The sequence below is a fragment of the Malus domestica genome, chromosome 01 (assembly GCF_042453785.1).
Source record: "Malus domestica chromosome 01, GDT2T_hap1".
Classification (NCBI taxonomy): Eukaryota; Viridiplantae; Streptophyta; class Magnoliopsida; order Rosales; family Rosaceae; genus Malus; species Malus domestica.
In genome coordinates, this window is record NC_091661.1 from 25,313,847 (window position 1) to 25,443,498 (window position 129,652).

General features: G+C 38.6%; 15 protein-coding genes, 3 long non-coding RNA genes, 2 other non-coding genes and 1 pseudogene across 24 annotated transcripts; 14 read left to right on the top strand and 7 right to left on the bottom strand.

Moving 5' to 3' along the window:
* Positions 1 to 2,528: 2,528 nt before the first annotated feature.
* On the top strand, positions 2,529 to 3,242 carry LOC103444670 (uncharacterized). The gene has a single exon (XM_008383623.2). It carries the CDS (start codon positions 2,529 to 2,531, stop codon positions 3,240 to 3,242), a length of 714 nt encoding a protein of 237 aa, XP_008381845.1.
* A 12,349-nt stretch (positions 3,243 to 15,591) lies between these two features.
* LOC139194509 (uncharacterized) lies at positions 15,592 to 19,569 on the top strand. The gene is made up of 2 exons (XR_011579442.1): positions 15,592 to 15,900; positions 19,384 to 19,569. It is a non-coding gene; the product is annotated as an uncharacterized lncRNA (long non-coding RNA).
* MIR393H (microRNA MIR393h) lies at positions 15,705 to 15,821 on the top strand. The gene has a single exon (NR_161617.1). It is a non-coding gene; the product is annotated as a microRNA MIR393h (primary transcript).
* Positions 19,570 to 22,061: 2,492 nt separating the features above from the next.
* LOC103444749 (lectin-like protein LEC) lies at positions 22,062 to 23,141 on the top strand. The gene has a single exon (XM_008383701.3). The coding sequence runs from the start codon at positions 22,062 to 22,064 to the stop codon at positions 23,139 to 23,141; it is 1,080 nt and encodes a 359-aa protein (XP_008381923.3).
* A 3,647-nt stretch (positions 23,142 to 26,788) lies between these two features.
* On the top strand, positions 26,789 to 27,770 carry LOC139194518 (uncharacterized). The gene is made up of 2 exons (XR_011579452.1): positions 26,789 to 27,085; positions 27,235 to 27,770. It is a non-coding gene; the product is annotated as an uncharacterized lncRNA (long non-coding RNA).
* A 3,281-nt stretch (positions 27,771 to 31,051) lies between these two features.
* Positions 31,052 to 34,290, top strand: LOC103444741 (proline transporter 1-like). Its single transcript, XM_008383694.4, has 7 exons — positions 31,052 to 31,831; positions 32,305 to 32,529; positions 32,647 to 32,741; positions 32,846 to 33,035; positions 33,205 to 33,329; positions 33,466 to 33,681; positions 33,767 to 34,290. The coding sequence occupies exons 1-7, from the start codon at positions 31,738 to 31,740 to the stop codon at positions 34,142 to 34,144; spliced, it is 1,323 nt and encodes a 440-aa protein (XP_008381916.2). The 5' UTR covers positions 31,052 to 31,737; the 3' UTR covers positions 34,145 to 34,290.
* A 60-nt stretch (positions 34,291 to 34,350) lies between these two features.
* On the bottom strand, positions 34,351 to 35,312 carry LOC103444731 (uncharacterized). The gene is made up of 2 exons (XM_029101703.2): positions 35,068 to 35,312; positions 34,351 to 34,621 (listed from the first exon to the last, which is right to left on the bottom strand). The coding sequence occupies exon 1, from the start codon at positions 35,310 to 35,312 to the stop codon at positions 35,079 to 35,081; it is 234 nt and encodes a 77-aa protein (XP_028957536.1). The 3' UTR covers positions 34,351 to 34,621; positions 35,068 to 35,078.
* Positions 34,351 to 39,510, bottom strand: LOC103445799 (O-fucosyltransferase 28-like). 2 transcript variants are annotated; one of them, XM_017334910.3, is made up of 10 exons: positions 39,015 to 39,510; positions 38,857 to 38,933; positions 38,694 to 38,764; positions 38,503 to 38,591; positions 38,255 to 38,387; positions 37,927 to 38,156; positions 37,357 to 37,833; positions 36,422 to 37,151; positions 35,068 to 35,316; positions 34,351 to 34,621 (listed from the first exon to the last, which is right to left on the bottom strand). In XM_017334910.3, exons 1-8 carry the CDS (start codon positions 39,392 to 39,394, stop codon positions 36,917 to 36,919), a joined length of 1,692 nt encoding a protein of 563 aa, XP_017190399.1. In that variant the 5' UTR covers positions 39,395 to 39,510; the 3' UTR covers positions 34,351 to 34,621; positions 35,068 to 35,316; positions 36,422 to 36,916. The 2 variants fall into 2 exon arrangements, with proteins under 2 accessions (XP_017190399.1, XP_070675390.1); XM_070819289.1 differs by having other exon boundaries at positions 35,068 to 35,401.
* Positions 39,511 to 40,108: 598 nt separating this feature from the next.
* On the top strand, positions 40,109 to 42,250 carry LOC103444722 (large ribosomal subunit protein eL33w-like). Its single transcript, XM_008383678.4, has 5 exons — positions 40,109 to 40,361; positions 40,471 to 40,506; positions 40,829 to 41,057; positions 41,145 to 41,195; positions 42,072 to 42,250. The coding sequence occupies exons 1-4, from the start codon at positions 40,330 to 40,332 to the stop codon at positions 41,184 to 41,186; spliced, it is 339 nt and encodes a 112-aa protein (XP_008381900.1). The 5' UTR covers positions 40,109 to 40,329; the 3' UTR covers positions 41,187 to 41,195; positions 42,072 to 42,250.
* A 4,086-nt stretch (positions 42,251 to 46,336) lies between these two features.
* Positions 46,337 to 46,763, top strand: LOC139194524 (uncharacterized). The gene is made up of 2 exons (XR_011579460.1): positions 46,337 to 46,478; positions 46,577 to 46,763. It is a non-coding gene; the product is annotated as an uncharacterized lncRNA (long non-coding RNA).
* A 100-nt stretch (positions 46,764 to 46,863) lies between these two features.
* Positions 46,864 to 52,594, top strand: LOC103444706 (probable sugar phosphate/phosphate translocator At3g11320). 2 transcript variants are annotated; one of them, XM_008383668.4, is made up of 6 exons: positions 46,864 to 47,251; positions 47,570 to 47,790; positions 50,081 to 50,548; positions 51,085 to 51,188; positions 51,268 to 51,496; positions 52,061 to 52,594. In XM_008383668.4, the coding sequence occupies exons 1-6, from the start codon at positions 47,197 to 47,199 to the stop codon at positions 52,208 to 52,210; spliced, it is 1,227 nt and encodes a 408-aa protein (XP_008381890.1). In that variant the 5' UTR covers positions 46,864 to 47,196; the 3' UTR covers positions 52,211 to 52,594. The 2 variants fall into 2 exon arrangements, with proteins under 2 accessions (XP_008381890.1, XP_028957538.1); XM_029101705.2 differs by having other exon boundaries at positions 46,950 to 47,055.
* Positions 52,595 to 53,023: 429 nt separating this feature from the next.
* Positions 53,024 to 53,505, bottom strand: LOC103445789 (proliferating cell nuclear antigen-like). Its single transcript, XM_008384845.1, has 2 exons — positions 53,311 to 53,505; positions 53,024 to 53,176 (listed from the first exon to the last, which is right to left on the bottom strand). Exons 1-2 carry the CDS (start codon positions 53,503 to 53,505, stop codon positions 53,024 to 53,026), a joined length of 348 nt encoding a protein of 115 aa, XP_008383067.1.
* A 1,039-nt stretch (positions 53,506 to 54,544) lies between these two features.
* On the bottom strand, positions 54,545 to 57,299 carry LOC103444697 (LIM domain-containing protein WLIM2b-like). The gene is made up of 6 exons (XM_008383653.4): positions 56,946 to 57,299; positions 56,336 to 56,536; positions 55,727 to 55,826; positions 55,595 to 55,629; positions 55,397 to 55,486; positions 54,545 to 55,069 (listed from the first exon to the last, which is right to left on the bottom strand). The coding sequence occupies exons 2-6, from the start codon at positions 56,468 to 56,470 to the stop codon at positions 54,830 to 54,832; spliced, it is 600 nt and encodes a 199-aa protein (XP_008381875.1). The 5' UTR covers positions 56,471 to 56,536; positions 56,946 to 57,299; the 3' UTR covers positions 54,545 to 54,829.
* An 11,029-nt stretch (positions 57,300 to 68,328) lies between these two features.
* On the top strand, positions 68,329 to 69,926 carry LOC103445777 (glucan endo-1,3-beta-glucosidase 7-like). Its single transcript, XM_029107233.2, has one exon. It carries the CDS (start codon positions 68,351 to 68,353, stop codon positions 69,485 to 69,487), a length of 1,137 nt encoding a protein of 378 aa, XP_028963066.1. The 5' UTR covers positions 68,329 to 68,350; the 3' UTR covers positions 69,488 to 69,926.
* Positions 69,927 to 74,221: 4,295 nt separating this feature from the next.
* On the top strand, positions 74,222 to 76,071 carry LOC103445768 (2-methylpropanoate--CoA ligase CCL4-like; annotated as a pseudogene).
* A 4,665-nt stretch (positions 76,072 to 80,736) lies between these two features.
* LOC103444760 (L10-interacting MYB domain-containing protein-like) lies at positions 80,737 to 83,614 on the top strand. The gene is made up of 4 exons (XM_008383710.4): positions 80,737 to 81,255; positions 81,974 to 82,312; positions 82,417 to 83,013; positions 83,117 to 83,614. Exons 2-4 carry the CDS (start codon positions 81,995 to 81,997, stop codon positions 83,552 to 83,554), a joined length of 1,353 nt encoding a protein of 450 aa, XP_008381932.1. The 5' UTR covers positions 80,737 to 81,255; positions 81,974 to 81,994; the 3' UTR covers positions 83,555 to 83,614.
* A 57-nt stretch (positions 83,615 to 83,671) lies between these two features.
* LOC103444770 (uncharacterized protein At2g39920-like) lies at positions 83,672 to 86,079 on the bottom strand. 3 transcript variants are annotated; one of them, XM_008383725.4, is made up of 6 exons: positions 85,938 to 86,079; positions 85,572 to 85,651; positions 85,271 to 85,432; positions 84,550 to 84,982; positions 84,266 to 84,466; positions 83,672 to 84,167 (listed from the first exon to the last, which is right to left on the bottom strand). In XM_008383725.4, exons 3-6 carry the CDS (start codon positions 85,335 to 85,337, stop codon positions 83,888 to 83,890), a joined length of 981 nt encoding a protein of 326 aa, XP_008381947.1. In that variant the 5' UTR covers positions 85,338 to 85,432; positions 85,572 to 85,651; positions 85,938 to 86,079; the 3' UTR covers positions 83,672 to 83,887. The 3 variants fall into 3 exon arrangements, with proteins under 3 accessions (XP_008381947.1, XP_008381950.1, XP_070681422.1); XM_008383728.4 differs by having other exon boundaries at positions 85,271 to 85,425; positions 85,938 to 86,078; XM_070825321.1 differs by lacking the exon at positions 85,938 to 86,079 and having other exon boundaries at positions 85,572 to 85,898.
* A 2,258-nt stretch (positions 86,080 to 88,337) lies between these two features.
* Positions 88,338 to 95,827, top strand: LOC103444794 (sedoheptulose-1,7-bisphosphatase, chloroplastic-like). The gene is made up of 8 exons (XM_070819301.1): positions 88,338 to 88,721; positions 88,815 to 88,934; positions 89,131 to 89,316; positions 94,451 to 94,532; positions 94,653 to 94,874; positions 95,007 to 95,107; positions 95,204 to 95,275; positions 95,381 to 95,827. The coding sequence occupies exons 1-8, from the start codon at positions 88,611 to 88,613 to the stop codon at positions 95,657 to 95,659; spliced, it is 1,173 nt and encodes a 390-aa protein (XP_070675402.1). The 5' UTR covers positions 88,338 to 88,610; the 3' UTR covers positions 95,660 to 95,827.
* Positions 95,828 to 98,534: 2,707 nt separating this feature from the next.
* TRNAR-CCU (transfer RNA arginine (anticodon CCU)) lies at positions 98,535 to 98,607 on the bottom strand. Its single transcript has one exon. It is a non-coding gene; the product is annotated as a tRNA-Arg (tRNA).
* Positions 98,608 to 101,187: 2,580 nt separating this feature from the next.
* On the top strand, positions 101,188 to 103,324 carry MYBR1 (transcription factor DIVARICATA-like). Its single transcript, NM_001294359.1, is given in 2 exon segments — positions 101,188 to 102,014; positions 102,617 to 103,324. Coding segments are annotated over 2 exon segments (852 nt in total). The 5' UTR covers positions 101,188 to 101,646; the 3' UTR covers positions 103,101 to 103,324.
* A 6,134-nt stretch (positions 103,325 to 109,458) lies between these two features.
* Positions 109,459 to 113,172, bottom strand: LOC103444810 (coronatine-insensitive protein 1-like). The gene is made up of 3 exons (XM_008383757.4): positions 112,082 to 113,172; positions 110,975 to 111,446; positions 109,459 to 110,637 (listed from the first exon to the last, which is right to left on the bottom strand). The coding sequence occupies exons 1-3, from the start codon at positions 112,552 to 112,554 to the stop codon at positions 109,831 to 109,833; spliced, it is 1,752 nt and encodes a 583-aa protein (XP_008381979.1). The 5' UTR covers positions 112,555 to 113,172; the 3' UTR covers positions 109,459 to 109,830.
* Between the last annotated feature and the right edge of the window lie 16,480 nt (positions 113,173 to 129,652).

Here is a 129,652-nt window from a genome sequence, read left to right on the forward strand (position 1 = left end):
TAAAAAGTCAATCCTGGTACTATTCACTTTATCTTTTATTTTATTCCTATCGTTAAAACTCAAAGTTTTTCAGTTGTTTTCATTAGTTTTTTTTTTTAACTTTCTAAAGATGGGAGGGAAATGGAATCCAACAATAAATGAATTCGGGGTGTGAATTTGCCAAATTACCCCTATATTCACCATTCGGTCACCAAAACGACGGCTTAGCTTTTGTCGTAGTCTCATTCATACATAAATTAGTAAGGATGCATTTATTGCACCAAATTATCGGACTGAACTCATTTTAGAAGTTAAGTTGGACTGGTTTAATTAAAAGAGGCAGATTGTCTGCCCTCTTGTTACTGTGCCCTCCCAATCCCCTCTTATTTGTGCGGTCACAATTAAGTCACGTCAACATTTTATATTCCTATTGTTTTTTGTCTTATTATCTCTATTACAAAATCAATATAAAATGTTGACGTGACTTAACCGTTACCACACAAATAAGAGGGGATGGGAAGGGCACGGTAACAGCAGAGTAGACAATCTGCCTCCTTAATTAAATGGTTTGTACAGTATCAAAATAAGAAACAAAATAATAAAAATAATAACAATTAATTCTCTTTGTTTCTTTTTCTTCTTTTTTATTTTATTTTTTCTTTTCTAGAACTCTCTCTACCCTCGCCCTCTCTCTCTTCTTGTCCAACTCCCTCTCTATCTCTCTATTGATGGTCTCATTGATCCTCCATTTCAATCGATCAAAGCTCCCAAATTCCACAACTTTCGTCCAATCACAAAACACAAACCTCAAAAATTAAAGCCCAGAATTCTCTATTTCAACAACCCCATAATCCAATCCCAAATCAAAGTGAAGAGGGTCACAAAGGTGTTTGATTTTCACCATAACACTAGCCCTCCCCGCTAACAATCATTTGTTTAAATTATTTCAAATAAATGTCTACATAGTTTCTGATTGAATCGATTTTTGTATAAATAATTTATAACTTAAAACTTAAAATATAAACAATTCGGATCGTTAACAATGCAAATTAGGCCGTACAACCAGTCCACGTTTCTATTACTCTATTCTTTGAAAATGAGTTGGAGAGGTTAAGGCCCTTTAAAATGGACATGGATCCTAATCCTAGGGATCCACCAATTCGGGCCATTGAAATTTGATCCAACAGCTACAAACGAGGATCCACTTTAAAAGTTATAATAACTTTAGCCGTTAAATCAAATTTTAATGGTCCGGATTAGTGGATCCCTATAATTAGGATGCATGGATCCAGAGAGGATCCATGTCCCTTTAAAATATTTTAGCAACTCAATCGGTCAGTCTCTCGATTGTGAACCCACACAATTTGCTTGAATTATTGTGATCTGATTGCTTCTAGATGTTCTAGGACTTCTGAAAAATAGACGTTTTTTATTCTTGTTCATGTTCCTGTAAATTTGAAGTAAGCGTGCACAACTTCAATTAACAATATATATATTGCTGCCCTACACAGAAGAAAGTGAGAGGAAAACTACAATATCTGAAGCGTGTTGAGGTAAGCATGTTTTATTTTGATTTTTGAGGTCCTTAATTGTGTTCTTAGACAGTGACACAGAGCAAATGATGTGATTACGATGTCTGTTTACAATGTTGCTAATTATACTCGTTCACCCTTCTCTTCAATTACTCGTCAAATATGTGTAACCTTAGATGAATAGTCAACCATGTATGTTTAGTGACATTCGTTTTTTTACTTTGTTGGAGGAAATTTTTTGCTCAAATCGACAATTGTTATCACAAAACAAAAGGCATTGAAATGATAAAGAGTAATATAGACGGTTTGACTTGATCAACGTGTTGAATGTTTCTTACCCAATACCTCAACATAACTTGTTGGAGAATGCAAGTAAAATCTCACATCGAGAACTCGACAAAATAATCTCCAAAATTTACACGTGTAGTTTCACTACTAATAGCATTGAGACTTTTCATGACAAAAACTCAGCACCTGTCAAAGCATAAAACTTAATTATGGTGCCCCTTCTAGAAAATATTGTACTTATTACAGGTTTAAGATTCTGAAAAATGTATGCGCGTAGATGCCTAGGTTCAATATTGACATTAACGTAGGACTTCTTCAAGCCTTTTAATTTGTCCAAGCATTAGGCGTATTAAGGAGTAGATGTGCTTAAGTTAACGAGTTAATTTCGTTCAATGTCCATTTTTTCCTTGTCTTTTGGCCTCAATACAATCATTCTTTCTACACGCATTTATATCCATAATTTTGCCTCCTCCCCAAGAAGTCAAGCGTCACCATATTTAAATAAATTTGGTGATCGGAAGCTTCAATGGAATTTTGTCTTTTCAAACCTCTAATTTGACTAGGCTTGTTTGGATCAGCCTCTCTCAGCAGGCCCTTCAATAATATATCTGGCCCTCTCTTCTTCCTCTTTCACAATCACAACCAAATCATCAGCTCAGATAAAGAAAGAAAACCAATAAAATTTAAACGACAGAGAGAGAGAGAAAAAATCCTGAAAATTACCACAACATGTTCAGCCCTTTCAGTTGTGCCAGTTTTAGTCACCAAGTAGAAGAAGATGATGAGCACATGATTTCAACTTCGCCTCCATCTCCAAGAAAATCATCGAGATCGAGAAGCGCTGGCCTGATTTACAGAAGACACAACAAGGACAGCAAAAACCCATATTCGGACCGGGGCCTTGACAAGTTTTCTGCACTTGTAGCTGACCTAGAAGAAAAAAGGCAGAAGATTTATGAGCAAATTGACCCGAAAGACAAATCTTTTGTGCGGTTCGTGTTCAAGGACGAGACTGATACAAGTGCTCCGGTTCCAATCGTGATCAAACTGAAAGACAAAACAAAGACAATTAGTGATCGTGAAGAGAAGCATGCAAACCCTAATTCAGAAGCCTTTGAAAATATTGACCAATCCCACATCGACAAGAAAGACATGAAGCAGAAGCAATCGAGATCGGAATCTGATCAAGGGAGCAAGAAGGGAAGATTTTCAAGTTGGAAAATGAAGTTGGATGAGTGGAGAAAGCCGTATTATTATTTGCCGGTCGTTGTGATCTTTATTTTGGTGCTGTTGACCTTGTTTGGGCGGTCGTTTGCCATATTGTGTACGTCTATTTTTTGGTACGCGGTTCCAACTGTGAAAGAGAGCTCGAGTAATACAAGGAGGCCGGCGGCATCAAAGAAGAAAGATTATGTTAGAAGATTGAGTGCAATACTATGTTAGTTAATGAGGGAAGTACAGACGCCGTGGCTATACCCCCATCTCAACGACACAGTCACCAGAAAAGTTTGTGATATCATGGTCGATGATTGTGAGAGGGGAGAAATTGAACACAACATCACAATACTGGTGAGTATTCTTAATTACTTGAGCTGCAAGCAGGTTTCAATATTTATTTGATGTGTTGATAAATGTAAACAATGTGTAATATATGAGATTAGAGTATTTCCACGTAGGTTTAGTGACATTTATGATTGAAATTCATTTGTTTGATGATGATCCAGTTATGGTACTTTGATGTAAGTTGTAGAGAATGCACATTACTTTAATTTGAGTGGATGTTCACCGTAAATTTCTAAACAAAAGCTTAAGGATTCGATTTAGGATTAAGCTACTGTATATGAATCAATATAATCGTCTGGCGTTTTTTACCAGTCAAGAACAATTTTTTGAGAACAATTCAAGTCAGATAACCATTAATTTATCTATTTATATATTGGACAACAATATACTTTGAAAATTCTGGTTCTGATCCTTTTGCTAGAATATATTGTATAGTCAACGTTTCTCCTCTTAATTTTCCTCATTTTTTAAGGTTCTCCTCTTCATTCTTAACAAGCAATTTCCATGTGTTTCTTATGTATTTTTTTAAGGTTTTTTTTTTTGCTAAAATAGTCTCTGATTGATATAATTTCTCATTTTGGTCATTGATAATGAAAATCTATAAAAGTGATCCCTGATTTTGTCCCCCGTAAATTATTTTGGTACTTCCGTGAAAAATATGTCAATATACTCGTTAAGTAGAGGGATTGGTTGGACAAAAATACCCTTAAAAATGTGATCATGTAGTCTTTCACGTGATAATTTAAAGAGGATATTTCACGGAATAACCAAAATGATTTACAGTGGGCAAACACAAAGACCACTTCTATCAATTTTTATTGTCACGACCAATGAAGAGTATACCAATTTTAGAGACCATTTTGGTTTTAAAAAAATATATATTTTTAATGACTTTCTGATGTTTTCTTGTGAAAACCGTTGTGTTTGGACACAATTTCCACAAGTTTCAGACGTTTGTTGTTGAACCCAAAAAAAGGACACCAGTGGTCCATTCTTCAATTCAATGGCCTCAAATTGGGGGATGCGTCAAGCCCATATTGTCCTACAAATTTTTGGAGGTGCATCAGGTCCATAACCTGTATGGGCTATTTTAGTCCATCTATCTTGCTATTTGTAAATTAATGCATGATCTTTCTTTGGCAAGGTAAATTAGAGCAAGTCCAGCGGGGACAAAATGTCCCAGCCCTCAGTCCAAAAAACGTGCCGGGCCTCTGTCAATCAAGTCCACCCCATGAAATGAACTGGTACCCAGCCCGAGCTGGGCAATGGACCAGCCCAAAATAGACTGAGCAAGAAGCCGGGCTATTGGCTTGGCGCGTGCGATTCACGCCGGTGTGGCGCGAGTGCCCGACACGGTTTCAGAGCCTGGGCCCGCGTGACAGGCGCACTGACTCCCCCCCCCCGAGTTGGTGACGTGGCTTTCTTTCGGCCGTTGGATTTCCAACGGCTAGTTTTCTAGACTGTTGGATTTCCAACGGTAAAAAAAATTTAAATTTTACTTTTAACATAGACCGTCGGATCAAAGATCAACGGTCCACGTTTTTTTTACAAAAAAGTAAATTAAAAAAAAAAAGGCCCCAACGGTCAGAAATATGACCGTTGGCCACGTGGCAAGTCCCTGGCTCTTGGATTTGAATATTTTTCAAATCCAACGGTCCAGAGTAATTAACTATATTAAAATTCATTAAAAATTATTAAAAAATACAGAAAAATTATTAAAAAATACATAAAATTTTAAAAAAAATTACAGAAATATTTGAAAAATGTTATTTTTTTTCCTATAAATACCTAACCCTCATCTTCCACCTTTACACCACATTTCAATATTTTCTACACTTTCTATACTATCTACATTTCAATATTTTCTACACTTTAAGAGAAAAAAATGTCTTCGTGGAAGCTCATTGAAGATGTTACGTTGTGTGAATGTTGGGTTCACACTACTCATGACCCGATTACGGGTAATGAGATGGATAAGCGAGAAATGTGGAGTAAAATTACGAAAGCGTTTTGCGATGTACATGGAGAAAACGCCAGAACTAGTCAAGGTCTTCAAGGTCGTTGGAAAAAACTCAACGCATCATTTACTTGTTGGAAAAACGCCAAAAAAAGCATGCCAAATCCATGTATCAAATGAAGCCACCGCTTCCAAAATGATGCTTTTGGCTCCTTTTCTGTCGCCATATGCTCCTTGCCACGCACTTGGACAGTTTTTCCAAGTCCAGTGCACGCAGTCGATGCTTCCAATCATGCCAGGGAAGCCTCGCATCTCAACCTTCCTCAGAAGCCTTCGCATGTCCCTTGACGTGGGTGTCCGGAGGTACTCTTTGGTGTAGAGGGCTTCAATTGCAGAGCAAAACCGCATCAGGGACTCCAGAACAGTTGTTTTTCCCATCCTCGCGATCTCATCCACTTGATCTGCAGATGCTCCATATGCAAGCATTCGCAAGGATGCCGTAATTTTTTGCTCGGGAATAAGACCTAGAACATGAAAAGCATCCTCTTTTTGCACAAAGTATGAATCATGGTTGCAAATATCACTCATGATTTTGTTGAACAAATGTCGTTGCATTCTAAAACGCCGTCTAAAAATATGATCAGGGAATATGCTATTGGGAATAAAATAATCTTCCAATAGATTTTTACCTCGTTTTTCCCTTTTTCTATCGAGGTTTGCAACACGTCTTGGTTTGGCTATCTGACCCACGGCTTCCATGACACGGCGGGAATGTGAGGCCTTCTGCCTTCTATGGTGATCATCCTCATCCCCCTCCATGAAGAAAGCCTCATCTCCACCTCCACCTTCCTCGAGATTGGCCAATTCTGCCTGTTGTGCCAACAACCTTTGTTGTTGCTCTTGCAACTGCTTATACACCCTTCTTGAAGAAGACATTGTAATAAGAACTCAAGATTTGAAAACGATGAACAAGGATTCTGAGCTAAAAAGAAGGATTGAGCTTGGTGTAAGGATGGATGTAGGGATGTAGGGTTTATATGGACAAAAAAAGAAAGGATGAGGTTCTGGACAATGCCATGTGGCACTACGTGATTGGTTGAAAATCTTATCGAAATCTTGGCTAAATTATTGTAAACCGGAAGTGACACGTGACGTGTTAGGATTGGTCGAAAATATTATCGGAAATCTATCCACAAAATAGTACGTTTGGATAATGACACGTGGCATGACGTGATTGGTTGAAAATCTTATCGAAATCTTGGCTAAATTATTGTACCACGAAAGTGACACGTGGCGTGTCGGGATTGGTTGAAAATATTATCGGAAATCTATTCACAAAATAGTACGTTCAGATAATGACACGTGGCGTGACGAGATTGGTTAAAAATCCTATCCGAAATTAAAACTATTTTATTTTTTTATTCTTTTAGAAAAAATTTAAAAATATTTTAAATGGGCTGAGTGCCAGCGCATTTTGTAGGGATGGAGATCGTTTGTGCCAGCGCATTTTTTCACTAGGTGCCAGCGCATTTTTTTAGGGGTGGAGATGCCTTGGCCTATTACTGTTCATTGGAGTCTGTTACTGTTCACTTGAGTGGATAAATGCGCTGGGTGCTGGCGCAAAGTCTTATGGGTGGACTTGCTCTTAGAGGAATTGGATGATCATTATCCTATGATTTACATTCTTATAGGATAACTAATTCTTAAACAAAATTAAGGTGGTTAATCCCACTAGTCCGACCTGTGAACTAGACTCACACCACGTTACGACTTTTTTTTTTTTTTTTTTTAACGAGAACATAATTCTATTGATGCACAAATAGTTATAAGCAGTGCCATGGGTACATAAAACTTTAGTAACCAAATCCTTGATCTGTAGGTAAATTTGCACAAACGTCAAAGAGAATTAAACCCGAAGCGGCTACCACACAAAACAAATGCACTAGTACCAAGCTGTCATAATGACAATAGATGCAACAAACCTATACCAAACACACATCAAAATCATTGCTATACAACAAGACCACAACAAAGCTATCGCCACAAGTCTTGACCACAAACACAACCCTCTAAAGTGGTACCATTAACAATAAACAACGGCTTGAACCAAATATAATACTCAATGTGTACAAGATTAATAAGATGATAACTATTTTTAAATTTTCGGATAAAAAAAATGAATTGTTGTATTATTGCAAAATTATTTTTGTATCGCTTTGCACAACACGAACATAACATGAATATAAACAGATAAATATGAACATGACTCATCGTCACCCCCATTAAACCTAATCTAATCTAGTCACTTAACAACAATTAATCAAATCCATTCCACCAAGTGAAAACCCATATGTAATGGTGTCTATTTTCTACTCTTTGGACATATATTAATCCCTACTTTAGTAGCTAGTAGAAGTTCTTAATTAGACTTGAGTCTTTCACGTGTTCCAGCCAACTTTTTATATTCCCTTTTTTCCTATGTGAATTTGATCATGTGTTCGATCTTTAATTAGGAACCAATGAAAAATCGAAGGAGCAGCATCTATTCCATCGCATCTTAGACCACTCTTCACATCACATGGCCCCTACCTTTCGGCCATGACATGGATTTCACACTAAAAAACTTGCTTTATTTTCTCAAAGCTAGAGAGAAGATGATCAAAAGGCAAAGCAGTTCCTTTCACTTTAGGGTAAGTGAGTGTAAGCAGCAGCATCAATATTCAATGGAGAAGCAAGATGATGACGAATGCCAAATCAAGAAGTGCATGTTTTTTCCAACCAACCAAAGTGAATGACCAAAAGATTCAATCGATGGCCTTTCCTAGGCAGACACAGATGCCCCGCAAACGCATTCTGACGGCGATTTTTAGGGCAGCTGGAACTTCTCATGCTCCATGGAGCGCTGTCCTTGATGTGATTAAGATTTACTGTTCCTGGCATTGAAGAAGAGGGCTTACCATAGGGCAATATAAGGAGTAACCTTAATTACTTATAAACATATGTAAAGGTCCTTCCTTTCCCGGATGTGAGAGTAAGATTCAACTCTCAACACGCCTCTTCACGTATAGCGAATTTTTCAGTCTAACAAGTTAATAGTACAAATTGAGTGACGTGGAGCGTGTGTGGCCGTTGGGCTTCACTTGTAAGACATTACCATGAAAAAGTTGAGGTTACACCATAAAATCAATTAGTGATATGAGGAGTAGCCTAATTACTTTTGGTACCGTTTGGTACGCAGACGAGACGGAACAGGACGGGACGGGACGGAACAGGATGGAACGGATGATGTAAATATTGAAAAAGATAAGGAGAAATTTTGTCATAAAATGTTATAAATTTGTGTTCCACGGATGTGGAACGGGTCGTTCCAGAGGGAAGAGGTGGAACGAAAAATCAGCCAAATTTCATCACATGGGACAACCCGTTCCACAGTTTTTAGGCGCACCAAACGTGGGACAGAACAGCTCGTCCCATTCCGTCCCGTCCCGTCCCACGTACCAAACGGTACCTTTAAGTACAATGTCCCTCATTTCCTTGATGTGGGATTCAGCTCTCATGACGCTGCTTACTCAATTTTTTTGAGAAGTGATTTTTATGCATTATTTTTCTCCTCACGTATATGCACACCCTTGACTTTTAGCCAGGAGGAGATAAATTTAAAAAGGAGGTGGGAAAATCATTAGAGTTATGATAATCAACCTGAAGTAAAATTACGATACTCCCAGTATCATTGAATTTTACAACGAAGATTAGACAAAGCTAACAGTGGTGAAAGATGCATGGGCAAAGGACTATATAAATGAGGTACTTAATGATAAAACCCACTAGATTGATATGTGCCTTGATTTTCATTATTTCTTAAGCATAAATACAATGAGGGATGCAGTATAAGTTAAAATTAGGGTTCCTCACAAAGATCGTTCACATTAAATTAATGCATTTCACGCATTATAACCTTGTTTTACGTCAAGAGGTCAAATTCATACATGACATATGCAGACACACACACCTAACTACCAAAGCAAAAACGGACGACAAAATATTTTGCTGCAAAATATTGGTCACCTGCTACCTGCAGATAAGGACTCTATATATACACCACACACCCGTAGAATTATACAGGTTCAAAATTTTAATTAAGTAGAACGAATTGCAGAAACCAGGACATGCCAAACACAAGATGACCAAAAGGATCCAACGTGACCGCTAGCTAGATATTACCCACAAAGTTAACATATAACTCACGTTCCCACAAAAAGAAATTATAATAACCAAGGGTTACCCAATAAGTAATGACGAAAACCCTTATATCCTTGCCGGATCCTCTTATTTGTGAGGATCCCGGGAATTCTCAAATCATATATGTTCATTATACATCGTGCAGTTATAAATTATTATAAATTTTTTTATTTAAAATTGAATACAACTAATACCTGACAAAAACTGGCTGCACAATAAACGGATGTGATTGGAGGGTCCCCAGGATTCTCACAAAGAGGATCCAGCGAGGATCCTCTCTCAAATATATGTGTGTGCTCGCACAACTTTTGACACACATTTTGACAAATTATTTTTGTAGTTCTCATTTAACTTCTTTTAAGAATCTGAGTCATCTATATTTTAATTCATCATTTATGGATCATCTTTGCAAAAAATTAGACAAATTCAAAACTATTAAGACATTTATTTGTAGCGAAGAAAATAGACGTATACGGTTCTACAAGGAAATATTAAAATGAATACGATTTAATTAAATTGTCATATGGTTTCAAAGTTAGGTAATTTTTGGCAGAGATGAGCATTGAGGAAAGACCTAAAAGATAAATGTTGGATCGTTGAAATACATTATAGCCTAAGAATGTGGATCCAATATAGAATATGATCAAGGGAACACACACGACTTTTTATACACTTTCTTTGATGATCCGAAACCCTAATTCCTAGTTCTTATACTATAGTTTGCATTTGAGGGTCCAAAACCCTAATTCCTTACACCAGTGTCGGTGTCCCACTTCTCACAGTAGCCAGATTGAAAGCGCCATTGACTTTGATTCCAAACAAGCTGGGTCAGGGTGGTGAGGGGTGTGACATAGGAAGGGGTCCTAACCACTGATTGATTTGTCCTTTATGTTTGAAGACCCTCCTAATTGAATCCATGTGACATAACATATCCATGTCCATGCTAACCCTAGCTCTAGTGCCAGTGAGAAACAAACAGGGTGTGTACGTACGTTTTACATCAGGAATGTATAAACACTAACTAGCTAGTGTCGATAAGTTCTGCAGAACCCTAGCTAGCTTTACACACACATAGACATATAGTATCTCCCACGGGCCAGCCATCAGATGAACACCATTTGAATACAATTTTTTTCTGGAACTGCCATTCCTTCGATCATGTCGTGTTTGCACGATATAGGTTATAGCAATTGACACTGCATTAAGTTATATATTGTTGAAATTTGAAAATGGTAGATGGATTGTTCCCACCAACTTTTGCCCCATGCTGCCATGCAGTGCCAATTCTTCTTGTATAAATCTAATACAAGAAAAACTTTTGTTACCGCTAAGATAACTAATAATTGACCTTAGGCCCGGATGATTAGTAATCCTTTAGAAAAGTAAAGACATGCATATGTACATTATGTCAGTTGATTATTAAGACAGTGTACCTCCATTCTCTTGCACCCGAATTTAGATTTTGCTTTTCGTAGATTTACTGCAACTTAGAATATTACTTTATAAAAACAAAAAGATAAAGAAATCATCATCACGCACGTTCTGTTTTGAGAAGGAAACCCTAGCCTCTCTATACCCACACCACATATATTTTGATCGATGTTTTCTTATTGTCCATAAGCATTAGTACAATTTGATGGATGGAACAGAAGCTTTCTCATCATCTTGTGTATTTATGAAGGTGTCAATAGATGTGGTCCAAACCCTCCACATCCAACAATTGAAGAATTGTAGATGAGGGCCAAGACGGTAGTCAGCGTAGGACCTCCCAATAGATGATTTTAAATGACCCTATTTAAAGTCCTTGTATATATAGGAAAAATACAGGAGGATCAATCCTTCCTTCAGTTGATGAAAGTTTTACTTGAGACTAAAGCTGTTGTGACTGTAATTCATGAAAATAGACTTCGATTAATCTTAGGACTCGTTTGGAAATACTTTTACAAGGACTGAAAGCGTTTTTAAAGAGAAAAAAAAATTGGCTCCCAAAAGCACTTACATTTTTATTAAGGATTGATTCAAAAAAAAAATTCACTAAAAACGCTTTCAATCATTTTAAAAACATTTTCAAAGGAGGTTTTAAATTTGTATGTCCGTTTTTCTATTGTACTTTTGTTCATTACTTTGGCCGGGAGAAAGTGACAAAGGACTGGAAGAGCAGTCTGAAAAGGTCGACCCCGACGTGAATAGTGTTTTCGTTTGAATATTGATTTTGATTCATGGTTTGTCGTTCTATTTTGGCTGATGATACCTTTTCGAACTTTTTTTTTTTTTTTTATAACTTTAATCCTTGAAAATTATTGGAATTTAATTAAAACCTAGTGTTACATTACATATTGATATTAGTCTTTTGATGTGTACTTTAATCAATTTTTTTTTAATATCTGATGTGTATTTTATTTAATGTCTCCCTATTAAATATTTAAATTTATTAATATACATATTTTAATTGAAAAAATTACATATAAAATATACTTTTAATAATTAATTTTATATTGAGACTTTATCTATCCACAATTCTCTTAACCTAGTGCCAGAATTCTCTTAAGCTTCTGGTGTTCAAAAGGGTAATTGTTTGTGATCACTTTATCTATTCACAAAATGAGAATTCTCTTAAGCTTCTGGTGTTCAAAAGGGTAATTGTTTGTGATCACTTTATCTTATAACTTTTGTTGTGCCAGAAGTTTTAAATTTCTTGTATATATATATTTTCCATTAAATTAACAAAACAAAAATTCGGAATTAGTCATGATCACATGATCTTAGATTCAAACTTACACTAGTAGATTATATTATACGGAAGTTATTTTCACAAATTTTTTTCTATTGCTAGACACTTTTATTTATTCTTGACATCTAAATTGAATAAATCATAAGAATCAAAAGACAAAAATAAATAAGAGCATGCAAACAACATTTTTCAGATTATTTATATTTCTAACGCAAAATTCCACGTTATGAATTCAATAAAAGAAAAGGGTGTGTGAGTGGAAGCTGTTGGCCCTCGGTGGATGAATAGTATATCTCATGCATGGGAGAGATGAAGATCTGAAATATAATGGGCAGCAGCAATAGCCAATTAGCAGGTATATTCAAGTTCCTGTGGTGATCCCAGCAGATGGGTTACAAGGCCTGAGAGAAAATAATTCTTGTGTCCTGCAAACAAGGGACATATGTCCTTGGAGGTGAGCCAAAACCCTATTTTCAAATCACATCAGACAGTATAAGCCAATCACAAATTACCCCATTTTCACATTATGCGTGGGAAGGTAAAATATATATGCATGGTGGACCGTGGAGCCACTGTATAGCACCATCGACAAACCTGCTCTGTGGCTGTGGTCCACCTATATGCTTCAGTGCTTCACTAGTGTGGACAAGATCTAGCACCATCCATGCCATCATGATCTGGAGTGGTCAACTGAGCAATCTTGATACGGCCCCGCATTTTGAACGGCCGAGATGACTAGAGTAGAAGCAGGATTAACTGTTTAGCCAAGCACTAAAATATGTCGTTTTGCCCTATCATGTATTGCACTACAGTCACCATTTATGGAGGATGACAAGTAACTGTTACTATGGAACAAGTTTTTCTTTCTAATTAACAAGTGAGACTGTGAGAGGTTTCAAAAAGGTTGCTGCCGAATTGAGGAAAAAGGTAAAATTCCACTTCCACACTTATAGACAATATGTATAATGCATAGTCATGTTATGAAGATGGATAGTGGTTAGAGGACCCCATCCATAAATCAATCTTGCAAAAAAAATCATGTGGTAGGTGGCTATATTTAATTTAGCAATACACAAAGATTCATTTTATGGGGTAACATAACATGTAAAATTCACTAGTTCGACTTCATTTTCTTATCAAATACAAGTTGTAAAATATGTACAGAACCAGCTTCTGAGCATGAATCCTGCTTTAGAGTTTACACGGTCAAATATCATAGACTGTTGCTTTGCTCGTATAGCAACGAAGTATTGACTAGATACGGATTGTCTATAGTTCATTGTTTATGTCAGTTTCAGCTCCATAATAATGGAGTGTTATGTAGGCAATACATGGTCACTAGACAAAGTATTGATCCCGTTCCGTGAACAGTGGAGTAGAGTCTCTTTTAAAAATGGGCTCAGGTAAGTATCTATGTATATATTATGGTGAGTGGACGGCTAAGAAATTAATCAATATTGTTAGTAAGATTGATACCTTTTTTTTTTCTTTTTTTTTTTGCGCCTATCCATGTGCACCATTTAGAGGCCTTCGTAGTGATGGTCCTCGTACTTTGGTGTCTAAAGAAAAGATAACAAAATTGAATGGATCATCGTTTATGTCTTCTATTATCTCGTTTCTTTTTTGGTGGTTTGGTAAATGCTCCTTTTATGCGTACTAAACGGAAGAACCTCATTGGACTAACACTAGGGTTTCCAACATTTCAACTACAATTGTCAAAGAGTGAGGACCAATACTTTAACTTCGTAATTAATAATTTGAAGTTTTCCACTAAAATTTAATTTTAACTTTTCTTTTTGTAATATTAGAGGAATCAAACTCTCGACGTGCTTTAAATTCTAATATGAATTAATCAACTACACCACATATTTTAAATGATTATACTAAATTACATTACATTGAGGAGAAATTTTTCAAAGTACTAGCTAGAAACATGGCTCGTTGCGTTAAGTTTCATAATACAAGCGATTGAAATTTTTTTTAAGTATTGTATTATGCCACACCATGTTCTGACACACTAAAAAATATCTCGCCTTTGAGGAAGACCGGTGCCTTGATTGACTAAATCACACACCTTGTGGATCCCACTAGCTATAACATTTTAATTTCAAGGGAAAGGGATCCTTTCCGGATCCCTTCCATCAAGTCCACCAAGGCCACAAATTCGGGCTCTTGAAATTTGATAAAACGGCTAAAGTTATTATAATTTAAAAAATGGACCCCTGTTTGTAGCCGTTTAATTAAATTTCAAAAGTTCGTATTTGTGGTCTTGGTGGACTTGGTGGAAGGGATCCGGAGAGTATCCCTTTCCAATCTCAAAATCCATTATAAGGTCTTATCATTGACGGATATTTGAATATATATTTAGATACCATAATTAAATTTAAAAAAATGAGAATGTGCAATACTCTGTGAAAGCATAGAAAAAGAGTAGGTCTGTGAGGGGGAACATGGTTGGACCACAGACCTTGATTTAGATGAGGAGAATATTTGAGAAATTAAACCAAAAATTAATACGATTGTACCAACTTGTTGGGGGACTTCTAATGTGGACACACAACGTATAAACCTTTTCCATGTGTCTAGTTTGTTTGAGAATGGGGTCTACAAATAAAAATATCCTGGAAATTAAACTTTTATATGTGATAAGATAGGGAAGGTATTTGAGATAAACCTCAAGTCAGTGATAACAAGTTGGTGTAGAACTCACCATTCAACAGCCGAAGCTAAGCCTTTTTAGTTATAAGTAGTGCAAAAATATAATTAGATCATGATCTTAACTATTTAACTCATTAACGCTATCAATTGTTATGGAAAAGGTTTTTATTATGATTATTTTGATAAATAAAAAAATGAAGAAAACTTGCATGTTCCTCTTTGAGAGATAAACTCATTCTCCGGCCACTTGTAAATATTGTGTCTTCATCGTAAAAATTTCATAATTGAAACTGTTCAATGTCTTAATTTTCATCTGAAGATTATTTCTACAAAAATTCATTCAACTCGGATATTATTTAGTCATTCAAATTGTATCAAATAAATCAATGGTGTAAGTACCTAGTAACATATTAATGATGAATTAACTGTCCATTTACTTGATATATTTGGAGGAATAAACGATCTCCGTTTTAAATGATTTTTTGTAAGTATGATATTCAAATGAAGATTAAGAGACTGAAAATTTCTGATTATGAAATTTATAAAGTAAAAATACATTATTTGTAAGTAGAAGAATAAATTCACCCCTAAAGAAGGGAATGCAAGTATTATCCAAAAAGAATAAAAATATATGAATGGTAACATCGAAGATGAAGAAGTCACTCCCTCTTTTATATTGGAGGCTCCCTCAAATACCATTTTCCTCTTACACAGAGAGTTTTGAGAAGGAAGCGAAGTGCTGGGTTGGTTTCATATATTAATTGCTTCTAGAGGAGGCATCCAAAGGGATCGCATTGATCCCAGCTAACTATTTATGTCCATCGCTTGGTTTGGATCATGCTATCCCTTTGGATTTCTCCTTTGGAAGCTTCAAACTTATTTCTATATATCTTGCATCAACGACTTCTTTCACGTTCAAGGTATTCAGCCAAACTCGACGGTTTCTTGTTCAGGTAATTCAAACTCTTTCATATATATGTCTTCTCTTCTTCTATCTTTCTTTTTTTTTTCAGATCGAGCTTCCAAAATCTATGTTTTCAGCAGCCAACATCTGAATATTTTCATTGACTGGAAAAAAAGATGCACATCGTCATAGTTAATGAGACAAATTATGCATTTCGATTAGGGTTTTGCATTCTATACTTATGATTCTACCATATATATATGTCTTTTCATCATGTCGAAAATCTATTTGACGCTTAATTATGAACTCCTCTCTATCCCCAATTATTCATGAAATTAACTTGGTCAAAGATTTTGGTTTGTATATATTAATCTCTGTTGTTTCTTCAATTAAAATTTGAGGATGCTTTTCTGCATATATGGCTTCCTATATATCTTGCTAAATTATGTAATTATTTGTTGTGTTGTATATAGAATATTTGGCAAAGCTACAAGTTAACCAAACCTGAAATCGCATATGAACATGTTGGATCTGATTTTCTGGGGATACAGTTCGACGCTAAAACCCAGAAATGAACTCTGGAAAACAATCAATTGATTTTTTTACTCACGTTGTTTACAGGTGTCATTGATGTTTATTAATCTTATTTAATTATTATTTTTTATTTAAACCAGATGTCTCACCCCCCAACTCTCTCTAACTCCCTCCTTCCAAAAACCCTAGATCCGAAAACCTACAGCTACCTGCCTCTTGCTCCGGCTTGGGGGTCGGCGGCAACCATTTGCCCCCTAATTCGAGTCACGCCTATCATTTATTTTGTCCCCTCCCACACACCGTGCCCCCACTCTCCCACCGCTTCCCCTACCTTCGTGCCATGCCTCCCTTCCCTCCGCCTCGTCTTTGTCCCCCTACCTTTCCCTTACCTCGCGCCTCTTCCTCTCCCTCACCATCCCCTCTCCCACAATTTTTCAAGCAGCTCGCCCTTCCTTTGACGAAGCTCTTCCTGAGCTCTTTTGGGCTAGATCCGTGGGTATGGGTAAGATTTGTGGTTGTGGCGGGTTAATCCACCTCCTACGACTCGTTCTCCAGGGTGAATTTGCGCTCCTCAGCCGGCCCAGCCGCCTTACATGACCAAACCTGTGGCGGCTCTTGTGGTGAATGCTATAGATATCTCTAGAAGCGGTGTTGGTATCGTGGGGATGTAGTCCAACTAAGATTTTAAAGGATTTTAATTGATTTTAAAAAGTGGTAGATTTGATAGGATTTATGAGGATTTAAGACTCCTACAAAATTCATATGGATTTTTAAAGAATTTGAATGGATTTACTTTGTAGATTTTGGTGGATTGTGGTAGATTTTCATATAATTTTTTTATTGAAAAAAAAAAAAGAAAAATCTTTCCCCTTGCCCTACTATACTCGATAGTCATTTTATCCCCTTCTTTTCGGGTCTCCTTTCACACAACCACAGCTTCATCTCTTTCTCAATTAATAGATCAACATAACTTTTGTGAGCTTTTGAGCACTACACCACCAACAAACATCACCACCGACTGCCATTTTGTCATAGATGTACGCTGTGGTACTTCAGTAGTGCTTGTAGTACCACAAACATTAAAAAATCAAAATGGCGAGAGAGTAGTATTAACCAAAATCCTAGATCAATCATGTCCTTTGATGATCATACATGCCTACATCGTTGGTAGAGATTTGAGGACTGCCCATATGGAAAAGGATTTGAAATCCTAGGGGGTGAGGTTGGATTCTTTTTAGTCTTGGTTATATATACTTCTTGCTCTCAAATCCCACAAAATCCACAACTTATTGAAATCCTCCAAAATCTGAATTTTGTTTAATACACTTAGATTTGGATAGATTTTAAAATCCTTTAAAATCTTTTAATTGACTACACCTATATTTGAATGGATTCTAAAATCCTTTAAAATCTTTTAATTAACTACACTAGGATTTTAAAGTCTTTTAAAATCCTCTCAAATCCAAGTTTGACTACACTCTAGTTCCCTTTTCGAATTAGTTAGTTTTGTTTAATGTTTTGTGTTATGTCGCTTTGGTGAGTTTTATGGTCTCGTTGTTCTAGCGGTGGTGCGATGTGGCCTAGTTGTTTTAGTGATGGCTTATGTGTGCATTCAAAGCATGATTTATCGCGTTTATCATCTTTTGTGACATATTACACCATGTGCACCTAGTTTTTGTGTGTGGTAGTCATAAGGGGTTTTATCTTATTTGTTGATTGAACGAATCTCTCTTTAGATAAAAAAAATTGATCAATGGAGAATATGTACCCATTTGGCACCTCTTAGATTTGATTTGGGTTAATGGAATCTAGCTCCATTGCTTGTAAAAAAAATCTTATTTACATTATAACAAAGATAGGTTAAAACTAATTAATCTTAGCAATTTGTAGTATACTACTACATTATGGTGAATACATTCTTAATCAAATTTCCTTCATCCTGTCGAAATTTCCTTAAAAACATTATGGTAAATAAATTGTAATCGATTTTCTTTTGCAGTGAAACATGAAAATGTAAAAATAAAAGTTTCTTGATTTAGAAACTGGTAGTAAGTCTTGATTTTCCAGTTCATGAATCATGATTAGCATAAAAGTGGAAGCTGTCAAGGTGATGTCTTGCGTTACAATTTAACCCTAATCTCTGAAACTTTTGATCATTACCTTCCAACACTTTGACTTCACCTTTTTGTAAAGGTAATTTCACTTTGACGATCAAATTGACAAATTGCAAGTAGAAACCACGTGGTTTATTAGCATGAATTACTGCAAGTGTTGCTGCTGGCTTTAGTTATTTTCTACAATTGCCACCACCCGAAACTAGGGAGATCCAGTTGAACTTGAACCTACTAGAACAGACTCACATGGCCACATGAACTGCAGTGGACCAAAGTCAAGAACTCCAAATCTCGCGCTTTTAAGGACTTTAATTAGAATCCAAGGTAGTGGAGGAATGATTTTATAAACTTAACGACTTCCTTTTCCCCCCACTTTTGGGCCTCGCATTGAGTGCACCAAAGGCAAAGGCAAAGGCAAAGACATTATGTACAAGTGATGAGATGAGATCTAATTAATAAAAGTTCTTTTAACCATTTCTCTCATTTTGAAATACAGGTTCAATTTGTTAAACTCATTCGAAATGTATGAAAATTCTAGCATGTTCTGGTGTACTTGATTTATTTTGTCGCAAGACTGATGACTCCCAACCTTGCAACACCTTAATTATTTTTCTTTGTTATTAAATTAATAGATAGACTTAAATCACAAAATTGTTGATTGAAAATGGTCTTGTATGCGTCGACATATACATTTAGGTACGGTTTCGGCCACAAAAATTGAGGTGTGGGGAGGGGAATGGGAAAGGGTTGGGTGAGAGCTATAATGTGGGTTGGACTCGAGCACGCGTCAACTATCCCTAAAGTCTATTTGTGTATATATTTTTTTTTTAAACAAATATGTAGATTCGTAGAATACATAGTTACTTATGCTGTATAATGTGCAGGTGAAAGAGGATGAGCCCCACAAAAGAAAATGTTACTTTTACGCTATTGTGTAGTATTGTGGAGGATAGCTTGCACTATTAAGTAATTAGATGATGAGCTTTCACTTTGAATTTGTCAACAATGAAGAAACCCTAAAGGAATTATTGATTTCAGAAGCTTCCTAAATCTATGCAAAGTTTGGAGAATTCTCGAGTAGAATATGTTGCGTGGTCTAACTATCATCATTGTTCATCATGGTAGTAATTAATAGTAATCATCACCATCATCATCTAAATCTAAATCTTTTACAACTAAACGAATGGTCTAATTCAAATGGCAGATGGGGTCCAAAGTGGGAGAAGAAGAATTTGCTTGGGGGCACCAGTGTCGTGTGTGTGTGTGCGTGAGTGTCGTGTGTGTACAAATTATCTTGAATTGTAAGATATGCACCCCAATTGTCTCCCTCCTGCACTACACAAAGCTTTATCAAGGACACACAAACAGCGAAAACAAAACCCCCACACACTTGAAATTTTTTCAATCCATCAGAAGGATTTGGATGCTGCTTTTGCTGTGGCAACTACCAAAGGGACCCCAAAACCCTTGACTTGCCTGTTCAATCCGTCTGAAGGATTTGGATGCTGCTTTGCTGTGGCAACCAAGGGGACCCCAAAACCCTTGACTTGCCTCCAAATTCAAGCCCCTCCACTCCTATTTCTTCTCGATTACTTGTTTTAATATTTGCACTTTGTGAGACTCGATTTTCAGCCGTGTATTCGGGACCTGGAGGATTTGATTACTTGGGGGATTTGATTAAGAAGTGTTCATAAAGTTGCACGTTACCCTTACGTTGCTATCTTTCGAAGCTACCATATGAAAAAGAATGGAAGTATTATTTTGTATTCGACATACAGGCATAGTGAGTTCCTGCTACCGTATCAGAATAATAAGAAGAGCTCTTTACAGTATCAGGCAGAGACAACTGAGGGAAGGAATTCAAATTGCATGAGAAGCTAGGGCAGAAAATGAACAACTGCTTAATAGGGAAGAAAATGAACATCTGCTTAAGGGATTCAAGATGATTTGGGGGTAGTTTGTGAGAGACTTGAACACGAGCTCAAATGCATGGAGTCACATGAGTTACAAATTTCCTGAAATAGAGAAAGACTTTCATGCAACGAGAATGTCATATTTGTAAGTCCAAATAAATATGACCAATAAACAACATTAGACACTAACATTTATCCCAATAGCGAGCTATTCCTCACTGTCATGGTATTTGCATTACTACAACGGGATATTATAAAATAACTTAGGAATCTATAGGCTCATTTCGAGCTTTTCTTTTTTTTTTTTTCAAATGACTGAAAATGTTTTTGGAACCAATCCTTAACAAAAATGTAAGTGCTTCCTTAAAAAATGAAGCACTTCAAGTATTTTTGGTACTCAAAAATATTTTTATCAAGAGTGTTTTCAATTATTTTAAAAGAACTTTCAGACAAGCCATATATCACAAAAAAAATATATGGCCCTCCTAATCTATGAGGACGTTGCAAACTCATATGCTAATTACTCGCGTGTAAAAGCTCTTGTAATATTGCGTAGCGTTGAGCGCATTGAGTTAAAGAGAAAACCCTTAATCAACAAGTTAATCCACCATTTATTTAAACGATTCTTTGTGTTGTTGACTAATTGTCAATTCTTATGGCAGATGCCCTTGGATTTCAAATACAATTCATATTTTGTTGCGGATGGAAAGGATGGATTTGGATATTTATACGTTAAATGGGCCTTTAGATTTGTTTCTGTTTAGGTTGTTTGGGCTTTTTTTTCTTTTTAATAAATAGTTGTATTTTATACACCCAAAAGCCGTATCTGGACACCAAAAATTTTGTAAAGTTTTTAAAGACAGATGTAGCCCTCAACAAAATGATTCAAAAGCCCATATTTAAAAAAATTAAAAATTTCTAAAACAAGTAAAGAAATCTCATAAAAGCAAAATTAAATGATATAAAAATATTAAAATAGAAAACGAAAGAGAGAACTCTCTCCCGTCCCTTCCCACCTCCAGGCCCTCCATTATCAACAAAAAAAAAAAAAAAAAAAAAAAAAAACCCCCTCCAAGCTCCTCCAACGTCATCTCTCCAAATCCCAGGTTACAAAATCTTAAGGTGCAATAGACAAAGGTGTAATTTGATAGGGCACCAAATTTTAAGGTGTAATGTGAAAAAATTGAAACCTAATAACTTATTTTAAAATGACTTCAAACATTGAGAGTGTAAAAGCGGTCTTTTACCACAGTGACGAAAATGTGTTGAGCCCTTATATCACGGTATAAGTTTAAACTTTATCAATTACTAATATAACAAAATTTACCGTTTAACAAAAAAAACCTTAAAAATGTAAAATATAGTTAGTCCAAAATTTTATCACCACAAAGTTCGACCAAACAAATACCAGGGTTTTGACTCGTGACTCATGTCGTCAACTACTTCCTAAATCAGGATGTCGTTGTGAAGGCAACACGACGTCGTTGAGCCTATATATGTCGCGAGTTTTTTGGACAGAAAAACGCAATACTGCTTTACCAAAAATTAGAAATATCCGTTTTTCGGATCGGATAAATAGAAAATCGTTGAATCGCTATCGCTCTGATTCGGGAAGTGCACGAAGACGCCTCGGGTTTCTGCAAACAACGATGGCGAACTTCACCATTTCCTGCTGCAATTTCCCCTTCATTTTCCTCCTCTCCTCCTTCTATTTCCTAACCCTAACCCTAATTGCAGAACCCATTTCTTCTTCCGGGCCCAAACCTCTAAACAACAGCAGCAATCCCAACTTCGATTCCGAAATTGCCCTCCTCGGTGACGCCGCGCTAGCAGGCGGTGGATCCTATGTCAACCTTACGCGGCCGTCGGTCTCAAGCTCCGGTCTTCTCCTCCGCAGAAAACCCTTTAAATTTCTCGACGGGAATCTCAGCAACCCGACGTCGTTTTCAACCGAATTCGCATTCTCGATGACGCCCGACGGCGGCGACGGCCTCTTGCTCGTCTTTGCTCCCGGAGATTTGGGGTCCAGATTATCGGGTAAGGGCCCGTTTGGGATTAAAGGTGACGATCGATTTCTGGGTATTGAATTTGATACTGAAATGAATGGAGATATGAATGATTTGAATGCTAATCACATAGGGGTAGATGTTGGTAGCTTTGTATCTCTAGCTGTTGGTAATGTTTCTGAATTGAATTTGGTGCTTAATAGTGGAGAAAAGTTGAAATGTTGGATCGATTACGATGCTAGTTCGAAACGATTGGAGATTAGGCTAGGCAAAATGGACGATTCGAGGCCTTATACTCCGATTACGGCATATGGGATAGATATGTCGGGAATGTGGAGAGGTGAGGATGTGTATGTAGGTATTAGCTCCTCGAATTCGAATGGAAATTCGTCACAGATTAGCAGTGTGTATTCATGGAATTTTAGGCTTAGAAATGTTCCCAAGTCAATGCATTCTCTGCCGGTGAATCCGAGGGGGTATGTGGATGGACATGGTGAGAGTTTGAGCGTGCAGAAGCGGGGGATTTGCCCATTGACAGTTCTTGCCAGGATGATCTTCGTGACTGGGTGTGGGGCATTGGTGGCATTTGTGATGCTGTTTTTGTGGGCTATTATCATCAGTAGGCACACGGAGTTCCCTGCTGAGTTTTCTCCAAAGCCTGTGGAGTTTAGGTACGAGAAGATCGATGTAGTTGTAGAGAAAGATGCCGATGGTATTAAGTAGTAGTGCGTAATGTCTTCAAGGGCGTGGCCTTTTTTTTCCTGTGAATGTATGTTGCCAGTGTTGTTTGTAATCTCTAACACGAAAATGTGATGAATTCTGTTGTTTTGGTGTACCCGGCTGTGTTTCCTGCAACGGCTGTGGATCTCAGGTATGTGAAGATCAAAGTAGTTGTAGAGAAAGATGCCGATTGTCATTTCTAACCCGAACTAATGTGATGAATGCTATAGTTCTGGTGTGAATTCTGATGGCAAATTCTAATGCAATTAGGTCTGATGATCACATATGTCGTGTGTATATGTGGATCTGTTTTGTTCATTCATCATGTAGCTCCATTTTGTGCAATTTAGCAAGTGTGAAAAGTTTGCTATGTTAAAGTGTATTACACCTCTTATGTCTATTTATTCATTATATTTATGAGTTTTTTAGATAATGGGGTGTAAATGCGGCTTACGTATCGACCCATTTACAGTTTTCAATGCTCACCATGTCATCAATTGAACGTAAATTCAAATAAATCATTAGACTAAAGGTGTAAATTGCTACAATTTCAAAACCGGGAGCAAAGTGAGAAAATTGAAAACTCGTGGCTCATTTGAAAATCATCTCAAACATGAAGAAGTGAAATGTAGTTACCCTAAATCCTAAATCTATTTTTTCGGCCTACTGTGGAAGGCCTTAGCTGTTGTTTTTCGACGATTCGTTGTTGGGGAAGAAGACATTCTGAATCTTTTTCTAGCAAAACCATGGCCAAATTGTATTAGGAGTTTGAGTTATCTTTAAACAATGTTGTTAATCATGGATTTTGATGTATGACTTGTAAGCTTGTGCAATGGGCTGGAAAAGAGCTGGTTCAAACCAGTTTATAACTTTTATATTCCTCTTCCTCGCGTACATATGTGGATCTGATCCAATGAAATTGGTATGGATAGTGTAACTCTGTAAAACAGATTTTAGACAATCAATACGTATCTAATTGTGTATTTTACAGTTACTCAATACTACGGTCTGGTTGTATTCCCCTTTATTTAGAAGTGAGAGATATTAGGTTTGAATCTTGTGGATGGCGAATTCGATACTAAATTAGGTTGCTCATTGTGTGGCTTAGCCGACCTCCTCATCCCTTAATGTGAAAATATCGATGTACTCAGGAAAACAAATTGTGTTTTTTACAGAATTTTTTTAGTAATCTCCTGACCAAGATCTAAAATATCGATGATATCGAAAATATCAATAGTCTAAAAACACGGAAATTTCGATGGAAATATCAGGATATTATCATATCGATATCGATAAAAATTGAATAAAAACCACAAAAATTGTAAGAAAAACTTGGAAATTTTTATTGAAATTTTGCAGGATGTTTATTTAGTCAATTATCTATTAGTTTATCACAAAAAATTGGAAGGAAATGCATTGCATGATGGATTTAACTGATTTAAGTCGATAAAGAGGTCGCACTTGGTGCGATGGCAAGTGCCTTCGCCCATGAGCGGTAGGTCTCGGGTTCGAAACTTGGGAGCAGCCTCTCCATAAATGGGGGTAAGGCTAGCCGACATTCACCTCTCCCAGACCCTGCGTAAAGCGGGAGCCTTGTGCACTGGGTACGACCTTTTTTATATAGCGAGTTGGCAAACATTGTGAGTGTGGAAAATATGTAGTAATTAATGAAAAAAATTTAAACACACTATAACAATTTATATATAATGAATTAGTACAATATTTTACACTTTATACATTGCATGGTAAGATACATGAGTGACTTAGTACCACATAGAGTTCCTATGAGGTTCAAAATTTTCACTATCTTCATCATCTCTATGTGTAAAGTAAGTGTATTGTGAAGAGTAGTCATCAAATGATAAATCCCCAAAATTGATAAGGACATCCAATTGGACTCAATCCGAAAGTAGCTGATTTTTTGGACATACATCTAAATGCCCCTTTAATCTAATCGAATGTGTCTACATTCTTAATATTCTAGTTACATTTTCGTCTTAATCATCAGTGTGCATTGAGAATGCTCCATCTACATCTCGTTTAGTTGTGTAATCCAAAAAGAAAGTGACGTCTACGTCTCATCTAGTCAATTTTAATGTATACATTAATATGAGTGGCATTTGCAGTATGTTTCACCATGTCATAAATGTGGCTTACGTATCGACCCATTTACGTGTTTCAATGCTCACCATGTCATCAATTGAACGAAAATTCAAATAAATCATTAGACTAAAGGTGTAAATTGCTACAATTTCAAAACCGGGAGCAAAGTGAGAAAATTGAAAACTCGTGGCTCATTTGAAAATCACCTCAAACATGAAGAAGTGAAATGTAGTTACCCTAAATCTTAAATCTATTTTTTCGGCCTACTGTGGAAGATCTTAGCTGTTGTTTGTCGACGATTCGTTGTTGGGGAAGAAGACATTCTGAATTTTTTCTAGTAAAACCATGGCCAAATTGTATTAGGAGTTTGAGTTATCTTTAAACAATGTTGTTAATCATGGATTTTGATGTATGACTTGTAAGCTTGTGCAATGGGCTGGAAAAGAGCTGGTTCAAACCAGTTTATAACTTTTATATTCCTCTTCCTCGCGTACATTTGTGGATCTGATCCAATGAAATTGGTATGGATAGTGTAATGTAAAACAGACTTTAGACAATCAATACGTTTCTAATTGTGTTTTTTTACAGCTACTTAGTACTACGATCTAATTGTATTCCTCTTTATTTAGAAGTGAGATGTCTTATGTTTGAATCTTGTGGATGGTGAATTCTGTGAAAATATGATTGTATTCCTCTTTTTAGTAATCTCCTGACCATCAATTTCGTCACAATTTTATTAATTTAATTATTGCGTAATGCGCATGATCAACTTTTAGTGGCATATGAGTCAATAAAATGCTACATTCACAAGGAAAATTCGTAAATACTTTAAATTTTCATATTTGAGGAAAGTTTAACATGAATCGTAACAAATTCGGAAGCTTCTAACGTACACACGGAATAAAAACTAACAATTAGAAATAATTTGGCACTCTGTATTATAAAAGCACATTTTGGTACTTTATTGCACCTAAAAAGCGATTTAGGCAGAGGCTGGGCATCTTTATTAGGGCCTAGGAGTTCAAAAAACCTCTAGGCTGCAATTAGGCGGCCACCTAAACGGTCTAGAGGTCTAGGCAGCTCTAGACGGTTTCTTATAAAATAACTCTCAATACATATTTCATTTTATGTATTCAATCAATTGTAGTCACTTATTTATATATTTTTATTGTTATATAATAATAAATTTAATTGAAAAAAAAAAAAACCCGCCAAGACCGTAGGCCTTGCTCGCTGCCCGACTAACTCCTAGCACTTTTTAGAGTCTTTTTTTTTTGGGAGAATCACCTACAAGTACTTTATGTAAAACACTTAGGGGGCGTTTATTGTACCGGACTGTCTCGGACTGGATTAACTTCAGGGACTAAGCTGGATTGGCTTAGACTAGATTAAGCTGGACTAGTTTAGTGAAGTATTTGGTGCAATGTCGGATTAAATACCAAAATAATAAAAAAATAAAAAAATAAAATTTTTTTTTCTCTTCTTGCCGTATTGGAATTGTCATCAATCTCACCATTGTTAACCGCAACTGCAAATAAAAAAATAATTAAAGGAATCAAAGAACACTAGAATGATGTTTGTTACACAAAAAAAAAAGATTCCAGTAAGTCTCTCTGTCTCTCCCTTTTTCTTTAGTCAAACTATCTCTCCTCCTTTTCTCCATCTCTTCCCTTTCCGTTTCCGTCCAGCTCCTTCTCCCCCACCTTTTCACCCTCTTCCCTCCCTCTCACAATTTATAATCAACTGTGCAAATATTCAAAATCAAACCACAAAGCAAAAAATAGAGTGTAAATTAAGGAGTTGGGGTAGGGTGCATGTGCAATTGGCTCGAAGGTGAAAGATAGGTAAAGTTTGTGATCAACAATTTTTATGTTTTTTGGGTTCGATCTACATCACTCCCATCGTTGATTCAAGCTCATCTCACAGATTTTTTTTTGGGTTTTCTGGGTTCGGTCTTCTGGGTTTTATGGGTTTTATGGGTTCGATTTTCTAGGTTTTCAGGTTGTGGGAAGCCAGGAAGGAGGAGATGGAGTGGGAAAAGCGGAGCGGTGGTAGCAAAAGATCCATCTTTGATGTCGTTCGGGTCGACCCAGATGGCGAAAAACCCCAAATCACCGACTGAAATGCCAAAAAGGGTGCTAGGTTTACAGGACGATGGAGATCGGCGACAACCGTTTCTGGTTTGGTCACTGGAGAAGAAGTGATGATGGTGCTCATGTTGGTTCACGGGACGCGACTTGCAGACGAAGGATACGGGACTAGCATTCCCGTTGTTTTCGGGGGGTCTCGCTAAGACGATCTAGCGAGCCCCTTAGTCGAGGCGAGTGAAGGGTAATCCCACTAAAGCTAGTCCGGTTGTGTAACAAACATCGGACTGCCCTAATTTCTAATCTAGTCCAGTCCAGTCCCATTTAGTGAGGGCAAACAAACGCCCCCTTAAATTCTTAATATAAAATATTATCATCCTTTTAATAAGAAGGAGAAAAAGTGCTCCCTACATAAGCATTATCCAATTTACTCCTAAGAGCATCTCGAATGGAAATGTCAAAATCCTAAATGGAATGCCACTGTGCATATTTGATATCAAAAATCTTTCCAACCGAAGTGTTATTTGATTGGATTTGAAGACTTAGTGATTTGATGTCAAATTTAACATCAATGTCAAATGTATTTTTAATTTATTTTAATAATTGGTCCCTTATTCCACTAATATTTCAATCAATAAAAATTTTGTTTCAATATTTTTTTAATAATTACAATCATTTAAAACTCTATTTAAATAATAAAATAACATTTAACAATTCGGTTGCAGAAGTATAAAATTTGACATAAGGCTTCAAATTATCACATCAATCATTAATTGTAATTTGACTCTTATAATTTGACATTTTCTTTGAAGATAATCTAAGTGCACTTAATGATTGATGCGAATGACATAAAGTTTCGAAAGCTTTAGAGGAACATACATCATCATTTCTAATAGTTTACAGGACCAGAACCGCAAAAACCAGAGCCTTTGAAAACAATGGAATCACTTTATCAATCACCAAAACCCTAAACAAATGGAAATTAAAAGCAGCCTCACCTCAAAGCATCCAAATTTTAGTGGAAAGCACATAAAGATCGATGCATATTATTTTCTTCTTTACGTTAAGCAACGGTCGTAGTGGGATTCTGAATGTCTGAGTGCGACCCCTCTTTTCTTTCCCTTCGATTGTCCAATGTTTTGCAAACTTCTGAGAAATCATGATTGTTGATCCGGAATTTTCGGTAAAAAAAAAGAGACTGTTTTTAAGAAAGAAAAGCCCACTATTAATATTCGACTTGAATTCTCTCGTCTCCCGACTCTTCTTTTAATCTAATGCCGTTTAAAAGAAATTTAATAACTTGGAATTATGCCACATATTTAACGAACTTTTTTTTTAAGGAAAACTAACGAAAAGTTCAAAAAATTTCTCTTTTAATGAAAAGCCATTTAAAGGTATAGTGAATAGTATCAGTTAAATGTAAAAATATGATTTTTCGTTAAAGTGAACAGTATCGGGAGTGTCCTTTTTTTTATTGCTTTTGTTCAACAATCCTTCCCCTTCTATCCCCCAATTAACATCACCATTTACCCTTCTCCTCTCCCACACGCCAACCGTGGTTGGCCTTCTTCTCTCCGTGGGTGTTGAAGAGGTTTAAGCATTTGATGGAAAATTTTGTGTGCATGGTTTGTTGATTCAATTGTGTTTTAACAAAAGAAATTAAAAAAAAAACTTATATAAGGCTCGTTAAATACGTGGCACAACTCTAACCCATATGATTCTTTTTGAATGGTCTAAATTAAAAGAAGGGGATGAGAGGGGAGAGAAATTACTTTAGTCATGCAATCATTATCCATGATTATATGGAGTCCTTTTTTTATGCTCACCAAATGATACATACCGAAGTAGCAAAAAACAAAAATTATGTCTGTGCAATTTAGTACGGTTCCAAAATTTACCGATTTTTTTCTCTTTTAATAGCTAACCATCTAACTTACTAACTCTACTAAAAAAAAATTCAATAGGATGCGTAGAATTTAATAATAACAAATATATTTTAATTTGTGGAATATATCATTCTTTTTTTTTTTTGTGGAATATCATTAATCATAGTGAATATAAAGTGTAGACTTTATCCAACGAAGTGGAGAGAAAAATGGATAAATTCATAGTGGATAGTGTTATTCAGATTTATTTTTTATCTCTCATACACTCTTATTAATTTTTTGTCGTTGATCTTTTTCAATTCATTTGATCATACGATTGAAAATTGAAAGGGGTGTGTAAGAAGTAAAAATGAGTGTGTGGATATCACTACCTATTCATAATCCTAGGATTTGTTTGAAAGTGCTTTTAAAATTACTAAAAGCACTTTTGGTAAAAATATTTTTGAAACCAATCTTTAATAAAAATTCAAGTGGATCTTAAAGTAGCACTACAAGTGTTTCTTGCAAATGAATTCTATAGAAATGTGGTTAGAATAGTGAAACCTCATTTCATACTTCTTTTATTTTTATCCTTTACTTCTCTTTAATTTATTAAAACTTTAAGGTTGGGATTATTTTTTTGGAAGTGCATGAAGAGGAATGGTTGTGATTTTTATGTTCTCGTCTCTTCATTTCAATTTCTTTTTTAGTCTATCAATAATGTTAGAAGATTATTTAGTTACGACACTTCATTAGAAGATTCTTTAATTACGACACTTCATAGTTTTTTAATGTGAGAAATGCTAAGGAGACTATCTCAAAGTATGACTCTTCATGGAATCTCTACAACCTCATGTTTTTTACATAATATTTCATAACGTTAACACCTGTATTATGCCAAAGACATAAAATGACAAATAATCTATTAAAAGTCATACTTTTAAAAGAGTCTCTTTAGTATTTCTCTTCCTAATGTTTGAAAACATTTTGCGATTTCCACACCTAAACAGTTGAATGATAACGATTTCCAATCATTTCATTGTGAACAAGTTGAAATACCATATTAAACTTGTCAACATTTTAAAAGAGATGGTTGGGTTGGTAGCCATCAATTCAAGATATATTAGGAAAAAGGAAATAAAAATCTTAGAGAGATTCTTCCTAAAGGGACCTCCAATTATTTGGAATAAACTAATAAATGTAAATGCCGATGCTTTACAATGTTTTTTTTTTTTGAAAGGACGGATTGATGCCTTTGCCACGATAATCTAGCTTTTTGGAGTCCAAGGACTCAGAGAGGCATTTGAGCCTCATTCTGACCACTATCGTGTGATTTACAACTGTCAGGAACCTAATACAGGATGTGCAATAAGAAATACATGTCTGAAATTTGTCCAAAACTACCATCCCGTGGTAATTGCATATGCTTTGCAATGATAAGTAGCTATAATTTTGTGCATTGCATTAAGCTTTGTTGATTTAAAATCTCTTCTAAGATAAATTCTCTTCTAACAAAGGCATCGAGTGACAAACACATATTGAATTGATGGTGTACTTTTTTAACACATGACAAGTATCTATTGGACATGCGATATCATTAAAACTACACATTGATTGTAAGAAAGTTTTACTATCTCTCCAACCAAGTGATGATTGAACATTACTAGACCAACTGATCAGAAGTCTCCTTCAAGTTTATAACATACTCTTGATCTCACCCGTCTTAGAAAATAGTATAAAACTAGGTCAAGGCTTACATTCCCCATCATAATGTGTCGGTTTTATTAATAAGCTATCTCTTCATTATTGAAGAATAACTTATATCGAACAAATTTCTCGCCAATATAGCGTATCAATCCAATAATGTAATGTATATTTTGCTCAACATAACATTACAGAAGCAGAATATCAGACGATAAACGCGTTTCATATAAGTTGCTCTCAAAATAATTTTGTACACAACAAATCTTCAACTAAATCTAACGGCTCCAAAAGTCCACGACTGTCGTGGCACTTTCTCATGCGCGCGATCCCAAAGCGGTGGAAAACCAGAACGACACTGCGCGCAACTGTAAATGGTCAGAACGGTCACACACTCCCAGAGAGAAAGCGGGTGGGGAACGAAATCTAACGAACCGCCACGCGTCGAGAATTTATAAGATACTTTGGGATGCTCAACGCATCTCACGCGCCTCCGACAAAGCAGCGCCAAACCGATACGAGCGGCGAAGAAATCCGGAGGGAGATACCGAAAGCGAAATTACACAAAAAATATTTGGAATTTAATTAAATTTTCGAAAAGAATAATTCGTTGAAAAGATTTGAAATTTAATGAATTTTCTAATTGGGTGCTACCTTTTGCTGGTTGAAGTGGAATTGTACGCTTGAATTCAGCTGGGGCCTATAAAAAGGAGGGATACGCTGGCAGTTACTGATATCTCGGAAGCAAAGGAGGAGGTGGAGCCAGCGGAGCAGGACGGGGAAGAGCAGATAACCATCACCGAGTGGCTCCTGGCGGGGCAAGGACATCATCGAGAGTCGACTATGGATTCTACCAGTGAAGCTCATTCCGGTTCTAGAAAGGTTCATGATGAAGAAAGCACCGAAATCCCAGAAACCGCTCATCAGATTAGCACAGGTTCTGAAATTTTCATTTTTCTTAATATTAATTGTTCATATTTTTTTTTTATGTTTTTGTTATCTGGGTTTGTTTTTTTCTGCATGTTTGATTGTTCTGGTATCACAATTCGACCATTGGATGAAGGAAATTATTTTTTCAATCATTTTCCGAAATCCCGGAAGGAAAATTTTATTTATTCATCTGGGTTTGGTTTTTTCTGGTTTTTTTCTTAAAGTTTGAATTTTTCATGTGGTTGAGGAAATGAATCGTTTTTTTCTTCTAATTTTGTTCATAGGTTTCCTAAAAAGTTTCAGTTTTTAGATTCCGGATTGCAGTTCATGAATTTATAGTTTTTCGAATTGTGGTTCTTGGTAATTTAGTGCATTTGTAATGAAGTAATTCTGAATGGTTTCAAATAGCTTTGTGAATTGTGATATTGGTACTGAAATTGCTCTCGTTGTGAGTTCATGTTACCTCTTTGGTTTCCACAGATTCATGGTTTCAAGTGGGATTCGTCCTCACCACCGGTATCAACAGTGCGTATGTTCTGGGATACTCTGGTAATGTCATGATTCCTCTTGGTTGGATCGGCGGTGTGATCGGTTTAATTCTAGCCACTGCAATATCACTCTATGCAAATGCTCTCATTGCCAAGCTTCATGAGTATGGAGGGGTTAGGCACATCAGATACAGAGACCTTGCTGGATTTATATATGGTATGAGCGAAAAGGATAGCAAAAGCGAAAAATTGATCTGATTCGTTTGTTGAATTTACCTTTTCGATTTCTTCTTTCCTGGCTGTATTGTTCCCTGATGGGGCTATTTCATTGCAGGCAAGAAAGCTTACTCTCTGACATGGGGATTGCAATATGTCAATCTCTTCATGATTAACACTGGTTTTATCATCTTGGCTGGTCAGGCACTCAAGGTGAGAGCACATTGCATATTAACTCCGATCCGATGGTACTATGTGCATGTATGAACAGGTTAATGTCTTATTTTTCTAAAACTTGTCGTTCATTTCGAGTGCAGGCTGCGTATGTTCTGTTTAGGGATGACCATACCATGAAGCTACCACATTTTATTGCCATTTCAGGCTTTGTGTGCGCTGTATTTGCCATAAGTATACCGCACTTGTCAGCTCTGAGGATTTGGCTGGGGTTTTCAACAGTCTTCAGCTTGATGTATATTGTTATAGCAATCGTACTGTCACTTAAAGATGGTAAGGATCAGCTCACGTTCTTTCTTCCGTACTACTTGAACAAGTGTAGAAATTTTCTGGATGTTTCACGCTTTGAGGTCGATTTGGATGATGCACATGCCATTTTCTTGCTTTAAATGAAGAACTTTGTACTGTTGGATTTTCATTAACAATAGCTATGTTGTTTTAGGACTTAAAGCACCGTCCAGGGATTATGACATCCCAGGGACTTCAACAAGCAGAATATTTACTACAATCGGAGCGGCTGCTAGCCTTGTTTTTGCATTCAACACGGGAATGCTACCAGAGATACAGGTACCAAAAGCTTCAATCTTTCGAGTTTTTGCAAGAACGCTGACATGAGTAATGAGAAATCTTGCGAAAACCACAGTCGCCTGTCCATGGAAGGCTTTCCACACTGAATTTTGTTTTGGCTGTGATTATGTGACAGGCTACAGTGAGGAAGCCAGTGGTTGACAACATGATGAAAGCTCTGTACTTTCAGTTCACAGCCGGTGTTGTGCCGTTGTATGCCGTCTGTTTTATAGGGTATTGGGCATATGGAAATAACACATCATCTTATCTGCTCAACAACGTCAACGGACCGGTCTGGGTGAGGGCGATGGCCAATTTTGCTGCCTTCCTGCAAACAGTCATTGCCCTGCATGTAAACCTTCTTCCTTCTGACCCCCTCTCTTTCACTTTCCGTAAATGCACTAACCCAACAAGCTTTTTTTCACCGCTGCCTGCAGATATTTGCAAGTCCAATGTACGAATATCTGGATACAAAGTTCGGCATCAAAGGAAGTCCACTGAAAATTCAGAACTTGATATTCAGAATCACCGTTCGAGGCGGCTACTTGGCGATTAACACTCTGGTTTCGGCTCTGCTGCCGTTCCTCGGAGATTTCATGAGCCTCACAGGAGCCATAAGCACATTCCCCCTCACATTTATTCTTGCAAACCACATGTATTTGGTGGCAAAGAAGGAGAAGCTGACTTCTGCACAGAAGTGCTGGCATTGGCTGAATGTTGGCTTCTTCGGCCTTTTGGCTGTTGCAGCTTTGATTTCGGCCTTGAGGCTCATAGCCGTAGATTCCAAAACGTACCATGTATTTGCTGATCTATGAGTAATCTTCTTCCTCCCCCTCCCCTTTTTCTTTCTTTGCCATTTGATCCCACAATTGTATTTAATTTGCGCATTTAATTATGTCATTTGTTCTTCAAGGATTAAACATTTTATAGCATAGTTAACGAATAAAAATCAATTAGCGGATACATTTGACTAAATTTGAAACGAAACGAAACTACAAGGACGAAAATGTAACAAAAACAATTACGGGGACCGAATTTGGCGTTAAAATGTTGGAAAAGTTAATACCTTCGAGGAAATTACACCGTAAAAATGAATTTTACCTTGAGATGGCCTGACCACCCAATTAATATCTAAAGCCAAACAGCTTCTGAACAATGAGGAACAAGAACTACTTCAAAAATACAGCATTCAAACAATATCCATCAACCTAATGCTTCAGCCTTCCGAGAAACGAGAGATCCATTTTGGCCGATTCCTAATATCAATTCGACGAATCTTCTGAACAAATAACCTGCATCCGTTCAGAAGGAAAAACACAATTAAGTTTCGATATGGAAGAGCTAAGAGTTCCAACAATCCCAAATACTAAGCTAAGAGTTCCAACAATTCCAATGCAAAATACAGAGGCCAAAAAATAACTTGGCAACAATTTGTTGCTACTTGTAAAAATGCATACTTTTCTAGTAAACCAAATCTTCTCTTGCTCTGTTGTATTTATTAATGTCGAGTGAAGCCACATTATGGCATATTCATATGTTAACAAAACACTATTGAATCGTCAAATGCATACGACTCCAGCAAACCAGGTGCTATTGGCTCGGGGCTGTGGGGATAAGAATGCTAGAATATAAACATAACCAGAGTTGTTAACAAACCTCACCTGAGCAGAAGTTCAAGACTAAGTTTGTTTGGATAATAATATTATACACTGTACTCAGACATAGATATATATCTTACCTCATTTGGAATCATCCAGATATCAATTTTAGAACGATGCAGACAGTATTGAGTAGCACAAGAGGAACTCTCAAGTATTGTGTTGCGTAGATGAGACCTATAATCTGTCCCTTGACTGATTTTGTCCTGCCCCCTGAGAATTCTGAGAGGCTCCATCCCCTAGGCGCAAGGAAGCGGTCCTCATTTAAAATCGCCACTGCATTTGCAAGAAGCAGAAAGCCTTCAAGTAGTGTACCCAGACCCATTTACCTGAAAAATGAAGCATTTGTCTCATACAACGACGTATGACTTTGATTTTTAGGCATTAATCTCCATTCCTCATCCCCTCTTCAATCTAATACGTAAATGAGAAAAAGGAGACCAGCTAAATAACTCATTATGTGCGTTAACTCAAAAGATATGACAGCGGAAAAGAAAGCACAGAATGCTTCTGAGAAAAAAAAATTAGTTTCATATTTATAACGAAGTTTACATAATCTCAAATCTTATTTCGATTTGTGGCAACTTCAGCACAAACGGTATGACTGTATCCAGAGATGAGTGCTTAAATGCCACTCAGTAGTTGTCTAATCCGTTCTGATGGCTAAAGAAGAGTCTGCATCTATTTGTAGGAGAAAATCCCTCATATCTTACAAAATCGAAGTAGATCTAGACCATGTCGCCGAATCATGCACCAGCAAAGCACTCATTGTGTGCTTTCTCACTTCCGTAAACATAATTTTGGGAAATATATAGAACTTTTACGATGAATGGAACCCTGTATCTAAAATAGTAGATTGACACGAACTCTGCCCTCGGTATTTTAGGAAGATGTCGTCACGATTAACGCAACAACGCAAGGCTGATCATTATCGAACCTTAGATCAATCAGTTATACTATTCTAATTTGTTTAAAAGAGCAAAACTATTTTAAGCTCCAAATCAAATGACCCACAAACAAAACAACCCCTTTTACATAAATTCTAACACTCGCAGAAAAATGAAGACTCCACAGAAACAACAGTAACTAAGAGAGATTACTACTCAAATTACCTCACTTTTAAACAACCCTAAATACCAAACCCAAAAAACGGATGCAAAACCTAGCAACCCAGGAAAAATCGAATCCCCTCAAGCAGTGGGGTAAAACCTCAAAAACCCAATAAAGCCCATGTCAGATTGAAGCTTTAAAATCATAACTTTGAACCCACCAAGCTTCAATGGCACAGGTAATTACAAGAATAACCCAGCTATGGCAAACACGAAAAGTAGGAAGATTTAGCTCGCAAATTATGAATGTGATTCAGAAATTGATACAAATCCAAGTAATAATTTCAGAGATTAAGGAAGAAAATTGAAAACCCTTGTTACTAACCTGAATGCGAGGACCTGATCTCAGGAGAGGAAGAGACTTGGAGGTGGAAAATGCTAAAGCCGAAGGCTTCCAACAACGAAGACTCCAGGAACAAAGTAGAACGTGCCCTTTTGCTTTCTTGCTGGATCATCTCATTTGGGCCTGGTCATGGTGGGCCTTGTAATAATTGTCATAGTTAAAATTTTAAGATAACGATAGATTTGAGTTAAGCCAGTTTGAATCTCCCATAATCTACATTATGTTGGCAATTTAAAATCTCGTTTCTTATATTGCAATTCTCACACTTATTTTTGTGATAATCAAACGATAGAAAAAAGAGTAAAACTACAAAAGAAAAATACAAGAGTGTGGAAATCGTTGTCTCGGGGTCTATAATCAGAACCGCGAAAGGGTTGTAACATGCAATGTTTATACAAAAGAAGGACATGCTAAATCTAATTTTCAATTGTCTTCATATATGATACACTTTGTATGTACATTATATAAAGGAAAATGTCATTTGGATGAACATCTCCCTGCTGGTGATGAAGCTGGCTCATTGGTCCTTTCACAAATGCAACCTGGATATGGATTCGCATAAAAGTTCTCCTCCAGTCTAGGCAAAATTCTGGGCACTCTTGGATATGGTGCTCCCATCCGATTTTTGTGTAACCTCTTAACTCGGGACGAGAATGTTTTCCAAGTTATCATACCCTTGTCTAACTTATCGATCAATCTAACAAATCTTTGTCTGCAAGGCAAGTAACATCGAGTGTGTCAGATACGAAACTCCCAATGAAACATGTTACTTACCCCTCTATCTCTCGCCACATCACCATATTACGGAGAGAGATGTTGAGAGGGGGTTATGCAACACGCGACAGGTAAGTTTTTCTCGTTAGATAGAGTGCGAGTAAAGATTGAGCTGAAATTAGTTAGGAAAGAATCGTGCTTACTTGTCGGGGCTGATTGTTTTCCTAAAACCTTCAAATCTTCTGTGGCCTTTGACTGCTTTGGCCATGTTTCCATCATAGGAGTAGATGAAAACATCACTCTCAACTGCTATAATATAATCTAATGCGGCAAGCTGGTTGAGCTTATCCTTGTAAGGTTGCAACTCCTCTTCGGATGCTAAATTTGAGTGGAAAAATAGATTTGGATACTTGGCTTGCAGTGACGTTAGCCCGTCTTGCCCGTAGACTTCACCTGCAGCTATGTAAATTTTTGTATCCGAAGGAAACCCTATTGCCTCAAGGAAAACAGCAATCTCTCTTGGGGTCATGGGACATTGCCCTTGGTGTCTCTGCACTGTACCATTGATTTTTTTGTGCTTCCAATGTGGCGTCTTCTCCCTTATCATTTCGAGTTCTAAATCTTCTTCTCTAGTGAGATTGTGACTGCAGCCTGTGAAAGAAAGCATGTCCTTTTCATACCTGCGTTTGTAACATTCCGATCACTTGTTAGAAACTTTACTTGGACAGCAAGAATATGTTAAATATCCCATTTTTTTAATTAATTAGACAAACCTTAGATGGAGAGCAATGTATTTCCCACCATTGTTCTTTAATCTGTAAATCAAATTCATTGCAAGCTCTTCGATTTCAACTGCGAAGCGCAGTGCCTTATAAAAGGCGCGGCAACGGAGTCTCTGGATCGAGCTATCAACATTATTAGCAAGTCTGGAATCTGTGAAGGTAAATTTGACAACCTTGTGCTTCTTCAATAATGTCGCCATCTGTTGTTTATAGTAACTGGCCTGGTCACAAATTGTTAGACATTGTTAGACATTGTTAGATTCAAACAATCAAACCTCACTGGTTTTGTCGAAAATGGTACTGACAACGTTGATCATACCCCTGACCAAGATACTGGAGCCTTATGGCGGGGTTTCATGTTTGCAAACTCCGACGGGAGAGACTCTACGATCATGATATCATCTCTCAAAACTTCCATGAAGTTCTTCCAATTGAAAATGTCTTTAAAGTCACTGAGAAGGAAAAAAAACTCAATTACAATAGCCTAATCTAATTATAAACATACAGTAATCAGTTAGTAAGTTAATTCGAATATATATATATATATATTGAAATCTCTAACATAACCTTGGGTCGGTCCAAAAGGATATGTGATCTAAAGAAGGTAGAACAAGAGTGGCATTCATAAGTTTTGCTATGGCAACCATATCACTTATCTGCAATTCCAGTTTGTTCATAAGAAGCAATAAGAAAAAGAAATATATACCGAATTGGAAAATCCGAAAACAGAAAAGCTTAGCGCGATTATTAGTGTATACCCCGAGCTTCATTTGATTCAATCCGCCATTGGAACGAACAAGGATGTAGCCATTTGTGGCTGTTTCATTCACTGCAAGAAATGGAACTTGCAATTTATGTAAAATGTTTCACTGATGGATCACAAAAGCTTACTTGTTGGGGAAGAAAGCTTTCGGGACGTACAAAATTCCTTCTTCGCTCGATTTATGCATTGGTAGTAGTTATAACTCTCTGATGGCGTCCAAATATCAAGGGTCTGACTAGCAGAAATCAAATAAAAGATGGGATCACAATTTCTGCAATTTTTTAAAATTAAATGCAGTAAAAGATAACAATCTGACCTTGAACTTATGAGCATTTTAGCCACATTTACCCTGTCACCTAATCTGACCATGTTCTGTTTCAATGTCGTCGTCCCTTCGATCAGTGAAGGTCGAATCAAACTTATTTTCTCCATCACCTTCAACTCTGGAAACGTGTTCAGCAAGGCAAACTTGGCCAACATTGACAGAAAGGCCAAACCCATCAAAACCATTGAAGTCCATTTGCACAACCGCCAGCTCGAGAAATCGGACAACTTTCGCACCCTGCGGCGGAAAAACACGGCATGAGCATTGGCGTCATCGAACTTGGTGGAGGAACCCGGTTGCCCCTCCGTTGCCTCGAAATGCCGCCGCCTCGACCTAGCGCATGAGTTGTGATCACTAGTGGATTTCGACATAGGGGAGGAGGGAAACAGAGGAAATGCAGAGGAAATGCAGAGCACTGTAAAGAAAGAGAAAGAAAGGGGAAGGGGATTGGGTTGAGGGGGGATAGTGGGAGGGAGTTGCTGCCATGTTTGATTAATTTCTTTTTTGTTTTTATATTTTTTATGGCGTTGGAATATAAGTGGGAGCGAAATATAAGGCGGAGGAGGCTCTGTGTTTGTGATGGTTTTTTTTTTTTTTTTTTTTGTCTATATTTATGTAATTCACTAGTTTGTTTAGCAATATGATTATGATAAACTTATTTTAGAGGTGGAGATTTGAGCGTAGTCAATCAATTATAATTACCCTTCAAACTTGTCATATATAAGGTCTAAATACAAAATCTTTAACTTACAAATGAAAATGAATACTACTGGATCGTCGTATTAGTAAAATTTAAGAAACATCTTTTTCAAACAAAAGAAAAATGAACAAGAATCACGGGGTGACTGAGTGGTTGGAACAAATTTCAGGCCCGTATTCCACACGGTTAGTCTTAGTTTCGATTTTTAGAGGTAATGAATCACACGATGATGGCCAAAGGAAAACTAAAATGCCCATGTGAATCTTTCAAGCATCTAAAAAGATGGACTGTCGTGATTTCGTCACCAGCTATTTTTAGTTTTGAAAAAAAAAAAAGGGAAGAAAAATGGAACATAAATTATGGCAAATCTCATGCAACAAGAGAAATGGCTTTCAGTTTGGGTTGGGCTTGGGATCCAAAATCATTGAATCGGACTCCTACACAAACTTGGGCCTTATGATAATTCAAGAAGAGGCCCACCTGTAAACTCAAACCCTTTTATATAAGTAGTCATCTTCTCCCGCAACCAAACTAGGGTTTTAGTGCTTCTTCTTCGCAGGCGTCTGTGGTTGCTCGCTGTGCTCACATAAACCCCCAATCGCGAAAATGGTGAAGGAACGCCAAGGAGAGCGAATTAGGTAAACTGATCCATTTCTTCCCCCCAAAAACCCTAATTTCGAAAATGTTAATCCGATTACATGTTTTCAGATTTCTAATTGTTTTCTCACTTTATTTTTGTCGTATCAGACTGTACGTCAGGGGCACCGTCCTCGGATACAAGAGGTAATTGATTTCCATCGAGCTTTTTGTGACTTTTTTGTGCAATTAATTTTCTACTGATTAACTGTAAAATGAAAAGATATAAATATATATGTGTGTGTGTATGTAGGGGTGTGATATCCACATACCATTTTTTACTTCTCTCACACCCTTTTAATTTTCGTCCGGATCGGATGAATTGAAGAAATCAAATGACAGAAATTAACAAAGGGGTGTGGGAGAAGTAAAAATGAGTGTATGGATAGCACATCCCTATATATATATTTGTGTTTTGAGCTAAATGGAGGCTCGGGTTTTGGGTTGACTATTTTTTTTTTGGGGTTAGGTCTAAGTCGAACCAGTACCCGAACACCTCTCTGATTCAGATCGAGGGAGTGAACACCAAAGAGGAGGTTGCGTGGTATGCCGGGAAGCGGTTGGCCTACATCTACAAGGCCAAGGTGAAGACCAATGGCAGCCACTACCGCTGCATTTGGGGCAAGGTTTCCCGGCCTCATGGTAACAGCGGCGTAGTTCGTGCTAAGTTCACTTCCAATTTGCCCCCCAAGTCCATGGTATTGTGTTGTATTAGAATTATTGTTTACTTTTTTTCTTTTTGTTGCAATCGATATTTTATTGAGCTATTTTGTGGTTCCTTGCAGGGTGATCGCGTGAGGGTGTTCATGTACCCCAGCAATATCTAAGTTTTTAAGGTACAATTTTTTAGCTTGCTGCTTAATTGTCTGCCTACATTGTTATTTATAGGGAGTATGTGTTTCTTGCGCATGGCATGTATGTTTATCTTCAAAAGTTTTAGTTTATTGTTGTGATCTTCTGTTGTGGATTTTTCTTCTACAATGTGGTTCAATACGCAACTTCAGCTTGTGTCCTTTACCTTCGTTAGACAATCAGGTGTGTGTTTTCGGGGCAATGAGCTTGTGTGGTGTACTGTAGGGAGTGAGTTGTTATCTAGAGGATCGTTTCAAATATTCCAATATGATTTACAGTTTTAATTGTTATTTATGAACTTGTGTCCACGGTACCTTAATTTTTACATGGCCTCGAGAGTACTCCCTTCGTATGTTATTTCAGTTGACTCCGAACTTTTGGATTGTTTGCATTCCAAATGTTGACTGATATTTGATACATCGTATAACTATTCTTATCTTTTGGGTTTCTTCCATTGGGCTGTTTCACGACATTTTTTTTATGCTCATGTATTTCTTGTCTCTATGGGATACAAATTCAGTATATGAGCTTATATAGGGATTGCAAATTTATCTCTCCACGATGAAAGTTTTGCTTAGTGTTTGTAATCAGAATTATGCGGGGTGTTTAATCATAATGCTCCATGTTTGTAATTTTAGAGGATGTCAAGAAATTTGATTGGCAGCAATATATATACATATATATCGCTTTTTTGTTTCTCGCTCCATGTTTTAACGTCTTGTAGTCATGATGCATGTTACATCCATCTTCATATAACTATTTGTGCAACTATGTGCTCAGGTCAGCCCGCAGTTCGTATTACTTCTTTAGCATATTCTTCTTACCCTGGTTCTAAGCTCATGCTCATTTCTTCCTTGCAGTTGCTCAGGACTTCTAGATGATAGAGAACGGACACTTGAAGGGGTCTACTTTCACATGGGTTTTACGAGCGACGTTAGATGTATTTGGTTGAAGCCGAGTCAGTTTTGTTGTTCAGATGGTAGAACATTGTCTTGATACTCCTTTACTAATTTTAATGCATATTATACCATTTCAATTATGTTTTGAAGATTCATTATTTGAGCGTCTGAAGTTTTGAATGAAGCAAGTCTTGTTGGCTATTTTTCTCAAATTAGATCTGTTTAAAAATATGAATCGATAATTTGGAATATTCAAGTTAAGAGGGAACAAATGATATACTTAATCTAGACTGATTGCGATGTAGTCTTCGTTCGTGGTCTCTCTTGTTGAAATTTCGATGTTTCTTTTTTGAGTTGTTTTGTTTGTTTCATTCGGATTGAGACTCCGGATCTTTGTGTTTGGAGCTCGCTGTTCGAGAGATCCAGACCACTCAATTTCAATCTTCTATCCCTCTGGTCCACTTCAAAAAGATTCAAAATCTGAACGGTCCTGATCTCTCTCTTCAATGTTGGGGGTCTCTTGGTATGCTGGCTCGGGAAACAAAAATCCGGAGTGGAACTCATTCCGTTTCAATCCCGGTGGGAGTTGTCAGACATCGGCATTCTTCTCTCATCTTGCCTCACTGGTCACTTTCATATTGTCTGGAAAGAATTTGTTGTGACTTGTGATGACAATCGATATTTATTCAACTATTTGTGCGTATTTCTCTTAATCGGTTTTATTTGTGTGTATTTCTCTTAATCGGTTTTATTTGTGTGTATTTCTCAAAAGGAATGAAAAAACTTTCGAAATAAAGGCCGCCTCCGAAGCCCGAGAAATGCTGAAAGGAAAGGCACAAAGGGTGTTGCGATTTAACTTGCTATTGAGGTCGTATTTGCCTTGGTTTTGTAGTTAAAAACCAATTGTCGTGAACATGGTTCGTGGATGCGAAACGTCAAAAGTGTAGATTTGCTTTGGTTTCGTTTGTAATTAAGTGGCATGTGATGTAAAAGTTGTTTTAAACCATACGATACGCACATGCATGAACTATGCTTCTCACATTCACAACCCACATGATCCTAATTGTAAGATTTAAGCTTTCACATTCACTTTTTAGCTCATGATCCATGTCCTAAGTAACCCATCAAACTACTCTCTCTCATACCTAATCACAATTTTTTTTTAGTACAACGATATATTTTATACTAAGGAGAGGGCGAGTTTGGTTAAGTCACACAATGAACAACCTAATTTGGTATCAAATTTGTCATCCACGAGATTCAAACCTAAAACATCTCACTTACAAGTGAAGAGGAATACCACCAGACAGTAGTACTGAGTGACACCTAATCACGATTTTGACATGCTAATAAATTAAGTTACTCATAGACACTCAGTAACGACACATATTTGAATAGACTTTATTACCTATAAGCACTTAGTACAGACACATAATTGTTGAATTTTATCCAATAATTTAAACTAAGTGCCTGAAACCTGTTGAATTAAACTCAACAATTAATGAATCAAATATGTGTTGACGTTGATTTTATAAGTTATCAAGAAAAATTGAATTCGTTGGCCATAACTTATGGTGGAAGTCAGTAGACAAACAATGTGGATTAATAACTGAGTTTGACTAAACCAGGTCCATATAAATTAGGTAAACTAATCCCATTTTTCTTGGAGTAAAGAATATGCACTAGGTTGAGGCCGCCAAATGGCAAAGGCCTTCCGCACAAGACATTTCTAAGTTCGGTACCAGCAAAATCATGCTCAATTTCCAGTGAAGTGGCCCCATAATCCGAGAGATTTTTCAGTTTGCCCGGCATATGAGGTGGTACACAACGTGTCACTAAACAAATGATGTGATTTGTATGTTAAAAAATTAATAACTTAAAAAATAAAATTTTTCACAATTTACATAAAAACACGTGATGTACCATCCGTATTCCCGTCACAATAAAAAAATTTCTCCACAATCCCAAAGTAACTAACCTCATAATAAATTTAACTTTTACCCTTGTTTAATCTTTTTTCCATTGATTTGTCAGACATGGCCACCACCGTCAAAACTTATTCAACAAATAGTGTGACAATATTTATTGATTCAAATATACACCTCTAACCTCTTGCATTTTATTATGTATAAGCGATATCGATGGAGTGAGAGATTCGGCACAGATATTTAAGATGCAACGATAAACGTTTTTAATTTTATTTATCTTTATATTTTAAGACAATTGGAAGTGTCTAAGCTAATAATCGAACATCCGGTGGATGAGCCCCTAATTCCAAAATCCTAAAGTTGTAGGTGCGAACGAATGAAGTTGCAGGGACCAGGGAGGGATTAGGGATATGGGTGTGCTATCTACATATTATTTTTTAATTCTTACACACTCGTTAATTTATGTTCTTATATCTTCTTTAATTTATTCGATCTGACGACAATAAATTAAAAATACATGTGAAAAGTTAAAAAAATATATTCGTATAGCACATTCCCACATCTCTTAGGATATCAGTAAGTTTGGCAGCACATACACCTGGACTTTTGGATCGTGCAAGTGCAGCAAATAATAATATTATTTCCAAATCACTAGAATTATATAAATATTGCTCTGTCCCTGCACGACCCCTTATTAGTTATCCCTTCACATGGCCGAAATTTATGGCAATCTCTTCCTGAACCTTTTCAGGCTTTTCTTAAGATCGGCTGCTAATACTTAATTAATTTGCTTAATTGACCAAACTAATTTTTATTTGAGCAATAAAAAATAAGGAAAACTAATGAAAAGAGTTTGAAAACTTTGAGTTTTAATGATAAGGACAAAATAAAAGGTAAAATGAATAGTATCATATTTGACTTTTTAGTGTAAAAATATGGTTTTTCGTTAAAGTGAACAGTACCGTGGGCTTTTCGTTAAAACTCCCAAAAAAATATGAGTCAAGACCAGAGTTAAAAAAGATTGAAAAGAAAAAATACAGATGGATTCTAATTTCTACATAAATTTTAAGGAAAACTAATAAAAATGGCTTGAAAACTTTGAGTTTTAACGATAAAGACAAAATAAATGGTAAAGTGAATAGTACCAGGTTCGACTTTTTAGTGTAAAAATGTGGTTTTTCGTTAAAGTGAACAGTACAGTGGACTTTTCGTTAAAACTCCCTAAATTTTATATTCTCAATACATCGTCTTAACTCTTCATCCGATTCCTTCTCAAATACAAACCTTTGGAATATGCTAGCATTTGACGTGTGTATTTAGTGGCAGATCTAGGATTCAAATCTTGGGTGATATGTGTTAAAAGTCCAAGTTTTTTAGATAGAAAGAGTGCAAAGGGCGCAAAAAAAATAATTTTAGTTTATTCACTGAGACATTTCGTCAAATGAGTGATATCAAGAGAATTCGCCTAGCAGATATTACATCAAACAATTAGTAGGTATAAATTAAAAGGGGACCCGTACAAAATGTTCGGAGGATCCTTGTTAGACCTTCACATTTATATTTTCTGAACTTTAAGTGGTCCTGGGACCATCTAGGTTTCAGTGTGCATCCGCCTCTACGTGTGTAATGATGTGATGGTGATTAAATTATTTGTAAATGTCTTTCACTCCTTATTAGTAGACAAAGTGTATTGATCATATTTTTCTTTTTTAACAAATAATATTATATACACTAAAGAAGTGAGATAGTGAGCTAAACCTTACTATGAATTAGTTGTACGCTCAATCGATAATCATAAACATACCGCTATCGTTTCGCCAAAAAAATTTCCATTAAAAGATATTTTGAGCTCCACGGCAAGGATGATGTCGACCTATGTGATGTTATAGTTTACAAGATGAAGGTGTCATTGACCATCTTTTTCCCTCAAAATCCAGACAAATTAGTGAACCTGGACTAATTCCTACACGGAGGCCCTGTTTGGCAGATCGGATAGAGGATCGGATAGGACTAATTATACGGACGCGGGTGTTTGGCGTTCACTCGTACTAAATAAGCGCCGGATTAAATTAACCGGTGTGCTTATTTAGTACGGTATACACCGGACTAATAAAACCAACCAAAAGGTCGGGATTATTAGTCGGCCATCTCTCTCTCTCGCCTTCTCTCGGCCCTCTCTCTCTCTCTCTCTCTCTAGGCGTCGTTGTCCTCCCCCCCCCGTCACCTTCTCTCACCATTGTCGTCCTCCCCGTCGCTGTCGTCGTCCTCCTCGTTGACGTCGTCGTCCTCCCCTGCAACTGGGTCTTGCAAAGAAGCATGCACTCTCTTGCCCGGCATGGTGTCTGGGAAACCTCTCTTCTCAAAACGCCAACAAACTACTCTCCTTCTCTCTGTCAAACCGCCGCCAGTCCATTCCACTTGCGATGCTGCAGTGCAGGAGGTAACCTTGTCAACAAATCGTTAGTTTGTTTCGTTTGTTGCATCTTGATTTGGGTTGATGTGGATCTGATGACTCATGGTTGTTCACCAAATGTGCAGGCAGGCGGGGAAGAAGAAGGGAGAGAGAGGGAGGGCGTTTGAGGGGTTCGGCAGAGAGAACAGGGAAGAAGAAGGGATGGTTTCAGATTTTATTTTTATTTTTATAAGTTTAATTTAATTTTAAGTTTGATTTAGCCTATCCGGTATAAAACCAAACACAGTATAAATAATACGGTCATTAATCCGATACTGCACCAAACGCCCGACTAATTTAGTCAGTACTATCCGGTGGCTATTTATCCTATCCGACAGAAATAGTCAGTACAGTCCGAGCTGCCAAACGAGGCCGGAAGGTCCGGATTGGACTGGATAGTATTATTACGGATATTCCCTTTTCCATCCAGACCAATGGTAAATCGGAAGCAGAATATACTCCTTTCTCGGCTCTCTGAACTTTGCTTGTCAAAACCCCACCAGTGCCATGTTAGCACCAGAGAGCTTCAACTCCAGCAACTCTGGTTGCAGCTTCGCAGTTGCAGGTAGCCAGCCATGTTTGGATGCACAATAGCTAGCTCAAATCAACAGATTAAAACGACTTGATTAATCTGGTTTTCTAAGGTTTTTTACTCCCAAACAAACAACCCTCATCGGAGTTTGGTGTTTTTTTTTGAACTTCTTCGATGGCACAGATTGTTTTGACTGCTTCAGCTCCTCCTGTTCCCGTCAGTTGTAATTGTATGTTTCGATCTCTTAATTAATCCCCCCTTCTTAATTAGCTGCCCAAATTTGTTTTTAAAATTCTTGGGGCTTGAACAAATGGATTCTGGATTCTGCTGTTTGGTTGCTGAGAAAATGTTGAGAGAAAGGGAAGAAAAGTAGAGCAAGAGTCACTGAGAACTTATGAAGTGTTGTGTGATTTGGTAATCTGATCAGAACCCAGATCGTGGTTTTGGATTATTTCTTGTATTTTTCCAGCACTTTCTCGGATTCCAAACAGAGTGGCAAAATTGTGAATTTGGGGAAGGCTTTTGACATTTCTGGGAATTTTTGCAGATGGTGCAAAGCCGTGGAGTAAATCAGTGCTTCTCTGTTCTTCAAGACAATATGCGAGTACGAGCAGCTCTTCGCTATCGATTACAAGTTTCGGAGGCAGAAGCCTTCGGATCGTTGAGTCGAAAGCAAATGCAGCTGCAGCAGAAGCAGCCGCCAGTAGTGAAGGTTTTGAAGAGGTAGCTGAAGGGCAACTGGTCTCTTATTCATGGGCAGATAATAAGGTTAGGACTCTCTTCTCAATTTGCATTTTATAAACCCTTTTTACTTAAAGCTAAAGGTTAATTAATGCTACATTAATTACATTTAGAGGCGTTTTTAAACTGCTTATTTGGCGGAGTTGAAATTTACTTATTACATTAATTATTGTGATAAACTGATAAATGAAACATCACATGTTACATAACGCTGTTTTAAATACAATATTCTCACATTATTATTAAATAATTTATGAGTATTGTTACACTTATATACTACATTTACTGACTACATTAAAGACTACATCTTTCTTATACGAGTAAATTTCGGTTCAACTTATGTGAGATATGTGATCGATAAACCGAAGAAACAATAAGAACCATTTACATTTTACACGTTGTGCATATACACAACAATACAGTGCCCACCAAAAATTTATATAGCTCCCTTTTTGGGTACATGCATTCCACCAAAGCAATTTCAAACTGAAAAAAGGAAGGAAGGTACACATATCACTAATTCAAGTGATAAATGTATTCATTAAAGCAAGCAAGTAATTTTCATCAAAGATTTTGTTTTACCAAACAAATTTAACGCTGAATTGATAGCAAATATTATATATAGGTTTTTCAGTCAAAATGGTCTATGAGATTGATATAACTCTTCATTTTGTTATTTAAGATTTAAAATTCATGAAAGTGGAGTCTATGTTTGTCCATCGTCACCATGAAAATCTTCGTTAAATAAGATTAAAATGACAAAAATACCCTTAATTTTTTTTTTCAAATCATTTTGGCCCATTGGTTCTCAAACTAAGGATATTTTTGTTATTTTGGTTCTTATTCAATAGAGATTTTTCGTTAAATGACCAAAATATTGATGGTTGACAAACTTAAGAACCACTTCTATCAATTTTAAATCTCAGCGCTAAAATACTAAAAAGAAATACAAACAAGAAGAAGCATCTGATTAGTGATCAAGTCGAGTGGATTAGAAGGGTACCCAACCACTAATTAAAATAATAATGTTCTGCTACTTAGTCGTTTGCATGGATGATGATCCAAATTTCTAGTAGCTCGAAAAGAATAAAAATGCTGGCCAGATTCGAACAATTCGTAATTTAAAAACATTTGGACTGGAATTTTGATGTTGCGATGTGGCCTAACATAATCTTTTAATTTTGTATTCAACCAATCAAAAGAAAATAAAATAAAAAAGGTGCGTCGGCCGTTGAGAATTTCCTCATTTATACGGACCGGCTATTACGGCAGACACTTCCAAGTCGTATACGTAGTTCCCATACACGTATTTTAAAGCAATAATAATAAATAATACTTTAATAAATCTTAAGTATGAAATTTCTTTATTTGCTTTCTAATTTCTTTATTCGATTGGACAAAAAAGAAGATTATTGACTTTCTCTTAAAAAAAAATAAAGATATTCGTTCAAAATAATTGGTAAAAATATCATGTCTGAATCACATAAATGCGATGACGATACATAATTATAATTAGTTCGATTCTGAATACTGATATGAGTGATTTTACAACTCTTTGTAAAAGTATTTTATAGATTCGTCATTTTTTTTTAATAAAGTCCAAATACTTTGGGAGAAAATGAAGAAAGGTATTGTTTTATTATTCAATTCTTTAATAAGCTAAAGATACCATTAAAATTAAGTTCATACAATTAATTTTAAAAACTGAAGTCCACTTCCCCTTTAGTTCACAGCAAAAGAAAAATAGAAAAATTAAAAACAAAAAAAAATAATAATTAAAAATTAAAAACAAAAAAACTAATTAATTTTTTTGTCAAAAAAAAAAAAACTAATTAAACTACTGACAGATAAAGGGAAAAGAATAAACGAAGTGAATTCTCGCGTACGCGTTTACCTCTCTCTCTGCTTTAAAACTCTCTCCCCTCTCTCTCTCTATCTCTCTCTCTCTCCGTCCTCCCCTCCCCTAATTGCAGAAGAAGCACATTCCTCGTCGGTCGTCCTAAAAAATCTGACCCAGCGACGCAGCCTCTCTCTAAATTCCAACGCAGACCCAACTCCCCCACCTCCCTCCCTCTCCCTTTCTCCGTCGGCATCTCAGAATCCCCAATTTTTCCTGCTGTTTTTCGTTTTTCAATTTCCTCAATAAATTCGCAGTCTTTTCGATGGACCTAGATTCTCAGATCCATGGGAGGCCGACCCATGTTTCTACATAACCCAATTCTTCATTCTGCACCTGGGTTTTCACCAATGCCCCAGCCCTAGCAGATCCCATCCCCACCTGAATTTAACGCATTCTGGGTTTTTCCCCAAATCTCAGCCGTCCGATCGAGACCCGCCTCGGAAGATGAAGGGGAAGAGCCGCTTGTTCACGATCGGGCTCGTCACCGCCTGGTACTCATCCAACATTGGGGTTTTGCTGCTGAACAAGTACTTGCTCAGCAACTATGGCTTCAAGTACCCGATCTTCCTCACCATGTGCCACATGACGGCTTGCTCTCTGCTCAGCTACGTCGCAATTGCTTGGATGAAGATGGTTCCGATGCAGACCATTCGATCCCGGGTCCAATTCTTGAAGATCATGGCGCTCAGCCTGGTGTTTTGTGTCTCCGTCGTGTTTGGGAACATTTCGCTGCGGTATTTGCCGGTGTCGTTTAACCAGGCTATTGGCGCCACCACGCCGTTCTTCACTGCGGTTTTCGCCTACTTAATGACTCTCAAAAAGGAGGCTTGGCTCACGTATCTCACCCTCGTTCCTGTTGTTACTGGAGTCGTCATTGCAAGTGGGGTATGAGCTCTCTTCCTTTTCTGTTAATTTTGCTTTGTTTAATGCAAATTCAAGTGTTTTATTGAGAATTGCTGTGAATTCTGGAAATGGGTTTGCTTTGGTATGAGCTGCTTTGGATGGGATTTGAGCAACTTTGCTTAGACTAGTCTGAATTGTGGGATATGGGTTGGGATGGATTGGTGACATTTTTTGCCAATTCAGTTGTTTATAACTCCAATTGGTTTTAACCGTCCATAGTTTAGAGAAAAACTATTGTCAGAAGATCTATCAAAACCAAAAGGAAAGATGAATTGTTGGACCTGAGGTTTTAGTATCTACCTGAGATCTGATATATTTCTGTTAAGCTGAGCTTAGTTCAAGATTTAACTGAATCGGGGTGAATAAAAAGTACTTTGGGTGCATGAAAGTGGGTGGCTTTTTCCAATTTCCCTAGTTAATATAGCCAGTAAAGTTGTGAGATTGTGCAAATGTATGTGGAGCCTTCAATTTGACCGGAGCAATGCATCTCATAGTTTGTTCTTTTTACATGGCCGCAGGGTGAACCAAGTTTCCATTTATTTGGTTTCTTAATATGCATAGCAGCAACCGCTGCCAGGGCGCTTAAATCAGTGCTACAAGGGATTTTGCTTTCTTCTGAAGGGTAAGGAATCCTTATGTGTTTGCTCTATCAGTCTCTAAATGGTTGAATGGGTACTGAATGACTTGCCTTTATATTCCAGGGAGAAGCTGAATTCTATGAACCTCCTTCTGTATATGGCTCCGATAGCCGTTGTTTTCTTACTTCCCGCAACACTTATCATGGAAGAAAATGTTGTCGGTATAACACTAGCTCTTGCAAGAGATGATGTCAAGATCATATGGTACCTACTATTCAATTCGACGTTGGCATATTTTGTAAATCTGACCAACTTTTTGGTCACAAAGCACACCAGTGCTCTAACTCTTCAGGTTTGTCTCCCTTCTTGATGTAACATCTTTTTAATTGTTAATCAAAATGTATTTTAAATGCTGTTAACACTTGTTATGTTCTAGCATTTAGAAGATTTCATGAATAAAAGTTACAGTTTGGGCAGTACTGAAGTTGCAGGGAGTTCTGTCCTCAGGGTTTAAGTGGTGAAACTACTTGGATTTTGTTGCTTATAGGATGAGCCATCCTAATCTTATAGGGACTAGTTCTGTTTATGGGGTTGAGAAATAATGGTTTATTGGTGTGTGTTCAATGATGGCACCTGCTGGAAAATAGCCGGTTATATGGGGCTGTGAACATTATACCATGGCAGAATTTATAATCTAGGACCAGATGCGTTAGATTGAAGGCACTAGTAGGACAAGAGGATGTCCATTCATATGTTCGCGTGGCTATGTTGGCTAGTGTTTTTGTTTGACGTGTTGAAAAAATGAAATGATCATGATAAAATCTGGTGTTTACTGTATTTTTCTAAATTACTTCGTTGTTTCCTTTAATGTGAAAGGAGCTGTAGCAAGTAACTAACGGAACGTTTGGTTATCCAGGTTCTAGGGAATGCTAAAGGAGCTGTAGCTGTGGTGGTCTCGATATTAATTTTTAAAAATCCAGTTTCTGTGACTGGAATGATGGGTTACACTCTTACAGTCTTTGGAGTGATCCTATACAGCGAAGCCAAGAAACGAAGTAAATCATAGTTCCGGGAAAGCATCAAGTGAAATGTCTTACGTTTTGTATTTTGTACTGCGAGAACAGCAGTGGCCGTCCTGGAGGCATAGTTGGGGGGGGGGGGGGGGGGTACATGCGAGCAGTTGGTGCCGGGATCTTGCCTCTACAAATTTTATTTTTTCCCCTGGAAGCCTGAGTACGTGAGTGGCTTCCATTTGTATCAGCAAACAACGCAGGATAAGTCGAAAAAAGTAGGAAACTTAATAAGTGACTAGTATTACGGAGGAAAATCAGTATCGTTTTATCGTTTTATTCTTTCAGCAAAAGGGTTGTAGAATTGGTCTCCACACATTCAGTCTGTTATTAACATTTCTTCTATTGAATCAATGAAAACAAAACCATTCACAATTTCACTATTTGGTACTTGCATCTCAGACGCAACATTGTATAACTGTCTATTTTCCTACGGGTGTGCTATCCACACACCTTTTTACTTCTCACACACCCTCTTAATTTTAGGCTGTCGGATCGAATGTCAGAAATTAACAAGGGGTGTGCGAGAAGTAAAAAGAAGTGTGTGAATATCACACCCCTTTTCCTACCAGTTCTGACGCCGAGGATGCAATTGTTGGCCAACAACACGAAATATCTGCCGGAAGATTTCAAATGTTGCATGTTTGTAAAGCAAAAATATGATGGTCCGAAAACATTATTTTGATCTTGAAAGGGATGACGAAACTGCTCAACCTCCACTTCATTTTCACCTTCCGGCTCCGCTACGTTTCCGACATCCACGCGAGGAGCCAAGTGGAAGAACCCTATGTAACCCATGTCAGCAAACTCTACTCAATCACCACCAGCAGATGTGAATTCGAAGACATTTTGGTTTTCACCTGCCTCGTGGATGGGATTGCCGCGGCAAGCGGAATCATACTGCTCAGAGTAATGGTCAAGATAACAGGCTCCTCCATTTCTGTAATGGTAGCTTCATCAGGCTTCATATAATATGTAATTGCAGCATATTAGCTGATGTGAAAATCCCATCTCTTTACCAAAACTACCATTTTTGTGACTTTTTTTTTGGGGGGGGGGGGGGGGGGGAGTCATATTTCTGCAGAAAAATAAGAACCTTGTCGACAGGAACGTTGTGAAGAAACAGTCCCAGATTCTCACCATTGGTGGAGAACTTCACAACTTCATTGCTCACAGAGAACTTCGCAGCTTCATTGCTCACAGATATCCTTGCAAATCGTAGCAAGCCTTGCCGGCAGCATCCTTGACAGTGGTTTGGCATTCTTCTTGTGGTCTTCGTTAGCTTCATCATGTAAACAGGAACTCGTATCTCGAGTCTTGATCTTCATGACAGAGAATTTTGAAAAAGAAATCAACAAATTTACGATGAACAAAGTCAGAGTTGCAAGACATGAACTGAAGTATCATCATCTCTGCTTTTTCTGAAAACAAATCAAGTTCGATTCTCTAAAACACACAAACTAAGCCTATCTCCGAGAACCAGCCCTGCCCGAAAACCGAGTTACGATACCAACCAATCCCAGAAATGAAGAAAAGAAAGAAAATAGAAGCGATTCAAGAAACTGAAAGAAAATGCAGAACATAGGTTGAGGTTTCCGTAAACTTAACAATAAAATGCAATGCGCGAAAGTTGTTGTTCTCCGCCGGAGAGATCAGAAAGTTGTCGCCGTTCTCCGACGGAAAAATCCTTAAGCCTGAATCTGAATGAATGATTTGTCCCATCCGATCCGACGGTCACCCATTTCTTTTTCTTTCCTTTGTTCCAATATGGATTGGTGTGATCAAGTTCGCTCATTTTGGCATCAGACAAACCATTCTCGATACTCATTTTGGAAGCGCTTATAAAATAACTAAAAGTTTGGCCAAAAAGGTTAAAAGTGTTCCTGGGTAAGAAGAAACACTTGAAGTGCTATATAGAAGCACTTAAAAGTGTTTTTTGGAAGAAACAATTGCTATGTGCTTGCATGTCAAGTTCTTCAAAATTTCGATGTATTTCAACTGCTTCTGACCCAATGTGTTTTGTATAAAAACATTTCCAAACGAGCTCTCCGTCCGAATGCTATGCGAAGAACATAAGCCAGGTTAAGGAACGGGACAAGAAAAGCCCATTACAATATTTTTCAGCAGATGAAGGAAAGGGGTGAGCGCAGATGGTAAGAGCGGGCAGAAAAATTCTTGACTCTTACCGTACGCACAGCCGTCATATGGTATTATCATTCCCCATGTTATAATAAGAATGTGCAATCTATTTATATTTTAGATATGGTTGAATTGTAACACCACATGACCGTCACATTGAAGAATTTTCGGGTGAGAGGGAAGCAGGAAAATGAAACGAAGATGACAGACTCTTTTCATATATTTGCCAAATGCCGAGAAAAATGGTGACAACATGAACTTACTGCAAACAAAGCCCTGAAGGTCTTTTTACAACTGCCGGACCCAGAATCACATACGGGAAGCAAAACACAACAATGTGCCCAAGATTGATGAGCCAAATAAAATAGAGAAGTACCAAGTTTTCTCACTCCGCCATGGAAAAGCATGAGGCTGAAGAGGAATACAACACTCTTAAACAAACGAAAGCCATGTGATCGAACATTTAAATATGGAATTTATGCTTCTGGAATGGAGGCTACTGCTGCTGTTGCTGCCGCCGCCGCCGCTGCTGTGCGCTTAATTGATGCAGACTTAATAAGATGGTTGTAGCTCCCCTTCTCCTTGAAAAGCTGGGAGAAATGGTGCTTGCAGTATAGAATGCCCTCCAAAGCCGCGTAGTTTGAGGGAGTAATAGGACAGCCGCCGTGAGAACACTTGAAACACGACTTGTGATAGGCCTGGCTCTCCACAGTCACCTGCAAAATTTTGGTTCAATACACTCGAATTAGTTTCATGGGGGTTTTTCATATCTTTGTGAGTTATATAAGAAAAAAGTTAATTTTCCCCCAATAACTATTGCAGAGGAACTCATTTGTTACCATGGAGGTCATGTGAAATTCGTGGACCTTCAAACACCTTTGATTATAATTAGGAATATTACATAGAACATGTGCTCAACTTATATCAAAGCAACGAAGTGCCAGTTCCAACCAATTCATTTTTGTTTGGGACAAAAACGGGAAAGCAAAAATAGAATGGTCGAAAGAAAAATTATCAACAAAAGACATATCTTCGGATCCTACCTTCTCCAGTGGATAAGCGGTTTTACCACAAGTAGCACATTTGTCTTGTGTTCCAGAAAACATGCTAGCAGCTTTGCTAGGAGACCTAGTCTGAACCAAACACAAACATTTGAGAATCAGTGTTGCCGCTATCTGATAGTATAAGAATATTCTGTAACTAAAAAACGGAGTTTATAACACCGATGTAGAGAAGTTTACCAGCTCTGGAGTTAACTTCTCAGCTGACTTTGCAGCTGTTGCAAATTAAATTTATAGAAGATTAAAACAGTAAACAAAAAACCATGCAGAGACATCAAAGACGGTTTCATCAGGAAAAAGATAAAGACATACGTGACTGAAAGTTCTTGTTGAAATTGCCAGTCTCCTTGAAAAGTTGCTCAAAGTGAGGCTTACAGTATAGAACACCTTCCATTGAGGAATAATTGCTCAGCTTTAAAGACAAATATTACAAAACATTAGAAACAAGAGGAAACTTCCATAAACAACTCCATATGTTACATATCTTAAATTGAACAGAATTCGGATCAATGGCACAAACAAATCTCACTATTCGAGTCCTCTTTCTAACATATACGTTCATACGTCAATAAATTCAAATGTACGTTCATATGCGAGGGTTTGGGACACAAATTTAAGTATTTCTTTTCCCATTGTATTGTATTATCTATTAATAATCTTCAAATTTTGATATTCGAATAAGGTTGCAAGTAAAATGTGTGTTCCTACGCAAGATTTTCGATTATTAACCAATATTTATGTCATTACACCCATTGCCATGATACTAAATAATTTGGTCAGAAGTATCGATAAAACGATAGTCTTTATAATTTGCTTTGAATCATTTGAAAATGATGCATCTAAGTTCCACTTCCACACAAAACGGATCGAAAATCGCAAAGAAAGCATGAAACGAGGCAGAATTGATGGTTGGTTGAGTACCTTCAAAGTCCCTTTGCAGTGGGTGCATTTGAAGCAAGACTTGTGGTAGGAAATCCCATCAGCAGATAGCTCCTCCACTGGGTAAACTGTCTTTTCACAAGCCTTGCATTTCTGCTGGGTGCCAATGAAAGACATATTTCTATCTCCTTCTAGATCTGATTCTTCTCTTTTTACCAAGATCACCCCCTCTCAACCTTCCACCTGCAATGAACAATTTAACAAAACAAAATTCAGGATCAAACGAGCTCTGTTTGTTTCCCGAGAAAGTAGAAGAAAGAAAAGGACTTTAAATTATGTGTGTAAAAGTACAGAGATTCATTGACCCAGATACGGGAAAACAGTAAAGTTACAGAATTTGGCAACTTTATCAACAAATCGACAGAAAACCCAAAATCCCATATCTCTTTTCCAGCTTTCCCAGAAACCGATCTAAAACTTTTAGAACATAAACAGCTAAATTATAGAATAAAAAATTACTCATTTTTTCTTAAGATTTTTTCTCTGATCCAACTTTCAAAGCACCCAAATGCAAGAACAAATTAATGGAGATCTGGCAGCATAGATTACGAAATGAAGTCAATAAAAATCCTCCAGAATCAGAAAAGCGTACCCTTTGAAGCTTTAAGGCTGACTGAGTGAAGCTCAAAAATCTCGATAATTAAAAAGGGTAAAATAAAAAAGAAAAGATTTTGAAAACGAAATGGGTGAGGAAGGGCAAATGGGTCCTTTTCCGTACGGAAGGAGTGTGATGGCAAGCGGATGGATATGGCGAGCGCTTTTTGCAGGGAGCGGATGCAGCGTAGTGGAGAAGACGACGATGATGAAATTATAGAGAGAGAGAGAGAGATAGAGAGACCCCTCCAAAATCCAAATCCAATGAGAGAGATTTTAAAGGCGTTGTAAAATAATAAATAGGAATAAAAATATCCGCGCTGGACACACTTTGTATCGTTCAACTTCAACTACTCGATTTTACGCGGCTTTTCTAGCTCTTTGTTGCCTACAAATTTACACATTGACCCCTATTTACGATAAAATTTTCAATGTGACACGTGGTATACCCTCTGTGTTCCGGTCACAATAAAAAGTTTCTATTTATTTACTTTACTTTTTACGGGGGGGGGGGGGACTCGAACTCATCGCAAATATATGTCATCTATGCATACATATGAGTCGAACGATTTTTATAATAGGACTAAAAAAGTGAGTGTTATGCTAATATACTGAGCTCGTGTAGGAATCACACATTTACAGTGGGTCGAAAATTTGTAGGTGATACTTTTAAAGTAGTGGGTTCTAAGGTATGAATCGCACATATATTGAACTCACACTTGTGTAGTAGTGTTATAGGTATCAAACTCAAGCGGCCTGATTCTTATAAATAAGTATCACATTCACTCAAATTACGGTAAAACCCTAAGACTTCCTCTGATCAAATGAAGATAACAACTACTTTACTTAAACAAAGGCTACTCGAACTTTCTAAAATTGTTTATGATATGACAAAGTGTTTTTTAGTAACCAAAAACACTTCTGATTGTGTTTGGTGAAACAACTAAATAAACTTTTACGTCGTAAAAGTGTTTTTTTTAAGCACTTGGGTCATTGGGAATCACTTGGAGTTTTAATAAAAACACTTGTTGAAAGCAAATTTGAACATAATTGTTGTTTGTAGAGGTAGTCCCAAATGAGCTCTCAACTCCTTCCAATGTACTCATTGACAATGAGCCAAGCAAGGTTCATGCTAATTGGTAGATAAATGGTTAGTAAATAATTAAAATTAAAAGGCTAATCTGTTTCAGTTTTAAGTATTTAGAGGATAATTAAATGCATATAATCTAAGGCTGTGGTTGCACCACATCATTAGCTACGGTAAACATTCTAAATTAAAATTCGTTTCGAAATACGGTGGTAATTAATTGTGATTTGGTCATTGGGTGTATGATTTAACTACTAATTTAGTTCCCAACCAAAACAAAGATAAACAAAACTACAAATTTGTCGGGAAAAAATGCCTTGACCAGTACAAGACAAAGTGGTCACCAACAAATAAAATAAAACAGAATGAGGCATTGATTGATGATGTTCCACTAACACCACTTTTTGGGTGTCAATTGTCAAAGACATCGAATTTTCTATGCTCCATCTATTTGCCGGGATATTAATGTTATTGCTAGGATATTAATATTATCCACTTACGTGCACTCAACCTAGCCTTAACCTATTTTGCCTATGTCAAGAGTTGTTTATTGATCATTTTAAATTATTTTTAAAATGATTGTAAATATTTTTGGTGATATTAATTTTAGATTCCAAAAGTACTTTAAGTAAAAAAACATCATATATGTGATATGTTTTTCCAAGATCTACTTGAATTTTTATTAAAGATTTGTTTGAAAATATTTTCATCAAAAATGCTTTTAATCATTTTAAAAACTTACAAATAAGCCTATGTTTGTGCAGAGTTAAATCCGCAAATAAGCTCAGTCGAAGGAAGCTCTAGACATTATCATGGATAACTTGCAGGAAGACAAAGCCGAATGGTTTGATTTAAATTGATTGTACTTGTCTTCCTTTATACGCGTTTTTTTTTCTCTCTCTCTCCCTATCTAGAAATCAAGATCCAGAGCCTTTTCTCCGGCTTCAACTTTCAGCCGCCGCCCTTACTTTTGCTCAGGGTAGGCGGCAACCCGCTACTTCCTCCTCTTTCAAGTCTGCTTATTCCCTTCTCTTTCCCTCTTTCCCTCCTTACCTCATTTGCCTTTTTCTTCTTTTTCCTCCCCTCTCACATTCCTCCGCTCCATTCCCCTCCCTGCATCCATCTTTTCATCTCTTCTTTCCAGTCTCATTCTTTCGTTTTATTCTCGGTTTTCTCTGAGTTTATCTTAGTTTTCCCTGAGATGGGTCTCAACTATCCCCTGAGCTTGTCTCAGATCTCCATTCCCATCCCACCACGCACTCGAATAGGCGGGCTCCGATCATGAATAGAATACCAAATCTACTACCCTCCTTCACTTCCCTTCCCCCAACCGACATGCCTATGCCGGATCCCTTTGGAGGCCAAGTGTTGGGTATTTTACATACACCCCTTAGCCTCACTTTCTACTCGTATGATACTTTGTTTGTATATATTTGCAGGGGTTCGTGAAAGGGATTTGGATCTAATGTCTACTTTCTCGGTTCGGAGTTTGCCTTCCCCCGAGGATGTGATGGCCGCGACGATGTGGTCTTTGATGCTGAAATTAGGGTATTTTATTGTCTGTTTTTTTACTGTTTTCGGGCCTAAGCTTGTGTAGGCCTCATGTTGTATCTTAGGTTGCTACTCTCATTTTGTTTAGGCTACTTTCCCTGTAGTTGATTATCCAGTCTTTTTTTAGCCTTGTACTAGTTTTTATCATACTGAAAGTTGATTTTTTGATAAAATAAAAAATTGATTGTACTTATAGGGAATAGTTGACTTCTAAGTTGCTAATGCAAAACATTCATTTTTATTCGACTGAGTTGAAATCCTGACAAGATTTTTATCGAGGCACATTATGCCCCTGTTCCCAAATTCTATGTTTTTCTAATCATCAATAAATATCGTACTTTCTAAAAAAACAATCCGCAAATTTGTAACTCAAGTAAGTGTTAACAAGGCCCTCGATCAATATTGCTTGTATTGCAAAATTATTTGGCACTAAAGCATTAGTACACGAAGGAAAGTTTTTCTCTCCTCTGTGAGAGTTCTCTTCTCCGCTGTGAGATCCCGCCGTAGTGCGTGGTTATTAGTTGTCAGGCTCAAGTTCGTTTTCAGCCTCGCGATCTTGGTGGATCAGGTCGTTTTCTTTCCCCTTGGTTCTGTTGTTTTTACTCTTGCACCTTCCGGTCTGCTTTTCCTTTCTCTGATCGGGTTGGGTCCTTTCTTGATGTGATTTGGGTTGGTGGTCAGTTAATTAGGGTGGTTGGGGTTTGTTTTCCGCTTTTTTCTTAGTTATTTCTTGGCCCCTTTTTCTCCCCTTTCAAGCCCTAGGTTGATTTTGTCTGATTTGGAGGGAGGGCTTGGCCCTCTTTGGTACTTGTAGTAATGGGGAAGCTGAAGTCCCTAATCTCCGACATCAGGTGTAGGAAGGGGACTCTGACACAGAGGATTATGCCTGACTGCACAGAGACTACCTCCATAACTGCAAAAGGCTCCAGGTCATCAATTTCCACCGAATACAGGTTATTCCAACCACCATTATTTATTGCCATTCTCTTATATGTACTACAAACTCAAGAAATTGGTTGTGGGGTGAAGAAGCATTCTATTTACCCAGTTGTTCGCCTGGAAAAAGCCCCGTTTTTGTATTCGAGGTACTCTGCGGAACAACCGATTCAATCGGTGCTTCTTCATACGGATAATATGGCGCAGTAGGGTGTGGAGGAGCTTGTGGTTCAATTAGACAAAGCAATGGACTTGTCAACTGTGGAGACAGGTATTAAACTTGTGGGTTCGGTGCTAGCCGATAAACCTCTGAACAGATGGGGAGTTAGGAACATTCTTCGTGCGGCCTGGAAAAGTTATGGTGACATAGAGATTAAATGGGTAAAAGATAACACGTTTATCATCTCGGTCCCGGATGAACGTGTGGCAGGGAAGATTATTGATCAGGTGTCGTGGGGGGTCATGAAAAAAAACTTTTTGGTCACTGTTTGGCCAGCGGCGCTTGCTCTGGAAGAAGTTGAAATAAAAAAAGTCCCGTTTTGGGTCTAAATACGAGGTGTTCCTCTTTGTCTCACCTCTCTCGAAAATGTTAAACGGTTGACTAGAGAGGTTGGGACTTATATGGGTTTTTAAGGGTTAGACTATTGATTGATTCGACCAAACCTCTTGTGAGTGGATGCTGGTTGAGAAGAGAAGATGATAGAGATACATGGGTGGAATTCTGTTATGAGAGATTACAAGATTTCTGCTATAGATGTGGACGACTAAGACATGTTAACACGGATTGCACTTTTGAGGCAACCAAAGCTGGGGCAGTAGGGTTCGGAGAATGGCTGAAGGCACCTCCAGTCAGGGATGTGGAAGAAGGACCAAAAGTCATGATGACAGGGACGAGTGAAAGAAGGAGAGCTGGACCAGCTAGGGTGCCTGCTACACATTTGAGGTCTTTGGGGATTACCGAACTGGAACACACAAAGGAGTCTACTGCTGATAGTGAAAAGGAAAAGGGTAAGCTACCGATTCAGGGGAAGGGAAGTGCTCACCAATTCTATGGGAGGAAAAAGTGGCAAAGGAGGCTTCGTGCTCACAGGAACACTGAAGAACCGGTGGGGACAACTAATCAGCTAAATTGGCTTGTTCAGCAAAGTTTACAACAGTCTATATGGGGCAGTGGATCTGGTTGCTATCCTTTTTTACAAAAGTTGAACGTGCAGCAAACGGGGCCCGGTATGCAATCGGTTATTATACATGAGATCAACGAGGAGGCGACCACAGTGAAAATCGTGGCTGATGGGGGCAACGGAAATGAGCAGGATGAGGATGGATCTTTGGTTTTCCCACCCTACTCTCATTCGGGTAGGAATAAACAGAAAAAGGTAAAGGAACATCAAGAGATGGAAATATCACAATCTCCCCAAAAGAAAGGCAGGGTGTATGATGGTGCTCTTGCGGGAAAAGATGCGGGTATTTTGGCCCGGGGTGGTGGCGGCTGGCCCTCAACAGCCGCAGAATCCCCATGATTTTTCTATTCTGAAACTGCTGTGGTCTAGGGTCGGACACGGTAGTTCGGGCCCTTCATGGGCAGATAAGACATAATAGACCCTCTATGATCTTTCTTTCTGAAACTAAGATGAAAGATCATAGAATTAATGGAGTGCGCAGAAGGATGAGATTCACGAATGGGTTTAATATTTCGCCCATGGGAAGGGCAGGCGGTCTAAGTTTATGGTGGGAGGATTCACTGGAGGTGAATATTATTTTTTCATCTAAGCATGTTATTGATGCTCAGGTGAAATCTGGTGCGTCGCAGCAATGGGTTCGTGTCACTGGGATCTACGGCACAGCTTATAGAAGCGAAAAAGTGGAATTCTGGGGTTGGATGAAGAATCACTTTACCCCTTCGGATATGCCCTGGCTTTGTGGGGGGGGGGATTTCAACGAATTTATGTGGGATCATGAAAAATTGGGCGGGGCCCCGATGTTGTTCAATCGTCCTCGTTATCTGGAGGATTTTATTAACCATTCTAATCTGATGGATCTCGGTTTCAATGGGCCTCCCTATACTTGGCGAGGGATGAGGAATGGTAATCTGGTTGAGGAACGCCTTGACCGGGGTCTGATCAACAAGAAATGGCAGGATATATGGTCACTTTCCACTACTGTGCACGGGACGGTTCTGGGATCTGACCACTGCCCAGTAATCATTAAAACGGAGGTGAATGGGATGAAGGGAAGAAAATTTTTTCGGTTTGAAGCTTTCTGGGTGAAAGAAGAGGAATGCAGGAATTTGGTGGAAAAGTGTTGGGCCCGTGCAAACGTTGGAGATCTTCAAAGGAGGTGGGTAAAGAAAATCGATGATTGTAGATCTCTCCTGATCAAATGGAGTAGAAACAAATTTAACAATAGGAGAATACAGATTGAGGAGCTGCTCGACCAATTGGGGGAACTTCAAATGAATTGGAGCAAAAATGTGTCTGAGATCAAAGAGAAATCCAGAATTATTGATACTCTCTGGGCTCAAGAGGAATGTTTCTGGCACCAGAGGTCTAGGGTAAAATGGTTACGATAGGGTGATGCGAACACCAAATTTTTCCATCAGTCAACTCTTCAGAGACGCAGACGGAATATGATTATAAAGTTAAAGGATGGTGAAGATTGTTGGGTGGAGAATCCCAACCATATTAGGAAGCTGGTTGACGATCACTTTCTGAATGTTTTCAAATCGGGGGGACCTCGGGACTGGGGAAACTTGCTGGAAGGCATACATAGTTGTGTTACTGGTGATATGAATCTGGCTCTCATGGAGTCGGTTTCCATGGAGGAAATTAAGGAAGCTGCTCTCCAAATGGGGGGTTTCAAAGCGCCAGGTCCGGATGGCTTTCAGAGGATTTTCTACAGGTCTTTTTGGGACATTGTTGTGGAAGATGTCAACAATCTGGTGAGGTCTTTTCTGCGTGATGAGATCAGCCCGACGGAGATAAATAACACCCATATTGTGTTGCTCCCTAAGATTCCGAACCCTGAATCTGCGTCTCATTTCCGACCTATAAGCCTATGCAATTATTCTTACAAGGTGCTATCCAAGGTTCTGGCAAACAGATTAAAGATCCTTCTACCGAAGATTATTTCTCCTACTCAGAATGCGTTTGTGGCAAGAAGACAGATACAAGATAATATCGGGATCACTCATGAGGTGTTTCATTATCTGAAAGGGCGCAAGTCAAAAAAATAAGTTTGAGTTGGGTATTAAAGTTGACATGCAAAAAGCGTATGATAGAGTTGAATGGGACTTCCTCGAGGCGACTATGGAAAAAATGGGGTTCTGCAGCCAGTGGAGGAAACTTATCATGGGCTGTGTGACTTCTGTCAAGTTTGCTGTCATTCTCAACGGGCATCCCGGCAACAAGTTTGCCCCTTCTCGAGGCCTTCGGCAGGGCGACCCTCTATCTCCGTATTTGTTCCTTCTGATTGGAGAAGTGTTATCCAGATTGATCCAAGCTGCGGTGGAAAAAAAGTCTTTGGACGGTATCAAGTTGGGAATCACATGGCCGGTTCTTTCTCATATATTCTTTGCTGATGATATGTTAATTTTTTTGAGGGCTAATGAGAAAAATTGCAGGAATCTTGTAAATCTCCTTAAGGCTTTCTGTGCTGCCTCGGGGCAGGAAGTTAACCTGCAAAAGTCCAGTGTTTTCTTTGGAGCGAATACTCCGGTGAGGGTTTCTGAGGAGCTGGGATCTATTCTGGGTATGCCGGTTCTTGACAACCCGGGGTCATATTTGGGTGTCCCGACCTGTTGGGGACGCTCAAAGAAGCAGGGTCTCGCTTATGTGAAGGGTCGTATTATTGAGAAACTTCAAGGGTGGAAGCAATGTACTCTGTCGAAGGCGGGCAAGGAGGTTCTCATCAAGGCGGTTGTCCAAGCTGTTCCTGCTTATCCAATGAATCTTTTCAAATTTCCGGCTGTGTTATGTGATGAGCTGGACACTTTGGTTGCTAGGTTTTGGTGGGGAACGGGGATGGGTGACAATAAAATTCGCTGGGTGTCGAAGAAGGTTTTGGGCCTCCCTAAGACTCTTGGGGGTTTGGGTTTCCGAAATTTCATGGAGTTCAACGATGCGCTGCTTGCAAAACAATGTTGGCGCCTGCTTTGTGACCCTTCCTCTCTATGGGCTAGAGTGATGAAGGCCCGTTACTTCCCCAATTGCTCCTTCTTGGAAGCCAAAAAAGGAGGCAGGGCCTCTTGGGCGTGGAGTAGCCTTCTATCGGGTCGTGATCTTCTTATGTAGGGAACTCACTGGCAAATTATGGGTGGTCAGGATGTGAGAGTTTGGGTTGACCGCTGGTTACCCTCCATTCCTTCGGGGCGCCCTTCTCCGCTGGGTGAGGTTGGGGTGACTAGAAACCTACGTGTTAGCTCTCTAATTTGTCCGCAATCTCGGGATTGGGATTTATCCTTTCTGAGTCCCTTCCTTTCTGTGGCTGATCAAGGGGCAATTGAAGGTACGCCTATTGGAGATATTAGTAGAAGTGATAGACTGATTTGGGCTGCAACAAAACATGGTAAGTACACGGTAAAATCTGGGTATAGATGGGTGCAATCTCGGTCTCTGAGTGCGAGAGATCATCGCCTACCTCATGTTCGATCCATCCCAGAGAAGTTGTGGAATTGTATATGGAAGATCGATGTTCAACCTAAGATACGCCATTTTTTATGGAACTCTCTGCATAATATTCTGGCTACTAATGCGAATCTGTACAGGAGGCGGTCTACCACTTCCCCCACCTGTCCTATCTGCTTGTGTGAAGATGAATCTGTTGAGCATTTGTTCCTCATCTATTCATGGGTTCAAGCTGTATGGTTTGGTGGGGCTTTGAATTATAGGATTAACAGGCTGGCTATTAACTCTTGGATTAGTTGGCTGCATGCTATTTTTAATCCTGATTTTGGTAATCGTTCTGAGTTGTTATGGACCCAAAGATTGGTGGCTTATACTTGTTGGCATATTTGGAAGGCCATGTGTGCTTTTGTGTTTAATAAGGTGCGTATCAACCCTGTAAATGTTGTTCTGGCCATTTCTAATTCTGTGGGGTCTTTCCTGGCTGTTTCCTGTGTCTCTGAAGTTGATCGGTTTCCGGAGAATGTTGGCCAGGTTCCTGGCAGTGCTCCGTTGTGGTGTCCTCCTCCCCCCCTTTTACGAAAATAAATGTTGATGCCATCTGGTTCAAGACGTCTTGCTTGGGTTTTGTGGGAGTGGTTTTACGCGACGCTGATGCTCATTTCATTGCGACTGCTCGTTACCACATTCGGGCCCCCTGTGCTGCAGCTGCCGAAGCTATGGCTTTGCTGCGGGGCTGTGAACTGGGTGCATCTTTGGGTCTATCTGAGGTTATTCTGGAATCTGACTCTTCCGAGGCGATTTCTTGCCTTTCAAATTCTATAGAGAATGGCAGTTGGGAGGCTATTCCTACTTTAGCAAGAGTAAAGCTCTTTGGGGAAACCTTCCAGAACTGTCACTGGTCTTGGGTTCCAAGATCAGCCAATACGGCGGCAGATGCTCTTACGTCGCGTGGTTGTGCGGAGCTGTGTGATGTTGTTTGGGTCGATAGGCCTCCATCTTCGCTTGTTTTCGTGTTAAATAATGATGGTCTTCCGTGTCCACATTAGCTGTTGGTGGTAGTGTGGGGAGTGACGCTTCAGCTTAGTTGTTGTGTCTCTGTTTGTAACTCCTTACGCTGCCTTCCTTCTTGAGCTTGTTGGCTGTTTGCCTCTTCGTAGGCTCTCTTGTTTTCTTCGTTGGCCTCTGTGCCCTGGAATGAATCTTTCCTAGCTTTCAAAAAAAGCATTAGTACACCAATCACTTATTTGGATACCCTTTTCATATTATATGCAAGAATTCTCAAATCGAAAAGTATTTTGTTATCCAATTGGGATAAAATAAATTCGATACAATGTTCACAATACAGCAATAAAGTGTTGATAAAAAAATGATTAATAATTTTTTTAAATTGAGAGAATATTTGCAGAAATTAACATTAATTGAGATGAAAAAATGAAGTCGTGAGAGACTATTTTGGTAGGGATGGGTATTAGGTGCCTCGGTTGGGTTGATTTTAATCCGTTGGCCAACCAATAGGCCTGGTAGGCTCTCGGATTGACATTATTGAAACCCAATTCCACCATTTTCATCCAAGAAAATGGACAAACCAATCAACTCAAACCATTATAAAGCAGGTTTGAGATTATTTACTTTCTTTCTTGTTTTTAAAGTGACCGTGAGTGACAAATAATCCAAAATGCATGTCATATTAGACTTAAATAATGTTAATTTGGTGTTGTTGAGTCCCTATTTGTTAATATTTGAATTTCATTATTTAACTAAATTTTAAATAAACAAGTGTGTTTAATAACTATTAAATTTTATATATGTCTATCTATTGTATGTTTAAAAATTATTGATATTCGAGTAGGTCAGATTCTATTATTAATAATACTTAAACTCAACCCAACCCGACCCACTTATTAAATGGGTAGTCTAATTTTTACTCAAAAATAATTTTTAGAGTTTACAACCCAACTAACCAAACCCATTTTGGTTGGGTTGGTCAGTAAAAACACTAAATTGTCCACCCCAAACTCTATGAAAGTGATTCAAATGAGATAGCTAGCATTGCATTAATTCACTAAATGACTAACGATGTAAGTTTTAAGTAAAATCGGGTGATAATTCTCGTTAATTAAATTGATCCAGTACACATTATTATATAACCTTACAAAGAGCTAAGATCAATGACACGACCATCTATCTAATCTTGATACATTGTGAAGTCCCAATGTATGAACGTGTGCGCGACAGACCGTAGTAGACGTAATGAGTCGAATAAAGCTAGGTCCTGAGGGAGACGGCACGCGCTTGAACTGCATGCTGGACATTGTATTCGCCAACATGATGACCTTTTATTACCTCAAGCCACGATAACCATAATTCGGTATCAGTGGTTTCCTGTCCTGCTATTCATCCGAATTCCTGCTTAGAGGATTGACATTGTAAAGTTGTCCAATGATCGTATGTGGAAAGCGTTTAGTCTCGTGTACCCAAGGAGTTTACGTGCAGATGCAAATAAGACTCGATTATATATAACGTTTCTTGCCAGTATAAATTGGCAATTAATTAAACATGGTTTGGCTAAGATTTTGACCTTGCTGATCATATGTGCCGGTATTTTCTATGTCCCGGTCGAGTAGAATCATCCTCTTTTGAACTTAGGTACTTGAATTCTGCCCATGTTAATCGTCTTCCTTGATCGGACTGATGATTCTACTATATACTTGCGCTAAATGCAGTAAGGAAACAATGCTAAATCCATGCCAAAGCTCGTAAATAATTTATGTAAGCTCAAGAGAACGTGGACAAAATGCAATAGCTTTTGAAGAAATTAAGGTTCAAATATACATGAAAAATAATTTGACTTGAAAATATGTTTTTTAATCAGTGTTTTAGGAATTGAATCAATGTTTTTGGATACTGGGCTTGGGCTGAGCGTTTAAAATAAGCCCAGCAGCATTTAGCTGCCCGAATTACTTGGGAGTGTGACACTATCCGGCTAACAGCCCACTCTCAACTAAACAACACCCAGTGCGCAATACGCACCCCCCTCAAACTCCAGTTCCCGCGCCAAAACTCCTCTGCTCCAACAGCTCTAACAAACTAACAACCACCGGCTTCCACATCACGCCTTCCTCGCACTCTCTCTCTCTCTCTCTCTCTCTCTCCCTCTTCATTTTCAAACCCCAAGAAAACTCCCTCCAAAGAAAGCTCCAAGAAGCCATGGCGGCGTGCTTCTTTCTCTCCCTTGCCGCCATCCTCTTCACCCTCTCTCTCCTCCCCGGAAGCACCTCGCTTTCCACCACCGTCGGTGCCACCTACTCCGCCAGCACCGCCGCAACCTACGCCGCCCCTCCCGCCGTCGACCGCGTTGCCCACGCCGTCTCCTCCCTCGGCCTCTCCGCGCTACGACTAGACGCCTCCGACCCCGCCATGGTCCGCGCCTTCCTCTACTCCAACACCTCCCTCCTCCTCACCATCCCCAACAAGCTCGTCCCGCCCCTCGCCGCAAACCGCTCCAACGCCCTCCGCTGGCTCTACATCCACGTCATCCCCTTCTACCCCCGCACCAAAATTTCCACCATCTCCGTCGGCAACGACCTCCTCGAGTCCTCTCCGAACTTCTCCACCTTCCTTCTTCCCGCCATCCGCAACGTTCAACTCTCCCTCAAAGACCTCGGCATCCAAAAGATCTCCGTCTCGACCACCTTCTCCTTCATCAACGTCATCACCACGGCGTTCCCGCCTTCCAATGCCCAGTTCCAAGAACCGGCCGTTGACACCGTCATCAGGCCCCTCCTCCAGTTCCTCCATGACACCAATTCCTCGTTCTTGATCAATCTCTACCCCTACAATCTGTACAAGATGCGCAGCGAGATACCGATCGGGTTTCCCCTGTTTCAGGAGCACCCATTCGGATTCCGAGACGACCTCACCACCGGCGTCCGGTACCGGAACCTCTTCGACATGATGGTCGACGCCGTCATCAGCGCCATGGCTGTCGCAGGATACGAGAACATTCCGGTGATCGTGACCGAGACTGGGTGGCCCAGCTTCAGCACCGACCCGGCCGAAATCGACGCCAACCCGGTTTACGCCGAGATGTACATCAAGGGGCTTTTGTGTCATTTGAGGTCCGGAAAGGGAACGCCGCTGAGGAGAGAAGGGGTTTCCGAGACGTACATTTACGAGCTGCTCGACAAGCAAGTGAAGCAGGGGCGCAATTGGGGGATTCTTTACCCAAATTTGACCAGCAAGTACAAGGAGATTCAGTATTCTGGGTCGGATTGCGGAGGTTTCTTTGATATCTTGATCATGGCGGTTGGGCAACTCTTGGTGTTTGCATTACTTGCCTGGTAATGTTGCTTTTCCGATTCAGTTGCTTAATTTCATTACTGGGTAGCTCGATTTGTTGATTCTTGGAGGGTTCTTAGAGATCTTTGATCCGCACAGTCGACTGTGAATTGGGTTCAATTACTTGCTTTGATTAGTAGGTGACTAGCACAGCTTTCGATTCATGGAGGTGCTGTTGCTAATTACTTAATTGGGTATATGAAGAAACTGTTGTTGATTACTTAACTGGTAATTTTGATTCTTAGATGGTCCTGGGGATTCAATTTGTTCAGTTTGGATTGCTGCTCAAAGGAATTCCTGTTTTTGTACTCTGTTTTTAGGGTATTTTGTATACGAAATGGTGGTTGTGATAAAGCCAATTGCACCACTAGTCTTCTTGTGATGAACAGAGTTTAGTGGATGTTTTTGCAGAGAAAATCGATGTTTGGATGGTTTGAATTTTTAATCTCAAAACTGAAAGTTAGCATCTTGGTTGGCTGCAATGTTTAATTGAAGATTTGTTGTGTGATTGTTGCAAGTTTCATGCTTTAGTTTCTTTTGAGATGATTGAATTCTGCAGATTGAATTGGATTGGGAATTTGGGTGTCATAAGTTCTGCAGATTGAATTGAAATTTTAATGGACCCTTGTCTAGTACTAGGTACATGGAAAATGACTAGCATCCTGTAAAGTCTACCTTTTTACTGCCCAATTTGGAACTTTAACGAAAAAAATTCGGTACTATTCATTTTAATAAAAAATCACATTTTTATACTAAAAAGTCAATCATGATATTATTCATTTTACATTTTATTTTATCATTATCGTTAAAACTCAAAGTTTTCAAGCTATTTTCATTAGTTTTTTTATAAAAATAATGTATATAAACCAATAACATGCAAAGAATAAAAAAAAAAATTAATGACACAATTATTCGTAAAAATGAAGAGAGTTATCATTTTATTAGTACAAGATAATTGAAAACGAAAATGATGTTTCAAATTAATGATCACAATAGGTCAAATATATTATAATTACAAATTTCGAATTGCATAATATGTTGTGCCCAAGATTGCTAAACCTAATTGTAGACATCGAAATTTCGGTAAATAAATGTTGACGGATAAATCAAAGTTTCAACGCTCATGTATTACATAAATTTTACACGTAGCGTGTGTTTAAACAAAAAATCGAAATAGTTGGAAAAGTCATCAAACAGGACACGTGTCAACACCTGGCAGAAACGACTTATTTCATCTGGGATATTATATTCAAAATTAGGCCTTGGAAATTTCTATAAATAGAAGGCTAATTCATTCATTTAGGGGAACCAAAATCATTAGGCAAAATTCTTGAAGCTCTGAAACTCTGAAACTCCGAAGCTCTCAAGTATCTAGGTTCCCGAAGAATCAAGAAAGCTCTCTTCGATCTTCGATCTTCGTTCATCGTTCATCCTAAGATCAAGCCCCAACGGCCCTTTGGATCAACAATCATCCACCTTCAAAATCAAGCCCTGACGGCCCTTGAAGAAAGTGTTCTTCGTTTTTCGTTCTTCGTTCATCGTTCTTCCAAGATCAAGCCCCAACAGCCCTTTGGATCAACAATCTTCCACCAATTCAAGATCAAGCCCCGACGGCCCTTGAAGAAAGTGTTCTTCGTTCTTCGTTCATCGTTCTTCCAAAATCAAGCCTCGACGGCCCTTGGATCAACAAACCACCGTTCTTCAAGATCAAGCCCAAAAGCCCTTGAAGATCCGTTCATCACTGTTCTTCAAGATTAAGCCCAAAAGCCCTTGAAGATCCGTTCATCACCGTTATTCAAGATCAAGCCTTAACGGCCCTTGAAGAAACACTCATCCTCAAGATCAAGCCCCAACGGCTCCTTGAAGATCCGCTCAAATCCACCTTCAAAGATTAAGCCCATGGCCCTTTGAAGAAACTTCCAACAGTTCATCCAAGATCAAGCCTCGACGACCCTTGGATCAACAAAACATCCACAAATCAATACCTTACGGAGATCGAATCAGAGGATCAAAATAGAGAGAGATTGTAACCCTAAATCATCAAATACACAAATATTATTTTGTGCACGTTGTTCTTGTCTCTTTCGTTTCAGGAATTTTCCGTGTTCACAAATTGGCACGCCCGGTGGGACAATCTCTACCTCTCATCTCTTTCTCCGTTCAAGAAATTCGAGCACACTTCCAAAATTAATGGCATCAAGGAAGGCTCAAACTGTTCCCGCAACTGGCGCAAATAACAAGAGCGTCATCGTCGCAAGTGGTGTCCCTTTAGGCATCACGACTCGAAGCAAGGCAAGAGCTACTTCTGCCGCCTCTTTCACCTCTGCATCAACTCTGCCAAGGGAACAAGAGCACCTAAGGCACGAGCCTTTGATCACCTTAGCCTCACCAAGGGGCGAAAATCCAAGGAAATACTCCGAATCCATGCTCTCCAATGCCGATTCGAGCGGCAGTTCAGCCATGCAAGTCATGACCATTGGAGCAACTTCAATCGATGAGCAGCTGGCTCAAATGAATGAAGCAATCGCAAGGCTAACCCGAACTGTGGAAGAAAAAGACTTGCAAATCACTGCACTCGTCAGCCGACTGGAGCCACAGGACGACGATAACCCTAACCCAGAAGAGGAGCCTCTAGTGGAGAATATCGATGTGAAGCCGCAGCCAGACCAAGCAGCGGCACTCATGGGATCTCTTTCTATCCAGCAACTGCAGGAGATGATCGCCAGCACCGTCAAGGCACAGTACGAAAGGAGCTCAAATACATCCGGGTTGTACTCAAAGCCGTATTCAAAGAAGATCGACGCCTTAAGGATGCCGAAAGGTTATCAACCGCCAAAGTTCATGCAATTCGATGGAAAGGGAAACCCGAAACAGCACGCGGCCCACTTTGTTGAAACTTGCAACAACGCAGGGACCGAAGGGGACTACCTCGCCAAGCAGTTTGTGCACTCGCTGAAAGGAAACGCCTTTGAGTGGTACACGGACCTAGAGCCTGAGTCCATCAACAGCTGGGAGTAATTGGAGCGGGAATTCCTCAACCGCTTCTACAGCACCCGCCGCACTGTGAGCATGCTAGAGCTAACGAGCACAAAGCAGTGGAAGGACGAACCAGTCATTGACTACATCAATAGATGGCGCACTCTAAGCCTCGATTGTAAAGACAGGCTCTCGGAAACCTCTTCAATCGAGATGTGCATCCAAGGCATGCAATGGGGTTTGCAATACATCATTCAAGGCATTAAACCACGGACCTTCGAGGAATTGGCCACTCGCGCCCATGACATGGAGTTAAGCATCGCCTATCATGGGAAGAAGGAACCGATCGCCGACTACAAGAACGACAAAGTTCTTAAGACAAAGGTGGAGAAGGCTGCATGGAAACCCACCAAGGAAGCGATGACGGTCAACACATCTCCCGTCAAAATCTCCACACGAGGCAAGGCGATTCAAATCGAAGCTTTTCGTGATCAAGAGATGCGTAGACGCACTTTGAAGGAGCTTGAGGAGAAGACTTATCCATTCCCCGACTCTGATGTGGTTGCCATGCTGGATGACCTGTTGGACAAAAAGGTGATCGGTTTGCCTAAGTGCAGATGGCCGGAAAAGATGAATCGTACCGACAATCCAAGGTACTGTAAATTCCACCGCTTCATCAGTCATCCGACAGAAAAATGCTTCGTGCTGAAAGATCTCATCATGAAGCTGGCTCAGAAAGGAATCATCGAGCTAGATCTTGACGATGTGGTGAAGTCAAACTATACCACCATCACTTCTGGCTCTTCTGACTCAAGGTTTTTACCTCAACCGTTGGGGGCATCCTCCAAGACAAGCAAAGTTGAAGGATGGACTCAAGTCACTCCTAAGAAATTGCACAAGAAGTGTATGTCTCCTCCACAAGTCCGCCAATCGGAAAGGGGGCAAAACAGCTCTTGTCAACCTTCAAAGCAACGTGAACGGGTTGAAGATGATGAAAATTTGACACATAGGTCGTCCATCCCCATCACGATGCACGATTTCTTTCCTGAAGACTTCTTCAATCACTCGGTCAAGACTCATTGCTATGAAAATTGCAAGGAAAGCCTCTACAGGATCGTTTGACAAATTCACAAAGCTCCTTGTCCACAAGAGCCTAAACTGCAGGACACCCAAGCTCCTGGTTTGCACGAGCATAAAAGGCAACATCAACGCTCCTGGTCTGCACGAGCATAAAAGGCAACACCAACGCTCCTTGCCTGCATGAGCTGAAACTGCAAACGGCACAAAAAAAGAAAATACCAAAAAAAAATATATGTATGTATTTGAACTACGTTACGACTTGATCTCTTCTTTGGAGGGGTACGTAGTCAGCTCGAATGTTCAAAATTTTCGAGTTCAGTCACATCAAATTAAAAAGAATCAATGTTTTATTAAAGAAGGTCAATTTTATTACAAATTTATTTTGTTAAGAAAATTTGCAATTTTCTTTGTAAAAAATTAAATTACACTTTCTTCGAAAAAAAAACAAAAAAAATAAAAAAATAAAAAAAAATAAAAATAAAATCAGAAGATGGAAGCTTTTCTCCGCACTCGGCCTACTGGCCTGCGATGCCAGGATCCATGCCAGCAAAACCCTAATCACCATAACCACGTGGCGGTGGAAAAGCAAAACAACATCAAACACAAGAAATACAAGCAGCCGAGATCTCAGGTGGGAGGCGGAGGAGAAGGAGCATCATTAGTCATTTTCGAAGCTCGAGCACCATGGATGCCAAGTCCGTGTATTCCTCATCGAGTTCAGGGTTTCGAACACCTCCTCCTTATAGCCACACACATATTTCATTTGCTGCCAGCACGAAGGCTTCAACCCAATCTCAAGGGTTACGGCCTGCCAGTAGCAATCAGTCTTCATCTCCTCCGGTAATGGTCGGTTCACCCACAACCACAACCTCATCAATGGCTAAGAGTGCTGGTGGAAGCCCCAGGATAACTAGTTCGACTTCCACAGGAAATAAAGCTGGCCAAGTATCGTCTTTGTTATCTCAGCAGGCCAAGAACTCACCAACAGTGCCCAGTCAGAAGTCGTCTCCTGTTGGCGGGAGGAATGTCCCTTCGATCATAGGCCCACTCCACCACAACAATGTTTTTTGGGCCAACAATGGTTTCGACATCGCCGTCAGGCTCTTGGAGCCCATCAAGCAAAGGGTCTCTTCCTCTCTTCCGCCTGCAACAGCAAGAACCACGCCCAAGTCTCCATGGCTTCTCCCAGAGAGAGCACGACATCACCTTCTTCAACCCTTTAACCTTTATCGTCGGCCCCAACGACGACGGCAAAATCATCCTTTCCCGCAGCACCCGCTACATCTCATGCGTCCCACCGGTGCTCTTACTCTTCCAAATCCTCGTAAGTAGCCACGATGTCCACACTTCCAAGATTCAATCGCAGACCTCCCTCTTCACATCTACTGCTTCGAAAACATCTCCCAATTCATGGAACTGCCCCTGCTTGATCAACGGCAACAACGGCGACACCTTCACTTACGCCGACGTCGAGCTCGCCTCCCGCAAGGTCGCCTCGGGGCACCACAAAATCGGCATTCACCAAATTGACGTCAGCAAACTCATCTCCTCTAACACCCTTGGACTTTCTGGAAAGAGCAGCCGTCGTCTACGGCGACTGCCCGTCCGTTATATACGGAGACACCACCTACACTTGGACACAGACCCATCGTCGATGTCTCCGCGTGGCTTCCTCTATATCATCCCTTGGTATCAAGACAGGCAACGTGGTGTCTGTTCTTTCCCCAAACATCCCAGCCATGTACAAGCTCCATTTCGCCGTACCCATGTCTGGCGCCATCCTCAACAACATCAACACCCGCCTGGACAGGCGCGCCGTCATGCGCAGCACCACTCGATGACTTCCTTTGCACGTACGTGGACCTCGTGGACAGGGGCGACGAGGGGTTCGAGTGGGTCTCGCCGTCAAACGAGTGGGTTCCGATGACGCTGAACTACACATCGGGGACCACATCGTCTCCCAAGGGAGTCGTTCACTCTCACAGAGGCGTCTTCATCATCGCCGTCGATTCCCTGATCGACTGGGGTGTACCCAAACAGCCGGTGTACCTATAGACCCTACCGATGTTCCACACTAACGGGTGGAGCTACCCCTACGAAATGGCAGCCGTCGATGGGACCAACATCTGCATCCGTAAGTTCGACGCCCAAATAATCTATTCCATGATCAAACGATAGCGAGTTACCCACATGTGCGGTGCGCCGGTGGTGCTGAACATGCTCACAAACGTCCCGTCCGGAACCGAAAAGCTCGAGTACCCGGTTCACACCCTGACCACCGGAGCTCCGCTGCCGGTTCCAGTTCTGTTCCGGACCGAGTCCCTGGGTTCGTGGTGAGTCACGGTTATGGGTTGACCGAAACAGCGGGGCTGGTGGTATCGTGCGCGTAGAAGAGGAAGTGGAATTTGTTGCCGGCGACTGAGAGAGCGAGGCTGAAGTCGAAGCAAATAGTGAGGACAGTCGTGCTCCCTGAAGCTTGCAGGACAATGAAGTTCGTGGCTGGGCTTTTGACGTCGATGTTGATTGACGGATGATAGAGCTCTTGATGGGCAGAGATCTTCGGCGAGGCTCTCGTTGGGTAGAGTGTAGCTCGTTGGGGGAGTAGGGTGTCTTGAGAGATTCCCTCGAGCTCGTCACTATGACAACCCTAGTAGCAAAGAACTTCAACGACCGCCGTCAAACGACTAGCCGGTCGTGAAGCTCGAAGCACCATCTTTGCGCCCTCCTTGCTCCGCTCCCTGCAAAATTCCCCATCCCGTCATCCAAATTTATACAAAAAAAATAAATAATAAAAAAAATATATGGTGGAACACTGCACCATGATTAAAGAAAAATAAAATAAAATAAAATAAAATAAAACAATAAAATAATAAAAATGCATGGTGCGTCTGGCACCATATGAAAAAAAAGAATAGTGGGTGCATGATTACAAAATAAAAAAAATAAAAATAAATAAATAAATAAATAAAAAATAAATAAAAAATAATAATAATAAAAAAAAAATGATGATGGTGCATCTGGCACCATGTGACAAAAGAAAGAAAAAAAAAAAAAGTGGTGGTGCATCTGGCACCATGAGAAACATATGAATATATATAAAGCATTTAGTAAAGCCCATCTTTTATTTATTTGTGTAAAAAAATTTTTACATAAATTCGCATTCCACATGCCATAAAAAAAAAAAAAAAAAAAAAAAGACAAATCAAATTTACAAGAGGGGATTTTCAAGGTTGATCAGATGGCGCCTCAGTACTCGGCGGAACCCCAGGAGAAGGAGGCACCGAATGTTGATCATTTGAGGCTTCATTACGCAGTACAGCCCCAGAAGACGAAGGTAAATGCTGCTGGAACAAACCCACAAACCTCTGATGATCAAGTAAAATCTGACCATCAGATTCCTGCATCTGGTTAATCTTCCTCTTCATGTTTGTCGCATAGCTATGTGCGAGCTTATGCAACTGTTTATTCTCCTGCTTGAGCCCTCTAATCTCCTGTTTGAGACTCATCACTTCCGCCGCCAATGATTCAACTTGACGGGTTCGAGCAAATAGGCGTTGGGCCATATTAGACACAGAACTTGCACACTGCACACTGAGAGCCAGATAATCCTTAACAGCCAACTCATCAGACCGTTTGGAAAGTAGTCTGTTATCTCTGGGAGTGACAAGGTTTCGGGCCACCACCGCAGCGGTCATATCATTCTTCACCACCGAATCCCCAACGGTAAGAGGACCAGTAGGGGATATGAAGGATGGGCGCCATATGTTGTCTGGAGAAGGCGGGACTGCCTCTTCACCAAGGTTCAAGTCAAAACGACGGTCGGAGGGTCCAGATATTTTCAAAGTGTTGAAGAAAGAAGAGATCGGACAAATCAAGATCTTAGAAGTGCAAGAAGGGAGTTTTCACAAGCGAAAATTCAAGTGTGCTTTGAAACAAACAACGTGCCTCTATAAAAAATCAGCACTCGACGGGATTTCAGAGATCGAAGAGGCGAGCTCAGAATTCGAAGAGGCCATTCAAAAATCGAAGAGGCAAGCTCAGAAATCGGAGAAGCATCTTGCTTTTCCAGACGCGTCGGCACCCATCACACGCAAACTCAGCTTTGCGAAAATCACGGGCAATTTGTCGAAGCGCCGATCCTAGATATCGAAGAGGCGCCAGTCTTTTTCAGCCTCGTCAACACCTGTCATATGCACACTCAACTTTGCGCAAATCACGAGCAATTTGTCGAAGATTTTCGGTGAAGGAGAAAGCACGTGAAGTTTACTGTTCAATCATCCAACGGTTGCCGACAAGAGTGAAAGAACAGTACCGGTTATTAATCCATATAAATGTCCACCTTTACCCTACATAGCAAGGCAGACATACAGAACATTTCTTCATCTCCGAGAATGCCTTCCCAACAAAGCCTCTCGAGTCACCCAGTGTTCCTTATTCCTTGGGGTACCTCTGTAAGCCAATGACTCCAAAGCAAAAATATCTCATATCACCAGGGTAGAAAGCAAGAGTATCTCATATCATGTGTTCTCTCTGTCCTTTCTTTTGTCCTTGTTCTTACTTACAAAGACAAGGATAAAGAAAACAATATGCCGGAACCTCCACTCAAACTCGGGTAAGGAACCGACCGCTTGGAACCCTTCCCTGATTGCTTACCTAGCACTGCTCTCGAGTACTCATTTCCCATTGCTGCTGTACTTCCAAAGAAGCTGCCACATCTGCCTGAAGAAACAAGCAGAGAAGAATGCAGCATGCACAGTCAACTCAGCAGAAGGAGTCTGAGATGAGGAACTCGAGAAGATGCCACATCTGCCTGAGGAACAGATAAAGGAAATGAAAATAATACCTTGAAACATGTGGAGACAAGTGCAACCAAGCACGTGCTTATTCATTCGCTACTTCTTCAAAATCAAAAGTATCTCATATAATCAGGGTTGCAATCATTCTGGACGGTGAATTCGTTTTGACCCTCAAATTCTTGGGTCGACTTGCTAGGCGTTGTGGGCTGCACGTGCCGATTCACCACCCTTGAATCGAATCCTTAAAGATCAAGTCACCAACTGGAAGAAGAGCCCATCAATCTTGAAGATCATACCGTTGACCAAACTGCTCAGGTGTGAATTAGAAAGATTGAACAAAGAAACAGGCTGTCACATTTACCTCGTGCTTGCTTGCCATGTGTTCAAATCAACCTTCGAGATCAAGCCTCAAAGGCCCTTGAAGAAGCTTCCAGCCAAAGTTCAAGATCAAGCCTCAACGACCCTTGAAGAAATCACAAGTCCGATTCAAGATCAAGTGTCTACCACCCTTGAATCAAATCCAGTTCAAGAATAAGCTGTGGAAAGTCAACAATTGGAGGAAACCAGAAAATCCTCCAACCCAGTTCAAGAATAAGCTGTGGAAAGTCAACAATTGGAGGAATCCAGAAAGTCCTCCAATCCAGTTCAAGATCAAAGCTGTGGAAAGTCAACAAGTGCAACAAAATACGTGCCGATTCATCCACTACCAAAGCCAAAAATCATCTACCACATGAAGTTCCTTGTGGTCCAATTTCAACTTTCAAGATCAAGCCTCGACGGCCGTTGAAGAAATTTCAAACAAAAGTTCAAGAACAAGCCTCAACGGCCCTTGAAGAAAGCTCCAGCCCCATTCAAGATCAAGCCTCGATGGCCCTTGGATTGACATCTACATTAAGTGACTTCAAAACGCATCTCCTACACGCGACAAGCACATGTATACGACGCGTCTTGAAGTGGGGGCATTTGTAGACATCGAAATTTCGGTAAATAAATGTTGACCAATAAATCAAAGTTTCAACGCTCATATATTACATAAATTTTACACGTAGCGTGTGTCTAAACAAAAAATCGAAATAGTTGGAAAAGTCATCAAACAGGACACGTGTCAACACCTGGCAGAAACGACTTATTTCATCTGGGATATTATATTCAAAATTAGGCCTTGGAAATTTCTATAAATAGAAGGCTAATTCATTCATTTAGGGGAACCAAAATCATTAGGAAAAATTATTGAAGCTCTGAAACTCTGAAACTTCGAAGCTCTCAAGTATCCAGGTTCCCGAAGAATCAAGAAAGCTCTCTTCGATCTTCGATCTTCGTTCATCGTTCATCCTAAGATCAAGCCCCAACGGCCATTTGGATCAACAATCATCCACCTTCAAGATCAAGCCCTAACGGCCCTTGAAGAAAGTGTTCTTCGTTCTTCGTTCATCGTTCTTCCAAGATCAAGCCCCAACGGCCCTTTGGATCAACAATCTTCCACCAATTCAAGATCAAGCCCCGACGGCCCTTGAAGAAAGTGTTATTCGTTCTTCGTTCATCGTTCTTCCAAAATCAAGCCTTGACGGCCCTTGGATCAACAAGCCACCGTTCTTCAAGATCAAGCCCAAAAGCCCTTGAAGATCCGTTTATCACTGTTCTTCAAGATTAAGCCCAAAAGCCCTTGAAGATCCGTTCATCACCGTTATTCAAGATCAAGCCTTAACGGCCCTTGAAGAAACACTCATCCTCAAGATCAAGCCCCAACGGCTCCTTGAAGATCCGCTCAAATCCACCTTCAAAGATCAAGCCCACGGCCATTTGAAGAAACTTCCAACAGTTCATCCAAGATCAAGCCTCGACGGCCCTTGGATCAACAAAACATCCACAAATCAATACCTTACGGAGATCGAATCAGAGGATCAAAATAGAGAGAGATTGTAACCCTAAATCATCAAATACACAAATATTATTTTGTGCACGTTGTTCTTGTCTCTTTCGTTTCAGGAATTTTCCGTGTTCATGGAAAATGACTAGCATCCTGTAAAGTCTACCTTTTTACTGCCCAATTTGGAACTTTAACAAAAAAATTTCGGTACTATTCATTTTAATAAAAAATCACATTTTTACATTAAAAAGTCAATCCTGATATTATTCATTTTACATTTTATTTTGTCATTATCGTTAAAACTCAAAAATTTCAAGCTATTTTCATTAGTTTTCTTATAAAAATAATGTATAAAAACCAATAACATGCAAAGAATAAAAAAAAAAAAATAATGACACAATTATTCGTAAAAATGAAGAGAGTTATCATTTTATTAGTACAAGATAATTGAAAACGAAAATGATGTTTCAAATTAATGATCACAATAGGTCAAATATATTATAATTACAAATTTCGAATTGCATAATATGTTGTGCCCAAGATTGCTAAACCTAATCCATACCCAACCCAAATCAAGAAAATAAAGCTAATTTCACCCTAAAAATTAGAAAAGGTGAACAAATTGGACCTCCAAAAATCCAAAGAAGATGATAATATCATAAATGAGAGAGGATGCTCGCCGGATTCTTATTGTATATACCGTAAGAATTCTGAAAATCTTCCAACCACATCCGTCTACATATTATATTACAAAACCCAAAAACAGAATCCCGCGAGGATCCTTCTGGATCAGAAACGGGCATGGTGGACCGACTGTGATAATTGTTTGACCATGGTTCTTGCTTGGGCCGATTACAAAACCCAAAAAGAATAATAAAAAAATTCGGATTGTGCGCCGTCGTTTTCGCGTTTCAGAAACACTCAGAGAGTGAGAGAGAGAGAGAGAGTCTTCTGCTTTTTCGTCGTCGTCGTCGTCTTCTTCTTGTGGAAGGTAAAGGGTAAAGGGTATGGTGTGAAACTGCAAAGAAGGAACTCCGGCCCTCTTTAAATCCCAGGTATGAATTATGTACCCTCTTTCGATTTCGATGCAATTTTTTAATATTTTGTTTTAGCATGCAATCGCCAACGCATTGTAGATTCACGGAGGTTGTTTCAAATGCGAATTTTGTCACTTCAATTGAGCTTTTCTGTATGAACACTCTAATTGCATCGTATGGGTTTATATTTATTTGCTTCAGTTTTCATTGCATTTCGAGTTTTTCACTTTTGTTTTCTGCTTATTTTTTGCATTTAACTGTATAAAGTTAGAGACTTGAATTATGAATCTAATCCTTATACTCATTAAGGTTATCAACAATAAATCAACTGCAAATTATGTAGTTTGGCAAAAAAGGTTGCTCTTTATTTGGACTGCAAAATAATTTGAAGAAAATTAATGGGGTTTTTCATAATTACAATGCTGCTTTGGTGTTGAAGTTTGCCCAAATTATCCAGCTCGTCTGGAAGCTTTTAAAATGACTGCAAATGCTTTTGGAACCAATCCTTAATAAAAATGCAAGTGAATCCTGGAAAAGCACTTGAAGTGCTTCATGCAAGAAGCACATAAGAAACCCAAAAACACTTTCACCAAAAGTGCTTTCAGTCATTTTAAAAGCACTTCCATACAAACCCTTCATTTCCTTTTTTCATGTTAAATACATTGGGGTTTTAACTTTTTGTTTTGAGGTAACGAATTTCGCATTGTATCGTGTTCATGCCTGTGAAAAATGTCAGAGAATTTGGAATTGATAAAGGATGTATAGCTCAACAAGATCAAAAGCTATCTGGACTCCGGGGCACCGGAAAGTATTCTTTGATCTTTGTCTAGAAGAGGTGGACAAAGGGAATAAGCCGGGTACACACTTTACTAAGGAGGGTTGGAGGAATCTCATCCAAGGGTTCTACGAGCAGACGGGTTTAAGGTACACCAAGAAGCAAATGAAGAATCATTGGGATTTCACCAAGAAGCAATGGAAAGTTTGGGTTAAGCTCATCGCCGAGAGTAGTATGAAGTGGGATCCTACGACCAATCAATTTGGTGCTAGTGCAGAAGAATGGGCTCACTACATACAGGTAATGCTAATTTATTTACAGCAGCTAATGTTATGCATTTGAAGAACGATGCTATAGAGGTTTTTCGTGATTTCAGATTTGTAATTGCGAGTGCTTTGTCTCAGGTGAACCCCGAAGCTGCACAGTTTCAGCATAAGGAAATCCCGTGCCCTGACCTATTGGAAATCCTTTTTGTTGGCACTATGGATTCTGGGGACATGGAGCCTTGTGATTCTCAGAGGAAGCAAAGCAATAGCTCGGACAACTCCTTTCTGCACTCAGAAGAACAAGATTTGGTGACTGTGGAGCTGGGAGAGGAGCATATTTCAAACGCTGTTCCATTAAGGAGTTACGTGGCTCAGTCTGAACACCGTCTAACAACTGCAAGTGAGCAGAGCATATCTAGCTCATCCCATTCAAAGGCAAAGGCCGTTTGGTCGCCTGCATCCCACGGTGTATTTATTGATCTATGTCTAGAAGAGACATTGAAAGGGAACAAACCTGGGACACATTTTACCAGGGACGCTTGGAGGACTATTGTTGAATCATTTAACCAAAAAACTGGCCTTATGTATGATAGGTTGCAGTTGAAGAATCATTGGGATGTCACCAAGGAGCAATGGAGAATCTGGTGTAAGCTAATTGGCACAACTTGTATGGGTTGGAATCCGAACACCAGACGATTTGGAGCAAATGATGAAGATTGGGCCAATTACTTAGAGGTATGGTATACAATTGCCAGTAACTATTTCTACGAAGTTGGAAACTAGGAAGATTATGAATGATTTCGGGTTCTTAAATCATGTTGGTTTTGTTTTGTTACAGACCGACCCTGAAGCTGCTTCATTCCGCTTTAAGGAACCTCAATGCGCCGACAAACTGGAAATCATATATGATGGAACAATTGATACCGGAGAGACAGAGCCTCCTGCTAGGCGTAGGAAGTACAACGATAACTTGAGTACATCCGTTTTGCATATAGAAGAAGATGGAGGCATAGCGAATCAAGAGGAGAACAACGTTGGGCAACTGGATGCTGTAACATTTGCTTTTGCACAAGGCAAGCCCACTTATAGCATCGGGGAGTGCATCAACTGCCTTGATGCCATGGAGGAAGTAGAACAAGGAAGTGATCTCTATTTGTTTGCTTTAGATGTATTCCTGAAAAGGGAGTACAGAGAAATATTTCTTCAACTGAAAAGGCCTAGTGTAAGAATTGCTTGGTTGCAGCGGCTGCAATCCGTCAGCCCGCCTTTGTTCTAGGATGTTTCTTGTCTCTTGGATTTCACTTGTTCATTGAAAGGTAGCTGATTTCTTTCATCATTTACGGGTTTTTTTTCATCGTCACTCGATTAAGTAAGTGCACATATTTAGGCAAACTTAAGCAACACATGAAGAGCGATTACCAATAATTATACTGAAACTTTTTTACAAGAGAATACACAGAGCAGAACTGAGGCTATTTACATGGCTGTGGAGAGTTCAGATCAGAAATCTCCTGAAAATCTGTATGGAATGCAAATATCAATGGTGCCAACATGGAAGAACAACTTTTTTGGTGTATGTGTGTATAAGCGATATTCTACTTAAACTAGTCTAAACGGCAGAGGAATTTAAATTCGGGTGTATACGGGAGAGCACATTCGCTCTAGACAATGCGGCGACGCCCACATCTGTATGTATGTCCTCAATTTGATGTGAAAAATTGTAAAAAATTGGGTTTGGAAGCTTGAAAATCCGCTCGCCTGAAAATGGACTTCTTAGAGCATCCATGTGACTGCTTACGGAGGCTATAGCGCGGAAGCCTTCTCTCTGCATCGCGTCCCTTCGTTTGGAGAAGTAGTCATGGCTCTCCATATGCAATTCATCTTCCGATCTGCCGAAAACAGAACGACCAATCAGAACTCAGAAACCTCCAACTAATTTTACCTAAAAGACAACAGAAAGAAGGGGCATTTGGATAGTAACAAATACCTCATAATCAATGAAGACCAAGCTCTATATCCTGCAGATATAAGATCCTCCATGGAAGAATTTCGCTCCGCCTCCGGTTTTCTTGAGAGCAGAATCAAAGGCCAACCACCAGCATGAAGTTCCATATATAATCTCAGAATAAACATCTGCTTCAGATGCTTTGCCTCTTCCACAAAATCACTACCACCATACTGATCATATCTGTGCACAAGGAAACGGGATAGCTCGAAAGCCGGAACTATGGAAGAACAGATGCTTCAAGGACTAAAAGGAGATTAAATTACCGGTGCAGTCTACGATTTGAAGAAAGAATGTCATCTATGTCGATCAAGACCACGTCGAGACCATCGTGTGTTGGGGTAATGCTGCTGAAATAATTCTGAATCATCGACACGGTAGAATTTAAGTCTCTTGCGTATTGACCTTCTTTGATGTACTGAAGGGCAACAACCCTGCACATTGAAGGGAAGCGATCTGCTTCAACGGCGTTGAGTTCCATATGCAGAGAGAAGATCTGGCAGTGATTGTAATCGAAACTCGGTTTCTGAGTCTCAACGACTCCATGGCTCTTACTTTCGCAAGACTGCAGCATTACAGTCAGTGCAATCAGCAAGGTGATCAATAAGACCCCAACAGCTACAAGTGCACCAATGAAGATTGCCGTAGCAAAAGACGACATGTAGAACCCCGTCTCCATGGCATAACTGCTTGCCCTCTCTGTGTCCACGAAATGGAACAGTATCAATAGTTGATTAATTAAAAGCTCAACATGCTTCTGATTATATGAACGAAGGCCTCGGGGCTTGTTTGGTGCCTAGGGTTGGATTGAATAACTCGTTTGTCATACGTTTCTTCCTTCAACATGTACTGAATCTATAGATCTTAGACACCAAACGAGGCCTAAAGATATAACATTTCACTGAGCTACCACCTAACAAAAGCACTTGTAAAAAAACGCTTATGAGCAGAAACGCTTCCTACGATTTGAAGAATGTTATCACATACCTGAACCTCCACCCGAAAGACTCTGGGCGGAGTACTCGCGCTCCATATGACGTCCATAGGCAGACATGGTTAAAATCCAAGACAAATCACCAGCTCAAATATTCTGCAGAACAACTCCAGGTCCCTTCCTGTTCACAGAAGGATCACCCGCAAGTCTGCAACCTACAAAAGTGACATTAAACATCATGACAACGCAACAGCCACCATAACCACTTCTCAGATTCTCAAATTATTCGAGGAAAACACCGCGAAAAACGCTAAATTTACAAAAGAAACCTCATTCTCTAAATCTGATGCTTACAGTTTTTCAGATGCACCCCTTAAAGCCAGCTTGTTCATTGTTCAGTTGAATCTCATCATATTCCGGAATCCACCGTTCAACTATGTCCAGTTAGACCAAATCCAATAAAAACATCAATTTCATGAAAAAATACAATAATAAATATATATAAAAAAGCATGAGTTGCGTCGGGAGTTGGGACAAGTAAGACCATCTGCTGATTTGCAGATCATTTAACCAATCCAATATTATTTTCCACAATTTTTACATTTTGGCCCCAAAGGGAAATCAAGGAAACCGATAATACAAGTTGACCGCCCTAATCAGATGATATTTAACTAAATAACTGAAGCTACAGGGAGGGGGAGAGAGAGATATATAGAATACCAGAGAGAGAGAGAAACATTGGATTGGAGAGATTGTGTGACAAGGCAGCTCTCTCTTCCTCTGTCGTGTTCTTGGAGATGGGGGGGAGAGAGAGACTTGAAGAAGTTTCCTTTGTTAAAATTAGCAATCATTATGATTATGATTTTACTGTTTTACAGGTCCCATGAACCAGGGGGTACTTGTCAAACAAAGAAACACTCTACTAGGTACACTTTTGTAATTAGCTGTCGAATTCAAACTCATCGTATAACTTTTCACTTATGAGTTAAGTTACAAGTGAAAAAAATAACATTAGACCGTATTTAATTAGTGTAATTTTTCTAATCATTGACACTTTTGCCATAAATACCACGGTCTAGATTGTACGTATACGTATATATTTTCCATTTACTTGTTACTTTGTTAGTGGGAGATCTCATGTTCTACTCGGTGAGTTTGTTACCTAATTATAGTTGACCATATCTCATCTTCTCATATTTGATATATACCACCACTCAAATGTTAGAATTCAAATTTGAGTTTTGAGTCCTCTCGGGCTCTGGAATGGTGGACTACCGCGCAAGAGCCACCAGCTGGTTTCTTCTTAGGAAAAAGAAAAAATTGAGTTTGAGCTAAATGCTTGAATTTTCTTTTTTTGAACAAATGATATTTTCTACTCTAAAAGAAAGGGGTGTGCTTAATCTCACAATGCGATAGCAATAATGTGGTTTAAATTCGATTTTGGTAATAATAGAGTCTAAGATTTCTTATTTAGAAATAAAAAGAAATATTATATTATTAAATGACGAGTCTAAATCCTTGAATTGAATAATGAAAAGTTATATTTTGTGTTTTACTATATATGACTTTTGTTGGTAAGGATTGAGAAATCATAATCTTTTGTGGTTGTGGGCCAGTTAAGGAGAATTTGCTACCAAACCGACTCTTAAATTAATTAATCTTAATTAATGGTTTTAGTTCCATACTTATCATTAAAAAGATGCATTTGCTATTGGCTCTGAAACATTATTGTATAAATGCCAACTGTCTGACATGTCCAGCCATCCCTACACGATTTTCATATCCAGATGAGCATCATCCAATATTATATTATACAGATCAGAATGAACTATATATAATATTCTTGTCTTGACATTTGTCGTGATTCTATAGGTCACCAAAAAATTGAGCCATGTAATGTTTGATTCTCTTATCAGCCACAATAAGCACTTTTCCTGTGAGCACTTAAATTTTGAAGAAGCACTTTTATTGCTTCACGGCCAAGTGACAGGCCAGTTCTTCAACTGCTACAACATATTACTAGGTAATTGGTTTCTTCCTTCGGTTAGTTTCTCCAAATCGTCCTCAAGAATACCATTTTTTTTTTCAATTATCTGTATGTAAATTTGGTTAAATATAAAATATTTAGCACAGAGTACACTTTAAACTCATCAATTAAAGAGAACTTCAATGCGTACTTCATGATCACCCACCTAAATTTGGTATAGATGATTGAATTGGAATTGATAAATAACTATTTTCAAGGAATGATGAAAGAAGAAATGAAAATTCTTGTTGCGGACAATTTTGCTAACATGGGATTGTCTTCTCCATCTTTAACTTGGCATGATTCTCCTCCGATGGCGGTTCGTGCTGCCCTGTTTTCAGACTATGTTAGCTTGCTTAGTTACCGCTTATCAAATTAATGTGCATGTCAGCATCCAGGTTTGTCTCATTTTTTTTTTCTCCTAACTTTACGGGGTTGTTTGACTTGTTTTGCAGGTTTAGACCTTTAGGTTTGGTTTTAGAGGGGTTAGGTTTCATGTCCCCCCCTTCCCTCTTTTCTTTGTATATTTCTCGTTTTTTGTTTCTAGAAGGGTAAGGTTTATGTCCTCCCTTCTTTTTCGTGTATTCATTTTTATTGTCTCTGTTTTTTTAGGGGTAAGGTTTATGTCCCCCCTATCTAAGTGTAACTTTTTTTTTTCGTTATCAATAAAATTATCCTCGTACCGTCGAGGTTTCCAAAAAAAAGAAAAAAAAAGAAAAAAAAAAGAAATGAAAATTCTATGACAAACTTGAAGGTAGGAGATAGATAACTCAAGAAGAAAAGTTATCCATTTGCAAGTGGTTTGTAGCTTACGTGGTTAAGAGTCTTCGCTCTTGCATCCAAACGTGTTCATTTCCACTCGTAATTTAGATGAAAATAGTATAGGTTTATCCTATCGTTTGTGAAAAATAGAAATTATCCATATCAATTCTCCCAAAATGAAAGGTTTCGCACAAATAAATTTTCTTCATATCTAATCGTCTTCTAATCCATTTTTTTAAATGAGACATTGTTCTCCTTTACTTTCAAAAATACCTAATTTCGAGGACTATCCGTTACATTCAATCCTCAATACCAATTGAGGCCTAAAGATCCTTTGGACAATACAAACGAATGGGAATAATACGTAAGCAGAACCAAAGGCGGTTGGGCACACACAAACTTACAAACAGTGGGTTAACATATCTCTTGGGAGGAGCAGGGCAGATAGCAGAGCCACAGAACACTTTGTCAGCACATCTACTCGTCGGCCTCCACGTGTCGAAACACCATTTCCCGCCTTATCTGGTATCCCCCAACAAGACAAAGTATACTACCGAAAATTGTTGATCAGAATATCAATCTCTGGAGTAGTATTTTCCAAAAGCATGGAGGCCACCATAGCTTGCTGCTCATCCGCCAGGGCGCTCCTGCCGGCTGCCGGCATTTCGACTCACCAGCATTCCACTTCAGTTGTGGCTCCATCTTTCAGCTCCAAGGTTATTAGCATTTCATTTCATTTATGCATGTGTCATCACATAAAACTTAAGGTATCATCACATGGTGTAATTGGAGCTTCCTTGTGACTGCAGGGCCTAAAATCAAGCTCCCTCTTCGGAGAATCACTACGACAAGTGCCACGATCATCGCTCAAGTTTTCTACAACAAAACAGTCCTCCCATGTGATCAAGTGTGAGATCGGCGATAGCCTGGTGAGTTACACAAAAGAACAACTTTTGTTCAACGTAACAATAGTTTGGAAAATGAAAGTTTGTCTAAGCAACATTGAAAATGTAAATTGTGCGAAAATATTTATTGCCACTGTAGGAGGAGTTTCTTGCAAAATGAAAGTTTGTCTAAGCAACATTGAAAATGTAAATTGTGCGAAAATATTTATTGCCACTGTAGGAGGAGTTTCTTGCAAAGGCAACCCCGGATAAGGGACTGATCAGGTTGCTGTTAAGCATGGGAGAAGCATTGAGGACTATATCCTTCAAGGTCAGAACAGCTTCTTGTGGAGGAACAGCCTGCGTTAATTCTTTCGGAGATGAGCAGCTCGCCGTGGATATGCTTGCTGACAAGCTTTTGTTCGAGGTAAGGAAAAGATAAGTTTCGGTTCTTGTTGAGTTTTGGTTTTAATATTTGTTGTATATTTCATTATGAAGATTACAAGAGAGTGAAGACAACTATTATAGAGAGCCAAAAGAAAGCTACAATAGATTGTAGGATAACTACAAAAACACAATCCCTAAAATCTCCCCTAACAAGTGGAAAAGCAAAAACACAATCCCTAAAATCTGCCCTAACAAGTGGAAAAACAAAAACCAAATTACAAGCAACTAAGAAAGGTTGACAAAAGGAAGGTAAGATGAATGACAAGCTATGAAAAGTGATGAAAATAGGGTTAAGACCATCACTTTAGCCTATAACCCATCCATATAAATTGGTTTCAATACACCCTCTCAAGCTGGATCAAGGGGATTGATTGATCCAAGCTTGCACAACAAACGCTGAAACTGAGTAGAGTCTAGTGCTTTTGTGAATAAATCAGCAAGTTGATCGTTGCTGTGTGTGAACATGGTGTCTATCACCTTGGATTGAGCTTGAGCACGAATATAATGGCAGTCAACTTCAATATGTTTGGTCATTTCATGGAATACTGGATTGGAGGCAATGTGCATGGTAGCTTGGTTATCACAATACAAGGACATAAGTGCCATGCTTGTGAATCCGAGCTCGAAAAGAAGACCTTTCAACCATATGAGTTCACAGGTTGTTACTGCCATAGCCCTATACTCAGCTTCGGCACTAGATCGAGCAATAACAGTTTGTTTCTTGCTCTTCCAAGTGACAAGGTTCCCTCCAACAAATGTGCAAAAACCTGTTGTGGATTTTCAATCAAGGGCATTTCCAGCCCAGTCAGCATCTGTGTAGGCCAAGATGTGATTTGATCCATTGTTCTTCATAATTATCCCCCTTCCAACTAAGCCTTTGAGATATCGAAGTATTCTCTTGACGATTTCCCAATGAACTAGAGTAGGAAAGTGCATGAACTGACTGGCTAGGCTAACTGAATATGAGATATCAGGCCTAGTAATGGTGAGATAAATAAGTTTCCCAACCATTCGCTGATAAACACTAGGGTCCGAGAAAGGTTCACCTTTTTCATGCCACTGAAGTTTGCTAGCTAGGGGTGTCCGAGCTGGTTTATGTTCTATCATGTTAGCTTCATCTAGAAGATCGAGAACATACTTTCTTTGATTCAAGAACAATCCCTTTGAAGAGGTAGCCACCTCAATTCCAAGAAAGTATTTCAAGGGCCCCAAGTCTTTAATGAAATTTTTTTGGTGAAGTGACTGCTTAAGCATCTTGATTTCACTTATATTGTCACCTGTAATAATTAGGTCGTCAACATATATAAGCACAACCAATTTGCCAGCAATACCACTTCGAACAAACAAAAAAGAGTTAACATGACTCATTTTGAACCCTGAGGCTTCAAGGACTGAACTAAGCTTCGAATACTAAACTCGAGGGGATTGTTTGAGACCATGTATGGCTTTGTGAAGTTTGCAAACCTTGTTGGGTTCATTTTCTCTTGGATGACCAGGAGGCAACTTCATGTACACTTATTCTTCAAGATCCCCATAAAGAAATGCATTCTTCACATCCATTTGGAATAAGGGCCATGCATTATTGACTACCACAGACAACAATACCCCCAATGTGTTCATTTTGGCAGTAAGAGCAAAGGTCTCTTTATAGTCAATGCCATAGGTTTGAGTAAAGCCTTGAGTAAAGCCTTGAGCTACTAACCGTGCCTTGTGTCTTTCAATGCTTCCATTGGAGTTGAATTTGGCCTTATATATCCACCTATTTCCCACGACTTTCTTGCCATTTGGAAGATCCACCGCACTCCATGTCTGGTTGTCATTCAAAGCTTGAAGCTTTTTAGTCATAACATCTTGCCATTCAGGCATGCATGTGACTTCATGAAAATTCCTTGGTTCGAAAGTGTAAGTAACATACTCTTGTAACGTCACTGGTGGATGTCTATCTTGTGTAGGATTTCTTCTTGGTGCACTTATAACTTGCTAATTTGGTTGAGCTTCTGATGGTCCAGAAGTGCTTGGCACTGCATCAATTACACTCTCAGTGTGTTGAGAATTATCAGTGTTGATATGAGCATGAGTGACTTCATGAATTCTGCTGGAATAGGTAGTGGAAATAGGTCCATAAGATCTTCCATATTAGCATTAGTCTCCAACCCTTTGTGGAAATAAGGTGAATATTCATCAAATCGCACATCTTTAGAGACTGCCAGCTTCCCCATGTTAAGGTTGTACACTTTGTAACCCTTTTGAGAACTGGCTTATCCCATAAACACACATTTAACAGCTTGAGGGTCTAGTTTGTCACGATGGAGAGCTTGAATGTGCACATAACAAGTACAACCAAAGGTCCTAAGGTGAGACAAGTTTATAGGCCTGCCCTTCATGACTTCAAAAAGAGATTTAGTATTCAACACCCGAGTTGGCAGTCTATTAATGATGTACGTGGCAGTGAGTAGGGCTTGAGACCAAAATTTCTTAGGAACATTCATTTGGATCATAAGTGATCGAGTCTTCTCCAATAAGTCTCGATTATTTCTTTCTGTCACACCATTTTGTTGTGGTGTACCAACACAACTAGTTTGATGCAAAATGTCATGATTGCTCAAGTAATTACTCATGTTATTGGAAGTGTACTCGGTACCATTATCTGATCTTAACATAAATAACTTAGATGAAAATTGATTGGTGATTAGGTTGTGAAAGTCCTTAAAAACATCGAACAAATCACTTTTAAGTTTTAAAAGATACAACCAGGTTACTCTAGAATAGTCATCAATAAATGTAACATAATATCTATACCCATCAAAGAATTCTATACGAGAAGGACCCCAAATATCTGAGTGAACAAGCTCAAAAAGTTTACTAGTTCTAGAATTAGAGGAAACAAAAGGAAGTCTAGTGGCTTTTGACATTTGACAAGTTTCACACTCCAGTGTGTTTTTACAAAAAAAGGGAAACAACTTGGTCATCACATGTTCTGAGGGATGGACAAGGCGTTGATGCCAGAGTTGGTGTTCTTGAACTTGACTTAAGTTGATATTGAGTTTTTTTGACAAAATTGAACTCATTTGAGAGATAGTAGAGTCCATTCAAGAAGAATCCTTCACCAATCTTCTTCTGAGTAACTCGGTCCTGAAACACAACATTGTGAGGGGAAAATATGGCAAGACAGTCTAAGGTTTTTGTGATTTTTCATATTGACAAGAGCTGAAAAGGAAAAGAAGGTACATAAAGAGCAGTGGAATCAATATGCTCACTTGGCAATCTAATCTTTCCTTTCCCTAGAATAGGTTCCCCTTTCCCATTTGCAACAGATACATGAATTGGATCAATAGTTCTTTGAAAATCGTGAAGACTAGAGGGTTTATTAGTTATATGATCAGTGGCACCAGAGTCAATAATCCAAAAATCATGTGTAACATTTGTATTAAGAGCAGTGGAAATGACACTGATAATACCTGGAATATTGCATTTTGATGTGTTTTCCGAGTCAGCCAAGAATCCAGCAAATTTCCCTAGCATTGCAGTAGGGTTTTCATGTGTCATTTCATCAGGTTCAGTGCTTCCTTGCTTCTTTTGAAGAAAAACAGCAAACTCGTTGATCAAGGACACATGATTTATTGAGAAATTGGCCATCCCATCAGTTGAGGAACAAGCTGAATGAAATGCTTTTGGAATGACTCATCATTTCCCATCTTTGATCATCTTGCCTTCCCTATCAAACTTAGGCTTTAACTCCGGATGAAGAATCCAACATTTTTCTCTCAAATGTCCCTTCATGTTGCAATAAGAACATTTCCAGTCTGCTTTCTTGCCAAGCACCCTATCACCAGTTGCTTTGTGATTTGTCGTGAAAACCCTAGCCTTAGAGTTGGATTTGGGCTCAACGTTCATCACTATTCATCGAGTTTCCTCTCTCTGGATTGCATGACACACACTGATAAAGGAGGGCAACTCTTAAGTCATTAACAAGTGACTACGCATGTCTTCATAATCCCAAGCTTGGTAAGAGTTGAAACACCTTGTCTTCATCAGCTTTTTTCAGTAGCACATCGGAATTAGTCGTGTGTGGATGATACATATCGAGTTCATTCCACATGGATTTCATACTTCCAAGGTGTTGAACAAAGGAGTGATCACCTTGCTTTAAACTAGCCACACTCTTCTTCAGTTGAAAGATGTGAACTGAGTTGTTTTGGCTGCCATACATGTCTTTGACAGACTTCCATAGGAGAAGGGAAAACTCTGAGTAACTGAAAAGCTCAGACAATTTTGGCTCCATGAAGTTAAGTATCCAGGACATGACCAGCTGATCAATAGCATGCCATGCATCGTAGGTTGGTGAAGTGGATTCTGGGGGCTCAGAGCTTCCATTAATAAACCCTAACTTCGATCTTCCTCCTAGAGCAAATGACACAACTCTTGACCAATGAAGGTAGTTGAACTTGTTCAGTAACACTGAGCATAGTCGTTGATTTGGATTGTTCTCACCCCATTGGGTTAAGTTTGGGGAGGAGGATGAGGCACTGTCGGCACTAGACACATTTACTTTTGCCATCTTTATCGATGATGAGCAAATGAAGAAGTAAAAAAAAATATGAACAGAGTCAGGACCCTATGGTTCCTGCTATGATACTATGTTGAGTTTTGGTTTCAATATTTGTTGTATATTTCATTATGAAGATTACAAGAGAGTGAAGGCAACTCTTATAGAGAGCCAAAAGAAAGCTACAATAGATTGTAGGATAACTACACAAACATAATCCCTAAAATCTCCCATAACAAGTGGAAAAGCAAAAACACAATCACTAAAATCTGCCCTAACAAGTGGAAAAGCAAAAACCAAATTACAAGTAAAGAAGCTTTTACAAGCAACTAAAAAAGGTTGACAAAAGGAAGGTAAGGTGAATGACAAGCTATGGAAAGTGATGAAAGTAGGGTTAAGACTATCACTTTAGCCTATAACCCATCCATACAAACCGGTTTCAATAGTTCTGCTTGTATTGTTCTGATGAAATTTGAAAGTCATTCTTCCACAAATGCATCAGAATATAGGATTTGTATACTTTCAGGATCAGCAATAAAATTAATGCCTGTTACATTTGGTGCCTTAGGCCTTAAGTTACTCGCACGTCTGCAAATACGCTTGCTCTGAAGAGGTTCCGGAACTCCAAGACATGGGAGGCCCAGTTGAAGGTCAGCAAGTCCTATCTTATAATGAATTGATCTCTGATCTTAAAATTTTTTTTTTCTTGTAACGGAGGATGAGATGATCAAAAGGGTTTAGCCTAATTATCGAATTTGCAATACGAGCAGGTGGATTTAGTGTTGCTTTTGATCCGCTTGATGGCTCCAGCATAGTCGACACAAACTTCACAGTAGGGACAATCTTTGGTGTGTGGCCAGGGGATAAGTTAACTGGGGTAACAGGAAGAGACCAAGTTGCTGCAGCCATGGGGATTTATGGTCCTAGAACTACATATGTTCTTGCTATCAAGGGCTTCCCCGGAACCCACGAGTTTCTTCTTCTTGATGAAGGTATCATTGTAACAATAATTTAATTATTTAAACCTCCCATGTTCCCAAAAAAGAAAAAAATGTTCATCAAAAGTATGAGGTGCTCAATCCTGTTGGCTGTAAATCGATATCTCACGTGAATGTCTTGGTCAGGAAAGTGGCAACATGTCAAAGAGACAACAGAGATTGGTGAAGGAAAAATGTTTTCGCCCGGGAATTTGAGAGCCACATTTGACAATCCAGACTATGACAAGGTTTAAAGAGCAATATTATTTCATTACTGCACTACTAATCAGTAGTGAAGCAGATTCATCAATTTTTTGTCAATTTTTTTTTTTGTTTATCAACAGTTGATCAGCTACTACGTAAAAGAGAAGTACACGTTGAGATACACCGGAGGAATGGTGCCAGATGTCAATCAGGTCTTCTCGACTTCCTCTTAATCAAACAAACAGATAACTGCTCATTTGTGTTTGGCAATTAGCACTCTTAAAAGGTTCACCAATTTATGGTTTCTTTGTGTGCAGATAATTGTGAAAGAGAAGGGGGTTTTCACAAACGTGATATCTCCAACTACGAAAGCCAAGCTGAGGCTGTTATTTGAGGTAGCTCCATTAGGGTTGTTGATTGAGAATGCTGGAGGTTATAGTAGTGATGGTCAGCAGTCTGTGCTAGACAAGGTCGTTGTTAACCTTGACGATAGAACTCAGGTTGCTTATGGATCAAAAAATGAGATAATCCGATTCGAAGAAACTTTATACGGATCATCCAGGCTCAAAGGTGTGCCTGTTGGAGCTGCAGCTTAAGCCATGCATTCCTTTCTCGTATAATGGTGCACAAATTTTCCAAAGGTGGTGGAAATGGATCCAAGTTTAATTTAGTATATCGTTATAGTTTGTATTAGGTATATGTGCAGTTGTGCACCTTATTCACCATACTATATATATAGCAACTTGGTGCGTGTTTACAAAGCATTGAAAGGCTTTCAAATGATCTAAAGTAGCAATGTTTACATGTGATTAGCATGATGATTAAGTTGTTGGTCAAATTTGCAGGCTTCGACGAATGTTTTAGTTTGAACACAAGACAGTTACATAGTCCACATCATGTCGAGAGTCACATATTTGCAAAGTAAAGCCTTCAATAATAGCAATCAGATTGATTTTAAGTTGGATGTTCACATTCTAATATGATATTAGAGTGAGTGTGTTTATTTTTCTATTCAATGATATGGCATTTATACGGACAAGAAATTGAACCCTCGAAAAAACAATAAAAAAATAAATTCTAATGACTGTAGTAATCCAAAATTTTGTAAATTCCTAAGTTATGCCTTGAAGTATCCCCTAATAAGATCCAACCTTTTTTGTCTTCCAAAGGTATACATTCCAAGACCATATATTGTTTCATGACATATTCCTTCATGAACAGCTCTGCTTTCATTGGAAATACTGTTCCTACAACCAAGTTGTCTGTCAGGAAACACACAGAAAAGCATGGTATGATTACTACATTCCCTTTTCAATTTTATCCGTATATGAAAACGACGCTATTTTAATCTCTCAAATCATAATATAGCTACAATTTTCTCTTTTCACACTTAATTTCTTGAGGTACTAACTTATGAAAATTTGATTTTGAATTTGCTAAAGTTATTGGTGAAATCATAGAACTCAAACTTCCGGATTTTTTTCTTCAGGCATCTGAGGCCAGAACTGCGAAATGGCGCGGATCAGTGGGGGGCATTGTTGAAGCTCCTATAGACAAAGTGTGGAGCATGGTTTCTCAAACCAAAAGACTAGCCGAATGGATGCCGATGGTTGAGCGCTGCACTGATCTAGCTGGAGAGGAAGGCGTTCCAGGATATGTTCGGTTAGTCTCGGGCTTCATGTTCCCTCAAGACGATGGAGACAGGTCATGGATCAAAGAGAAGTTGGTGTCCATGGACTCATCACAACATAGTTATGCGTACAAACTGGAAGCAAGCAACGTAGGGTTGGATGGGTCTGTAAATTCACTGAAGCTTGTAGATTATGGGGATGAGTCAACCCTAGTTGACTGGTCATTTGAGGTCAACCCCGTTGAAGGTGCACGTGAGGACAGCACTGTAGATTATCTAGGGTTTCTGTTTAAGTCTTGCATTAATAGGATTGAAGCTGCTTTAGAAGCAGCATCCAAGAAAGTTTGAGTAGAATGTTATTGTACATGTTTTTGTTTAAGTAAATAAAAAATAAAACTCAACTTTCTGTTTTTTTTTCCTATTCCTTTTGGTACACCTATGCTATATTGAACTGAAATTTTTATGGTTTCAAGGTTGAGGCGGTCTAGCAGCTAACTACTAATTGATCAAACACCAATATTGTTCTTGATTTAACTACCTGTACAGTCCAATTGTGTAACATGCAATTCACACACATAAGAGGGCTCCCTGAAAAACATGGAGTTCTTCGGGCTTCCATTTCGAACAATGTTGTTGGTTGCCTTCTTGTATCTGGCATTTGTCGAGTCCTTGATTCGACACTATAACTTCAGTGTCTTGTTTCAAATTAAGCTCGCATGTATTGATGTTTCAATACTAGCTAGTGTAACATTAACGGCTGGATTATATATGCAGGTGGTCTTCAAGAGCACAACAAATCTTTGTTCTTCGAAGCCCATCGTCACCGTGAATGGGAAGTTCCCCGGACCAGCTCTATATGCAAGGGAAGATTATACCGTAATTGTAAAGGTCACCAACCATGTGAATCACAGTGTCACAATCCACTGGTGAGAACTATTCTATTCCCACAAATATACGAGAAATTTTTATGCGAGACTGTTCCTGTCACGTGACAATACTGAGTGACAAAACAATTTAACTAAAAGATGATATACATCCAAATTTAATGACTGATTTTACTTTTCTTTTTAAATGTTTGTCATTTTTTAACTGAATTACATTGTCATCTTAAAAGTTGATGAAATCCTAATAAATTAATCATATAATTTTGGTAATGGAAGGCATGGGGTGAAGCAACTTGGAACAGGTTGGTCAGAAGGGCCAGCATATATCACACAATGGCCCCACAAAACCTGGCCAAAACTATATCTACAATTTCACACTTACAGGCCGAAGAGGCACACTTCTTTGGCATGCACACGACTCTTGGCTAAGGGCCGCTCTACACGATGATATGGTCATATTGCCTAAGAGAGGCTCTTCGGATTGTGCTAGATACAAGGCTGTCATATCACCAGAGAGCCATCCAACACATTTCCATGGAATTCCCCGATTCATTGTTTCTCCTATTCCAAGTAGCATGCTAACAATTTTTACAAATGAATTGTAATTTATTAGAAATTTATTGTTTTTGGTGAACGGTAGGTATTTGGTTTCTGCATTGTCACCTGGAAGTTCACACAACATGGGGGCTTAAGATGGCATTCACAGTGGAAAATGGCGAAGGACCAAATGAGTTCATGTCGCCACCTCCGACTGATCTTCCAACTTTCTGGATTTTCCGACCCGAGCGGCTTTCAAATTGAGGACTGAGGCTCTACACATGAGAAGAGTGTGCAGGGTAGAATATGAACTGGATTGAGAAGCAACAATAGGGAGGAAAATAGAATAAGAGCATTATTTTGTAAAATGACCTTAAAAAAAAAAGTAATATTTTGTAAAAATGACCTAAAAATAATAAACGCGCCAGATAGGGGTCGAACCTATGACCTTCTGCTTAGGAAACAGACGCTCTATCCACTGAGCTACAGGCGCTTGTTGATAGGTATTGCGGTTGAGCTTTATTTAATGGATCCAAGTGAGTTGGCCAAAGGAAAACAAACAAATAATTGAAAATTGAGAGTGACAAACCATTTGTGTCCTCCAACACACCATTGTTTATTATTGACTTGTTCAATTTGATGGTCAAAAATAAAAATAGTATAGTATTTTTATGAAAAGTTGGAACCGTCGTAGCTAATTTGTTTGGTATACCAATAAAAAAAGTCAAACTGCATCGTATTGGTTTTATGTGGTTTGATTCCACTGTAATTTTGAGCTTATGTAAATGTATCAGACCGAACATCCACTTGTATATTTATCTGTATATTGTTTATACATGTAGTACTACAATAGGCTGATAACTAAAAGTGTATGTTCAACTTTGAAGTCGAGTGGGAGTTACGAATGAGGGTTGGTTGAGTTGGTAATGATCGTTATTTTTGCTATATTAAGACCTATGTTTGGGTCTCGCTGTCGACAATCGTTCTTGATAGGCGATTTGTGAAAACAAAACAAAAAAAGACTAAAACCCCTCTGTAAGTCCTCAAAGAAGCTCGTAGTATGCCATGACCTGAAATGGTTTAGCCTTCCCTCTTCCTTAACCTTTTGTTACCAAAAGAAAAAAAAGGATGTCGAGTGGGAGTTTAAAGCAGTTGATTTAGTTGTAACTATAATAGTTATTGAGCTTTGAAATTTATGTGCAAGAAAATAAAATATATGTAGCAGTCACAAAATATTTTGTCATAATTAAGCTGATGAAGTTGAAAAATGTAAAAGAAATAAGATTCAACCAAAAGAAAACCATAAAAATTAGGGGTGGACACTTGAAATTGAAAACTAAAAGGGAAATACGAATCAAATCGGACTGCATCTCACGGTTCGATTTTTTAGATGTCAGATTTTAATTGATTATGTCACATCCCGGCCTGGGTCCCCACCACATCCCGGGCTCGACTCCGCCGTAACATGATATTGTTCGCTTTGGGCCCCAACCACGCCTTCACGGTTTTGTTTCTGGGAACTCACACGAGAACTTCCCAATGGGTCACCTATTATGGGATTGCTCTCACGCAAACTCGCTTAACTTCGGAGTTCCGATGGAACCCGAAGCTAGTGAACTCTCAAAATGCCTCGTGCTAGGTAGAGACGGGAATATGTATATAAGGCTTACATGATCCACACCCATGGGCGATGTGAGATGTTACAATCCACCCCCCCTTAGGGGCCTGACTTCCTCGTCGGCACACTTCCAGCCAGAGATTGGCTTTGATACCAAATTGTCACATCCCGGGCTCAACTTCGCCGTAGCACGATATTGTCCGCTTTGGGCCCCGACCACGCCCTCATGGTTTTGTTTCTGGGAACTCACACAAGAATTTCCTAGGTATCACTTGATTTCGTTGAGTATTGAAGAAGTTATGAACGTTTAAAGTTTATCCAGTTTCTTGCGAGTTTTCCAGTTTTTCCTCGGACCAGTCAACTTTGAGGCTATTTTCCGGCCATATCCGGCTACCATTGGGCTTCTAAATAGGTATAATATTATTCTATATTTTCCTATCTTCATTTTGATATATTATGGGTCGAATTTGGTTAAGAAACGATTGAGTTACGAAACTTTGAAAATTGCCCAAACTTCTGGCCAAGAGCTTTGGGACACTTAACGGAGTTTTTAACGGAATGACCAAAATGATGGATGGTGGACAATCTCAGGGACCACTTTGATTGATTTGAAATGTTAGGGACCAAAGTGATAATTATGCAAATCTCAGGGACCATTTTGGCTATTTACCCTTCTTTTTTTTTGGGAGCAGTCTCTCCATAAATGGGGGTAAGGCTAGCCGACATTCACCTCTTCCAGACCCTACGTAAAGCGGGAGCCTTGTGCACTGGGTACGACGACCCTTTTTTTTTTTTTTTTTTTGGAAAACTCATAGATTTTGGTTTCATCACAAACATATTTGCAAAAAGTTTTGGTTTTGATTTCGGTTTCACTTTCACTCAAAACTTCTTTGAATTGAACCGTGTCCACCACTAATCAAAATTAGTGATTCTTGCTGTAATCAAATTCAATTAAACTGTTTTACTGCAATTGGTTTGGTGACGATTTTTAAAAGTAAAATTAATCCAACACGAAATCCGAACGATATCCATCCGTACCTAATTTAACCAAAATATAAATTAATGAATAATACTTGAAAAATGCCATGTTTCTCAATCCCATTACACAAAAGCCACAGAACACAACAGAATCCCCCATTTTTTAAAAACTTTAACGACTCACTCAGCAGAAAGATAAACATCCGAATTTTAGCCCCCGGCAAAAAAGGAGAAGAGAAATCCAAACCTCTCTGACTCCCCACAGTCCAATCCCACCGCGCCGTGTGTCACGCATCACATCTCTCTCAACTGATACATCGTACACTCACACAGACTTCACAGAATGCAACAATTGCTGAAGTGGTTCTGATCAATTTTTTTGATTCTCACCCTCCTTTCACAGTCTATATATACACCTATATATACACTTTCATCTTTTCCTCTTCCTTCTCTTCAAAGCAACGAAGCCAGTAAATCTTTTTTCCCGCTTTTCTCAGCCGTAATTCCCCTAGAATCTATCTTTTCTCTCAACTGGGATTTTATTGCTTTTCAATCCTTCATCTTTCAGTCTTTTTCTGGTTAAATTTCAGAAGTTTTCAACTTTTTACGATGTGGGTTGCTTTCAGATTGCTATAAAGCCCTCACCTTTGAGCTTAATTTCGTTCAAATCCCAAAATTTCATCTGGGGTTTCCCCTTTCTCTCTGGGATTATACCCAACGAACCAAATCAGATTTTTGTCAGGGTTTTCCAAGGTTCTCCCCGATTCCCAAAAAGTGGATTCGTTCCAAGATTCTTTGGTTTATGTTATCAAGGAAAAAGGAGATTCTTGATTCCCAGTAAAAAATCTGAATTGAATGCCTTTTTAAGCTTTACAACAATGGCCTCCGACTGAATAAGTGAAGCAGTTCCTGCATATTTTTACGACTTGTAAAAGCATGGAGACCTTGTATTTCTTCCAGGAGAGCCAGGGCTCGGAGTGGACTAAGGAGGAGAACAAGATGTTTGAGAGTGCTCTAGCTATGTTCGATGAGAAAAGCCCGGACAGGTTTCTGAGGGTGGCGGAGATGATTCCGGGGAAGACGGTGATCGACGTGATCAAGCAGTACCAGGAGCTGGAGGAAGATGTTTGTGAAATAGAATCCGGGAGGTTTCCCATTCCTCCGGGGTACCCTCAGGCTTACTTCAGATTGGAGTTGGGGGATGATCGGGATTTCGATGCTAATCGAAAGAGGCCGCTGGCGGCGGCGAGGGGTTCTGAACAGGAAAGGAGAAAGGGAATTCCATGGACACAAGAAGAACACAGGTTTATCTCCATCCATTTTTTTTTTTACAATTGCCTTTAATTTTTGTGCTAGTTCTAAATTCAAGTAAATGGAGAATTCTTACATGCAACGTAGCATTAACGTGCAAGACCTATTTGAAATGATTATTTCATTTTCTATGAAAATAGAGGAAAATATATGGATTAAACTTTCGTTTTCTTTATTTTTCGAAGTAGTTTTTATGACAAAACGATATTCTAAGCTTACTCTAATCAACCGGAAGAGGATCTCCAAGGGGTGCAATGGACGGTTAATATACTATCTAAGCCAACTGACCTAAAGCATGGTGTAGTCTGCAACTAGTTTGTTATGAACCACTCTAGCTTCATGTTCTAGATATAGTTCAAAAGCAGTCATCTATTTAAATCTTCAAATCCAACTTGATTTTGATGGAGCGGAGTGATTTCCGCACTGCTAGTTTTACCTTCTACTTTCCTCGGCCTTAATTATGACTCTTGATTCTCCTCGAAGTATGGTGGTGAATAAAATATGTTAGTCAAATCGCAATTGTCTAGAATACAGTTTGATTTCTCTGTGTTTTCTTGGTATATTTTTTGGCACAAATTGCTGGTATGAATCGTAGGCGATTTCTGATGGGACTTCTAAAGTACGGGAAAGGGGACTGGAGAAACATCTCCCGGAATTACGTGGTCACTAAAACTCCCACACAAGTAGCAAGCCATGCTCAGAAATACTTCATGAGGCAGCATTCAGGAGGGAAAGATAAAAGGAGGCCAAGCATCCATGACATAACTACTGTCAACCTCACAAGCGATGCTCAGTCAGAAACTAACAGGCCTCCTTCAGACCAGTTTCTGCCGGAGCAGAAGTCCACTGAATCGCTGAACGAGCTACTTGACTGGAATGCGGCTGATGATGAAGGAGCTGCCATGGGTTTCGAGTCTACCCATGGCAATCTCTTTGATCCATCTCCGTATGACGTAGATGCAGATGGAATCAAGATGCAGCTGCAGAAACTATATAGTCGCGCTCATTATGCTGCTCATGCCACTCCTCAAAATTCGCTGTATCTAATGCGGTCCGCAAGACATCAGATTCATGGATAAAAGCAGGCCTGTTTGTTGTCTTCATGGATTGAAAATCCAAGTAAATGATTTTCTTCAGAATTTCTGTGTTCGTCTTTTTATCGTGTTCGTGTTGGATTGATTAGTTAATAAGGTTTTCAATTTCGTACGTAGTTCTTGAACATTGCAGGATGGTAAAACTCCAGTAGGCCACAAAGTGTAATGTCTGAAATGTGAATGGGATTGAATGGTAAATTGCTCTTTCCCTTCAGGAATTTACATACCGGCCCCGGATGTTTTTGAACATTTGAGTTGTAAAATAGACATGTATACATCCCGTAACTGTCCAGCAAGATTTATGCCGTACCGTAGAAATCCCGTATATAATATATGCATATGTATGCATGTATGTATGATATATTATAGGCATATTTCAGGCATGCGCATGATCTTACCTTTTATATATTTTCTTTGCTTTATAATCCTTCTTTGGTCTTCATGTGGATACAGATTGAATATTTGCATGATTTGAGAGACAGAATCCGGAACTTTTCATCTCCAAATCAATCGTATAGACAAAGAATAAAGTTACAAATATCTACTCGTAAGAATTTACCTTTTTTATTTTTCCTATTGTTTCATAATGCGCGGTGGCATTACACTTGAAAACTTCAATAAAACTGTGTAATTAAGGTATATATCAAATTAAGTGCTATCAGCGAAGATTCGGCTTTCAAAAAACTTGAAGAATCTCATATTCTCGTGACAAATGCCTTACAAAATGACATGGTAGGACAACTTGACCGAATTTCCTCCTGGATTTGCACTTGGGATGGCTGAGGTTGATCTCAGATAAATCTTTGGCTGCATCACACGTGGAATGATCTTGCAACCACTAGGGAAAAGCAGACATGTCATTGGCCGATGTGGCTGCTGACTCACTCTGCACTCTTTTGAAAATTCCACAGTATCTAACGTATTGCTTTACCTTTTCTTCCCATAAAAAAATTTACTTTCCGCCAATTGTTTTGCTTTATACAAAAACGACTTACCCTCCACCGGACCACCACTAAGATGCTGAGTTTGCATTCCACTCGATAAGCATCCATCTGCGTCAATCCATCGTAGGATGCAGGATCTTCCACGTAAGAAATGCCAATATGCAATTTTGACATTCGGCAACTTGGCCCCTTGCTTTGATATGTTTTTGCTGTTGGAGCCAATGCCATTGTTGATGGTGGCTACACTTTTTGCGTCATCATTGCGCCATTTGTTTAGGTCTAGCCAAGCATTATGCTTTGCTCTTTGTCGAGTGTAATGATTCGTTTAATAATTATTTCGTTTGATTTCAAAACTCTTAACATTTTACTTCGTTGTGTTATAATAATTTGTTAGTTTGTAAGTGGTTGGCCATGTTGTACTTGTGTATCAATGTGGATTCACTGCTAAATTTGATTCAATTCTAACATCAATATAAGGTGGGAGAAGCTCACTCAAGCGCGTGTCGAGTTTTATTTCATATGATTTTGGTACTATTCATAACGAACTGTAATATGCAATCCTCTATTATTTTTTACTAAAGCTCTACTATATTCATGTGTTAAGCATGCGCGGGATGAACAAAGTGTTTAATGTGCAACCAATGATCCAACGGGTAATAGTCCAATGACTACTGTCAAAGTCCCACATCAGTGGGGTGAAAAGAAATCAAGGGGTTTAAATAGTTTTACCCCACTCTAATTAATACCGATGTCTTTTGTGGTAAAATCTCACACTTGACGGATTGGGTATGTGGTAATGTTGGGAACAATATCGGTGTCGTTAGAGTGGGATAGGCTCGGTGATCCAAAAATTCCAACATGGTATCAGAGCCCACGGTTGCGGGCTCGTGCAAGCCAACGAGCTTGTGTGCAAGCCAATGAGCTTGTCACCAACGAGAAGGAAATAAGTTTGAGCTCTTAATATAGAGATGACCGCTGAGTTCCAATTGAAAACAAATGGGCCCAATGTGAGCTGACCTCTGAGTTTCAATTACCGATGTGGATCTCCACATGTGAACCACTAAATGAGGTTACACATGAGGGGGAGTGTTAAAGTCCCACATTGGTGGGGTGAAAAGAAACCAAGGGGTTTAAATAGTATTACCCTACTCTAACTAATACTGAGGCTTTTTGTGGTAAAATCTCACACCTGATAGATTGGGCAAGTGGTAAAGTTGGGAACATTATCAATGTCATTAGAGTCGCGCGGACCTGGCGATCCAAAAATTCCAACAACTACGAATATCATTGTACAATATACACTACTGAAAAATCTCCTAGTTTCAAAAGTAGAATTAAGTTCTTTTGTAACTATTACTTATATCTAGCCAAACAATAAGTAAGCCTCTACTATTTTGGCTACTTAGATGAATCTAATGAATATGGATTTGAGTCCACTAGAAATGTTCTTTTGATCATCTTCATTAGAATTTGAGTCCACTAGAAATGTTCTTTTGATCATCGAGTGATTAAAAAATTCATGATCATTCAATCTTAGTGTCACATTTCGGTCCGGGCCCCCACCACATTCCGAGCTCGACTCCATCGTAGCACGATATTGTCCGCTTTGGGCCCCGACCACACCCTCACGGTTTTGTTTCTGGGAACTCACACGAGAACTTCCTAGTGGGTCATCCATCCTAGGATTGCTCTTGCTGCGATCTCACTTAACTTCGGAGTTCCTACGGAACCCGAAGCCAGTGAGCTCCCAAAAGGCTTCGTGTTAGATAGAGATGAGAATATACATATAAGGTTTAGAGAATCCACTCCCTTAGACGATGTGGGATGTTACAATCCATCCCCCTTAAGGGCCCGACGTCATCGTCGGCACACTTTCGGCTAAGGATTGGCTTTGATACCAAATTGTCACATCCTGACCCTGGCCCCCACCACATCCCGGGCTCGACTCCACCGTAGCACGATATTGTCCTCTTTGGGCCCCGACCACACCCTCATGGTTTTGTTTTTGGGAACTCACAGGAGAACTTCTCAGTGAGTCACCTATTATGTGATTGATCTCGAGCGAACTCGCTTAACTTCGAAGTTTCAATGGAACCCGAAGCCAGTGAGTTCCCAAAATGCCGTGCTAGGTAGAGATGAAAATATACATATAAGGCTTAGATGATCCACTCCCCTGGACGATGTGGGATGCTACACTTAGACTTGATAACAAGGGTGAAGAATAAACAAACATGTTTTTAATGTCTAATTTCTAACAATTAATATCAAATTAAAATATGATTGATCATGAATCTTTAGTCACCAGTGTCAAAGAGAACGAGACTCTTAATTTCTAAAATGACATCATGGTTTTTTTATTCTAACCGTTAATTATGAGCTCATTTGGAAGTTTTTTTTAAAATGATTGAAAACACTTTCGGTAAAATCGATTTTGGGTTCCAAAAGCACATTAAGTGGTTTTTGGAAGAAGCACCAGATATATACTTCTTGCAGGAAGCACTTAAAGTGTTTTTTTAGGATCCCACTTGAATTTTTACAAGGGATTGGTTTCAAAAACATTTTCACTAATGGTGCTTTCAATCATTTTAAAAACACTTCCAAATGAGCTTTATGTTGTGTAATATGGTATGACTATGTTTGTTTTATTAGAGTTGTTTTTCTCGACCGACTAAATGTATGGACTAAGATCGTGTGAAACCAACTTAGTGCGCGTTATTGTCACTTTTGCACATACCAATTTTGTAGACACCACACACTCAGCGTTAAAAAGTTCCAAAGCAACATGAGCAATTTGATTATCCTTTTTAACCTTTAATTTTCTAGGTATAGTCCATCTTTCAGCAACTAGCATGAGAAAGCATCTGGGCCCTTTATTCCAATTTTGATCAAACCTTTGAGAAAGTTGAACCGTACACCTTTGGCTTTTTTTTTTTTTTTTTCAATTAATTTCTGGTGTAGTAGCTACACTAGGTTCCAATTTTGATGATGTCTTCATCGACCTCGCATGGGATTTAGATTAATCTGTCAGGAAAGATTGTCAATCATACATATCAATTTAGGTAGGACTTAGATGAATCGGATACATCGTTACAATAATATCTCAATCCAATCTATTTCATATGGCATAGTGTCAGTGGATAGAGAAGAAATTGTGGCAGTGCACCTGATCATTTAAGTTGCTCACCAAATCAGCAGACAAATTCATGTAAGATTTTACTCACCATATGAGACTCGTCCTTGTCAGACAGTGTTGCCGAATATCTTTTCTTAAATTAGAGGACATAATAGGTGACCATGTTATACATGCATACATGAATGTATGGTATACAATTAAATACAATAACTTATTAATTTATCAATGTATTAATAAATTATTAATTTATCAAGATATTCTTTAGTTTCTTAAATATTGTATATTATAGTTGGTTTTTCGTTTTACGAACTAATTAAAATGCTATGTATTGTTTAACTAAATCTCACAAATTATAAACCCTAAACCAAACACGAGAAGAGAACTCCAAACAAATGGAGAAGGTTCTTACAAATTACTCTCTAACTCTCAAATTCACAAATTAAAGCTCACCAAATTGTCATACGGATGTGCCACACAAAATAAACTAACCCTAAGGTCCTATTTTATAAAGTATAGGATTTAGGTTTACACAAGAATCCTAAAAGGAAATAAAATCGAAAACCTAGTGGGCAAGAAAATCAAATCCTTATCTTATAAGGATAAAGAATCCAACAAAAAAATGAAAATCCCAACCCAAATGGGACACAACTGGCCTAAATAGGGTTCTAAAACGAAATATGTAACAAACCAGATTTTTGCATCACTCTAATTTGAGCTGCAAATCACAACAATCATTGCAAAATTTAACAGTTGAATGTGTGCTAAAAAAGTTTATAGAATTTAACGGTGAATCTTAGCCACTTAAAAGACATAAATCACGGTCCCTCTTCATTGCCAAAATCAAATTTGAACCACATTATTACTAGTCTATTGTGAGGCTTAACCTACTCCTCCGCCCCTTTAGTGTAAATAATATCGTTTGTTTAAAATAAATAAATAAAAAATAAAAAAAATAGAAAAAACATAAACCACGCATTGATGTATAGTAGAACTCCAGAGTCTAATACCTTGACAATAACTAGTACTTAAGGGGCCAAAACTTTGTCCCTTCACAACCGACCATTCATGGACGTAACTAATTGTAAAGAATCATTTTTCTCGACATAGATGATCACGTGATAAAGAAGATAAACACATATCGTTGTACAAGAGAATTTCCTCGACTACAAGTTGAGTTACATATAATTCTTGCAGCATTGTAGTTTATTACCATGGACGAGGCCCCAACCTCACTACCTAGCCATTAAAAGAGATTTTGCTACTTCTTCCTCGCCTGGTTTTTTGCTCCAAGTCCAACACTGAAGAAAGATGAGAACTGGAACACAAATACATGTATTCTACACACAGTGTAGTAGGTTGCTTGTTCCCTGTTGGCTTAATCTTTTTGGTGTCAAATGATCGACAAGTTGTCGCTACATTTGAGCATCTCCAATGGTGCTCTATATCAATCGTATAGTCCTCATATATGAGATCCAAGGCCTTCCGATGAATCTGAAAACAAGATTCTGCAATCAACGGTGGAGATTGATTGTGGGTTTTGGTGCCTTTTTACAGATGGAGATCAACGGTTTGTAAACCTCAAATTTAAGGTTTTTACTATACCAACTTTTTCATTGAAGGCAATATTTCGTTAAGTTCACAAATATTTCTTTTAAATCCACAAATGAGTCCTCAAATGTGATAATGGGAGGAAAGGGATCATTTCCGAATCTCTTTCAACTAATCCTCATAACCTACAAATTCAGGTCCTTGAAATTTGATCCAACGGTTAAAGTTAGTATAATATTTAATGAGATCCCCTGTTTATAGCCGTTAGATAAAATTTCAAGGGATTTGTGGGTCATGAGGCTTAGGGGTGGAAGGGATCCGGATCCTTTCCATGATGGGAGTCCTTAAATATGAGAGATTTTTCAGTGTGACAGGCACACGAGATGGTATATCACGTGTCGTTATACAAATAATGAGATATGTGTGTTAAAAAGTTAATAACTTAAAAACTAAATTACATAAAAATATATGATGTACCACTCATGTTCCCGTCACAATAAAATATTTCTCCTTATATAGGGACTCCCATTAGAGACGCTCTTAGAGCCAGCGGTGCATAAACCATGTTCATCATCCAATCTGCGATTGTAACAATCAGCAGCTTCACATTGTATTAGAACTCAAGTTGGGAAACAAACTCAACGAAGTCGGAGGTTATGACAAGAACAAGTAAGGTAGAATCTACTCAAAAGGAATCAAACCACGACAGATTCACAAATTCTGGCAAGCAAAATCACTCTTCAATTTTATTCAAAAACTTGCAACATCGCCACATTGTGCTCCAGAAAGTACAATAGTTTCCCAGCAAGATTGTCCTCAGCAAACAAATACCAGCCGCCGCCGGCTTGAAATTGAAGCAAACTGTCCGGAAAAGAGGACCGAAACAGTTCCGGATCAAAGAGTGCAAGTTCTTTCAGATTACACAGGGTAACTCAAACTTATTACGGAACTAAGAGTCTAGAAATAAAATTGAAAATATGAAATCAAAACCCTCTAAAGAAAAGTAAAAAAGTTGCAAGAACTTATAAACAAGGCATGGGAGGAAAATGACTGCTTGTGGAATAAAAAAAGAGAGGATGTATTTACAGCTCTAGGAGGTGAGTAAGGATGCCGGATCAACGGGAATAACACTGTCTGGAAAATCTGTTCTCGGTCCGGCAAGTGAGTAGTATGCAAGTATATGGGCTGGATGCTCGACTCCCTGCTGATCAGGAACATCAACTCGTCTCGGAGGAATCAACTCGATATTCCAAAATGGGCGAGCCATTGCCAAAAGGTCGAGACCAGTAGCAGATCCTCTGTACCCCTGCACCCACAAGTACCTAAGGGAAGTCAGTTGCATTACTGCATCAGCGAGTGCACGCTCGCTGAAGCAGCAACCCCTCATTTCCAATTTTTGCAGACTAGGGCAACCCTTTGAGAAAGCCAAAAGCCCTGCATCAGATTCCCCAACATAACCCAGAAGCATCCATCTCACATTCTGACTGTACTGGCCGATATAACTCAGTCCCAGATCAGTCAAGCCCCCACGACGGAGATACAGAGCAAACCTTCGAAGCTTCTGGCATCCCCTCAAAAGAGCTCGAACCCCATTGTCAAGTGGCAAATCTGTTATTGTCACTTCTCGGTCCAGCAAGACAAGGCGAAAATCACAGAGATTTTTAGAGTAAGTCCCAATGTATTCCAGACATGCATTGGTGATGTCCGATACATAAACAGCCACGTATTCGATCTCTAGGCAGCCCTGTGCCAGGGCCATCAGACCCCGTTGTGAAACAACACCTTCTTCGTGCTCCATGTCTGGTTCATCTGCGCCCCGCTCAATTCGGAGCCTCCTTAGTCTCTTGCAACTCCGAGCAAGAACTTCTAGTCCTCTATCTCCAATAACGTTCCTTGTCTGCCCAAAATACAAACAAATTAAAGTTTTTAAGTAAGTTTCAATACGAATCCTACTCCAAAGCAAAATCATTCAAAACACTCCTGATGATGAATGAAATTTCAAATGAATCTTTTTGGTATGTTAAAACTTAAAACCTATATATAACTAAGCACAATAAACAGAGCATTATTTGTGACCCATGTGAAATATTTGATTTAGTCACAAACAATATAGCGAGTTCTTGAACTAGTATTCCAATCAATTATTGTAATTCGACACACTCAACATGCGCATTTGCATGGTACACGAAAGGGCAACAAATTAAAAAGCAGAAAAAATGGTTTTGTAATCCTACCTCAAGAATTTCCAGGTTGGGGCACCTTTGAATTAATGTGCAGTGGTCCTCAGTGTCCAGCAATGCATAAAGGAGATCGAGCTTTTTGAGAAGGGTTGCAAATGGGAATACTATTGGCATTTCTTTCTTTCCCATGTACGTTAGACCCAGACGGCAAAGTTTTTGGGGCAAAGTTACAACAGAGTACCTCTCTGATTGCTCGTTGAAGAAACCCCCACAAAACTCTTCCAAGACAGCTGCATTACGGAAGAAGCCCACTAGATCCAAGATTTCGCAATCACTAGTTTTCACAGAGGATAAGGAGCGACAGTTTTTGGCTATGTGCTCAAGGTCTTCGATTTTGACTTTGATAAGATCCGTCATATAAAAATTCAGAGTCTCCAGGACAGTGTTGTTCTCAGCAAGCTCGTGTAGCCAATTGCCGTCTTTCTCCTTTATGGAGCTCTCTTCCAAAAACAAGGTCCTCAAATTCCTACAAAAGCATATAGTGAAAAACAACATCAATTAACGTCTCTCCAGAACAATTACAGAAAAAAATTACTTAGTTGAGAATGATTGCAAAAGCTGCATTAACATGTATACAAGAACAAGGGTTCGTGGATGTGTGCATGCGCATGCATGCGATGCTTACTACACGAATGCCCCCCAAGCGAGTTCCGAAATGCAGCATGTGAATTTCTCTTCCTTGTCCATAAACATGATGGTAAGATTTCGGTACTACGCTCCCAAGGTTTCAGTTAAATTGGGGGTCAATCTTAAACGAGAAGCGACTTATTTGGCACCTGCAGAAGCATTTCTTATGCAACTTCAAAATTTTTGGGGATCACAGAAGTGCTAGAAACTGCCCGAAACAAGGCTTTCGCGAACAAATAACAAACGAAACAACATGCTGAATTGTGTGAGAGATAATGAAAGAATGAAAGATCCATAAGCAATCCCTGCAACTAAAATTTTTACAAGAGTAATGAAACTATGCAGCATGAATGAATATAACTTTGTGCTTCAATTTTTACCAAAACAATGAATGCATCAAACGTTTCTGATTGAACCCACAACAAAATTCACCGCAAGTAAAACAATTTCACATAAAGTTGTGAACTTTACTACCTGCAGGAGTGGCCGATGTGGAAAAGCCCATCGGTGGAAAACCCTGAGCACTTGTCGAGCTTAAGCACCTGGAGCACGCGCCCGCGCGTTTCAGCCAGCAGCTCCAGGTCCGAATCCCTAACAATCATCCGCCGAAAGTGCAGACACGTCAAGCGGTGGAAGGAGTCGGCGATCTCCCTCACCCACGGCGTCACATACCCTCCCCAGTCCTCCGGAATCAGATTGAACATCGCCGCCCTCGGCTTCCCCTTCAGCTTCAGCGACTCCAGGTGCTGAAACCGCTGCCGCAGCCGATCGGGGGTAGTGGTGTAGCAGAGCGCGATGGTCACGTGCTTCCGCGTGAGCGCGTCGAGCTCGTACCACCGCTTGCACACCAACGACACGGCGTCGCGGTCCTTCGGGTCGTGCAGATACGGCATCACGACGTCCATAACGACGTCGGTAATCCTACGCCGGACGTTTCGGTCTTCCATCGCTAATAAGAAACGTCGCCGGACGAAAATACTCTCACTGAAAAAAAACTTACTGCTATTTATAACAAAAAGTTTCAGAGTCAAAAGTGGGAAAAGATTTGAATTCTTTAATTCAAGTTCAAGATCGGGTTTTCGGAGCTCCAAATCCCCAACTCCAAATATTTCCAAAAATAGAAACTGGATTCCCAAAACCAGACCCCTAAACCGTTATATCTCCAAATCCACTTCCAAAAAAAGAATCAAAACGACAACGCACCGCCGCCGCTTACAAAATCACAATCTCAGACAAACGCCGCAACGTGTCAAGAAACGAGCAGGGACAAACGGAAAGAGAGAGGAGCGAGAAGAAGCACGATCTACGAGAAGCTCGCGCGGAAGACGAGCGAACCGGATCGAAGACAGCGGAGCAGGGCGACCAACGGAGGAGCGCGGGAGCATGGAGTCGGCGTGAACGCGAAGCGCATGATCTGAGAAGACGGATCTGACACGGCGGAAGCCGGCGGCGATTGAATCGGACTTTGAGTAATTAGGGGTCCTTACTAATAATTATGCGCCTCATAAAAACAAAAGGGAAGGGAATGTAGAGCAAAGCGGGTAGGGGGCGGAAAAGATAAAGGGAAGGCGACAAAACAAAGGCAGAAAACAGTCAAACGTCGTCGTTATGCGTTTGGAGGGATGTACGGGAAGTTGGAAACGTGGCGATTTGGGGTTGGTCGATGTCAGGTGGAGCAATTGCAGTGTCACTGCAGCAGATGCTGTCTAGGAGTGGTTTAACTGTGATGTGAGTGGAAGGATAAAAATTAGCAAAGTAGTTTGGTTTTATTATTTGATTTTTTTTCCAATGTCAATCTTTCTTAAATTGGTTAATCGCGATTTTAGTCATGCAAGTGATATTTAATGTCAATGAATGAAATTAAAGTCGTTGTGTGATAAGTTCATTTCTCTATTTGCAAATAACGTAATGTGAACTTTCATAATCGAAATTGTTAAATTCCTCAATTCATGGAACTTAGACAATTTTATTCATGTAGATAAACTGGTATTGTCTTTTGAAATATGCATCAGCTTTAACCAAGATTTTTGCTTTCTTTGTTTTCCATTTCTTAAGGCTGGTTCTTGCTTTTATTATTTTATCAATTTATATGTGACAAGGACGTTCATAACTTGGAAAGTGATCATTTTCGGATTCCTTCCTCCTAATCCACCAAGTTCGGAGATCTGGACCTTTAAAAGTTACAACAACTTTAGCCGTCAAATCAAATTTCAATGGTCCAGATCTCTGGACTTGGTGGATTAGGAAGAAGAGATCCAGAAAGGATCCCTTTCCTCATCACTTACCTAGTTACAAGATCAAATGAACCCATGAAAAAGAAAAGAAAGAAAATCCAATAATCTAGAAAGGAAAGCGGGCAATCTTTTAAAGATATAACCTGTCCTAAAGAAACACTTTTCTGTCTTTGTTCTTGGCATAATTTGACTTAGGGTAACCAAAGGTAACAGTAAAAAAAAAAACTTTGGTACAGTTGTCTGTCTAGAGCAGGTCTCATTATGGGTGATATTATAATTGGAACAAGGAGACGAAATTATAAGAGTCTCGTTTACGCATGACATGATTCAATGTATCTACACAAGCTAATCCATTTCATCTCTATCGCACATCGAACAAAGCTCAAATCTCACCCATTTGAACAGTCAAATTTTTTACTCTTTGGACTCTGAACAGTCAAAATAACAATAACAACATTTTTTTTTTTACTAAGTGAGGTCAGCATAAGGATTCGACGTAAAATAAAAGTGTCAACTATTAACTATCTGACCCCCTTTTCTCTTCTCTTTTATTCGGACTTGAAATCTGCAATATAAGATAAATTTACATCGACGGAGTTTGACTCTGAACTCTCAGATTGGAAAAAATCTCAATTGAGATTTTTGTGCTACGCAGCATTACTCTTGTATTTGTGGGACCTCAGGGAGGAGCTGACTCGTGACACAATGTTTGCCGCAGTAACCTGATCTTGTTGGACAGCTGTGCCGCAAAGGATGGTTTTATTGTGTGACGGGGCACATCTCTTTTATTTGCGCGCCAGCGACGCATGATAGCTGATGGCTGCGGCTGCGGCTGCTGCCTCAAACCCTCATCTGGTCCGTAGAACTTGTAGCTCGCTCTTTACCGTTGATCGTCGTGAAATCTTGTTGCATGCTGAGTGGGTGGTTTGTTGTAGCTAGCTCTCTCAATCTTTCCCCCCCATCATTTTCCTATCTACAATTGTGTTTTATCATTTTATGATGTTATGACACGACATGTTTATCTATTTAGAACGAGAGAATTTGATGCATGTATGAGTAGGAATGTGTGGTCATTGTTTTATCATTTTATAATGTTATGACATGTTTACCTATTTAGAACGAGAAAATTTGATACGTGTACGAGTATGAATATGTGGTCTGGTCACTGGTACGAGCATGGGAGAATCCATGGCAGTATGCTCGAAGCAAATTATGGGAAATTTTAATCTTTAAACTAAAAGGCCTTCCATCTTGGTTTTCAGAATAATAATTTCATTTTTCTTCTCAAATTTAGCGGATGTCATTATTTTCTAGGGGTGTGATATCCACACACCCCTTTTTAGTTCTCACATACCTTTCTAAGTTTCGATCGTTAGATCAGATGAATTGAAGAAGATCAACGAACATAAATTAATAAATGGTATGTGAGAAGTAAAAAGAGGTGCGTGGATAGCACATCCCTATTTTCTAATCACCTTTTCATTGTTTGAATGAAATCCATAATTTTGATATAAAAAACAAGTACACATATCATTAATTTTGATTGTTTATATGTTATATATATGGAGTGGATTCGTCACACCATTTCTTTACATAATTTTTTACACACATTTTTGTGAGCCTCACTTTGTAATGTATTATAACGATCTGAACCGTCTACCTTTTAAAATACTATTCATAAATCATCCTTGCGAAAAATTAGGCAAATTCAAAATTAATAAGAGATTCATTCGTAGTAAAACAATGGACAAATACAATTCTACAAAGAAACCCTAAGACAATTAATCCAACGGTCATATAATTCAGATTTGGGTGATTTTTGGTAAACGTAATTTTTGAAGAAAACTTAAAAGTTAAACGGTTCAAATTATTGAAATACATTACAGAATTGTGATGCTATCTTCCAAGATTAGTTGAAATACATTACAGAATAAATCTCTTAAAAAAAGTATGTAAAAAATAATGTATCCATCCCCTGTAATTATTTAGTTATATCAAAAGTCATAATCGATCCACTACTAGGCCTGGCATTTTTAACCCAACCCGTTAACCCGACCTGACCCGACCCGTTAAAATTAGTATTCGGGTGGGTGGTTAACGGGTCGGGTAGTTAACGGGTCAACCCGTTAGTCACCCGTTACATAACGGGTCAGTTTGGGTAAACCCGTGAAACCCGTTAAGACCCGTTAGTAAGGATTTTTGTGTAATTTCAATAGCCCTAATTCAAAACCTCAGGACCTCAGCCGTCAGCCCTCACGTTCCTCACCTCTCTCGCTGCCTCACACGCCATTGCTCTCTGAGACTGAGATCGCTGTGCAGCCTGTGCTCCTTCCTTCTAGCTCCGGTTATCTCCCTCATCTTCTTCCCTCAAAAACTTTACTGAACTCCACCACTCTCTCTCTGGTAAGCTCCGATTTCCTTCAACCTCTTCTTTCATTTCGATTACTTTTCGTTTCTGCAGATTAGATTTTTGGTTGTGTTTTGGATAATGGGTTTTGCGTTTTGTTCATGGGTTTTGTACAGAGTACTGATTTAGTGTACAGAGTATTGATTTCTTTGTTCATGGGTTTTGTTCATGCGTTTTGTTCATGGGTTTGAATCTTTGGAATCTGTTTGGGTTGGTAGGAAGAGATTCAACTCTGGGGTTTTTTTAATTTTTCGGTCTGTCATCTAGATTATGTGAAAGAGTTGTATATTTTGAATCTAAGGTCATGATTATTAAAAAAGGCTTTATATTCCCACCAAGGGAGATTTTGTAATTGCATGAAAATGGATACCAGCTGGCCCTTGTTTAGTGTAATGCAATTATCTAATATGAAAGGATTTGAAAATTTCATTTTTGTTATTTTGTTAGAAGATTCTGTATTTAATTCATAATGGGATGTCTGAAGTCTGAAGTTTTTCCTTCTATTTTTGTAGCTGTATGCACGATTTTTGAAGCATGAATGGTGATTTCTGAAGTCTGAAGTCTGATTTGAATTGTCTTAGAAAAACCCATTAATCTGAATGCAAGCTTTTTACTTTGTATGCTGTCTCTCTCTAAATCTGGAATTTCTATATTCTTTGGTATGCATCTTCTTATTTACTAGGTCCAATTTATGAGTTTGAATTTAAGGCACGGTTTGGAAATTTGGAATTAAAAGTTCATAAATTTGAATTTCTATATTTGTTTATGGTTAGTGCAGATGGATATTGATGAAGAGAACATTGAGGCCACGGAAATGTCAACAGTCAATCTAAGTGATACGCAAGGTACAACAAGTGCACCAAGTCCTTCAAAGAGAAAGGCTAAAGGTATGCGAGTAGGTAAGATACGTCAAAAGAGATCCCGTGTTTGGACTTTGTTTGAAGAATTGCCTGTTGGTCCTGATGATAAACAACATGCGAAGTGTAAAAACTGTGGGATAGTTTACGTATGTGATAGTAATTGTGGGACGAAAAACCTATTGAATCATATGGATACATGTAATAAAAAACATCACATTGATATGAAGAAATCTCAAGTTGGATTGCGTTCGCCTCAGTTTAACCATGTTAGTTTTTGTGAGCTATTGATTGAGGCTATAGTTAAGCATGATTTGCCTTTTAGGTTTGTTGAATATGAAGGCATTAGAACTTTGTTTAAATAGATATCTCCTGATATCAAACTGCCGTGTAGAAATACAGTTAAGAAACATGTGTTGAGGATGTTTGAAGATGAAAAGATAAGACTTCGAGATTGGTTAAATACAGTTGATGGAAGAATTTGTTTGACATCTGACCTATAGTCTTCTGCTACAACTGATGGATATCTCACACTCACAGCTCACTTTGTTGACAAAGAATGGAAAATGCATAAAAGAATTTTAAATTTTTGTCATATGCCTCCTCCACATACGGGGGTTGCTTTGTCTGAAAAAATTAATGCCTTATTAGTTGAGTGGGGGATTGAAAAGAAACTGTTTTCCATTACTTTGGATAATGCCTCTGCAAATGATTGTTCTGTTGAGCTATTGAAGAAACAATTAAATTTTAGAGGCTTGTTATTAATGGATGGAAAGTTCTTTCATGTTCGTTGTTGTGCTCACATTCTAAACTTGATAGTCCAAGATGGACTAAAGGAAATTGATGGATCAGTGACTAAAGTTCGTGAGTGCATCAAATATATAAAGTGTTCAGAAGGGAGAAAAATTAAGTTTTTTGCTTGCGTTGCACAAGTAGGGTTGGCAGGTAGTAAAAGAGGGTTGAGACAAGATGTGCCTACTAGATGGAATTCAACATATACAATGCTTGATAGTGCTATTTTCTATCGTCGTGCTTTTCTCAATTTGGCACTTGTTGATTCTAATTTTAGTTCATGTCCTTCCTTGGAAGAGTGGGATAAAATAGAGAAGATTTCCAATTTCTTGGGGTATTTTTATGAAGTTACTTGCTTATTTTCCGGAACAAATTACCCTACATCAAACTTGTTCTTCCCGAAAGTGTTCAAAGTTCATTATTGTATTAAAGATGCTATGGAAGATTGTGATGATTTCATGAGACGGATGGGGAGTTATATGAATTTGAAGTTTGAAAAGTATTGGTCAGAGTATAGTTTGATCCTTGCCATTGCGGTGATTCTTGATCCTCGCTATAAATTGCAATTTGTAGAGTGGGGTTATGACAAACTCTATGGTAAGGAGTCAGGAGAGTTGAAGGATGTTAGTGGCACATTGTTTGCACTCTTTGGTAGTTACATGGACAAGTTCTCTCATCTTCTTGTATCCAACCCAGTTAATCAAACTCCTACTGAAATAAAAGTTGGAGACAAACTTTTTGAGGTAGTATTTATATTTGTTATTCCTCTGTTTATACTTTTTATATGCATCTTTATATTGTACATTGATCTTTGTTTCTATTTTGTTTTTATATGTAGGAATTTGATAATATTTATCAAGATGGGTCAACTTTAGTTGAAAAAACTGAATTAAATTTATATCTTGAAGAAAAGAGACTCGATAGAAAACAAGAGTTGGATATTCTTTCATGGTGGAAACTGGAGCAATTTCGTTATCCCGTACTTTCTCGTATGGCTTCTGATGTGTTAACAATTCCTATCTCAACCGTTGCCTCAGAATCAGCATTTAGTATTAGTGGTAGGGTGCTTGATCAATATCGAAGTTCTTTGTTGCCTGAAACTGTTCAAGCCTTGCTATGTACTAGAGATTGGCTTTTTGGCAAAGAAGGTAAATTTCATATTTCTTTGTATTTTTTTAACTTGTTCCAGTAATATTAGTCTTGATTAAACATGGTATGTATTTTAACTTGTTCTTTTAAAGATATTTTTCTACTTAATCTGCATGTAATACTAGCTGAGAGATATTTTTCTACTTAATCTGCATGTAATACATAAAGGTGAATGTTGAAGGCAAAAAAGCAGCAGAGGATGCAATACAAGAAGGTTGGCAAAAAAGCAGTAGAGGATGCAATGCAATAAGAAGAAAGAGAGCTAATTGAAAAACTTTTGTTTGGAACAAAGTGATACATGTGATGAAGAACAAAGTTTACGTATTGCTTGATGTGATTTCGTATTTACTTATATACAAAACTTTAGTATACGCTACGAATTAATTGATGTGTAAAACGTAAATTACATTGAGTTATATCAAACAATGAGTTAGTTGTAATTCGATATCAAACTTGCAATAGACGAGAATCAAATTTAAAAACTTTCTACTTTCGAAAATAAATATCACTGGATGGTAGTCGGATTAATGCTTTTGATTTAATTGCACAAAATGAGGAGCCAAACCAAACTGTCCATCACATTCCTGTTTCCCATCTCTTCCACCAAAACACGCTTCTTTAGCACTCGTCTCCTCTCTCTCTCCTCTCTTTCTCTCTCTTTTTTGTCACATAGGTTGTAATTGATTTGAATGAAATGTGTAAAAAAAAAAAAAAAAAAAAAAAAAACATGAAACGGATGAAACGGGTGACCCGTTAAGACCCGTTAGCTTAACGGGTCGGGTTTGGGTGACCCGTTAACTTAACGGGTTGGGTTTGAGTGACCCGTTAAAATAACGGGTCGGGTTCAACCCGACCCGAACCCAATAAACCCGACCCGTTTACAGGCCTAACTACAACCACCATATCATTTATAGCAATATGTGTAGAATACAATGCATGATATTCGACAAAATTGTTGTGCTATCTTCCAAGATTAGTTGGGATGGATTTGAGGATGACACTCATGTCGGATAGCTAAAAAGGAAGATGTCCAATCAGTTTATACATAAATCACTCACAGCAAAAACCTAGTAAACCTATTCACTTCACACTCCATGATATTTTAATATGAACTTTAACAAAATGTTTCAGGTACTGTTCACTTTAACGAAAAATCACATTTTAACACTAAAATGTCAATTCTGGTACTATTCATTTTACTCTTCATTTTGTCCTTATCGTTAAAACTTAAAGTTTTCAAGTCATTTTCATTAGTTTTCCTTATTTTAATTAATGATGATTGAGACAAAATTCTACTCATGGATTTCAAATTACTTTGGAGGAAGAAACTCATTTACATGGATTTCACTCAGCATTGTATTTCATCGATTCGAGTAGTATAGGTATTAAGTCTTCTTTCAAAGTTCACATCAATAATAATTGACGTAAATCGAAATATATATGATTATGAGATTAAATAATAGTTATATTAATGTTTCCTTAAGGCATTGTGTATGCAAGTAAAAATAGCCAGTGTTCTATAAGTATTTTTTCAAGGTGCATTTTTTTTCAGAAATTTGAGCAAAATTATTGTATGAATATAATATCCAATCAATGGATGGCCCATGGTTTTGGAATTTAAAATATAAATAGAATATATGAATATTAACATACAACTTGCATTCGGTATCGTCTACAACTCAATCTTGCCCCACAAAAGAATATGTTGTTTATATGTGGTCAACTAATCCATTGTTTAACTAAATCTAATTACAAATTAAATTAATTTGAAGCTACCTTAAAGGTTTGATCACTATTTGTAACACTTATATATGAACAAAATTATTTGACTTTTTTTTAATGCAAATCACAACTTGACACATGTGACAGTCCGTCCCGAAATATATTTTCGATAGCATGAAATGACTATTTTGCCCTTGAGTGTTGGGTTGTGATTGTGTGAAATGAACTTAGGTTGTGGACCAATTCATTTTCTTCCTAAGTTGTTGGACCCAATTGGAAGTTAGATTGTTTTGTTTGTTTTGTTGGCCTGCAACATGGACCACACACTCACACTCTCCCGTTGACTCTCTCTCTTTCCTTCCTTCTCGGACTTCTTTCCATTTTGGTACAATTGTACGGACAAGCTTTCAACCAACCATTTCATGCATGGATCGAGGTTGTGGACATGATTTTCGTGTTCTTTGCAAGCTCAATAGTTGATTTATACCCTTGGTTGGACGTGAGGACTCATAGAACTCAAGTTACCCGAACTCCGGTGAGGGGTAAATTTTCTCCAACATGATCGCGAAGGTTTTAGGTTGTTTTTAGACCTAAAAAGGTATTATTCTTGCTTTTCTAGCATGTTGGATCAATTTTGGAGTGGTTTTAACATTAGAACACTAGGGTTTATCAAGTTGCATGTTTGGCCGATTTTCACGAGATTTTTCTGGCGAATTTCCGTTGATTTTAGGACTTTGAAAGGTACGATCATGTCCTACTTGTTGAGGGCTTCATTTTGGTATAAAATTTGTGAAATTTGGTGTAGAAATGAGAAAGATATTGAAGTTTAAAGTTTTTCCAGAATCCGGCAATAGCAGCGGTGGCCGGCGCCGGACTCCGACGAACCAAGGAAGAATGAGGAGAATATTCTATCAAAGTTGACGGAATATTCTAACGGCGTCAGGTATCTTTAACGGTATATTCTAAAATTTAACGGAATATTCCCTAACGACGTTAAGGAATCCGTCAGTGTGCCAAACACGTGCCTATGCGTGGGCGGCGAGTGTGGCTGTGCCTTGGCCGGCGCGTGAGAGCGCTTGTGGCATCCGAAATTTTTTCTAAAAATATGGGGTTGTTTGTGGGGTTGAGTAGGTCACGTTGGTATATTCAAATACCCCAATTGAGTATCATATGAAAAGTTACTACCTAATTTTGGTTATGTGCTTTAAAATAACGTTTATATAGTTGTTTCGCATATAGGTGAGACTTATCCTGAGGACGAGCGCAGTTAAGTGAGACTCGGGGGCTACGACCCTTCCACATATCAGTGAATGGGCTTTTGGTTTTTAGTATATATATATATATACACACACACACACACACTTGGTATTTTTCCCATAAACTTTAATTAAATGGTTTTATATGTTTAAATGCCATGTCAAATGCTCTCTATGTTTAATTGTGCAGTAGTATGGTTATATATATTATTGATCGATGTTGCGGACGCTCAGGTAAGCTTCAAGTGAGTATATTAATGGTAGTGATGGTGGTGAGTAATTGTGTTGAGATGTATTTAAAGATTGTTATCCTGCACCTTAGTGTTAGTCCTCCGCCTGAAGATAGGGTCTAGCCTTCACGTGATTGTTCACCTTCCGCACCACACGCTCACCTTGGATCCAAGGCAGGTGTCAGCCTGTCGTACAGACCACTTTAGGTAGTTCCGACTTGTAGGTGATTTGTGATACTTCGCACAGCCTTCACGTGACCGTAGCACTTAAGCATATTTATTTACACACAGCCTATCGTACAGACCACTTTAGGTGGTTCCGACTTGTGTGCAGAGGACTAGTTGATGAGTTCTAGATCCGGTCGTACAGGTCACGTTAAGTGACTCCGGCTGACGTACCATCTCATATTGATTTATTTCACCTGACTTACTTATTTCCTTGCTGAGATATTTGACATGGCATGATTATGGATTTGCTATCTTAAACAGGGTTTTGAGATATATTTATATGCATGCTATTTTCTGGGAATTATACAGGTTTTATGACGAGGGGTTATTACTTTTGATAAGTGAAATGGTTTTGAAAAGCTTTGTTTTTGCCCACTCACACCTTATGTTTTGCGCTCTTCCAAGTTCTAGTTATGAGTGCTTGTTGGTGGCTTACAAGGAATTCACGGCAGCTCTGACAGATTATCACTAATGTAGGACCATCTTTGGTATTGTGTAATTAATATTTGTCCTGCTGGACTACATTTATGCTACTTATGCTCTGATTATGTGTAATTATACCTACATACCATATTTGCACTTAGGTTTCCTTAGTGTAAATTAGTTAGCTTGGTTTTTATTCATTCAATTCCTTTATATCCTTATCATTTCCGCATTGTGTACATGACTACGTCAACCTCACGTGACGGCCAGCATACCTCGATCTAGGTCGGAGTGTGTCAACACATATACAAAAGTAATTCATTTTGATCATAAAACGAAAATTTATATACATACGTGTCAATTTTTTTTATATAAAAATGAATGACTTCTTACATATAAAGAACCAATCTTTTTCTAGTGCAACAAAGAATTAGTGAATATTATTTCAAGTGGAGAATATATTTTTCATCATCTCTACTGGCATAGCATATAGTATTAGTATATATAGATATATTTTCAGCATTTTAGCTAAAATAGTTTATGAGATTGGCATAAGTCATCACTTTGATCCTTGAGTTTTAAAATCGATAAAACTGGTCCTTGAGTTTGTCCACCATCAATCATTTTGGTCATTCAATGAAAATGTTTGTTTAAATAAGGATCAAGATAACAAATACCTTCCATTTAATGAACAATGAGTCAAAATGAGTTAACAAAAAGTAGGGGGTTTTGTGTCAATTTATCCTTATTTAATGGAGGTTTATCACAGAAAGACCAAAATGATTGACAGTGAACAAACTTAGTGACCAATTCTATCAATTTTAAGTGGAGAATATATTTCTCATCATCTCTACTGGCATAGCATATAGTATTAGTATATAGATATATTTTCAGCATTTTAGCTAAAATAGTTTATGAGATTGGCATAAGTCCTCACTTTGGTCATTGAGATTTAAAATCAATAAAACTGGTCCCTGAGTTTGTCCACCATCAATCATTTTGGTCATTCCGTAAAAATGTTTGTTTAAATAAGGATCAAAATGACAAATACCCTCAATTTAATGAACAATGAGTCAAAATGAGTTAACAAAAAGTAGGGGTTTTATGTCAATTTATCCTTATTTAACGAATGTTTATCACAAAAATACCAAAATGATTGACGGTGAACAAACTCAATGACCAGTTCTATCGATTTTAAATCTCAAAAACTAAAGTAATGAATTATACCAATGTCAAAGACCAGAGTGAGAACTTGTACCAATTCCAAAGAAATTTTGACTAAAAAGCCTATATTTTCTTATGGTTAATCTCAGTTTATTACCCTAAAGTTTATTGGTTTTCAACATTTGGCACATAAAGTTTTTTTCATCTCAGAGTGGTATATAAAGTTATAATTTTGGGACACTTTCATACATCCATTAAGGTTGCTGTTAAATTTGTCGTTAATTGATAACGTGGCATCCACGTGAACAATGATTGAACGCCACGTGGGTATTAAACAAAATTAAAAAAAAAACTTTTGGTCTTCTCCCTCACCTCTTATGACCCTCATCCCTCCCTTCTCTAATTTGCACCCACCCTTCCTCCTCCCTCTTTACGCTAGTCAATCAAAAGTCGGATACTGAAACGCCTTGTCGTTTAACATCCACCCTCGTCTACTTTTTTGTTTCTTCTTCTCCTCCCAAATCTCTCTTTCTTCTTCTCATAGTTCAATGCCATGGCATTCCCGCTCGCCGTTGACCACCACAACCCTAACCCTAACCCTAACCACCTCCACCTTGAATCCCTCCCTCTTATAGACCTCGACATCCTCTCTCAATCAGGCCTCTACTCTCTCTCCTTCACCTCATCCTCATCCTCTTCTCAATCCCACCCCACCCGCCACTTTGACGATGACGTATTGATCCCCAAAATCGACTGTTCTGTCTTCAATGAATCCACCATTCCCCCTCCCTCTCGAAGTCCACATTCTCCTAAACCCTATCAGGCTCCAGATCTCCTTCTGCACCCACATCACCGTTCTTCGGGTTCCTAGGCGTTGCCGCGACGCTCATCTTCTCTTGTATGTTCCGATTCGACCCAGATCTAAGCGCATAGGGTTTGGTCCGGACAGATATAGGGATTTTGATCAGATTTTGTGTGTTTTGCAGGTATGGGAGCGGCGTATGGGACAACAAAGAGCAGAGTAGGAGTGGCATCGATGAGAGTGACAAGGCTGGGGCTAGTGAAGAAGTCGATCGTGCTGGTGGTTATGGAGGGAGTGTTGAGTATTTACGAACTCATCATCGCCGTCATCATCAATACCGGTATCAACTCCAAGGCTAAGTCCTATTACCTTTTCGATGGCTATGCTCATCTTTCGATGAAGTGGGTGGAGTCGAAGAGGGAGGGGGAAGGGTGGGCGCATAGGAGAGAAAGGATGGGGGTCGGAAGGGGTGAGGGAAAAGACCAAAAGTTTTTTAATTTTTTAATTTTTTAATTTTTTAATTAATTAATTTTTTTATTTTTTAATATTCACTTAACGTTCAATCATTGTCCATGTGGATGCCACGTCATCAGTTAACGGTAAATTTAACAGCAACCTTAACGGATGTATGAAAGTGTCCCAAAATTATAACTTTATGTACCACTCTGGGGTGAAAAAAAAATTTCATGTACCAAATGTTGAAAATCAATAAACTTTAGGGTAATAAACTGAAATTAACTCATTTTCTTATGTTTTCAAAGGAGGCATCTCAGTCAAAACATACGCCCGTCTTATCAAACAAATTAACCTCTTTTTGACGTAATTAGTACATGACTGACTTCCACTTTATGACTAATAACGCAAGTAGTATACTATATGTGGATGCAAATTTTCTCCGCTTCGATCTTGGACGATTTTGCACCTACAAAACAACTAGCACCTTAGGTTAAGGCCAAGAGCCTCACGCGCCCACGATGAATGGGGGGGGCTTTGGCCGAAGAACCTCCGATGCCAAAGTTAGAATTTTAGAGAGCAATAGTGTTTAGAATATTTGGGATTTTTTGTAAGAGAATTGGAACTAGTGTTTTGTGAAAATGGGACCCAATTTATAGGAGAGGAAATGGTGATTTATTTTGGGGGGTTATGGAGATAATGGGCTAGTTATTTTGGGGAGTTATGGAAATAATTGGCTCGTTAATTAGCAAATAGTAATAACCTAATTAACTAGCTATTTGAATGTCATAAAAAGGGGGAGAAAATGGCAGCAACAAACAGAAAATAAAGGGCATGGCCGGCCCTAGTGGGGTTTTGGTTATAATTTGGAGGTTTAGTTGATAATTAAGGGATTGATTAGGTAATTAATCCCTTAATTAGTCAATTTTAGGAAATATGAAAGGAATAAGTATATTATTTAGCTAATTGATTAGCTAAATAATGAAATGGGAAATATATGAATAAATTAGGTTTTAAGTTGATACCTATTTTGGGTACTTTTGACTTGGTTGAAGGATAATTGTCTGCTGATTGCACGTAGGAATCCCGGTATACCTCAAGGGTAGTTTTGTCTTTTTTTGTCAAAAATCCACGTGTCGCCTTGTGGTTATTTTTTGCTCTACACTATAAATAAAGGCAATCTACTTAATTAAACTAGTCTATTAGTCATGGTCCACCAAATATATAAGAGAACCTATGTAACGGTTTTCATATCTATATTAACCAAAAGATGAACAAATTATTGGAGAGAGGTTATGGGAAATTGGTCTACCTACTACCATACGATATAGTGTTAGTTGTCTCTATTCGGTTGCGAAAGGTCTCAATTCCGAGTTTTATGGATAAGTAAGACAATATATATTGCAACGAGTTTGAAATATAATTATGAGTAAATCAATTAGAATGATGTGATTTTATTATGATGACCTGATGCGACATATCGTTCGTGCATAAGTAACCTAATTCATGCATGAATACTGGAAGTGAAAAGTCGCAAATTAAGTATGGTAGATATAATGATATATATATATATATATATATATATGTACGTAACTAATAGTGTAACTTGAAGAGAAATACAGTGGGATTTCCTTCAACCTAGAGAAACAAAAACTAGGTGCTCAAGTGAGGAGAAATTTTTCAGTGTGCTGGTAACACGGTCTGATACACTAAATGCCATAAATACAATTAACAAACATATTCTATGTAAAAATTGACAAATATTTTATTTGGTTGAAAAATTGTCGACGTGAGGTGCGAGTAGGGATGGGCAACGGTTATGGTGGGCGGATAATCATGATTATTTACCCATAACCGTTTATGTTCATACCCGCATAACCGTTTACCCGTTGGGTAATTGCATAAACGGTTATACCCATAACCATAACCGTTTATAAACGGTTATCCATACCCATAACCATGTACCAATTTAACCATAACCATTTACCCATTTAACCATAACCATAACTATTTACCCGTTTACCCGTTTTTGAGCCCGTTTATCCTTTTTTTACCCATTTATCATTTTTTCACCCGTCTACATGTTTTTTTTAACAACTTGAAAATTACAAAAGAAAAATTTGTCATAATTTTTGTTTTCTGATAATTAAACACCATTATAAGTACATTTTAGCATGCATTTCTCTATTTTAATCATTTAAATCCTCATACAATTCTAATAATTGAAATAATAGTTCACGCCTATTTCATATTTCTTGGAGAGAAATGCGACTTTCAATTATTGTAAAATAATAGTTTACGCCTATTATATTATTTCAATTATGGTAAAAAAGCGAAGTTGGGGAAGCTTTGAATCCGAACTTGGCAACGTGCGGAAATATAATTGAAGTTTGGCTCTGTTGGTTGGGGTCGCAGGTCGCTGGGAAGGAGAGGAGAGAGAGAGAGCCTGCTTCTAAAACCCCTCAAAATCCATAATTTTTTATTATTTTTACATATATTAAATTAAATGAATAAATGGATATTTGTATAACCGCGGGTAATACCCATAAACGATGGATATCCGTTATAACCGCAAGTAATACCCATAATCGTCCATTTAAATTTCATGGATAAACAGTTATACCCATAACCGTTTGTTCGTCTAAACGGTTATCCATAACTATAACCGTGAATTTTAAATGGACAGATAATCGCGGTTATTCAAACCCATGAATACTTTACCCATCCCAGGTGCGAGTGAGTCGTTGTCCTCCTCATCAAGTTGGGGACTTAGAAATCGACAAGACTATGAACAAGCCAAGCCGTTTTCCTCCTCTTTATCACTATCTTAGAAAATTCCACAGAAATGGACAAAAACTGAAACCCAAAATTAAGTTCTTGAAAAAATTAGTGGCTGCAGATTCAAAACCTTCTGGTCGGCTAAGATCTTTAATTTCCAAGGGCTTTCTGCTTCCCGTATTTAGGGTTAGCCTTATCATCTAGTAAATTTTTCATTCACATTTTCTTGTGCGATATTGGAATTTTATTAAGTTAGGAGAATGAGAATTTGAATTCAAAGTGTAGAAAAAGGATTACTGCTCTAGCTAGCCGACTTGCAAGACTCAATATCATTTGAACGGAGTAGGATTATCTCCTATTTTTTTCCTCTTCTATTTGAACGGTCACAGTTCAACCACGTCGATATCTTATATTAATTTTTTATAGCGAGAAAAAGACAAAATAAGAGAATGTAAGAGGAGGGGATGAAAGGGAATAGAAAGAAGAGGTGAGAGAATCTTAATCCCATTTGAACCATCAAGTTAAGATAAATATGGGGATCTGTGACAATTCTTTTACACAATTTTTGACACACGTTTATGTAGGGCACACTCCATAATCTATTTTAACCATTCCAACTGATTATCTTTTAGAACAACATTCATAGATCATCCTTAAAAAAAAAATTAGATTAGACAAATCTAAAATCATTAAGACGTTCATTTGTAGTGAAGAAAATAGACGAATACGGTTCTACAAAGAAACCTTAAACTCTTAATCCCATGGTTATATGGTTTCAGCTTTCAATGATTTTGGGTAAACATTATCTTTGAGAAAAAATTTAAAAGATTGATATTTCAGATCGTTAAAATACAATATTACGAAATGAGTCCTAAAAAAAACTTTGTCGAAAGTTATGCACAAAAAAATAGTATCACGGATCTGTTCTCATTATATATATATAATTACAAATGTCATAATAAAATAATAAATGAATGTAGGAGTTGTAAAAGTCATGCAGTGTGTATGACATATGCATTGTATCTAGAGAAACGCCGTACAGAAAATATCATGTTACTATACAGTTATGATTACTCTTATAATAATCGAGCTGATGGTGTGACTTGACCGTACAGATTCATGTATAAAATAATGAAATGATGCAAATCAAGGAAAAATATTGTTTTGTGAATCATGAGGCTGATAGGGTATCCGAATCATTTCTCTTCTTCATTTATGCCATTTTGGAATGTAGATGAAGGATACTTTGTATTGGAAGTGAAAGTGAAATAGAGATGTGAAAAAGGAGAAAAATGATACACGAAAACCTTGCTTAGAATCCACGTTCTCTAGACTCACAAGTCCAAATCGAATAAATTGTTATTCGTCTCTTCTTTTAAAATGTTTTTAATATAGTAAATAGTCATATCCAAGATAATCTCTCCCTATCAAATGAGGCTATATTGTTTCTAACTTCATTAGTTTGGAGACAAAGACCCACCACAGTTACCACTTATTATATTCTTTTTATGGGAATCATCTCCGAATCTCTTTCATCAAATACACCCAAT

Excerpts from the sequence above, each read along its gene's own strand:
- LOC103444741 (XM_008383694.4), top strand. The coding sequence starts at position 31,738 with ATGGATTCTACCAGTGAAGCTCATTCCGGTTCTAGAAAGGTTCATGAT. Across the intron at positions 32,530-32,646 it reads CCTTGCTGGATTTATATATG|GCAAGAAAGCTTACTCTCTG; the intron begins GTATGAGCGAAA and ends ATTTCATTGCAG. Across the intron at positions 32,742-32,845 it reads TGGCTGGTCAGGCACTCAAG|GCTGCGTATGTTCTGTTTAG; the intron begins GTGAGAGCACAT and ends TTTCGAGTGCAG.
- LOC103444810 (XM_008383757.4), bottom strand. The coding sequence starts at position 112,554 with ATGGAAGACCGAAACGTCCGGCGTAGGATTACCGACGTCGTTATGGAC. Across the intron at positions 111,447-112,081 it reads CACATCGGCCACTCCTGCAG|GAATTTGAGGACCTTGTTTT; the intron begins GTAGTAAAGTTC and ends ATGCTTTTGTAG. Across the intron at positions 110,638-110,974 it reads CCAACCTGGAAATTCTTGAG|ACAAGGAACGTTATTGGAGA; the intron begins GTAGGATTACAA and ends TATTTTGGGCAG.
- LOC103444770 (XM_008383725.4), bottom strand. The coding sequence starts at position 85,337 with ATGTCTGCCTATGGACGTCATATGGAGCGCGAGTACTCCGCCCAGAGT. Across the intron at positions 84,983-85,270 it reads TCTTTCGGGTGGAGGTTCAG|AGAGGGCAAGCAGTTATGCC; the intron begins GTATGTGATAAC and ends TCGTGGACACAG. Across the intron at positions 84,168-84,265 it reads TGGTCTTCATTGATTATGAG|ATCGGAAGATGAATTGCATA; the intron begins GTATTTGTTACT and ends TGTTTTCGGCAG.
- LOC103444722 (XM_008383678.4), top strand. The coding sequence starts at position 40,330 with ATGGTGAAGGAACGCCAAGGAGAGCGAATTAG. Across the intron at positions 40,507-40,828 it reads ACCGTCCTCGGATACAAGAG|GTCTAAGTCGAACCAGTACC; the intron begins GTAATTGATTTC and ends TTTTGGGGTTAG. Across the intron at positions 41,058-41,144 it reads ATTTGCCCCCCAAGTCCATG|GGTGATCGCGTGAGGGTGTT; the intron begins GTATTGTGTTGT and ends GGTTCCTTGCAG.
- LOC103444670 (XM_008383623.2), top strand. The coding sequence starts at position 2,529 with ATGTTCAGCCCTTTCAGTTGTGCCAGTTTTAGTCACCAAGTAGAAGAA.
- LOC103444794 (XM_070819301.1), top strand. The coding sequence starts at position 88,611 with ATGGAGGCCACCATAGCTTGCTGCTCATCCGCCAGGGCGCTCCTGCCG. Across the intron at positions 88,935-89,130 it reads GTGAGATCGGCGATAGCCTG|GAGGAGTTTCTTGCAAAGGC; the intron begins GTGAGTTACACA and ends TTGCCACTGTAG. Across the intron at positions 94,533-94,652 it reads CATGGGAGGCCCAGTTGAAG|GTGGATTTAGTGTTGCTTTT; the intron begins GTCAGCAAGTCC and ends CAATACGAGCAG.
- LOC103444749 (XM_008383701.3), top strand. The coding sequence starts at position 22,062 with ATGGCGAACTTCACCATTTCCTGCTGCAATTTCCCCTTCATTTTCCTC.
- LOC103444706 (XM_029101705.2), top strand. The coding sequence starts at position 46,998 with ATGTTAGCACCAGAGAGCTTCAACTCCAGCAACTCTGGTTGCAGCTTC. Across the intron at positions 47,791-50,080 it reads ATTCATGGGCAGATAATAAG|CCGTCCGATCGAGACCCGCC; the intron begins GTTAGGACTCTC and ends CCCAAATCTCAG. Across the intron at positions 51,497-52,060 it reads CCAGTGCTCTAACTCTTCAG|GTTCTAGGGAATGCTAAAGG; the intron begins GTTTGTCTCCCT and ends TTGGTTATCCAG.
- LOC103445789 (XM_008384845.1), bottom strand. The coding sequence starts at position 53,505 with ATGATGAAGCTAACGAAGACCACAAGAAGAATGCCAAACCACTGTCAA. Across the intron at positions 53,177-53,310 it reads ACAACGTTCCTGTCGACAAG|CCTGATGAAGCTACCATTAC; the intron begins GTTCTTATTTTT and ends TATTATATGAAG.
- LOC103445777 (XM_029107233.2), top strand. The coding sequence starts at position 68,351 with ATGGCGGCGTGCTTCTTTCTCTCCCTTGCCGCCATCCTCTTCACCCTC.
- LOC103444697 (XM_008383653.4), bottom strand. The coding sequence starts at position 56,470 with ATGTCTTTCATTGGCACCCAGCAGAAATGCAAGGCTTGTGAAAAGACA. Across the intron at positions 55,827-56,335 it reads ACTGCAAAGGGACTTTGAAG|CTGAGCAATTATTCCTCAAT; the intron begins GTACTCAACCAA and ends TTGTCTTTAAAG. Across the intron at positions 55,630-55,726 it reads CAACAAGAACTTTCAGTCAC|CTGCAAAGTCAGCTGAGAAG; the intron begins GTATGTCTTTAT and ends AATTTGCAACAG.
- LOC103445799 (XM_017334910.3), bottom strand. The coding sequence starts at position 39,394 with ATGTCGAAATCCACTAGTGATCACAACTCATGCGCTAGGTCGAGGCGG. Across the intron at positions 38,934-39,014 it reads AAAATGCTCATAAGTTCAAG|TCAGACCCTTGATATTTGGA; the intron begins GTCAGATTGTTA and ends GATTTCTGCTAG. Across the intron at positions 38,592-38,693 it reads TGAATCAAATGAAGCTCGGG|ATAAGTGATATGGTTGCCAT; the intron begins GTATACACTAAT and ends CTGGAATTGCAG.
- LOC103444760 (XM_008383710.4), top strand. The coding sequence starts at position 81,995 with ATGTATAGCTCAACAAGATCAAAAGCTATCTGGACTCCGGGGCACCGG. Across the intron at positions 82,313-82,416 it reads AATGGGCTCACTACATACAG|GTGAACCCCGAAGCTGCACA; the intron begins GTAATGCTAATT and ends GCTTTGTCTCAG. Across the intron at positions 83,014-83,116 it reads ATTGGGCCAATTACTTAGAG|ACCGACCCTGAAGCTGCTTC; the intron begins GTATGGTATACA and ends GTTTTGTTACAG.
- LOC103444731 (XM_029101703.2), bottom strand. The coding sequence starts at position 35,312 with ATGGGTCTGGGTACACTACTTGAAGGCTTTCTGCTTCTTGCAAATGCA.